Consider the following 144,179-nt stretch of genomic DNA (forward strand, 5'->3'; position numbering starts at 1 on the left):
TATTTACATTACAATTCATAACAGTAGCAAAGAAAATAATTTTATGGTTGGGGGTCACCACAACATGAGGAACAGTATTAAGGGGTCACGGCATTAGGAAGGTTGAGCAACACTGATCTAGATTTATGCATTAAAATGAGATTTGTCAGAAATGATTAAATGTGATGCATCTAATTCAGAGTAAATCATGTCTTTCTCCTTATCATAAAAATGCACTGAAATGTGATATCTAGTCTCTCATTGCCTAGAACTATCTTTTCAAATGATCTACAGAAAGGACTGAAAATAAATGAGGCTTTGGGATCTACAGAATTTGTGGCAGAAAGTGAAAAAAAACACTGGAACTATGAACAACTGGTGGCTAAATTACGTTTCCTAATTTTCTAGGAAAACATATAAAAATTGTTATCATAGCACATTGTGGCAGTGAAAAGACAGTCTCTCACATATCCTTTAAATGTTAGTTGCAAAAGTTCTTCAAAGAAAAGAGTTTCCATTAGTCTCTCCACTTATATGGAACATTTCAGTTTATTTAATTTTTAATTAAGGACAAAATAATATCGCTTTCAATATAATACAAGTACCTGAGCAACCTCTCACAATAAAATTAGATATGGACACTAATAATAAATTACTAAGCTCCAGTTTAAAAATATAATAGTTATATTGTTTCAAAGCATTTTATATCCCTTATTTAATTCACCATTGCTGTTCACCATTAGTGCACAAGAAACATCTTTCTGTCTCCAAAGGAAGCAGTACAGAAGAGAGCCAAATCACCTTCATACTAACTTGCCATCAGTTGATTTGACTCCCATGTTCATCTCTCTAGAGCATGTTACTGTACATATTTAATTGGAGCACTGACGCAAGGTGAGAAGAAAGGAGTCACTGTTTTTCCTTAAAGCTACACTTCATGGGAGCCAAAGGTGAGTGTCTGCCTTAAATAGACTTGGTGGCAGATGAAAGCTAGGGTTGGCTTCAACTGCACTAAAGTGCACAGCGGTCATCTCACTGAGCAGGAAGAAAGCAAAGACCAATTGCAAAATATGTCAGAAATGCCTTTTAGCATGAGCCCCTGCAGAAAGGAAGGAAGGAATGATTCCTGTTCAGCCAGTAAGACTGACAAAGAAGTTATCATCTCTGAGCAGCATCTACTTTAGAAGAGCTGTTAGTATTCTAAGAGGGAGAAATACAACCAAGAACATATGAACCAAAACCTACAACTTAAGGAATACATGTTACTGTAGTAGAGTATATTATTAGATCAACATACTGTGTTACAGAGCTGCAATTGCAGGGAGGGGGTGTATCTACTTGGCACAGAGGGCTACGTCCTTGGTTGGCTCATAACCCTTTCCTCAGACTCAGAACCATTCCCATTCCCTTCCTGACCACTACTTACCCAGTGAGAACAGTATGTAAATCTGGGGCCTACTCCCAGTTACTTGATGCAACTGAATGAGCCAAGTAGTGAGTAAACAGGCCCATTAATATACAGTCATGCAAATGTCGACGAGAATACAAAATATGCAGGATGGAAAAAACAGTTTTTCAGTGTGCATGTCAAAAAAATGTACAGCATTATCAAACAGTCCAGATAAAAGACTGGCTTTCCTCCCATGCAAGTCTGCATAGTTTATATGCCTGTCCTACAAGCATCAAGATATTTCATGCAAGAGGCAAAATCCAAAATGAAGTTCTTTAAAGTTCAAAGTCTCTCTTAAGGCTCTCCAGATCACTTAAAGAAAACTCTCGTTTTTGCTCTTTGGCAAGAGAATCAAATAGCCGTCGAACTCGTTCCACTTCGTTCTTATTAAGTAAAGACCGGACCATCTGAAAAGAGGAACAAATATGTGTGTGATCAGCCCTTGCATTTGTCCAAACAACTAGCCAACACAATTATTAGCAATGTACTCAAAGAACTGAAGACTTTAGTTGCCTACCTTAAATCTTTCAGCTTTGCTCAGATGAACAAGATGCTGGTACACAAGGTCAGGGTCCTTGCTAAACACATCTGATTGAAGGGCTTGGATAAAGATCAAAAAAACACTTCCTTCCAGTTTGTTGCTCAGAAATACTGGCAGATCTTTTGGCTCAGTCACCCTCAAGAGCTCTGCACAAGCAGTGATGTCCTTACTGGCATTCACAGCATTTATCATCTGACCAAATTCATAGGCATTTGATGGTTTAGAAATTATCAGCTTCTCTGAACTATTCAATGGCACAGTTGTTTCAAATTCTCCTTTAGCACTATGGTATTTTACTGCATCAGTTCCTGAACCATTGATTTTTGCACCCTCTTCCTCTTCATCATCATTTGCCTTAAAAAGAAATATGGTTTCAATATAGATACATGAAGCTTATCATAATTATACAGTGCGATTTCTACGAAGCTGCCATTATCACCAGAATACTTTAAATGCTGTTCATTTCATCACAGACCTTACTACCACATTTACCACAATGCTATTTGAAATTGAATGACTAATCCATTTGCACATACTCCCAAATCTGACTGCAGAGAAGTTAAATGTGCCCTTCTTTAGGGGTATATTTTTCTCACTGGATTACCAACTGTATTAAAAAGGTCCATGCCATTGTCTCCATCCATCTGGAGATACTCTTCAGCTGCATTGTCCTGCAGTGATCCTCGTACATCTGGCTTCATATTTGAAGGTAGAAAGATTGTTTATTGGTGACTGTGGTTCTTTGAAAGATAATCTGTGAGCTCACACAAATGAATCCAACTTACAAACGACTCAAAGTTAAGAACATGGGTGAGACAACAGGAAGTGAGAGAAATCTACTCCTCAGAAGGAAAATGGATTATGAAAGAGTTATCCTGGGGAAAATGTGTCTCCACTAAAGCTTTATCACCAATACTTGTTTTCATAATAAGTCAAATTTTTCAAAATCTAGTTTTCACAAGCACAGAAAGTGAGGTGAGCTCTTCTGAACAGAGGTACAAGCAGCAAAACAAACTCCAGAGGGGTGTTAACCCCTATGCTATCCAAAGATAGATAGATAAATAGACGCATCTGGAATTACACTTAAAAATACATCTGTTCCGATTTACAAGCAAATTCAACTTAAGAACAAACCTACAGAACCTATATTTGTTTGTAACTTGGGGACTGTTTGTAGCTTGGTGGGAACCCTGCCACTCCCATGTACCATGCATATCCTAGTCCACCAAGCTACTGTGGCCTCATAAAGTTGTGGGCGTCACAGGAACATCTAATGATGCTGAAGCACATAGTAGTACTGGTGGGATCGAGTGATCGTGGATTGTAGCAGTAACAATGGTAAAAGATACTGGTATTGAAATCAGAGGAGGAGCTTGAGATGGTAGCTGCCGTTTTTTGTAGCAAAGGTGTCAGAGAAAGTCTCAAAATGGTAACTGTGGTTTGTGGTGGAGATGGAGGATGGAGGAACTATATTTATCAATAATACTTAAGCAATTGGAGAAGGGGTCCCCAAAAGAAGACCCTATGAAACCGCTATGACCCTATGAAAACCCCTATGACCCTATGAAAGGAAGACCCTATGAAACCCTTTTGACCCTATGAAACTCCTCTTTTGACACCCCCCCCCCCCAGGACTCTCGACCCCCAGGTTGAGAAACACTGGCTTAAAAAATACCAATATTTAAGAGGGTGGCCAAATGTAGCCCTTCAAGGTCATTTACCTGACCTCTGTCCTACATTTTAGACAGCTAATTAACTTGACTATCCCATCAGCCAAAAGTAGGCCCACACCCCACTGAAATCCTGGTAAGGTTATGTTGGTAAAAATTGTTCTTCATTTTAAATACAGTATTGTTCTTTCGTGGTTGTTGTACTACAAATAAGATATGTGCAGTGTGCACAGGAATTCATTCATGTTTTTTTTCAAACTATAGTCTGCCCGTCTGCCCCCCACTCTGGGGGACCATGAACTGCTCCCCTGCTTAAAAGGTTTGAGGACCCCTGAATTAGAAAGTGGCAGGGAAATCTTTTTAAGATTGCCTCCTGCTCATCTAAATAAAACTCTGTATGTGTGTGATGGCATCTGCAAAATGCAATGTAAATTATCACAACGAAAGTTCCAATTGGAATATACCCTGCAGTAAACTAACACCATTAGATCTGGTCCTACTCTGGGGCACCAGAGAACAAACCTATACAGTCCTCTGTGTGACAGCTCTTTAGGTATTTAAAGAGTGCAATCATATTGCCCCTTAGACTTCCCCTCCCCTGGCTGAATTCCTTCAATCTTCAACCTTAAGAGATATTTTGGTCTCCATATCTCTTATCATTCATTGCTCTTCTCTGAACTTGCTCCAATTTGTTTATATTGGTCTTAACATGAAATGCTCAGACCTGCAAACATTAAGGCAGATGAGGTCTGACTAGTGAGGAACATAGTGGGGCTATGACATTCTTTGACTTGTAAACTATGGTTCCATTAATGTAAGATATATCTAAGTGCAATATCTACTTATTTGCAGATTCCAGCTAGATCTTGGAAAGCTAACCGCCTCCTCCCGTTAAATGGAGCAAGAAATATATGGTCCCCAAGACTGAAATTCTCATCAGCTGTAGCCTTCATAGCTATGCAGAAGCTGCATGATAGGATATGTAGTCCAACAACATCCAGGGAACTGAGTCCCTTCAGGGAGAGAAGGCAGGTTGAAAAGAAACTATTATTATTGCGCATGATAGCCCCAGCAGGAAAGGTTAAGTAGCTGTGGCAATCCTTGGAAATTTGTTAAGGCTTGTCTCTGAGGTATGATCAGCCTATTTCAATTAAAATTAGAAATAAGCACTTGTTTTGCCTTTCACTCCCCATCCCTTTTGTTTTGTGCCATGCCATTTCAGACTGGAAATTTGGGGTCAGGAACGGTCTAGTTTCTATTTACTTAAAGGTTGCTCTCAGATTCTTTACAGCTAAAGAACAGAAGTAAGTGTAATCAGTCAGTCAATCTGTTAATGGAGTTTTGAAGACACATGCAGTGTGATCTCCATATCTGCAAGCAATATGTTCCGACATTGGAGATAACAGTGATCAGTGACCTGTACTGAAATGCAGGGCACTTCCAGCCAAAAATAACAGAGTTGAGGGAGGACCTAGGAAATGCCTTAAAAGGACATATGGCGTTGGAAGTGAATAAATGAAACGGCGGATACTGTTCCCATAGATACAAAAGTCATACTATACCAAATAGGAAATGATTAGTGAGTTGTACTTCTTAACATCAGTGTGATATACAATGTGAAACTAAGATGGTGATTAACAATGATGTTAATAAGAGCAGCACGAAAATAATTATTTTAGTGAAGTATGATCCAAAACCTGAGAGATGTGAACTACTTTCCCTCTTTCTGTCCTGACTTTCCTATCTACAACATATCTATACAACCCCACAAAAAAAACTGTTTGGGAATTGTTATTCAGAGCATATTTCAAAATTTTCATAGCAAGGAGTGAATATCAGTCTTATTTGGGAGTCTTAAAAAACAACAACAATATAATACCTCTTGAATTTCAATTTTTTTCCTTTGCTTTTGTGGTGTGTTGTCTGTAACATCATTTTTGACTTTTAGTAACCGAGTGGTTTCTTGCAGTTCCTTCTTTGCTTCATCAATGTGTGGATCTATTAGAAGGACTTTATTCAAATCATCAACACTGGCTTTGTAGTTCTGAAATTTAAAAATAGAATTGGTCAAATTTTAAAAGACACAATGGCACAAGAGTACACAGACAATGTTACATATATATTTGCAATTGTGACAATCATGCCACAACCATAAACATGAATAGGAAACAGTTACTAATGTGTTAATCTATCCTGACACATTTGTAGAAAATATTTGCAAATGTTTGCAAATGCTTAGAAGAAGACAGGAAAAAACTTGCCAATAAGGATTTGGGCTAAAAATACTGCACTTGTGGTGAACTTTCAACTTGTTCTTGGCAAGATTTGCTCAGAGGAGATTTGGCTTGATCTTCCTCCAAGGCTGAGAAAGTGTGATTGTCCAGAGTCACTCAATGAATTCCATGGCTACGCAGAGATTCAAACCCATGTCCAGTCCTAGTCCAACACTTAAAACCATGTATGTATACATGTTTCCAAACATTAAGCTGCTGACTGAATCCAGTAAGACTCTTAAGTCTTCAGGCATTCACCAGTGTGGTGAGGGAATGCATCTGCTAGATAGGCTTCTAGGTGACAGGAATGAATTAGGAAAAAATGCCTGTTTCTGTCCATTATCACTGCCTTAAATTATATTGTACCACTCAGGCAACTGGGGACATTATGAATGAGTTATCACTTGACACAATAGTCAAACAGTCCCAACAGTAGTCCCTAAAAAATAAAATTATATTCTAAAAGCCCTGAAAGAAAATACATGTCTTTGAAGGTTGCAAGGAATCAACAAGAATTGTTGCCAAATCATTTTTCTGCCTCCAATTTTCCCCATGACTCAATAAAAAACTGGTGGTAACAACATGATTCTAAACATTTTTTTACTTTAGTCTGAAGTGGGTGATGCATTTATATAGATTGCACTGTGTTTATCTGATGCTCAGATATAAATAGAAAAACCTTCTGTCTGACTGGAAGGAAACAACTCAAGTTATATACATGTTGGGATTGTGGAGAAATAATAAGAAGGTCCTGCCTTTCTGCTGGTAGTTTTTACTAGATGGCTTTTCAGTCTATTTGGTTACAATAACAGGGCTGTCAAAATACTGCTGAGTGCACTGGTAACTTCACAAAACATCTTCTATAATTATACATTTCAATCAGGAATAAGAATAACAAATTCTCCAGTTGTTGACCAGGAGCTCCAACCAGTCTTCGCCAGCATGGTCAACAGTGAACAAACTGGGAGCGTGGGTTAACAATATTGGCTGTTCACAATCCCTACCCTTTTCATCTGTTTCAGACATTATTGCCAACTAGCATTACACGCAAAGAGAATCAAGTGTTCTCTGGGCAAGTAATGCCCACTTCTATACTGTTATAAAGTACTGTCTGCCTTCTACACACTTGCTACATCTATTTACTCCCAGCCAATTGGCGGGCTGTGAATAGAGGGTGCTCAGAGGACACTGCAAGCAAAAGCAATGGACCCCCACCCCCATATAATGGACAAGAGGAAGGAATTACAGGCTGCGAAACCTGGAGAGCCAACAAAACTTTCTGTCTCCCAGTAATGCACTTGGTGGGTGGCTAATAAAACCTCAGCAGTACAGTCAGACAGGAAAAACCATCCAGTTCCCCCCAGGGAAAGTAATACCTTCTTTTGCCCCAAATGACAATGCTACATAGCGACATGCCTAGTTTTACAATGTCTTCTCACTACATGATAAGAAGAAAAAAGACAGTGCAGAAACAACAGAAAGATCACAAACTGAATAGTCGTAGGAGGGGGGTTATTTGGGAGAATTTCCTATTTTACTGCCAAAACCATTACTCTACATCAGCATTTCTCAACCTGCATTTCTCAATGGTGTCGGGGCCCCTGGGGGGATTGTGAGGGGGTATCAGAGGGGTCGCTAATGACTATCAGAAAACACATATTTCTGATGGTCTTAGGAACTCCTTTGGCAGAAAAGGCTGAAGATCTCTCTGCCTGTCCTTCTCTTACTTTTTGGAAACAAATGGCAAATCTTCCCACCAAAAGCCCTTCTTCGCTGTGATTGGCCAGCCTCTCAGCTGGCTTCTCAGCCAAGGGGAGGACTGTTTCTGAGACTCCAAGCAGGGAGGCGAGAGCAGGTATGCTCAATACATGGTAGCATAGTGAACATACACAGGCAAGGGAGAGCATGTGAAGCTGAAGGGAGGCTCACACTATTGAGTCCCTTCAAGGCAGGGGGAAAAGTGCCTGTGTGATGTGGGACTGAGAGTGACCCAGCAGCCTCAAGAGGAGGAGCAGTAGCAGAAGCAGTTTAGCTCATTTGTAACACTATTAGAAAAAGTCAGTCTTTTCTTTTTTTATTAATGCTCCCATTAGAAAATGCATAAGGATGTAGCTGACCTGCAACTCCCAAAATCGTGGGTCAAACCTCCCGCAATCCCACCAGTATTCACAGTTGGCCATGTTGGGCCTGTGTGCTAAGTGTGGTCCAGATCATCATTCTGTGAGTCCACAGTGCTCTCTGGATGTAGGTGAACTACAACTCCAAAGCTCAAGGCCAATGCCCATCAAACCCTTCCAGTATTTTCTGTTGGTCACGAGAGTTCTGTGTGCCAAGTTTGGTTCAATTTCATTGTTGGAGGAGTTCAGAATGCTCTTTGATTGTAGGTGAACTATAAATCCCAGCAACTACAACTCCCAAATGACAAAATCATTCCTCACCCCCAGTGCCATCAGTATTCAAATGTGGGCATATCAGGTATTTATGCCAAATTTGGTCCAGTGAATGAAAATATCTCCTGCATATCAGATATTTACATGACGATTCATAACAATAGCAAAATTACAGTTATGAAGTAGCAACGAAAATAATTTTATGATTGGGTGTCACCCCAACATGAGGAACTATATTAAGGGATTGTGGCATTAGGGAGGTTGAGAAACACTGCTCTACATGAAAGCTCAACAACATATTACATGGAAATGTCAAAGAACCTATCTCAGTTATTCCTTAATTTAATGTTAATATTGGTGACTGGTTTCTATAGCACTTAAATGTTTTACACGTTGTTCTCAAGGGTGTATGACCCTTGAGTTTCTGTAAAGCCCTTTTAGAACATCTGATGCACCTGCTATATTATATTATGTTAGCTAATAAACAGTAATTATAAGTCAACAGGCATGCTGCTCCCTGTCCTTACCTCTAATCCTTTGAATGCTAGGGCTCTTCTGTATAAAGCTTTTACATTACAGCCATCTGTCTGAAGAACATAATCACAGTCCTTTTTGGCTTCTTCAAATTGAGATAATTTCAAATAACAAAGAGCCCTAATACAGTAGGAAAAGACAGACACGACAGTATTAAGAATATATACTCACACCCATCCAGTCTAGAGCAAATTATCACAAGGCACACAAGGCCTATTGTATGTATGTGAAGAAATGTGTTAACAGTGGCAGTGCTGTTTGTTTGTTGTATAAACCAGATGGAAAGCCAGTGTGGAGATCATGTGCCCATATATATATTCCTGCACAACAAAATTAGAGAGTTTTCATATATGAGTATAGGCCTACATATAACTTTAATATGTAAAGTTGTTTTCAGTCACAAAAATCGATGGATCTTGGAAAACTATCCAATTCCCAATAAAGTTAATAACCAATTCTGTTGGTCTGAATGAAAATGGATTCCAGATTTTAGAGATCTTCTTACCTGTTAGTGTAAATGGTCAGTTCCTGGGGCTTTAACTTTATACACTCATTGTATTTCTTCAATGCTTCTACACAGTTACCCTTTTTCACAAAGTCATTTCCCTGCTTCTTAAGAATCTTGAAGATTTCTTCTGGATTTTCACCTGTTTCCCAAAATGGATAGAAGTATTTTTGAGCCAAGACCAGCATACATAGTATATGTGTCATTCCTTAAAAAAAGGCATAGAATGTATTTTTGCCTGAGGGCTACATTTCTGTGACTGACCTTCTAGAGGTCAACTGGGTGGGGATAAAGCAAGAAATGGGAAAGGTTCTCTTAAAGTGGGCTGGTGCGCTCCATTCTTTCAGGATCACACAACCATTCATAACAGGGATCTACCCAAACACAAACAATCAAGAGAGAGCTAAAGATGACCCTTTACCACCAGCAATCTGACTGAGAATTAGTATTTGAAAGGCCTCTCATTTATGCCAACAAGATTTTAAAGGAGGCTTATTTGCCCTGTGCAGGAATTTCCAATATGCACTGACAACAGTTTCAAACACATCTTAGAATACCATTGTAATAAAGAATTAAAATATCATTGTCTAAAGACAGAATTTCTGGATTTCTCTTTAATGCCAAAAACAGGAACTCCTTTCTTTGCTGCCATCATTGTGGCAGATAAATTGATGCTCATTGACAACTACGATAAAATCCAATTTTTTTGCATTGTTTTCCATGGCATATTCTCTCTTCCACCCTTAAAGAGAAGATAAAAGAAATCCAAAGAAACTAGGAAATTGAGGAGACTGAGAAAGTATGCTTGAGGGCAGTTGAGTTCAAGATATGTTGAGGATGTCATGGGGGAGAAATCAAGGGGAGGGTCTGAGGGTTTAACAAGCTGACTGTATTCTGAAAGCGAACATGATAGTCCCAGTTAGACATATTACACTACATATAAGTACATACATACATATGTGTATATGTTTTAAAATGTCACCCATTACAATTTATGTTATTTATGGTATCAGAAGCAAACAGATGGTACAGTTGTAAGGTATTTAAAAAACACAAAGTTTAAAAAACTTGGCATTATAATAAATGTCCTTTGACCAATAGCTGGCCATTTGGAGTGCCTCTGGTGTTGCTATAAGAAGGTCCTCCACTGTGCAAGTAGCAGGGCTGACACTGCGTCTGGGCATCCACTAGGCAACGTTTTTGTAGGTGGCTGATACTCTCACACCAGAAGTGACTTGCAACATGCAAACCCATTATAATAACAATATTACATTCAGAACTGGCAATTAGCTATGATAATTCTACTGGTAACATCTTTGGACTATATAAGATAGACTAAAGGGAATGGCTCCGTTGCAACATTTCGTTTCATGTTCCTTCTTATAGATTCTATTGTGAGCCAAGATGAGAACACACCATATTGAACCCTGAGTCCTTGAGGAGTATACCCCACCACCATCTTCCTTGAGGAGATGGTGGTGGGGTATAAAAATAAAGTAGTAGTAGTAGTAGTTATAAATATGACACCTATTTTAAGGATGTTATTTTTCTTTAATGTCCCTTCAGATAGTGGATGAGATCTAAAGAATCTTATATAAATGCTCAAACATGTGCGCATCAAACCATTCAACTTTTTACTTCTATCTGTAGTGTAAATCTTTTGATTCTGCTAGAAACTATTCCAATATTTTATATTCTAGAAGTATGTAGGTGGGTTTTATTTTAGCACAAAAAGTGCAGAGAAAAGATCTTGAGAACCTTTCAGTACATTCAATGATGTCTTCAGATATGCACGGAAAGGGCAAGTTGCTTATCTGAAAATATAGTTCTTCAAGCGATAATCCGTGAACTCATAGAAATGAGTGGCCTGCACAGTACATCTTTCAGAAATTTGTAGAGCTATACTACATGCAATTTAGGAGTAGCCCTGCCTACTTCTCATGCATCTAGTCAGTGTGCTTCCCACCTAAACCCTCAGTTCCTTTTTGTCCACTGCTGTAATAATAATAATAATAATAATAATAATAATAATAATGATTTATTTATATCCTGCCCATTCTCCCTGAGGGAATTTAGAGTGGCTTGCAATGGTATTAATAAGAATGGTTAGAGCTTGAATTTGTTTCTTGGATTTCTCTCAGAAATGCACCAAATGCTCAATGTGATAAATGTTTACTACCAGTTCTACTTGTGGATCACTATGTACAGTATAATTGGCACAACTTTGCATGAACATACATACTTGTTGACTGTGATTTCTGATCTCCACTTTTGGCTGAAGTTTTCTTTTGTTTTGCCTCTGAAGTAAAGTTTTCTCCATCCCACCAGTGTAACTGAGCAGACACAGGAACAACAGGAATTGGGGGCAGCTTCTCTCTCCAGTCTGGGCCATCCTGATCTATTAGCGTTCTTGTTATTCTAAAAAACAAACAAACAAACAGATTTCACCACAGGTTATAGTTACATTTTTAAGCTGTAATAAACTAATCAATTATTACAATAGAGGGAAACTTTCAGAAATAACATTTATATACATTATATTTCAATCTTTACAGTTTAAAAATTACACATTTAAATTGTCTGCTCAAACTTTATTCCAATATACTCAAGTACCAACTGAAATGCTATGCTGCATTATTTATCCCACTGATCCCAGTGATGATCACGTGGGCAGTATAGAGAGACTGAATTGTGGCAATGTTGGAAACCAATATGACATCCCCTGAAAGACAATGTTGAAGTCTTAAAGAGTGTATCAAATTAGTTTAATTCTGTAGTTTATATATTCTATAATCCAGAATATATAATCTAGAAACAAATAATTTGCGAGCAAAAAAGGAATTACCAGCAGGAGGAGAAGAGAAGGAAGCAGCTGAAATAGGGAGATAGGTTGCCAGGAAGGAAGGAGTAATAAGCAGTGAAGCAAAAAGCATAAAAAAGACCTAGAAGGGGGGAAAAAGTCATTGTGTTAAGAACAACAAAACAGAAGGATTTCTAGCAAGCAAGCAGAAATGTTTTTTGTGCAGTTTTGGAATTGTGTTAAGGTGAACAGATTTATGTCATGCAAGTTCAACATTATTTTAAATGAGATTTTAAAATATCACTGATGGCCTTTTTAAAGAGATATGTTAGACTTGATATATAGATGAGTAGATGGGAGAAAAATGTTAGCATTAAGACCAACAGACTATTTTAGCATGAATTTTTTGGATTATGATCCACTTCGTTAATGTATCGAGGAAACTGACAGTAATAAAAAAGCTTATGCCAAAACAAATCTGATAGTTTTTTTTTATCATTGCATTCTTACTCCCCCCCCCTTCTTGCAAAGGCCAAAAAAATAGTTTTCACTGATTATGTAAAACTAAGAGTGAAACATAACACTATATATCACAATTTTTGTTCCTGGGTTATAAAAGTCATTTCCTAATTAGTTCTATCACAAAAAATGGGAAAAGTTTACTAAATTGCAAAAACTTTGTTTTTGCAGGACATCTTGTAGCACACTTTGCTATAGTATTTCAATTAATATCTCATAGAGTCTCAACCAATTCAACATAGTTTGTGGTATCCACAAAAATGACATTTCTGGAGTATAACAACTACTTTCAAAGTAAGTACTGCACAGTTAAACAGAAAACAGCACTCTCAAACCAGGATCAGAATTTCTTTTCAAATTTTGTTACATAGTGTAATTAGAGAATCCTACACTTCTCATCTTTACAATAAGGAGTGACAAAAAGATGGCCGAATACTATAAGACTCAGTCAGAAAACCAATATGATATGAGTGCTGAACTAGGATTCTGGGAGATATGTGATATTTATGATATTTAGAGAGACATAAAACATTACATCCACTATTTCTCAAAAGTGAATCTTTTCTGTTGGTGCTGTACATCCTCAAGTCATTTCTGATTTATGACAACCTTATCATGGGGTTTTCTTGGTAAGATTTGATCAGAGGGGGTTGCCTTTGCCTTCCACTGAGGCTGAGAAAGTGAGACTTGTCCAACGTCACATATTGGTTTTTCACAGCTGAGCAAAGATTCGAACCCTGACCTCCAAAGTTGTAGTCACATGTTCAACAATTTCACTGCACTGGCTCTTACTCTTCAACAGTATCTCTATAGTCATTGTTGACTATAGACAAATGAGTGGATCCCTTCAAGCATCCTGGTCACTCTGAGTTTAACGTTAATAAAAAGCAATTTGATTTGGGCTTAGAAGTCGATTCAGTCAAAGGAAAGATTATATTTGACATGCTCAAAAATACTATTTGGCTGATGACCAAATTTACCTGCAAGAAAGCATGCTAATTAGGCTTGTGCACGGATTTATTTTGGTCGGTTCCCTTTAGCCAATCCGGCTTGTTCAGCTGGCTGTAACAGTAAGGGCTCAGCTGCCATGGGTTTTTTGCCTAAAACAGCTCACGTGGCTGCTGGGCACAGCTTCTATTCGGGAGCATGCAGCACATGCTTCCCCAACCCCATTCCTCAAATCCAGGCTCTCTTGAAAGGAAGAAAGGAAAGGGACCCAGGAAGGATGTTTCCTTAATCCCGTTCCTCAAACCCAGGCTCCCCTTGTGATGAAAAAAGGAAAGGGTCCCAGGAAGGGTGCTTTCTTAACCCCATTGCTCAAATCCAGGCTCCCTTTGAGATGAAGCAAGAGAAAACAGTCCCAGGAAGGGTGCTTCCTTAACCCCGTTCCTGAAACCCAGAACCCCTTGAAAGAAAGAAAGAAAGAAAGAAAGAAAGAAAGAAAGAAAGAAAGAAAAAGGAGCCCAGGAAGGATGCCTCCTTAACTCCGTTCCTCAAATCCAGGCTCCCTTGAAAGGAAGAAAGGAAAGGGTCCCAGGAAGAATGTTTCCTTAATCCCATTCCTCAAACCCAGGCTGTCTTTGAGATGAAGAAAGGAAAAGGGTACCCGGAAGGGTGCTTCCTTAAACCTGTTCCTGAAACCCAGACCCCCTAGATAGAAAGAAAGAAAGAAAGAAAGAAAGAAAGAAAGAAAGAAAGAAAGAAAGAAAGAAAGAAGCCCAGGAAGGATGCCTTCTTAACACCATTCCTCAAACCCTGACTCCCTTGGAAGGTAAGAAAGGAAAGGGTCCCAGGATGGGTGCTTCCTCAACCCCGTTCCTCAAACCCAGGCTCCCTTGAAAGGAAAGAGTCCCAGGAACGGAAAGGGGAGTCTCGGAAATGGGAGTCTTGTAAGTCCCCCACTGCTGCCAATGGGTTGCATCTTCCCAGATCTTTCGGCTACCTAGCTAAAAACAGATTTTTCCTTTAGCCGATTTTTGGGAGGCTCCCGAAAATGGATCTCGGTACCCAACGAAATTTGGATACCAAAAACAGATCACCCTCCAGCTGAATTGCATAAGTCTAATGCTTATCTGATAGTTGATAGGGTGCGACCATGAACATTTCCGAGTTGTAGATCTGGATTTTCAAAAGAACCACAACTCTACATATAGCATGTTGCAGTATTCATTAGTTTTCATACAAAGAGCACTTATGTCTTGTTTTGATTAACCTTTCCTCAGATCCCTTCCCAAAGATACCAGTTCAGGGCCTCCATGGCCTCATCATAGCTTTGTGGTAATGATACAGAACTGGGTATAATGAAACTTTGATTTCTCCATGATATTTTAACCCTCCCTCAAGTGCCTCTCTGTAAATATTGAGTGCCTTACCATGGTTTTCTTTAGGATAGTCAGCACCCTACCTCCTTCAAAGAAACAGCCATCCAACCAGCCTTCCCAGCTTTGATTGCATTAATTAGTTAGGATTGGCAAAGTCTAAGCACATACACAAAGATCTCGGGCACACCCTGAAGATTAGGAATACTCATAATAATAGGGCAAACAGCATCTATCAACCAGTACTGTGGAATTACTGAATTTACTAAAGAATCCAATTTGGAGCAGATATTATTGGGTTTACTCATGATGTGACATGTAAATCAATTAGAGAAAACCACTGGAGATTTATCTACTGCATCCTGTGGACTAAAATTAGGGTGGACCTGTCTTGAAGGGTCTGCCAGCTATTTGCTATCATGACTGTATACTCTGTGGCTTGCAGCTGTTCCTTCACTTCCATATGCATGTTTCACCAGCTTTCATTTTCAAGAAATATTGCTGTTGTCATTGCTAAAACGTGAGGCAAAACATTTTTAAGAGGAAAATTGTCTCCCTGCAGAATTATTTTCTTGAGGTTTTTTTTTTTTGTGAAGAAATATTTGGGCCATGAGAAGCTCAAACAGCTGTAAAAGCAACTTTGAAGGGTTGCATGTGGCCCTTGTTCTGAGTATTCAGAACAGTTCTGCTGGCCAACATGTGAAGTAGTAGTGAAAAATAAGTATTTGCCACCACCATCATAAAAATCATTAAAATTGGCTCTAGTCCATAAAAGTTCAGATTCCATCTAAATCCTTATACATGGTTGCTCTAGCGCTGTTCTATTCACTATTAAATTTTCTCCAGAAAAAAACAGAGGGTTAACTTGGCTCTGCAAAGGTATATTGACATTTAAATGCAATTATGTCAACTGCTCAAGCCACAACAAGGCAAGTCCTGGAGGAGTTAAATCTCTGGAAGCATCTTATGTTTCTGGGTCAAACTGTTCCAAATAGATTCTCTTTTCCTACAGAAGACAGGATTCTTTTTACCTAAATATTTCCATGTATAAAGAGCCAAATAAAATTATCCAGATCATCACCCTGTCTAATATAAAATATAAGATTAAGAGTTTGATATGCCAAGTGTACAGATTCCAATACAAGATTAGGTTATGGTTGAGATCCAGCAAGGTATAGTGGTTTGAGTGTTGGACTCAATTTCTGAGAGTCCTTAGTTTAATCCCCACGCTGACATGGAACTCCACTTGGTCACTTCAACAAGTTTGTTGTTCAGCCCATGATTGTGTCTGGTACTTATGCTAATGTGGACGTAGGTCATTGGGATTCTGGGCCTGCGAGCCATCCTGAGATTTTAAGTCATTAAAATGAGCAGTTTGTGCTTCCAACAGTCAGTGGCGGTCACATTCTAAATGATGAAGAGGAGATGTTCTCTAGAGAAAAGAGTTCAGAGGCTGAAATCCCAGGTGCAGAAAATAATGAGGTGCAAGATAATGAGCTGGTTGATAGGAGGCTTAGTTTTCACAAACTTTGGTCTGCTCAGCAGAACCTCCAAAGGTCACAAGACCTGTTATAGAAAAACTCATGGGAGAAGGTATGACCTCATGTCTTTATTAGAAAGGTCAGGGGTGTTTCCTAGCCAGTCTGGTCAAAGTTGGTAATTGAGACAACAGCTCTTGCCAAATCCTAGTCAGGCTTTCTGAGGGAATGTCTTTGTTTCTGTTTCATGCTTCCAAGTTTGAAGGGTTGTTCCTGGATTTTTGTATTGGACTCTACACTTCCTTGCCTTCCTAGTTTTTGTGGATTCCTCATTTGGATGCCCTGCAGCTTTGGGATTGTGGATTGCTCTTGTATCTTGAACCTTGTGGACTATTTTATACATATAGACTTTGAGGCTGAACTGCTTTTTTATATAATCTTCAATAAACTGCTTTGCTGATTTAACTTGGACTACAGTGTGGTGGTTAAGTACAGACTTGTTTCCTGGCCTGGAGTGTAACAAAGTCTCACTTGCTCAGCCACAGTGGAAAGCAACTGCATACCAGCTCTGACCACATTTTACAGTAAAACCCCTTTGGAGGATCAAGAAAAGTTAAACATACTTTGAGGGTGCACAAAACAAGAACATGCCATGCTTATTTGGGTCACAGTGCATTCTGCTCTATCTTGTCTGCTGTCTTCCTCAGTGCAGTAAACTGCTGCTTTTGTGGAGGCTGAATTGCTAGATCCTCAGATTGACTTTCACTCGATCAAAATGTTTTTTTTTTAATATTGTTTCTGTGTTCAGTTCAGAATCTTGCTGGTCAGCTGCCATTTTATTTGAATAGTATTTTTCCCTTTTAGACTTCATTTTCTGCTAGGCAGCAGAAAAGAGTGGAAACTAGGGCTGACTCCTCATCTGTTCACTTTCTCTTTTTATTAGAAGGTGAACATGTTCTATTTCTTTCAGTGATTGAGCCACTTATATTTAGCCAAGTCTTTTAAAGAAATCAGAAGTAGAAAGAAGAGTTTAAAAAAACCCTTAGCTATATAACAAGAAAAATGTGAAAAACTTAAGGAACGAAAAGAGAAGTTATCTTATAAAACTGAAAAAAAAAACAAAAAACCCCAACAACTTTGGATTCCTGCCTCAATGGCTGTCCCAAAGGAATAATCTGCATCCAGAGACTGGCATGTGATAATTTTGCATCAATATGATATATATTTACCTGTTAACACTGTCATTTGCTACCTGGATTCCACTGTCTATTTGCAGTAATGTTTTATAATCAACATATGCTTGTCGATATCGTTCCATAGACTCATAGGCCATCGCTCGACGCAGGAGAGGTTTGAGGGAATATGGATGAAGTTGCAATGCACTAAGGAAAAATGGCCAGAAATTAATACAAAGTACTGTCAGGATAAAGAAAGAAGGAAATACAGGAAAATGATATAGATTTAAAAGATAGTTCTAAACATACATATCTCTGATTTTTATCTTGGGACTGCCCTAAAATAAGCTTACATGACAGAATAATATGGTTTGAAGCAGACAGTCTATAACTATTTTCTTACATTTTCGTTAGAGGCATATTCAAAAATCCTATTAATCAGATGGCAAAGGAAGAGACTTAAGTCAAGTAATACTTAGCAGCAGATCAGTAACCTAGAGGATTAATGGGTATTCTTCTTAAAGTAGCAACTGCATTTCAATCTCAACAATGTTGGCTGTAGAACATCTGATATACGGTATATAGAAACATAATGATAATTTATCAGGCAGATTATTGATTCTTGTATTATTGTTTCCAGTCTACCTCAACTGCCAAGTATGTGGGCCATGCACACACCTGATACATGGCATTCTTAATTATTACTGATATTTATCATGATAGATTGGAAGTTATATAGTATTACTACATCAAATGTTCAGTTACCCACATAGAGTTTATCCCATTATGAGACAACTATCTGCAACTATCCATAAAACCGAATAAAGAGATGCTTTTAACATATTAAAAAATGCTCACTTGTTCAAATCAATTCTACCAAAGTCTTGTAGCACAAACTGCATTCCACTCAATTCCCTCTAGATCTAAGCCATTATATTTAAAGCAGTAACTTTCAATATTCAGTGACTTCTATTAAATAGTGAAAGTGCAAATTATTATTTTTAACAGGGAAGTTATTTTTAACACTTAAATTAGGATACAAGATAAACAAGATAGATTTGTGTTACACATCAATATTTTTCATGAAGAAAATCTGAATTTCAATACTTGTATAAGCTGATCATTTTAGAACTAAAAACATTTACTTAGCTTGCATAATTTATTTTGTGAGAGCTGGCCATTGGGAGGAGAAGGGCCATAAAAACCAAATTGTGCCCAACAGAAATTAATTCAATCAGTATTAGTTCAGACTGTTTCAAGTGCTGTTCACAAGTTTCAAGCCAATCTGCATAGTTTAAACCTAGAGTAGGTAATGTAAACCTCCTGGTGTTTTTGTCTTAGAACTCCAGGCCCTTCCACACAGCCCTATATCCCAGAATATCAAGGCAGAAAATCCCACATTATCTGAGTGTGGATTCAGATAACCAGTTCAAAACAGATAATGTGGGATTTTCTGCCTTGATATTCTGGGATATAGGGCTGTGTGGAAGGGCCCTCCATCACCTTTCACCAATACAGTCAATGGTGGAGATTATGGGATTTGTAATCCCAGAACAATTAACCCTTGTTTTAAACAAAGCAGGCATTTTCAGAAAGATTCATTCTGCTGCCAGTTACATCTCCACCATATGACCTAGGGCCCTTCCACACAGCCCTATATCCCAGAATATCAAGGCAGAAAATCCCACAATATCTGAACTGGGATATCTGAGGGCCCTTCCACACAACCCTATATCCCAAAATATCAAGGCAGAAAATGCACATAATCTGAGTTCTGACTTGATATTCTGGGTTATAGGGCTGTGTGGAAGGGCCCTGAGTCCACTCTCAGATAATGTAGGATTTCCTGCCTTCATTTTTTGGAATATAGTGCTGTGTGCAAGGGCCCCCAGAACATCAAGGTGGAAATATCTGCTTTGAACTGGGCTATCTGAGTCCACACTGTCATATATCCCAGTTCACAGCAGATAATGTGGGATTTTATTCAGCTGTGTGGAAGAGGCCCCTGATCCAATAGGGTTGGTGGCAAAGCATAAATCTCAGTTGGCCAACTATGCTTGTGGCCTGAAAGATAAAATTTCCCTCCTCTTCCCCATATGTGTACGGGTAGCAGAAGAGTCCTCCATATAGCTCCATCCCCAGCCCAAGTTTGCAGGGATGAGATCACTATTCACACTGGATCCATCTCCCCATATAAAGGCAAAGGTTGCTGCTTTTTACCCAGCTGCACATGAGCAGCCAATGCCCAAGTGTACCCCTGCAACCACACAATGGCTAGAAGGGGGTAGAGCTGTATCATAGCAAAGATGCTGCACAAGGAGATGCTAGAGATGCTTCCTTCCACAATGCCTAAAATGAACTTATGTAGGGATGCTAGCATAAGCAACCACCAGGATTCTCTCCTATGAGTGCAGAATTCACACATCTCTGCCTCTACTGCATCACTCTCCCCATAATAGGTAGGACCAGGCACCAAAAGATTCCTCTTAGCAGCTTAGGATCAATACATCACCCATCTCACACAGCTCCAATACTGAAAGGTTGTATGAAGTTGCTTAATAATTATAAACAACTACTTCCATCTTGTTCAGGAGTTACAAGATTGTAAGCAGACTTACAATCTGACAACTTTGTGAATTTGAGTCACAAAAGTTTGCCAGACATGACCACAAAACCATAGCTTTCCTCAGGTGCATTGAGACAAGCAGTTGTGGCAGGGCCCTATGGGGTGTCTCCAGCTGCCTGTTACCAGAATGCTCCATTACTGAGACAGCAATTCAGACATGACCTCCCAGCAGCACTATGAAGCAACTCAGTAATCTTGTTGGCAAGGTTTTGACGTCATCAGACACAACTAAAATAATGGACCTCTACTGTCATAATTAATTCTGAGGATGCAGGATTTTGGTCAGAATCGAGAGTTCTGAAGCCTTAATTTCATCCAAAAAATGCTTAGTCAATCAAACATATTTTCAATATTAAACAATATAACAGTGCATTTAGCATCTAGTAATTGTAGTTACTAAAGGTCTGGACAGTTAAGGCTCTGCTGATATGTCAAACTTTCGCATTTGGACTCATCAGGCACCAGTTAAAAATATTTGTAGCAGAACTTTTAAAATGTCAGTACACTTAGTGAAACATACTCTAGAAAAGAGAAATAACTGGATGCATTAGTTTTCAGTACTGTACTCCATCAAGGCTGTATGAATTGTTTCTTCAATTACTAATATATAATTTATCATCGGGTCACAATTTCTAATGCAACTATTTGTAAATGTTTGGGATAAAACCCAACCTAATTTTATCTATTTAGCATGAAATTATGTATGCATAAGAGAACATAGAAACCTACTCACTGTATAGTAATGCACCTGCTTTATATTTAAATATGTAACTTAAGAGAAATACTCCCTGCCTTTTTACTTCTCTTTCACTTGGTTAACAAGGAAGTGATTCACAACATATTTTAATAGAACACTATAACAATATTAATAGATGCTACACCTTCCAAACTATTTAAGACCAGTTCTAATGCTATCATAATTATGTTCCAATGTTATCGTAATTATGGGTGTGTTGCTTCCCGGCCGAAGGTTTGTTATTTACCTGTTACAGTCCTGAATGCAGTCAGTACAGTTTCCTTCTTTTAGATAGCATGCTGCTCTGTTTGAATACAAAATACATAGATCCTCTGGACACTGGATTCCTAAAATAATATACAATTGGAATGAAATTGTATTACTGAAATAAACCTTTATAAATGTAAATACATGCTCTGTTACCTTCCAAGAAACACTGCAGCACTGCAGTTTTGCTGATGAAGCAAAGCTTCAAAGATATTTTCAGTATTCAATATAACATATAATAATACATTCTACAGTTTTAATATGCTATTGTATCTCAGGTATTATATCTACATTTAATAATATATTTATGAAATATGAAATAATACTAGGCCACTGTATGCAGATATTTTTATAGCTGCTTATTTATTACTTATTAGACATTTTCAATAAAAATTGCTATGGACACAAAACAAATGAGGGAAAGTGACAAATTGGGTATGCATTTTTAAATGTCCATAAATACAATTTAGCAGTTCTAAGAAGACATACAACTCACCCGAATTGATGACATTGTCAATTGCTTCTGAGTACTTGAGAGTGGCCTCTCCAAACTGTCCATTCTTGAATAATTCATTTCCTTCAGCTTTCAGTGTTGCTGCAATAGGAGGAAGCAAAGTAGTTCTGCTTACTCCAGCTGGGGATGATTCCGCAACCTTCGGTTTTTCTTCCCTGTTTTCACTAGAATTTTTGGCACGGCTCAAAAAACCATTTGCGTCATTTTCACTCTCTTGCAAAATGTTTGGTTTCTTTTTTTCAGGGAAACCTTTTTTACTGTTCTCTGGAGGGTCTTTGGTCTTCCGGGTATCCTTGTTTTCTGATTTACAGCCATCTCCTTTGCTGGGGAACTTCTTTTGTGCATTCCCCATTTCAGTCTTCTCACTTGTGATATCTCCTCCCACTAGCACCGCAGCTTCTATAGGGAAGTTAATCTGCTTGGTTAGTGTTTGCATCATCAGAAGGAACTATTGTACAAGCAAAGGAGGGGTGGACTAAAAGCATGCAAAAGCAAATCTGTAAGACAATTTGCCGAAGGGCATTTAATCCAAAATGTGTTCCCAGAAAACACAATGTAAACTGTAAAGTACCAGCACTTCTCCATAGTGGGAGCTTAATACATATTAACAAATCTGGGCTGTTTTTTTTTTAAAGGAAGGAACAGCACACAATTCACTTTAAAATTAACCTTTCAAATGCCAGATGTTCAAATCAAAGAGCTACTCTGATTACACACCTGACAGCAACTAAATTTTGTGTCACAATTTATATATTTTTGTATTTATGGAAAAATGTATGAGGCACTAAAATTATTTGGAGCCAAAATATATATTATACCATATTGTTGCAAAGTTCCCTAAACAGGGAGGATATTTTCCCCCCTTATCTTATTAGATTCCTGTGTAAGCAAGTCACGGAGATGCCATAAACTGGCACATGACTCGGAGGCACATGTAAACAGAAGCATTGCTGAGGTTATGTTTTGATGCTTGATAAATTAGAGATAGTGGATTCATAGTAGATACACATAGATTTGTTGTTTTGTGCCTTCAAGTTGTTTTTGGTTTACAGCGACCCTGGTTTACAGCTAGGCCAGTGGTAGAACTTTATATACAGAACTAACCATCTTCACTCCCTGGTATCTCCAGTTATCATAAAAAGACTGAGCTAAAAGAAACAATGCCCTGACACAAGAAGAATCCCATATTCAAATTAATACTGTATTGTACAATCATTAGTCTTCAAATAAAAACACTTTAAAAGGTTTAGCATTACTTTTATCCTTACTGCCATCTTCTAGTTCTCCTTCATTTCTTCCTTCTTGTTCATCACCATCAGATTTTTCTATATCACGGATAAATATTCTTTTCCCCTTGATCTGGCTCTGAGGTTTCGGTTCTGTCTCTTTCAGATTCTTCTCAATATCTGACAGCTTTTTCTGTCACGTAAGAACATTATTTATTTATTTAAAGAATAAAATTAAGAGTTTTTAGTAGTGAAAGATACTTGCTATGGTCCCTATATTAATCCTTGATGCGATGCAGTTTTAATATGTTTAGATTAGACCAGGTTAAATTCAAATGGACAGAGAAACAGGATGATTAAATTAACAACGCTATTGAATCTCGAGGATGCACTGACTGTTTATTCTTGCGTCAGATGAACTGGTATTCTGCCAACTGAACTGCCCTTTCACTAGCATAATCCCCTTGTGCTGATTTTAGAGATCAGTATACAAGCGGCTCTGCCAACATAATTGCTCTACTGGCTATTAGCTCACAAAAATGTCGAAAAAGGGTCAGAAAAAAAGGAAGAATGAAAGAAGAACTGGCTTATGCCAGATCCAAACAGCCCCTCAACCCTGACCCTCAATCATTACAACTTGGCTCCTGTTTATTTCAGTGAACCTACTTAAGCAGGGCTTTGAGTGCAACAACACTGTAGAATTAATGCAGTTTGGCACCACTTCCATGGCACAATACTGTGGAATCATGGGAATTGTAGTTTTCCAAGGTCTTTATGCCTTTTCTGTCAAACAGTGTCAGCTGTAATTTGGTGTGGCACCAGAACACTTTGGCAGAGAAGGCTACAGACCTTCTAAAACAGATCCAATGATTCCTCATAAAACTACAAGTCCTATGATTGAGCTATGGAAGTTCAAGTGTCAAATTGCATTCGTTTTACAGTGTAGATGCTCCCTAATGTAGTCCTAAAGCACTAAATCTATATCAAAATTAATGAAATTGCTTGGAGAGTACATTCTTAAATGAGAGTTTTTTACATTAAAAATCAAGCTGTCAGACATGGGAAAGAGGAAATATATTGCTACTATACCAGTGGAAAAGTCAAGAATGTTCTAGTATCCCTGTGTAAATTTACATATTTCTGGTGGTATACTATGGTTGAATGTTGAGATACACCATATCTTATGTATAATATCCTCCCTGTTTGCCACGGTAACATGACATAGGTCATTTTGTCACAAACCTGGGAAGTTAATGGGAGGCTTAGTGTAAGGCCTTGCTGGCTGTGTGGCTATGACTTCAGAGTGTATAGTAACTGTGGTAAGTGTACTATTCCCCTGTCCCATTAACATCACATGGACAACTCCAATTCAGTAGGCAGTTCTGTTCGCTAATTTTTACTGCTGTGTCTGGATAGCTAATCCAGCATCTTTCGTGTCAGCAGTGTACATCAATTCTGGTCAGAACAGCATTGGTTTCCTATAATACCTCGACCAGAATACTCCAGTGTCAAACCTGTTTCCATGGCTGGATCTACACTTCCGTACAATGCAAAATGAATCTGCATTATATGGGTCTACACTGATCCTGTGTAGATCCAGCCCACGTCTCAAAAAAATAATACAGAATTGTTATTAGTTTGTACAACAACCATGAAGTAAATTACTTACTTCAGCTATAGCATTTTTTGGCTCCATTTGTAGCACCTTCTTCAAATCTTCTGCAGCTGCTTTGAAATTCTGCAAATGGTTGTAAACAGTGGCCCGGCGCATAAGAGCTGCAGATTAATAAGGATATATTAATTTGACGGCACTATTCTACACATAATACATAAAAATCTTTCAGTGCAATCTTTAAATTAGAAATGTAAAACTTCAGTGCTGAAAAGCAGAATATATTTTAGGAATAAATAAGTGATAGATAAGAATATTAGTGCATTACCACAATTATGCTGCTAAACTTTTAATCTGTCCCACTTTCCTGTTCCAAATATAATTACTTATCAACAGTTAGTAAATATTAATTACAACAATTAAGAACTTAGAAACATTAAAAATAATGGAAGCTACTTATTATTATTATTATTATTATTATTATCATTATCATTATTATTATTAATAATAATAGATACTCATTTAATTACCTGCCTTTCTGACAAAGAGAATTGCTGATCCAGATTACCATGTGACTGGACAGCACTGAAAATGATTGATAGCACAAGCAAACTGTTAACTACTCTAAGTATACATTTTTTAAAGAAAACCTCCAGATTGCAATCCACTAATTATTTATACTGAAGTACTTATTCAATTGTGTTAACTTTGTTCCATTAAATCTACAAAATGTCCCCTGACAAAATGCCCTGCATTTTACCTTTTATATTCCCAGGGTCCATTTTTAAAACAGTTCCACAATCATGAAGAGCAACATCCCAGTTCTGAAGTTTTATTTCAGTCTGAGCTTTGTTATTGTATGCAGCCACAGTAGGATGTGCTGATATGCTCCTGTAAAAGATTGAAGGAATCAGGCAAACTGAAACAAACATAGACATTTTAATAGGAGCCTGGATGAACCTTAAAGACCATTGTTGCATAAACTGTCTTGTGCCAAATTTGACACATGCATAATGCATTATACTCAGTTTACAGTTACAAGTATACAAGACTGCCCTATATGCTCATGTATAAGTCAAGATATTTTAGTCAAAAAATCAACCCCCAGAACAGGTCAATGTGAGTAAAAAGGAATCATCCCCTTTTCTGAGTAGAAACACAAGAGCTTATTCCATCCAGGGAGAATATAAAAGAAGCACTGATCCAATCTACTCTCTCTGCAATGGCATCATTCCTGGCCTTTTCATATGATTGAGGCAGAGAAATAGCAGTGGTGGAGTGAAGAGCCACTGGGTCCCTGAAGTGACATTGGTTCCTCCCCCTTTTTGCACGACCCTCCACTTATCGAGTCATATCAGACTTATCAGACCCTCAATTAAACAGGCCATAGCTTCTGCCACCTAGCAGTTCAAAAACATGCAAATGTGAGGAGATCAATAGGTACCAGTGGGAAGGTAACGGTGCTCCATGCAGTCATGCCGGCCACATAACCTTGGAGGTGTCTACAGGCAACGCCAGCTCTTTGGCTCATAAATGGAGATGAACACCACCTCCCAGAGTTGAACACAACTAGACTTCATTTTGCGGGAAAACCTTTACCTTAACTTTTAAGAATCTATCATTCTGGTCAAAACCTGCCCTCGACTTATACACAAGTATATATGGCACATGTGTCGAACTCAAGGCATGTCGACAGAATCTGGTACACCACATTATTTTATGTAGCCTGTGAGGCTTTCAGTGACAGGGCAACATAGTTACATTTATACAGGCTTACAATTACAAATGGCCTTTGAAGGCAGTCATTAGGCTGATATGGCCCTCTGTGAAAATGAGTTTGACATCCTGATACATGGTATGTAGGGATTTCAGCTTATATCCCACAATTTCCTGAGAATTCCTGCCTTTATCCCAGCTGTAAATACATCAAGTATGGGATTTTCCACTCACACTTGTGCCACCAACAGTGAGAATTATTTTCAAACAATCCCACTGTTGTGGCCAAATGGGTTAAGTTAATAACCCACATTTGGTGGGTTATTAACTTAACCCACCAAATGTGAAGTCCTCCCAGTGTTCTCTGCGATTATTCTATATGAGTGCTTTCCCTGGTCCCCATCTCTATCACATTTAAAGAACGGTCTCCTTTTTTGTGAAACCACCTGTGGAATCATGTAAACGCCCTAAGGGTACTTATGAAGACTTATACTATACTTTATCTCCAGCAGGACAACACCCCTCTATTTTCAATGCTGCCACTGTTGACAAAAATGTAAATATTAAAGATTCAACTATATCAGTAAGCCTGGTCAACTCCATCTTGACAATAACCAAATTCTCCCTGTGACCAGCATTGTGATCTGCCATTTGTGCTCTGCTAGAAATGCTGTAACTGCAATGTTACATTCCCAGTGCCAACAACCAGAAATTATGGTTGCATGGAGTGCCAGATCCTGAGAAACATCCTCATCAATAAGCAAAATCTTAATACAATCTTTAGTGCTGGCATTAAATACTGCTCATGTGCACTTTTGTCATTGATTGCATAACTTTGTGGGTTGAACTTATCTGTCTCAACTAGTGCTGTAAATGCTCGTACATTGGACTGAAAGGAGTCTGGGGCTTGGTAGATCCTTTGGCCAAAGATATTGTTTGTTGCCTGTTTATCTTCATACAAAACACTACTGTGTGTGTGTGTGTATCTCAAGCTCTCAGAATGATAGAGCTATCAGAGTCAAAAAAACAAAACTTTATTTACAGAAGTAAATCACAGCAGCGCTCTGAACTCCTTTCAAGCTCAAATCAGACCTTTATCCATCACCCAAGTCAAACCCCTTACTCTCCGATCTAACTCAGGCGCCTTCCACACTGGCCTATATCCCAGGATCTGATCCCAGATTATCATCTTATTCCAGATTATATGGCAGTGGAGGTTCATATAATCCAGTTCAAAGCAGATAATCTGGGATCAGATCCTGAGATACAGGGTGGTGTAGATCCAGCCTCAACCCCTGTTCTCTAACTGCATTCCTCTCAAACACTAGGCTAACTAACTTCCACTCTTAACTCCCACTGGACTTGCAATTGCCATTCAGCAACTGACTCATAAAAATCCCTTTAAACATTTAGACAACTAGGACCTACTGCAACACTCAATTCTCTTCATACTGCCAACATCTACTTACCCCATACTCCCAAAATAAGCAACCGCTTTTTTATAAACAAACTTATGCATAAGTAGACAATTTATAAATAATTTTAACTTATTTATTTGTAAAGAAAAGCTTTATTTTGATAGCTTGGTAATTTATAAACTTAATGGCCTCTTGAATCAAAGCTGTTCTAAAGTTACCACAACTATTGCTTATAATATACTGCTCAGGCTTGTTAAACTTCACAAAGGTAAGCAGGATTTAAACAGGTTCAAGACTACATCCTATATTTATTGTACTAAGTTTATAAATTTAGAGCCAGAGGAATTCAGAGGTTGTTTCAAGACAACTGGACAGAACATAAGAATCTTCAATTTTAAAATGTGGTAATTTTTGATATAAATTTTTAAAATAATCTTTATTGAGATTTTCTATTAAAATATATAATAAAACATCATAAAAAAGCAAAAGAAAAAAGAGAGAAAATATTTTTGATATTAAATTTTTCATTAGTTCAAACTTCATGTAATAAATTAAAACAAAATACTGAAATAGCACCAACTCACCGAATATAGTAGGCAATTGCTTCTTTATAATCTCCTGTGACAAATGCTTCATTACCTTTCTCTTTTTCGCGATTGGCAACTAAGCTCTTTTCTTTTGTAGTCATGCCTAGATATATTGATTATACAGTAAATGAATAAAATTTTCATACCGAACAAAACCATTTAGATATAAAACATTATGAGACTGGTAAGCAACTTCTGAGCAATCACTTAACGTACCTGTTGTGTCTACTTCCATTTTTGGTAACTTTGCATTAACATTAAAACTGCTTTTTGAAAATGTATTTCCTTCATTTCCATCAATATTTGCACATTCGGTTTCCACATCAAACCTTAAAATGAAAACATGTTTTATAAATACGTTTATATGTTTGTGTGAGTATATGATAACCTTATCATAACATAGTTTGAGGCAAAACCACCATCATTACATACCAAATTTGTGGACAATTGTTTTCCTCAGCTTTAACAGAAAAAAAAATCAGCAATGTCAGGAAGTAAATCTGGTACTCAGTGCCATTTAATATGCAGTATATACAATTTTGTCTCTCAGAACCCTTTAAGTTGTATGGTTCAAACAATTCCAATTGGAGGAATATTCGAGAACTCAGATATACAGGAAGCTGAGATGAATTAGGAAAGATTCAAGACTGTGGTGATGTTCCACCAGGTGTCAAAATGGTGGAATATCTTTAGGGCTCCAGATGTTACACCGGAAAGATGAAACATATGCAGTAGTGACATTCCTTGCATAAAATCAAAATCTAAACATGGATAAATCTGCAGAATTTTTTTGGATGAAGTTTAGTATCTTTGTTATTTGAATGAATTATCACAAGGAGGAGTTTGAATGAATGACCATGAAAAGGAGTTTGAACCGCTTTGAGTCCCCTTCGGCGGAGATAAAGCGGAATATAAATAAATATAACAATGATGATGATGATAATGTTCTTGACTGTTTTGATAATGAATCTATCTCGTAAAAGCTGAAGAAGATGGATGCCTTCAAGAGTTACGGAGTTATCTAGGATGTTGTTTTTGTTGAGGCCCATTTTATATGCATTGAACCTTGCCTTGTTGAAACCTCATCAGTACTGGAATGGAACAGGCCTATCCCATAGAAAGGCAAGTCTTCCATGCATCGTCGGGTATCTTCAATCAATCTTGCTGATTTTATCCATAATACATAATAATACACTTGTATATTCTGCCCTTCTCCCCTAGGAGACTCAGAGTGGATTACAGCATTTACATACATAGGCAAACATTCAATATGACTTTATATATGACTTTAGCTGCAGTTCACAAAACATCACGCAGACTGAATTTATTGAAATGCTAACATTGTGGATTCATGCTGTAACTGAAAGGCAGCATCTCCTGCTTCATCTGGCAATGATGGTATTAAAGTCAACATTCTGATCCACAAAAAGGCCTTGTACAAAGTCATACATTCTTACAGGTTGGTTGGCTACTCTAATAATTAAAGCTGCAGAGAATTAGAAATGCTTCCCAAACGTATCTAATCTGTGCTTTTCTTGATTTGGTGATGCAGAACAAGTCTGTTTTCAACAACAACTTCTTCTTTATTTCTGGATGTTTAACAATTATAGAACTTGGTTCTGGGTGTGCTATTTAATTCAATAAAGATGTTAAAAGCTTTTTGAAGCTTGAAAAGAGGAAGCAAGCCTGTTTCAAAATTGTTCACTCAATTTGGCAATGCTGGAAGAAGCAAAGCAGACACTGGAACTGGAGTCTGAGGGTCACTATTTGAAACACAGATTTGATATGGGTGGTGGTGTTGTTACATCAATCCCAGTTGCCTTTGCTACCATCATACTTTAACATCCTCTGGAGGGAAGGCTAGTGAAGTGTCCTCTACACCTGCCAGACCCGTGGGACAGTATTTGGTAGTGGAAAGTTAGGGGAAGATAATTCCAATGCACAATCAGCATCAGATTAATCTGAAATTGATTCTCCCATGGCAGCAATTAATAGACCTGCCACTGAAACTAAAGCTGATGGAGCTACTGTTGATACCGAAACTGAGACAACCACTGATACTGGAACCAAAGGCACCATCTTAGTTATAGCAATATATGGAGTTGATTGCTGGGTTGGCATGGACAAGGCTTTTTCAAAGCAACGTGAATTCAACCTAGAAGCACAGTTTTAAAGTATGGGTGGTAAATCCACAGCATATTGTATGTGAATCTTCCTCAAATATAATATAAGCACTCCTTATATGCATCTGATAAGGTCAAAGAGGAGGCCATAGAAAGGGAAGGAAGAGAGAAAGGGGAAAGTTACTGGAAAAATTGTACATATAGGAAGAGGTATGTGTGTATAACAAACAAAAGAGTAATATGTAAAAAGTGAGGAAAAGAATTCAGAATAGAATTAATATCTAAAGAAGCTATTCAGCAAGAAGAAGTAATGAACAGTGTTTCTCTTTCAGTGGATGAAGAAAATCTGGGACAATGGAAAACTGGCAAGCTTGAACATTTAGGATCGACTAGAGGGGAAATGGTTGCCGCCAAGCTACTCAGTTCTAGAAAGTTCCAAACTAGGTCTCTGTACATGTGTGAAACTCATTTGTCTGAAGAACAAAGCAGAAAAATAGGTTCAAGTATATCCTAAATGGGACACATACATTAACATCGTGACTCTTTGCATTTTAGCCAAGTGAGTATAGACCCCTATCCTTTTTGAAATGGCATTCTATTTTAGTATATTTTATATCAGAACATAGATTGCTGAATGCTAATAGTTACACACACATATATACACCTACACTTCTGATTTTAAAAAAGATGAAGTTGATTCAGACAATTAAGTTAATCAATGTATTCACAAATGCCTTAAAATATAGTTTCCTATAGACCAATGTAAATATTCAATACTTGAACAAATAAATGCATAAAATAATTAGTGGAAGACATGTGACTTACTTATCCCACTCCTTGTAATCCCTGGGTATATTTTTCTTCTTTACTTGGCTTTTTTTGGAGGGTTTGCTCTGTAGTGAACCAACAGACAAAATGATGAAATAAATTGTTCACAACAGTATTTGTCTCACTATTGTTTATATTCTGCTATGTAAGACTAACATTGAATTCAAAATAAATCTATTAATAAAATAAATCCAAAATAAATCTATTAATTTTCAGTTCTGGTATATTCATTAAATGACCTATTTACTTCCTGCTCTTTCTACAATTATGTGCTTATCAATTGCAAACTTCAGTATTAAATATTCTAAACTGAAAAGCAGCTATTATCTGATCTGCAGCTTTATTATAAGAGGAAGCGAAGGAGAGAGAAAATGTATTTTATTTTTTGTTGGGTAACAGATCTTAAGAGGGACACTCCAATTTAAAATTGGTCTGTACTGCAATCCTATGTGTTCATTAGAATGCAAATTGTGCCAAATGTATATGAAGTGATGAACAGAGTAGACACTGATCTTGGAAGATAAACAGGGTCAGTACTTAATGGTACTTGTATGGGAGACTGCCAATGAATATCAGGTGCTGAAGACTATATTTCATAGGAAGACTGCTAAAAATATTCCTTGCTTGTGAGTCCTATGAAATTCAAAAGTAATAGGAAAGACAAAGGGTTAGGTGAGTTGAAAGGACATTCTGCATCATCTCTAACTCACTCCGCTTCTCCTGACATAACCTTTCCTTATCCATTTTAAGTCTTGCTTAGGGCCTTTCCAGACAGACCCTATATCCCAGGATCTGATCTCAAATTTTCTGTTTATTCCAGATTACTTGGCAGTATGGACTCATATAATACAGTTTAAAGTGGAAAACCTGCAATCAGATCCTGGGCTATAGGGCCTGTCTGGAAAGGCCCCTAGTTATTGTTTTGTAACCTAAAAGCAGCTACAGTAGGAACTTGGAAATATGAAAACTGGAAGGAGCAAAAGGATATTCCTCTACCCTCCTGCCTGCTCTTTTCATAGGAAATGCCCCTCCTCCCCTGCAAAGGTCTACATTTTAGAACCCATTGTTAGGGCCTTACTCTTTTGTTATTGATTGGATGTATATAAACAAACAATAAACACTCATGTGGACAAAGCAAAGGACAAAAGTAAAATAAAATGTTGAAAAATATCAGAAGTACCATACACTAAAATGAAACACATAAGTAAAGAACAAAGGTTCCTAGGATCCAAAAACAGAACTGCAAATGAGTATGTTGTAACCCCACAACGCCACCTATTGGAATGAACCCTGAAAGTAGAACCATACTCACAATCAATCTGGTATCTCCATTCTCAAATGAGAGATACTATCCAAAATAGGACTATAGGAATTGGTATCAAGAACAACTAAGGCTGCAATACACTATAGCAGTGGTTCTCAACATGTGCGTCCCCGGATGTTTTGCCCTTCAACTCCCTGAAATCCTAAGAGCTGGTAAACTGGCTGGGATTCCTGGGAGTTGTAGGCCAAAACACCTGGAGACCCACAGGTTGAGAACCACTGCACTATAGAATTAATGCAGTTTGACAAACTACATTAATTCTTCAGTGTAGACACAGCCTCGGATGTCCAGGAAAATCAATAAGTACATATTTCCCATCCCTCTTTAAGCAAAGATCACCCCACAGAGAGATCCAGGTTGCTTTTGTCTCAAGTCACAACCTGGAACCTTAGAAATTAATAAAGAAATTCACTTGTAATCAGAAAGGATTAGAATTGACTGGGTACTATTATTTGGGGCACCTTGTCTAGGAAAGGAACATCAATCCTAGTTATTAACATTATGTCAAGTCCAGATTAGGTTTTTTTTGTAAAAAGTTGAATAAACTGTCTGAGCTTCAAAGCTCCCACTGAGACTGTTAATTCAGCTTAATGCTGTGCTTCTATACACACTCACTTAGAACTACTTCTAACCGAATTCACTTAGAACTATCCAAAGAAACATACACTTCATAACCCTATATTTCTTATGGACCACTATTATAAAAATGATAGCTACATTGTCCTAAGTAAGAAAACTCTGAAAAGGTTCGTGTGAAATGAGAGTAACAAATGTTTACTCTCCCTTCTTTTTTTCCTTTTGGTGGGGGGGGGGGGGCAATTTGAATGAAAATGAAACAAGGCATCTCAACGTCCCAAGGCCAGAACTCAGCAACATGATACTTGAAATCCAATTTAAGGCTTTTAACTAGTGAACTGTGCTGTTGTTAGAGAGAAGAAATTAAATGCTGATGTTACAGTCAAAGGTTCAGCATTTGGGCAGCTTCTTGTATCATAGGATTAGAAGGAAGACTGCCAGCCAGTCAATCTCACTTGATCCTTCTCCCACTGCCAACCTGGGCGATTTCTACAGTTGCTATTTAGAAATCAGTCTGTCTTCATTAACAGTATTTGAATTTAATCCAATCCAACCACCTATGCTCAAACTTCATCCAAAACAGATGTACATTCCTATCTGCAATGTGGGCAAATCTTGTGAACAGGGTATTTCAAACTCACATCATGGATGGAAGTATATACATAAATTAAAAATTATGCAGATACTGAACACAAAGCATGGAAACAAACAGGCACACCTGATAAGAGTCTGCATTGCGAACTGGTGGCAAATTTTCCAAGTGGTCCTTGAAAACATCAGTTGTAGCATACTGCATTTTATATTCCTCTTCCTTCATGTCCGTAAGCCACCTCTGAAATATAAGCAGATAATAATTCAAAATCAGAATAGTGTATGTGCAAAGTAACCATTATTGAAAATATATACATGATTTCCAAAACATTTTTCCTGAAAGATTAATGGAAACATGATTCTATGGCTCAGGACTGAAAGGCTAATATAGGCTCAATGTAGGCTACTAGGAATTGTGGGAGTTCCAAAAAACCTGGAAGACCGAAGTTTCCCATGCCTGTGCTAAACTTTATGACAATTATATCAGTGTTGGGGAACACAAGTGTTCAGCTACTCACTAAGAACACGGCCCAGTCTGAGCACTGCATTGAGCTAAAGAAATTTATACATAGAACAGAAGAAGAATTTGGGCGGAACGGGAAATAAGAATACTGGATAAGGCCTAAAATAATTATTTTGAAAATAGTATTATGCAATACCTTCATTTCATTGTTTATTTTTTCCCATTCCTCAGCAGTAAAGTCAGAAGCAGTGGCTGCAGGCTTTTCTCTTCGCAAAACTCTGCTATTTGGAGCCAAAGTCTCAATGTGTTTTTCACAAAATAATATAAGATCGGGATATAAGCCTTCCTCGCCAGATCTCAAAATAAACAGATAAATTGCATCACTGCATTGAAGTGCTCATTATAATGTTTTATTTTAAATTTTATTTTAATACTATCTGTTTTGATGTGTTGGTTTTCTTTCTCTCATTTCTAAAAAATCTAATGAAACATAAATATTAATGCTTGGACAACTTGATCGTCCTCCTCATCTTGTGCTCTCTTTGCTAATTATTGTTTTAAAGTCAGTTCCCTTTCAGTCCCTTCATATATTTAAAAAATATAAAAAACCAAATGACAGACCATCCCTAAAATGTAATAAAAAAATCTAACACCCCATCTCCTCAGTTTACAATTCAATTAGCTGCTAGTCTGCATTATCTCCAATTTATATTATAGTTACAATGAAATAGCAACACCATACCATTTACAAATTGCATAAATTAAATTTGTTATCATTTTCTATCTTTTCAAATCATGCTTAAAGTGAATGATTATCATGTTTTCCTTTATTTATTGCAAGAATCACTACAATCCATACCAAAGTATTACTAAAGAAATGAATACACTGCATAAAGGTTTACCTTAATATTCTGAGAATATTTTCCAAATACTTAACATCAGTACATTGTTCTATATATTTGTAGTCCAGATGCTCAATAGGAATGTGGTACATTTTTGTTGTTCCTTGACTATACAAGGATGACATCTGGTCAACACTCATGGCTAAAAATATAAAAGAGAGTAATTACATTTCATATTTGAGTATTTTAAGAAATATTTTGATATATTTACAAGCTTTTGATATATTTACAAGGCTCAAACCATGACACTTGGGGCCCTTCCACATAGTCATATAACGCAGAATATCAAGGCAGAAAATCCCACAATACCTGCTATCTAAGGGCCTTTCCACACAGCCCTATATCCCAGAATATCAAGGCAGAAAATCCTACAATATTTGCTTTGAGCTGGGTCATTTGAGTCCATACTCAGGTAATGTGGGATTTTCTGCCTTGATATTCTGGGGATATAGGGCTGTGTGGAAGGGCCCTGAGTCCACACTGTCATATATCCCAGTTCAGAGCAGATAATGTGGGATTTTATTCAGGTGGGTGGAAGGGGCCCTGGTTGGCTCTCTTGTAATTTATTATTTTATTATTATTTTATTATTTAAAGCCATTACTCCTGGTTCAGCCTTGTAAGGCTGGATGTACGTTGCCATATAATGCGGCTTGAAACTGTACGATATGGTCAGTATTTAGAGCCATATAAATTCTGTTTATTGAACTGTCATAAACTTCTAAAAAATTACTAAATAACACAGTTTACTGAAGCACATTATATGGCTACACACTGACCACATAACAGTTCCAAACTATAATATATTTTAGTTATTTATATCCCATTTTATCTCTCCTTACAGAGACTCAAAGCAACTCTCAATCAAAAGCATTACAATTTAAAATATTCAAATAAACAATAATAAAACAGTATATCATTATATATTCTTATATATTATCAGTAGGAGCGCCCAGTGGCACAGTGGGTTAAAGACTGAGCTGCTGAACTTGCTTACTGAAAGGTCACAGGTTCGAATTTGGGGAGCGGCGTGTTAGCCCCAGCTTCTGTCAACCTAGCAGTTCAAAAACAAGCAAATGTGAGTAGATCAATAGGATCCGCTCCGGCGGGAAGGTAACAGCGCTCCATGCAGTCATGCCGGCCACATGACTTTGGAGGTGTCTACAGACAATGTCAGCTCTTCAGCTTCGAAGTGTAGATGAGCATCAATGCCCAGTTAGACATGACTGGACTTAATGTCAGGTGAAAACCTTTACCTTGTACTATATTAGTATTACTATATTATAATATTATTATATATGATTATATTGTATTATTATTAGTATATATTGTATTACATTATATTATTATCAATGTTATATGCATATATAATATATTATTAGCATAGCACAATATTAGTATTAGATATTACACTATTGTACTATACCACTTGTACCATATTATTATGCCACAATATCTATAATACACTACCAGTATATTATACTGTTAGTATTATATAATACATTGTATTATAGCATAAGCTGTAATATATACAATACGTAATACATTATATTACAACATTATATATATATATATATATATATATATATATATATTAGTATTGTTACAGTACAATGTTACTATTTCTATGTATTATTGTACTGTATATATTGAGGTATATGGCTGTGTAGATCCAGAACGACTACTCCTCTGTGACCGCCTTTGAAGCATTTAGTTGTAGTATATACACAATACATTATACAATACATAATACATTCTATTACAACATTATTAATTTTATATATATTAGCATTGTTACATTACAATGTTATTACTTCTATATATTATTATATTGTATATATTGAGGTATATGGCTGTGTAGCTCCAGAATGACTACTTCTCTTACAACATTAATATTATATATATATACTAGTACTGTTACAGTACAATGTTATTACTTCTATATATTATTGTATTGTATATATTGAGGTATATGGCTGTGTAGCTCCAGAACGGCTACTCTGTGACTGCCTTTGAGGCATTTAGTTGTAGTATATACATAATACGTAATACAATACATAATACATTCTATAACAACATATGTATTGTTACATTCCAATGTTATTATTTCTCTATATTATTATATTGTATATATTGAGGTATATAGCAGTTTAGATCCAGAACGATCACTCCTCAGTAACCATCTTTGAGGTATTTCATTGTAGTATATACATAATACATTATAGAATGCATAATGCATTGTATTACAACATTATTAATATTATATATGTGTGTGTGTGTGTGTGTGTGTATTAGTATTGTTACATTCCAATGTTATCACTTCTATATATTATTATATTGTATATATTGAGGTATATGGCTGTGGAGATCCAGAACGATTACTCCTCTGTGACCGCCTTTGAGGCATTTAGTTGTAGTATATACATAATACATTATACAATACATAATACATTGCATTACAACACACACACACACACACACACACACACACATATATATAAGTACTGTTACATTACAATGTTATTACTTCTATATATCATTATATTATATATATTGAGGTATATAGCAGTTTAGATCCAGAATGATTACTCCTCAGTAACCACCTTTGCGGCATTTAGAGGGCAATCGTCTTCTCTTCACTCAGGCCTCTTCTACACTGCCATGTAATCCAGATTATCAAAGCAGTGTGGGTGATATGAGTGGGTGATACCCAGATTATCAAAGCAGCGTGGGTGATATGAGCCCACACTGCCATATAATCCAGTTCAAAGCAGATAATCTGGATTGTATATGGCAGTGTATACACAGCTGTATACAATCCACACTGAACTGGATTATAGGGCAGTGTAGGCTCAGATAACCCAGTTCAAAGCAGGTATTGTGGATTATCTGGGTTGTGTGGCTGTGTAGAAGGGGCCTAAGATGAACTATTTATTACCTGGAGCAATTCAAATTGTTTTCTAAGCATCTGGAAACTTTTGTGGTTCTGAAGCCCCTTGCTAAGTACCCCAACACACACACACACCCCAACACAAACCCACGCCTCAATGTAAAGAAAAATAAATGAGTGGCTGTCCCCCAATCCTAGAGAAGGCCTTCAAAACACACCTAGGCCCACCAGTGCTCACCTCTCGCCGCCACTTGCTTCTCTCCCTGCCTGGGCTGTAGGAGGGAAGGGTTGCCATGGCGACGCTGCCTCAACAGCACGGAAACCTCCTTTGAGGCGGAGACAGGCCGAGCAGCAATCCCCTTCCATCCTTATTTTAGTGAGAGGGCCTGTCATCTTGCAGGGCCTTTTCACTAAGATGACTGTGTTAAGTATCTCTTTGGCAAAGAAATAAAACGAAACTAAGTGAACAACAATGAAATAAGTATCACTGAAAGCAGCTGGTGTCCTTGGGCTGTAGAAATGATGCAGTTTGACAGCACTTTAACTGACATGGGCAAACTTGGGCCTTCCCTCCAGGTGTTTTGGACTTCAGCTCCCACCATTCCTCACAGCCTCAGGCCCCGGGGCCTGAGGCTGTGAGGAATGGTGGGAGCTGAAGTCCAAAACACCTGGAGGGAAGGCCCAAGTTTGCCCATGCCTGCTCTAGAGTGAGGGCATCGGTTTCCAGGTGGAAGACAGTCCTGGTTGAAATTGGCTTGACCCGCCTTCCTCTTGGCACATTTCTCTCTTTCGCCCTCCATTCGTGCCTCTTCAAATTCTACAGCACTGCTGGTCACAGCTGACCTCCAGCTAGCGCGCTCAAGGGCCAGGGCTTCCCAGTTCTCGGTGTCAATCATAGAATCATAGAGTTGGAATAGATCTAATGGGCCATCCAACCACCTGCCAAGAAGCAGGAAAGTCGCATTCAAAGCACCCCCAACAAATGGCCATCCAGCCTCTGTTTAAAAGCTTCCAAAGAAGGAGTTTCCACCACACTCCAAGGCAGAGAGTTCCACTGCTGAACGGCTCTCACAGTTAGGAAGTTATTCCTAATGTTCAGGTGGAATCTCCTTTCTTGTAGTTTGAAGCCATTGTTCCGCGTCCTAGTCTGCAAGGAAGCAGAAAACAAGCTTGCTCCCTCCTCCCTATGACTTCCTCTCACGTATTTATACATGGCTATCATGTCTTCTCTCAGCCTTCTCCAGGCTAAACATGCCCAGCTCTTTAAGCTGCTCCTCATAGGGCTTGTTCTCCAGACCCTTGATCATTTTCGTCGCCCTCCTCTGGACACATTCCAGCTTGTCAATATCTCTCTTCAGTTGTGGTGCCCACTTAAAGAAATAAGAGACATGGATGAACTAACTTTTTTGATGAGGAAAAATACTGGAAAATCGATAAAAAGGACAGACTGAACTCTTTTTTGTGACTATGAAAAAAATAGAAGAATAATAGTGGCAAATAATACATAAGTTCGATCAAGAAGTACTTAAAGAAGATCCTGAGGCTGGAGTGGAAGTCATTTTAGAACTGTTTGTGTGTGGGGTTTTTTTGTTCTTTTTTTGGTATTTTGTTGCAATTTTTCTGGACTTTTTTCTTTTTATATATATATTTTTTGGTTTTTTTCCTTTTTTCTCTTGTCTTTTTTATCTTTTTTGGGTGGTGATCGGGTTTCCTACTTTTCTATCTTCTTTGGTAATGTTCTCCCTCTTTCCTTGTGTTGATGTTTAAAATGTTTAATAACAATTATTTTAAAAAATAAATAAATTGTGGTGCCCACAATTGGACACAATATTCCAGGTGTGGTCTAACCAAGGCAGAATAGAGGGGTAGCATGACTTCCCTGGATCTAGACCAGGGGTCCACAAACTTTTTAAACAGAGGGCCAGGTCACAGTCCCTCAAACTGTTACCGGGCCAGATTATAATTCGAAAAAAATACGAATGAATTCCAATGCACACTGCACATATCTTATTTATAGTGCAAAAACATTTAAAAACAAGACAATAATTAAAATTAAGAACGATTTTAACAAATATAAACTTATTAGTATTTCAATGGAAAGTGTGGGTCTGCTTTTGGCTGATGAGATAGGATTGTTGTTGTTATTGTGTGCTTTCAAGTAGTTTCATACTTAGGTTGACCCTGAGTGAGAGCTGCGTAAATTACCCTTGAAGGGTCGCATCTGGCCCCCGGGCCTTAGTTTGAGGACCCCTGATTTAGACACTAGACTCCTATTGATGCAGGCCAAAATCCGATTGTTAGCTCATGTTTAACTTGTCCACGAGGACCCCAATATCTTTTTCACATGTACTGCTCTCAATGCTACATTTTTTTAGGTTAGCTTTGAGCCCATCTTTAAATCTCTTTTCCTGTCCACCAACATTACGTTTTGCATTCTTGAGTTGGGAGTAGAGTAACTGCTTTGGGCATTCGGACAACGTGGCCAGCCCAGCGGAGTTGATGGTGGAGGACCATCGCTTCAATGCTGGTGGTCTTTGCTTCTTCCAGCACGCTGACGTTTGTCCGCCTGTCTGCCCAAGAGATTTGCAGGATTTTCCGGAGGCAGCGCTGATGGAATCGTTCCAGGAGTTGCATGTGACGTCAGTAGACAGTCCATGTTTTGCAGGCATATAGCAGGGTTGGGAGGACAATAGCTTTATAAACAAGCACCTTGGTATGCCTACGGATGTCCCGGTCCTCAAACACTCTGTGCTTCATTCGGAAAACTGCAAGAGAACATGCAGGTCAATAATAGGGCTCCACAGTCACCTACGTACCCACTGCCAGTACAGCTAACTTGGATGATAATCCTACTCGGACAGAGGTTAGATGGCCATCTGTCGGGGGTGCTTTCAATGCGATTTTCCTGCTTCTTGGCAAGGGGTTGGACTGGATGGACCACGAGGTCTTCATGACCAGTAAGAAAGTTTCCAGAAACTGTTATCAGTAATTACATTTTTGTCCTTCCATGGTGTTCAAGGCAGCATTCCTGCCTCCCAACACACAAAGCTTTTAGCCTGTCAGACCAGAAAATTTGCCTTTGTCTCTCAGATCCCTTCTACACTGCCATTTAAAGTCCAGATTATCTCCTTTGAACTGGATGATATGGCAGTGTGGACTCATATAATCCAGTTTGAAGCAGATGATGTGGATTATCTGCTTTGATAATCTGGATGATATGGCAATGTAGAAGGGGTCTCTTTATAGATTGAGAAGGAAAGAGTCAACATCTAATATACCACACATTCCAGCATAGTGGTGCTTATTCCTCCTTGCTTTACACACCATCACTCAGGTCCCTTCTACACTGCCATATAATCCATATTATCTGCTTTGTACTGGTTTAATTGAGGGCCATTCCACACTGCCCCTTTATCCCAGGATCTGATCCCAGATTATCTGTTTATTCTGGGTTATCTGGCAATGGGGACTCATATATTCCAATTTAAAGAGATAATCGGATCAGATTCTGGGATAAAGGGCAGTGTGGAAGGGTCCTGAGTCTACTCTGCCATATAATCCAGTACAAAGCAGATAATCTGGAATTTATAAGGTAGTGAAGAAGGGCCCTCAGTCTAGAATTCACATGAGTAGACTGTTATGAATTGAATAAAAATAATTACTGGTAGGTAAAAACATTTAAAATAGTTGAGTTTGTACAAGCTTCAAAAACAGAAAAAACAACCCAACAAAATATTTTGACAACACTTTATTGTGATCATAGAATAACTTACATTGTTAGAATGCAAAAAAAAAAAAAAAAAGCTTGCTCACAACAAATGCAAAATCAGAGAGAACATAAGAAGAATTTGAAACATGTTTAGATCAATTGGATGCATCTTCTCTTCATCGGGCATCAAACACAACCACTATTGTAGGAGTTAAAGAAAAAAGCTGGAAAACGGATTCTTATAATTCTAACAAATTGCACAAACACTTGGACAACAATCCACATAACCAAGCATACAGTGGCTATACTTGCACATATGGATATGATGTAGTTTTCACTGAATATATATATGGTTTGTTCTTGTCTTATGTGCACCATCATGCAGTAAGCAGTCTTTCTATATATATTTCAGATTTCAATATTAATGTCAAAAATATGTAGTATGATTTTACATAGGATTTGTGCTACATTAGAACAGTAAAGACAAATATCACTTAAGTAAAATAAATATTAAATAGCCAGAAAAATAATATAAGGTGTAAACACTAAATTAATCTGGGAATCTGCTATTGCAACACATCCAATGAAGAGGTTTAAAACCAGTATAAAAAAAGATTAGGACTATGTACATTCCAGTCGACTTGGAATTGCATTGTATTTGTAGATCAGAAGGAACCAATATAGGAATATCATCATAGGACTATATTTGCTTTAGTTGGAGAAAGACTGAACCTGCCAACACAATGTGTTTAAGTACAGAGAAAGCAAAATTTGGTCTCAACGCAAAAGAACATTCAGACATTCCAAATGATGGATGAACAGGTGTGCCTCAGATTTCTTGCATTTTCCATGCTTCTTTTCTGCTAATAAAATATCTGACCAAACAAAGTTTCTTTTATATGCTTAGGTTACAGGAGTTTAGAGCGGAACTGGTGTTCTGGTGTGACTGTAGCAAAACAATTTCCTCTGTCTGTTTACATGATGTAGACATAGATAATAGGTAACAGTAACAATGCCAGAAAGCATGACTCTGCTAAGCACACTTCTAATAAGGATGAAGAGCCTCTGAAAGCCTGTTTGCCATTGACAACTGAGTGGGAAGATTGAAATCATGGGTGCTTACCCATACCCCAACTCTCTCTGATGCACCTTCTCCACTTCAGGTGGAGAAAATACAAGAGAAGAACATAGTTCTTAACAGTTGTTTCTGCTTGCTTGCTCTTCTAAAGAGGAACTATTGTCTAATGGCAAACTAGCTCAACTCAAGTCAATTCCCCTTGGAACCAGCAATTGCTGCATCTTCTGATCACTCTGGAAATCATCTGAACATTTTGTTCTTTTGGAAAAGGTGAGCTATAGAACCATAGAATTGGAAGACACTACAAGAGCCAGCCCCACTGTGCCATACAAGAACAAAATGTTCCTGACAGATGGCCATCCAGCCTCTGCTTCAAAACATCCAGAGAAGACAGTGTCAAACAGCTCTGAAGATAATGTGGTTGAATAAAGTTGCTAACTATGTGGCTACTTTAGTTCTGTTGTTTTCAGTTATCCCCTGGGCTACTGATTCTCCTCATTTAGAATAATCACAATTTACTTCACAAGTCCAGAAGTGCAAACCTGGCATAAATATGGATCTCTCTGTATGAATGGAGACTATCAGTATAAAATCAAGGCTACAGTGCAATCCTAAACATATATACTCAGAAATGCCCCATGAATCTTTGTTGTTACACTTGTATAACATTGCAGCCTAAAGGAATGTTAGAAGTTCATATAGTCTGAATCAGTGTATGAAAATAAAGCAAGGAAGACACACATATAGAAGGATACATCTTTTTGTTCTTTTCTTGTACATTATTCTGTAACCACATTCTCTGCATCTGATAGGATCTCTTGCTTTAATTTCATTTTCTTTGTGACATTCTGAAATGAAGAAAAAGAATTACATTATGAGGCCAATCCTGGAAACCAACTGCAAAAGAACTGAGAATAAAGCAACAGAAGCACTTGACATTTTATAATTTTTAAACATTCTTGTTTAAAAGTACAGATTTTGACTGATTTATTTACTAAAATAGTGGAATTAAGAACCTCTCATCATAGTCTATAAATTTAAGTTCACTGTGATTATGAAAGAATCTTAACATTTCACAAGTTGGAATTTGTTAAAACAATACATTAATATAGGAGTTTTTTAGTATCCTCAATGCAGCTCACACAATATATTTATATACCATGAACTACAGTCTTTGAAACACAAACTAGTATCCTTCCCACAGTGCACTGATAGTACATGGATTTGTAGTAGAGAGTATGCACCAGATAAATGTTAAAGCAAAACAACGCAGCTGCAGTACGCCCAGAAAAGAATACATCTACACACTGTAGAATAAATGTAGTTTGGCACCACTTTAGCTGCCATGACTTAATGCTGTGTGATTTCATTTACCTAAAGACAATTTGGGCCATGATCATAAGCACAATACCCAAATAATAATTTCCCAAATGATTTAGCAGAATAATTCCAGTGAATGAAAGTAGCTGTGCTTCTATTCTGTTTTAATCCTTAAAGGAATTTAGATGAGGAAAGGTAGAAGAAACAAATCTTATTTCTGGAGGATACAAATATAAGACATTGTTGTCTAGAGCTCCCATAAGCTTCCAGAAAGAGGGAGTGCAATTTCAGAGTGAAAATGTATTCTAGAAGTACCCTTGATGTCATTTTCATCTACTTTCTTGGGTCTCATTTTCAGACTTCTTCCTACTACAATGACATTGCACTGGACTCACCTCCACAGATGTATATCATTGGTTGCTGCTTTGGTGGAGGTGCATCAGTCTGGGTGTCCATCTTCTGCTAGTAAAAGGAAGACAACTCATTCATACCAATTACAGCTTTCAAACACATAGAGCGTCCTTCAGCCCTTCAAACATCCTTCAATCTTACTGTTAATGTGTTTACAAAGAAGAAGCCCAGAGAGGGAAATGAGACTCAACATATATGCAAAGAGATCTTGGAGCATCTTAGAGTCTCATTGAAGCCCCTTCCACACAGCTGAATAAAATCCCACATTAACTGATTTGAACAGGGATAAATGGCAGTGTGGACTTAGATAACCCAACTCAAAGTACATATTATGGGTTATATGGCTGTGTGGAAGGGCCCTAAGAGAACAAGGTTGGCATAAACTTTCATGGACTTTCAAGGAATCCATGCATCTGAGGAAGCAGACAATTTGTGAAAATGTATTGTCGAAGGCTTTCATGGCCGGAATCACTGGGTTGTTGTAGGTTTTTTTCGGGCTGTATGGCCATGGTCTAGAGGCCATACAGCCTGAAAAAACCTACAACAACCCAATTTGTGAAAACTTATGGTACACGTTCAGCATTCCTTATATGCAATTCTAAAATCCAAACTGTTTTCAAGGGCAGTTGAAATAACAGTGCCTTTGTTTTCTGCTGGTTCAATATATACAAACTGTCTAAACGGCTTATACGAAACACAAATGAATTTGTATTGTCGAAGGCTTCCATGGCTGGAATCACTGGGTCATTGTAGGTTTTTCGGGCTATATGGCTATGTTCTAGAAGCATTCTCTCCTGATGTTTCACCTGTATCTATGGCAGGCATCCTCAGAGGTTGTGAGGTCTGAACATCATAATCTCTGAGGATGCCTTGGCAGTTAAAGTGGTATCGAACTACATCAATCCTATAATGTAGAGCAGCGTTTCTTCAGCCTGGGGGTCACAGGGGGATGTCAGAGGCAAAATGTCAGGAGAGAATGCTTCTAGAACATGGCCATACAGCCCGAAAAACCTACAACAACCCACAAATGAATTTCATGTTCAGACTTGGGTCCCATCTCTAAGACCCCTTCCACACAGTAGTATAAAATCCACACTGAACTAGATTATATGGCAGCGTGGACTCAAATAATCCAGTTCAAAACAGATATTGTGGGTGATCTGCCTTCATATTCTGGGTTATATGGTCGTGCGGAAGGGCTGAAAGAGATCTTGTTATGTTTGTTGTTGTTCATTTGTTCAGTCGTCTCCGACTCTTCATGACCTCATGGACCAGCCCACGCCAGAGCTCCCTGTCGGCCGTCACCACCCCCAGCTCCTTCAAGGTCTTCTTATGTACACCTATGCAAATACGGACATTCCAAAATCTCCTCCAAAAGATTTCTGGATCCAAACATTTCAAATAAGAGCTATTCAACTGGTATCAATTTCATTTTTGGGGGGTGCATTTACACAGCAGAATTGATGCAGTTTGATACCACTGTTAAATGTCACGACTCCATATAATTGACTCGTGGGAGATGTAGTTTATTAAGGTACCAGCATTATCTTGAAGAGAAAGCTGAAGACCTTATAAAATAACTCCCCTGATGCTATAGTATTGTGCCATGACAGTTAAAAGTGGTGTCAAATTGCTTCAAATCCAGTGTAGACCAGGCATGAGCAAACTTGGGCCCTCCAGGTGTTTTGGACTCCAACTCCCACCATTTCTAACAGCCTCAGGCCCTTTCCTTTTCCCCCTCAGCCGCTTAAGCGGCTTAGGGGGAAAAGGAAGGGGCCTGAGGCTGTTAGGAATGGTGGGAGTTGGAGTCCAAAACACCTAGAGGGTCCAAGTTTGCTCATGCCTGGTGTAGATGCTCTTAAAGTGCTCCAAAGTCCCTTTCAGCCCCGTCTAAACAAAATTCCCATCAACAATCTGATTGAAAACAATGCGCCCTACCAGCTCGTGCACAACTCATGCACTCCTTCCTCTGACGGCGCAGTCTGATGACGTTTGAAAGCTCTGCAAAGGGGAGAGAAACCCTAAGCTCCGCCCCTTCCATTAGGAGTAGTTTTCCAATTCAGACACATGGAGGCGTTTTGAATTTGCTCCTCTCCGATGTTTTCTTAAAGGGACAGGCTGAAAATTAACACTGATTTTCTTTGCCTTGGCAACTTAACCTTTACTAAAGAAGCAGTTGCTTTCTTTGCTTCCTTTCACACAGCTAAATAAAATCCCACATTATCTGCTTTAGCTGGAATATATGGCAGTGTGGACTCAGATAACCCAGTTCAAAGCAGATATTGCCTTGATATTCTGGGTTATATGACTGTTTGGAAGGGCCCTTAATATCAACTACAATTTCACATCAGAGTGAAAGCTTTAGGCTTTTTTAGGTGTATCTACACTATCAAATTAATGCAGTTTGAGACCACTTTAACTGCAATGACTAATTGCTCTGGAATCATGAGGACCGAGCAGTCTGGCAGAGGAGATTAAAGCCCTTGTCGAACTACAACTTCCATGATTTTATTGTGATTTTATTCTGACGACCTGACTTTTGTACTTGTATGATATTGTATGATCTGTATTTTAATGTATTACGATGCTGTTATGTTTACTATATTTGTGTTGACTTTTATTTATTTATTTACTTATTATTTACTTTGCTTATATACCGCTGTTCTCAGCCCGAAGGCAACTCACAGCGGTTCACAATCAATACAAACAGCAATAATTCAATGCAATAATGTAACAATTACCAACTTAACACATTACCCAATCAATAAACAATTACTACAATAACCAATCACTATCGTCTCATCGTCCAAAACATAATCCAGATTCGTCATCCATTGTCCATTCCTATGTACATTGCCAATCATTGCACTAGTTATTCGAACGCCTGCACAAACAGCCAGGTCTTCACTTTTTTGCGGAATACCATTAGAGATGATGCTAGTCTAATGTCGGTAGGAAGGGCGTTCCACAGCCGAGGAGCCACCACCGAGAAGGCCCTATCTCTCGTCCCCGCCAGCCGTGCTTGAGAAGCAGGCGGGATCGAGAGCAGGGCCTCCTCGGAAGATCTCAAAGTCCTGGTAGGTTCATAGGCCGAGATGCGGTTAGATAGGTAGCTTTTCTGCTGTTAGCCGGCCGGAGTCCCTCTTCAGAGGTTGAGAAGACAGGGTTATAAAAGCTCTAAATAAATAATAAATAAATTATTCCCAGTACTGAGCCCTTGGCAGTTAAAGTGGTATCAAACTACATCAATCCTATAGTGTAGAGCAGCGTTTCTCAACCTAGGGGTTGGGACCCCTGGGGGGGGGGGTCACCAAAGACCATCAGAAAACACAGTTTGGTGTGGGAAGTTTGGCCCAGTTCTATCATTGGTGAGGTTCAGAATGCTTTTTGATTGTAGGGGAACTATAAATCCCAGCAACTACAACTCCCAAATGTCAAGGTCCATTTCCCCCAAACTCCACCAGTGTTCACATTTGGGCATATTGAGTATCTGTGCCATGTATGGTCCAGATCCATCATTGTTTGAGTCCACAGTGCTCTCTGGATGTAGGTGAACTACAACTCCAAAACTCAAGGTCAGTGCCCACCAAACCCTTCCAGGATTTTCTGTTGCTCATGGGAGTTATGTCTGCCAAGTTTGGTTCAATTCCATCATTGGTGGAGTTCAGAATGCTCTTTGATTGTAGGTGAACTATAAATCCCAGCAACTACAACTCCGTGGCATTGGACCGTAGTCATTAAAGTTGTGTCAAACCCACCAGCAACACATGGGATATATCTGTATTAAGTGCAGATGAACCCCACATGTTACTGGATTCCAATTTTCAGCTTTCCTCACCATTGGCCCAAAGGAGGGCCAATCACACCTTTAAAAAGAGGAGGAGGTGATTCCCATTCTTATCTAACATATTTGAGAGTATTTTAATTGCTATGGCTCAATGCTATGAAATCATAGGAGTTATAGTTTGATACTGCACTAGCCCTGTGACAGAAAAGGCTGAGGACCTTGGAAAAATATGATTCCCATAAGCCTTGAAAGTTGAAGTGGTATCAGACTGCATTAATTGTACAGTGTAAAACAGGCATGGTCAAACTTTGGCCCTCCAAGTGTTTTGGATTTCAACTCCCACAATTCCTAACAGCACTGGCTGTTAGGTATTGTGAGAGTTGAAGTCCAAAACACCTGGAGGGCCAAAGTTTGCCATGCCTGGTGTAAAGGTAAAGGTAAAGGTATTCCCCTGACATTAAGTCCAGTCATGTCTGACTCTGGGGTGTGGTGCTCATCTCCATTTCTAAGCCGAAGAGCCAGCGTTGTCCGTAGACACCTCCAAGGTCATGTGGCCGGCATGACTGCATGGAGCGCCGTTACCTTCCCGCCGGAGCGGTACCTATTGATCTACTCACATTTGCATGTTTTCGAACTGCTAGGTTGGCAGAAGCTAGGGCTGACAGCGGAAGCTCACGCCGCTCCCCGGAATCGAACCTGCGACCTTTCGATCAACAAGCTCAGCAACTCAGTGCTTTAACCCACTGCGCCACTGGGGGCTCCCCTTAATAAATCACCAATTCTTTGGGTGCATCTGTGTTTTGATAGACACTGGGCTACAATACCTGCATTCCTCCTCTTGAGACATCATGACTAGAGCTGATGGGAACTGTGATACAGTAGCATCTGGAAGGCTGCAATTCGTTCTGTTTAGTTTGGAGAAAAAGGGTTTGAATTTAGATATAAAGCTTATGGATATGATGTCTGACTTGAAAATATCTCTTATCCTTTCCCCAACATGAGAACCAGAAGTGTGTTGGACTGCAATTAAAGGCTGTTAAATGCTAATCATGGTGGCCAACTGCAACATCCGCAGACAAGAGTTCTTTTCCCCACCCTGGACGTTCCACAGATAGATAATCTTCACTTGCCTAGTTTCCAACAGACCCCTCAACCTCTGAGGATGCCTGCCATAGATGTGGGCGAAACGTCAGGAGAGAATGCTTCTGGAACATGGCTATAGAGCCCGGAAAACTCACAGCAACCCAGTGATTCCGGCCATGAAAGCCTTCGACAAACAAAAATGACAATGACTTTGACATTTGTGGATTACATTGTAGGAACAATGTAGCTTGAGGTCACTTTCACTGCCCTGGCTCAGTTCTAAGAAGTGCAGGAAAGCCTCTTGGGCGCTTTGCTGCTGCTGCTGCTGCCTTCTTGGCTGGGCTTTCTTGTTGTGGCTTCCTCTCCTTGGCAGCCAAAGAGGAGGAGGAAGAGGAGGGGAGAAGCCTAATCAGTTGGGAAAGGCGGGTAGTTCAAAATGGAGCGAGGGAAACCCTGAGGAGGAAGGCGCACGAGGGCAGCCGGTTGAAGCAACAGGGAGGAAGAGGAAGAAGAAGAAGAGGAGAAGTGGCTGCTGATGCTTCTTTGCAGAGCTCTCCCTTCTTCTCCGAGGCAACGCTGGGAAGGAGTTCAGCGCTGCTCCTTGGACACCATCCTCTCCCTCCCCGCTTTAAACCCCCCTTCCATTGGGCACACTCTTCCTCCTCCTCCTCCTCTTGCCTCCTTTCAACGCCCTTGTAGTGACTCTCCAGCTGGTTGTGTCATGAGAAGAGTTGTGTCTGTCCCCTTGCCTGCTCCTGAAGGAAGGAAGAACGCACATAGAATGTTACTAGACTCAGTGCTCATTGCTTTTGTGTGAACTCCATGCTTTGCTTCAAATTAACTTATTAATTAGTTAGGATACTACTACTAGTAGTTCTCTTGGGGGGGGGGGGTTATTGGTTTCTTTGTTTTACTTTCCCTCCTCCAATAATAATGAAGCACTTCATTTGAAGCAATTGCTGGTCTTCCAAGTAATTTGGTAAGTTGTCCTGCTTTGAAGGATGGGAATTTCACACAGCCAGCATTTACTAACTCAATGTATTGTGGAAGGCTGGAATCACTGCATTGTTGTAGGTTTTTCAGGCTATATGGTCATGTTCCAGAAGCATTCTCTCCTCCTGCATCTATGGCAGGCATCCTCAGAGGTTGTGAGGTCTGAGTATTATACTAAAAGAGCATCTCTTAATACTAACTGGAGGAAAATATTCTGAGTGGTTAACATTACAAGCTTATAGTATACACTTACCTGGAAGTAGCTTTCATTGGAAACAATGGCATTCGCTTATGAGTTAATTTGTATTGAGGTGTGGAAAATATTAGTATCAATCAAACCTGTTTGTATTGATACTCTGGTCAAATAGCTTTCCTTAAAACAGGCACTTGGCTTCATATTTATGTATTTTGAAGCCTATTTGTAGCTTGATGTTTCTGAGCACAATGGAATGAGTCTTCCTTGTCATTTTACATTCATTTGCTCAGCTTCAAATATACTGAGATTTTTTAAAATTTACCATATCAGAAGCAAACCGAAGTTACAGTTGGTTTCACAGTTGTGTAGGTGGAAAGCACACACTTGTGTCTTGACAGGGTTAGGCTTCAGGTAGTTATCTTTGTAGTAGCTGGAGAGATCTTTTGAGGCATTAGGAAGTAGGTTTTCAACTGTTTCAAAGTATTTTGCTTGTGTTGTTAGGCCAACGTCAAGCTCTTTGTGAGTGGTGGCTATGGCTGATTTTTTTTCTTATGATATGACCAAAGCAAGACAGTATCAGTTTAGTTTTCTTGGCTTCTAGAGCTAAATCAGGCTTGATTTGCTTTAAGACTCATTTACTTGCCTTTTTTAGCTGTCGCTAGTACATTTGCTTCCTAGTAAATGTTTGAGGATTTGCAGCCTAAGATAAGAGGATCAGTATTTTACATGGCAACATAAATTGTGTAATAATGCTGTAAAGCATTGTTCATCAGGTCTCATTTTGCTCTTTTTGGCTGCTACACAATATCTACTTTTCCAAAGAGACTTATTTTCCATTCAGTTGTTTTCAAGCTTCCCTCCTTTTCTGTTCTAAGCCTAAGAACTCCAGTCTTAAGCAAAATGTAACCAGTAACTCTTGAGTCTTGTTGTACATAAGAAAGAAGGTGGATGGAGATTTTTCTTTCTCTCCATGTCCTTTTTGGTGGTGTAGGCTGGGGAAAAATACTATTATGTATTACTGTAGAAACTTACCTAATTTTTGAAATCTTTGTACTAAAATCAGAAACGGACTGAACAACTGGAGTAGACACTAGTCACATCTGGATTGTTATCAACTTTTTCAGGTGGTTGTTTCTAGGAAAGGCATATTTATGTACATAACTTTTGACAGGTATCATTATTATGTGTTTCGGTGGGTTGCTGTGAGTTTTCCGGCTGTATGGCTATGTTCCAGAAACATTCTCTCCTGACGTTTCACCCACATCTATGGCAGACATCCTCAGAGGCATCCCATGATTCCATGACATTGAGCCATGGCAGTTAAAGCGGTGGCAAACTGCCTTAATTCTACAGTGTAGATGTAGCCCAGCATAGGTTGAATATCCCTTATCCAGAAATCCAAAATCTGAAATATTGCAAAAGTGTTCACATAGGTACCTGGGATAGTGATACATTTGCTTTCTAATAGTTCAGTATACACAAACTTTCATACACAAAATTAATACAAACATTGTATAAAATTACCTTCAAGCTATGGGTATAAGATGTATATGAAACATGACGTTTATGCTTAGATTTCAGTCTCATCTCCAAACTAGCTTGCCATGTATATACATGCAAATGCACGAATCCAAAATCTGGAAATAAATCCCAAATACTTCTGGTCCACAGTATTTCAGATAAGAGGTATTCAACCTACATTAACTAATTAACTATTTGCTGCCCCTTTATGGCAGTCATAATGTACTGCCTGAAGAAGACAGACTAACAGTAGGCCTGAGACTAAGCGTAGAATTTTAGAGTTTGTATTTATATTATTCACTGACTCCCATTATGTGGTAAATGCTGTTTTTTGTGCAACTTGTAACTTGAATACAATCTTAAGAGGACTCACTATATAGACATGTTTATGAAATTCAGGAAACTTATATTTTGTATCATCACATATTTCTCTTCAGCATTCTAGGTAATGTTTGCAGAGTTCTGGAATACCTTTTTTAACTGCAGTCTCCTTCTAAATCCACCGGGGTAAGTACTGCATGTCTGAAGAACCATTGCAAATTTTGGCCAAGATCTAAAGAAATATCTGAGTAGTTTTCTGATTCCCGTGGAAGGCTTTTCTAATTATTATTGTGAATGTGAATTGTAATGGGAATCAGGTGTTTAAGTAAACAAAGCTCTTAAAACAATTAGTCTGTAATATTTTGTATTTATTGTAGATTGCTGAGAAGAAAGATGATTTAAATCAAGTTTCCTGTTCTAAAATTCATATATTTTCCACCCAAATGTATTTAGTAACTGTTGGTTTGCAGCACAGTATGTGCCATTTTGGAACATAATTGGAAGTCTCCTTTCATTGGGTAGTTGTGAGTTTTCCAGGCTGTATGGCCATGTTCCAGAAGCATTCGCTCCTGACGTTTCACCTGCATATATGGCAGGCATCCTCAGAGGTCCTCACAACCTCTGAGGATGCCTGCTGTAGATGCAGTCAAAACGTCAGGAGACAATGCTTCTGGAACATGGCCATACAGCTGGAAAATTCACAACAACCCAATGATTTCGGCCATGAAAGCCTTCAACAATACATATTCCTTCATCCTTAACACATGCTATTTGCTCTGCTAAAATATGGCTGTCTAGAGACAGAACAGAACTGTGTTTTGCTTTGTCTGTAAACATACAACAAAACAAGATTAAGGATGGAAAGTAGAAAGATCTGAATGTATTTGTAGTACTTTGGATAGTTTGCAAATAGATAGCAACAAAATGCCCCCTAAATTTGTATTGCTGGAATGCAAAAAGCTTAAGGATTTTTTTTGTATAGTGTTATAAGGCCAGACATAACAAATACTTGGGTTCAAAATTCTGTACTTATTGTATGGCCAGAATCCTGCTGGTGATCTAAACATGGACACTGTGGCTGTGAAGGAAATATCAGGCACTGGAGAAATATGCTGTTTAGAGCCAGCATTTTTTCTGCCTTTCCTTGCCATTACTGTGCAACTTCCTTTAGAAGTGCAACGATTAGCACAGCACACCCAAACAATTCAGTCTGCCTTTTGCACCAAATCCGGGTTGGTAGGTCAGCTAGCAAGAATGCATTAAGGTGATTCCATCTGGGTGAATATCCATCATTGAGTTCCATGGAAAATAAGTCGGTAGACTTTGGCTCATACTTGGAAGACCCACTGAACAAAGTGAGAGTAATTTCTATATAAAATATACATAGGATTGAGCTCTAAGCATCTGTAACTGTTCAGATGATTGGGCTGGTATTTACTGAGCAGAATAGATTTTCTCCATGAGATGAAAAATAAATATCCATATTGTTTAGTTAGTATAGTAATAAATACTCATGATTGCCTAACATAACAGTTCAGATAGTTGGAAAGAATAAATAAATCATCATTCAAATGTGATTAGTCAACAAATCTGATGAGCTTCCAGTAGGCTACTTTTACATCTTTCGTAAACAATGATTTGATAGTTCTTGTAGGAAGTCTATGGTAAAAATATAATCCACTTTAGTGCTTAGACTCAAAGACTATGTTTCCCCCCATTTTATGTAGAAATGTAACATTGAAATGATTATGATGATGATTCAGTTGTAAGGGTTTAAAAATAATACAGTTTTATATTAAGAAAGGATTATTCCACTTTATAGAGCAAGTGTGGATAAACCATAATACAGTTATTTGTGAATGTATGACTATTATATGATAATACTTTAATGGTTAAGTGGCAAGAGTGGCAACTTAAAAGATATGTAGTGAAACACTGTACTTTGAAATTATATGCAGCCATTGTATATGCACAAAAGAGTCATGTTGAATAAGACAAAAGGTTTGTCTAGTGAGCATCATACTCAAACTAGTTAATCAGTCACCCATGGGAAGCTTACTATTAGGACATAAGTGAAAGTGCATTCTTCATCATCCAAACTCCAGCAACTGATGCGGAATGACATATTGCTTCTGTTGATAGAAGTGATTTCAGTAAATTTTCATTGAAGATTTTTATGCCTCAGATTTTTCAGCCTCTGAATTACAGTATTCCTTCAAAGTATAAACAATTAATCACTGCGTATATTCAGAAGTTATTATTGCAGAACAAACGTGGATAAACAGTAATACAGTAGAGTCTCGCTTATCCAACCTTTGCTCATCCAACGTTCTGTATTATTCAACACAGTCTGCCTGCCGCCCGGATCTACAGTTGTTTCTCTAGACAGTCAGTGTTTTCGATACATTGCAATGTTTTGGTGCTAAATTCATAAATACAGTAATTACTACATAATGTTACCGTGTATTGAACTGCTTTTTCTGTTGATTTGTTGTAAAACATGATGTTTTGGTGCTTAATTTGTAAAATCATAATGTAATTTGACATTTAATAGGCTTTTCCTTAATCCTTCCTTATTATCCAACATTTTCACTTATCCAACATTCTGTCGGCCTGTTTATGTTGGATAAGCGAGACTCTACTGTACAATTATTTGTGAGTGTGTAACACTGGATATGATAATACTTTAATGGTGAAGTGGCAAGAGTGGAATCTTACAAGGTACATAGTGAAACATTGTGTATTATAAGATAATATGAAATGTCTTTAATTTTGCTTTGTAACAGGTATATAACACAAGGGTCAGTTATATCCTCATATATATGTTGACCTTATGTATAAGTTAAGGCTAGGTTTTAGGAGCCAATATTTTGAATTTTGATGTAACCTATGAAGAAGAAGAAGAAAAACTTAATTTTTCTACCCTGCCTCCATCTCCCCGAAGGGACCCGGGGCGACTTACATGGGGCCAAACCCAGGCAAAATACAATTAAAAACAGAACATAACAAATTAAAATAGCATAAAACAGCATAATAATAAACAAGCATCAAGCAACAGCAGACTAATCTTTTGGGGGGCGGGGAGGAGGCCAATATACGAACTAGTTAGAGCAGGGGTCCTCAAACTTTTTAAACAGAGGACCAGGTCACAATCCCTCAAACTGTTGGAGGGCCGGATTATAATTCGGAAAAATGAATGAATTCCTATGCACACTGCACATATCTTATTTGTAGTGCAAAAAACATTTAAAAACAATACTATAATTAAAATTATGAACAATTTTAACAAATATAAACTTATTAGTATTTCAATGGAAAGTGTGGGCCTGCTTTTGGCTGATGAGATAGGATTTTTGTTGCTATTGCGTGCTTTCAAGTAGTTTCAGACTTAGGTTGACCCTGAGCGAGGGCCAGGAAAATGACCTTGGAGGGCCGTATCCGGCCCCCGGGCCTTAGTTTGAGGACCCCTGGGTTAGAGGGTAAGTGGTTCAATAAGGTGGATAGCAATATATAATAGCACAGGAAATAGCATGGAAATAGAGCAATTAAACAGGATCAATTCAGCTTAACTTACAAATATGAAATAGTAATGTAATATAGGAATTTTGATTCAGATCATGATTCAGGTCACGATATGGATATTCCACAGAGAGGGGAAAGTGGCAGTATGGTTCAGGAGGCCAATTTGGTATAAATATTATGTGGTTTACTCAGGACATCAGTGTCTGAAATTAGAATTATTTACATGATTTCTGATCTAAATATTTTCCCTTTACAGAGCCCATCCAGTTCTAAACACAAGATGTCAGAAAGTAATTCAATCCTATCTAATATTTTTAAAAGAGTCAGACTGCCTTCTCCTAGCAACAATACAAGCTTCTTCAGTTTTAAAGATTCTGGCTCTCCTTCCATATTTTATGACAGTGGCTACAACGAATCATTAAAAGACCAAAGCTTTAATTATGCAGAAGCAGAACATAAAAGAGAACAGAATGACAAAGGTTTGCCTGAGTATTTTAAACATGCCCATTCTAGTAGTTCGTGTGCTTCAGTGCCATCTCCCATTGAAAATAAACATATTACCTTATTATCAGAAAGGAAGGAAGCCAGTATATATACAAACTATTCTGAAACACCCAGAATTGCTAAAAAGGAATTGTCAATTCGCAGAAGATTGCTTGTATCCAAAGCAGCGTCTGCTGGTGCCTTGGCATGTGCCGAAAGACAACTATCACCTTCAGGAAACAGCCGTAAAAAGACATGTTCATCTCATTCTCTTAGTTTTGATGAAAGAATTTCAAAATGTGCTTTGGATTCTCCAAGAGACAAAAACTATCAGCCATTGGCGACTAGTACTTTAAAAAGCGAAGAGACTATTTCTGGTTCTCAGAGACTGAGACTTGCATTTTCTCAACAGAGGACTTCTACAATAGATGATTCAAAGCCTAATGTCAGTCTTTTGCCAGAACCGAGTTGTTTGTCTCCAATCCAGCCTCAGTGTTCTACAGGCACACACAGCTATTTCTTTGACAGTGCCCTTCAAAGTTTTCATGGCAAAAATACGTGTTCAGAATTAATTGGAACTCCTCAATGTAGTTTGTCTGGAACAAATGATGATAAGTCTATCACACCAATCAATAGTCTTGTAGAAGAATTTCATCTTACTATAGCTGAAATAAATACACCTCCAGTTACAGAAATTGGTAACTTGAGCCTACTAACTCCTGATAGTATTAGTTACAAAGCTCTTACGTGTGATAAATCAGAAGAGTCATCGTCTGAGCATGATGGTTCTTTCCAAGAGCTTCGAAAATGCAGTGAACCATCCAGCACTGTAAAGTCTAAAAGAAAGTTAAGAAAGCTGCAGCGCTCAAGAAGGCTGTCAACTCTTTCAGAATGTGGTTCACAATCAGAAAAAGAAGAACACGACAGCACTTCTTCTAATTCAAAATGCGATCTAAAAATATCTGCTGGAGATAGCAATGAAGACAGTGACTTGGTTTTTAGTGTCAATGACAATAGAAGCATGGTTCCAAATCCAGAAAATCTCTCAAAGACTCCAACTTTGCAACTAATTCACACTCTCTTTATGCAAAGCAGAAGTAAAAAAAAGGAGGAAACCGAGTTGTTGAAGAATATTGGTGGACTTGACATTTCGCTGTTAAAGTGTGTTGTTGCTCAACTCATTGGCAAGAAAATGGGCGTTGAAAAACTAGATATATTAACAGAATTAAGAGACAGACATTTAAAACATGTTCTTACGATGATTTTAGACATCGTGACTGTGGAAAGCCTATGCAGGTAAGAGAGCTAATCTGGAAACTTCCTCAGTGTTTCCTCAGTGATATTGTCCATATATAACTAATATGAATTCATCTGTACTATTAATGACATTAATTCTTGGATTGCCTATAAAGGCATGATTTATGAATAAGAGAAAGATCATGAAGATATTTATTTATTTATTATTTATTTAGAGTTTTTATAACCCGGTCTTCTCGACCTCCAGAGAGGGACTCAGGCCGGCTAACAACAGAGGATTCAATACAATAAGATAAAGCAAATATACATCATCAATATAAAATACATTAAAATACAATTCATACCATTTACAAAAAAAGTCAGTTCGTCAGAGTGAAATCACAAATTCATCACCATCCGCCAGTAGGTCAGCAGTTATTGACTCAGTCATCATTCTGCAAATGCAGTATCCCAAAGCCATGATTTTACCAGCTTTCTAAAAGTTAGGAGGGAAGAGGCAGATCTAATCTCCATCGGGAGGGAGTTCCAGAGCCGAGGGGCCACCACCGAGAAGGCCCTGTCCCTCGTTCCCACCAAACCCGATTGCAAAAGGGGTGGGACCGAGAGCAGGGCCCCTTCAGAAGATCTTAACAACCTTGATGGTTCATAGGGGAGAATCCGTTCGGACAGGTAAATTGGGCCAGAACTGTTTAGGGATTTATAGGTCAACACCAGCACTTTGAATTGTGCTTGGAAGCTGATTGGCAGCCAGATACCAATATTTGAAACTGTACAACAAATACGTTCACTTTCTAAAATACTTTTTTTTAGAAAAATTGATAGCAAAACATGAAGCCCCTCCTAGCATCCTATAAATCAATTTATCAGGAATCAGTATGCTGGCTTATGGTTACAGGGTGGAAGATTGATTGAATTAAACAGTGGGAAGTTATAATGGGAATACTTTTACACTGCAATATTTGTTGCAGGTCCCATTTCCCTGTTGTTTTTCTGTTTTGAACATCTGGTAAGATCTGAACAAGCTGTATGTTTTGAGGTTTGTTACTGTTGAATTCACATTTGGAAAAGGAATACATGGTGCATGACAAATAATCTCCCACCCCCACCCCCAAATCAGGATTTTTACAAATGCTGTTAACTGGTTCAGAAGTTCCAGTACAGGTTTTGGTTCTTTTTGTTTGTGTAAAGGGAAAGGTTTCCCCTGACATTAAGTGTAGTCATGTCCTGAGGGTGGTGCTCATCTCCATTTCTAAGCCGAAGAGCCGGCTTTGTACATAGACGTGTCCAAGGTTATGTAGTCAGCATGACTGCATGGAGTGCTGTTACCTTCCTGCCGAAGCGATATCTATTGAACTACTCACATTTGCATGTTTTCAAACTGCTAGGTTGGAGAAGCTGGGGCTAACAGCAGGAGCTTACCCTGCTCCCTGGATTCGAACCGCTGACCTTTCAGTCAGCATGTTCAGCTCAGCAGTTTAACCTGCTGCGTCACCGGGGGCTCTGTTGTGTATTTCCCTGTTATGATATTCACCTATACCAGGCCTGGGCAAACTTTGGCCCTCCGGGTGTTTTGTATTTCAACTCCCACAATTCCTAACACTCTCAGGTCCATTCCTTTCCCCCCTCAACCACTTAAGGGGAAAAGGAAAGAGCCAGAGGCTGTTAGGAATTGTGGGAGTTGAGTTCCAAAACACCTGGAGGGCCAAAAATTGCCCAGGCCTTTCTTATAATGTACATTTTATTTCATTACAATTTTTACTTCTATGTAACTACATGGATACACCATGGGTGCCTTAATGTTAATGTCCCTGTGCTAAGTGATTGTCCACATATTGTTTACCAGGATGGAAATATGCTTGAAAATAACACACATTTTATAGATGACAAACAAATGCTAGGTTTGTGTTTTCCTGGTCCAATATTTAACAAGAAATGAATGTGAGCAGGCACAATGAAATGATCTGTATTTTATATTGTATAATTCAATAGTTGTAGGAACATATATCTAATATATCCTTTATTTTATGTAACATCCTTCAAATTAACAGATATTTGTGATTTGGAGAATAATATACATAGTACTGGTATCTTCTCCCCTTGCTCTAGCACTATGCCTCCAAGCTTTGTTTTCCTGTAGACTCCAGTTTTCTTCAGATCTATCAAGATGGATCTTTATTTCAAATACATTATTTAGGACAAAGCAGTTCTCTCTACTGTATTCCTATGCATTTTTTGAATACTGACTTATAATATTTTGTTGTTTCAGCATGTGGAATGTGAGTCAAAATTGGCGGGAAATTATTGTATTGGATAAACATGCAAATCGGAGGAGGAAGTTTTACATTAAACAGCTGAGAACAACAACTAAGGTAACCTATCAGTGTACAAGCATTTTCAGAGCTGTTTGGGGAGGCATGAAGAGAAAAATGAGCAGAGATAACATTGCAAATATTTAAGGGAAAGTTTTAATTTAATTTTTCTGCTATATACACACATTCACTTAAATGAAAGGACCAATCTTCAAGTATATAGAATCATATAATTCTAGAGTTGGAGGAGACCTCATGGGCCATCCAGTCCAACCCCCTGCCAAGAAGCAGGAAAATCGCATTCAAAGCACCCCCGACAGATGGCTACCTAGCCTCTGTTTAAAAGTCTCCAAAGAAGGTGCCTCCACCATGCATCGGGGCAGAGAGTTCCACTGCTGAACAACTATCACAGTCAGGAAGTTCTTCCTCATGTTCAGGTGGAATCTCCTTTCCTGCAGTTTGAAACCATTGTTCCTAGTCTCCAGGTCAGCAGAAAACAAGCTTGTTCCCTCCTCCCTCTGACTTCCTCTCACATATTTTTACATGGCCATCATGTCTCCTTTCATCCTTCTCTTCTACAGGCTAAATATGCCCTGCTCTTAAAGCTGCTCCTCATAGGGTTTGTTTTCCAGACCCTTGATCATTTTAGTCACCCTCCTCTGGACATATTCCAGTTTGTCAACATCTCCCTTCAATTGCGATGCCCAGAATTGGACACAGTATTCCAGGTGTGGTGTGACTAAGGTGGAATAGAGGGGTAGCATGACTTCCCTGGATCTAGACACTGTATTCCTATTTATGCAGGCCAAAATCCCATTGGCTTTTATGCATTGATTGGAATCCTCTTGGCATCAAACGTGTAAACGGCTAACACAAATGATTGTACTTTTTTGGCAGTGTGTAGCTGTTCATGGCTTCATCAGTGGAATTTTACAACTAACCATTTTATGTTGGACTAAATCTCATTGTCAATTCCAACTAGAGTAAAGCCACAGAATCAACAAGTTTTCCCTATGTGCTGACTCACTATTCAACAGATAATTCAATGGTTTCATCTAGTTGAGACTAGCAGGATTCCAGCCATGTACTTGCACATTCTTGGATTGTGTCTAACTTCATCAGGACTTCAATGTGCCACTTTATTCAATGGGATTAGAAAAAGCCACTGGGCATTCACAGTCTACATTGGAACAAGAAGGGTAGTATAGCACAACTAGCATGTAACTATGTAAGTAGAGATACGCACTATGCAAACATGATACGATGTTTGAATCTTTGTGAAATCATTGATATACAAAGAGCCGCATTGGCGCAATGGGTTAAACCCTTGTCCTGTCTAAACTGCTGACCTGAAGGTCAGTGGTTCAAATCTGCAAGATGGGTTGTCCTCCCATCTGTCAGCTCCAGCTTCTCATGTGGGGACATGCAAGAAGCCTCCCACAGGATGGTAAAACATCCGGGTGTCCCTTGGACAATATCTCTGCAGGTGGCCTATTATGTCACCAGAAGCGAATTGTAGTTTCTCAAGTAGCTTCTGACACAATAAAAAAAATGATATACAAGAGTATATTTTTCTGTGTGTGTTTTTTTAAGCAAACAATTTCTTGGGTCCCAAGTGCTAGGGAAAAACTCTTTTACAATCTGAAGGCCAAAAACTGTTGTGTGTCATCTATGGTACGCACAAAGTTGATTAAAGCAACATGAAGGCCAAATGGCCTGGGTAGTGCTCCCTATCAGCTTAGTGGTTGTATTATATCTGAGCTTCCATGGCAGATTATTGAACATGAAAGATGGTTGTCTATGGAAAAAGCTGTTACACTACTAAAATAACTTTATAGGAGTGTTTTGTGTTGCTTTAGTTAAGATGGCCTATGTAATATGTTATATCAGTTCTCTTCAAAAACGTATCTCACGTACAGTGGTAAATTGCTTTTCCAAATTTAATCCTTGGTGTTTGGTAAATTTAACAGAAAAACATATCAAATGCTGAAGATGCTGCTACAAGACTAATGATGACTAGACTTGCACTACGGCCAGTCCAAGCCCAAGGAAAATCTCCAGCATTAAAAACACAGCCTGTTTTAAATAAATCTTTGACACCTCAGGGATGCAGCTCCATTCTTCAGTCAACTAGTAAACACGAAGCGTATATAAAGGTAGGCAACAAAAAGCAACTGTTAGAACAAAGCAGACTAACCTAGAACTGAATTCTGCAGGGTGACTCTGGACAAAGTGTATGTATAATTTGCCCTTTTGGCTGGTAAGCATAAGTGAGGATTTCTGGAAGATTTAGCATGGAAAGTAACAGGCTTTCGCATTCCATTTTTCCAAGTGTCTCTTACTTCTTACCATGTAGTAAAAAATTCCTTCTTAACATGTTTCTGGCTTTTAAAAAATCAATTTACTAATGTAACTTACTGAAATGTATAACATGACAAAGAAGTATTTACTGTATATAAAAAGATAAAGATTAAGTCCAGTCGTGTCCGACTCTGGAGGCTGGTGCTCATCTCCTTTTCTAAGCCGAAGAGCCAGCATTGTCTGTAGACACCTCCAAAGTCATGTGGCCAGCATGACTGCATGGAGTGCTGTTACCTTTCTGCCAAAGTGGTATCTATTGATCTACGAACATTTGCATGTTTTCGAACTGCTAGGTTGGCAGAAGTTGAAGCTAACAATGGGAGCTCACCCTGTCCCACGGATTCGAACCACCAACGTTCCAGTCAGCAAGTTCTGCAGCTTAGTGGTTTAACTCGCTGTGCCACAACTCATGTATATACATGAGTATATACATGTATAGATTCATATATAATTGACAAACCAACCCCCAAAACCTAGGTCAACTTATCCATGAGTCAGTGTAAGTACTATACTATAACTCTATAAAAATGAGTCATTACCTTCTCTGGTGGTCCTGGGAGAACCTAAAAGGAAGACTGAGCTCCTCTAATTTCTCTGCTATGGGGCTATTTCTAGCTTTTTTTGAATATCAGAATGGGAAAACTGGCAGTGTCAAGCAGGAATGGCCCTTGATTTATCCACAAATCATATCAAAATCCATAGTTTTGACCCCCAAACCTGCCTTTTGTTTATACATGACTATATATGGTAACATTTCTTTTTCAAAATGCATGTATGACTGTATTCTAAAGTTTGTCTATTCTCCTGGAACAGGTTGCCCAAACCCTCTTCATTGGTGAAGCTTTAAAGCCCTGTCCAAAGTGTCAGAGTCCTGCTAAATACGAATCCGTTAAAAAACGTGGACTCTGTAGCCGAGAAGATTGTGCGTTTGACTTCTGCAGTTTATGTTTGTGTGATTTTCATGGATCAAGAGATTGTAGCACTTCATCTAGTAAATGGCAAAATACAAAATATGCCCTGGCAGGAAGTGCCAAAAGCAAAAGAAACTTGAAACGCCTCTAAATATTTTGGAGTAAATAGATTATATTTCCTTTCCCCTGCCCTTTATTCTCTATTTTCTATAGGTAGCACTTTTAATAATTATGTATTTTTAAAAGTATCATATATGATCATTTTGATCATCAATCAAGTTGATAATTCTCATAAGAATCTTAAACCTTTTGTACATTTCTTGAAAAAAGTGAAAACATTTTAAACTGTTTAGTCATGTTGTCAGATGCACATAATGAGATTTCAATAAAGTACTTTCAGCATAGTTTTCAGTATGTCTTACAATGCTATTTCAGACATTTAAACATGCAGGTAGTGATCACAATAGCAAATAAAAAAGAATTCAATATTTATGCTACCTTTCCATATTTTTAATAAAATATTTCTGTATAATAAGAGTGCTGCAATGCTATACATTATTTTAAGGCAAAAGTGTTTTACTCAATGGAATTCATTAAACTCCGCATCAGAATTATTACCTTCTGAAGCACCTAACATTTGCAATGAGGTGCAGAGATTACAAGATGAGATGGTATTCACAGTTCCATACTTTAAAACACAAAATATGACCTTTTAGATTAAATATGGGCAAACCCCGGCCTGGGAGCCGAATGCGACCCCTTGGGCTCTTTTCTCAAGCCCTCTTCTTTCTCAACATCCTATCCTTCCTTCTCTCTTTCCTTCCTCTTTTCCTCCCCTCCCTCCTTCCTTTCCACCCTTTCAACTTTCCTTTCCCCCCTCTTTCCTCTCTCTTTCTCCTTCCTTCCTTCCTTCCTTCCCTCCCTTCGTCCCTTTTGTTTTTCCTTCCTTCTCTCTTTCTTCCCTCCCTCCCTTCCCTTCCACTCTTCCTTCCTTCCATCCCTCTCTTCCTCCCATTCTTCCTTCTTTTTTTCCTCCCTCATTTCCTCCTGGGGGATGTTTAGCTGGGAGAAGAGAAGGTAAAGAGGGAACATGAGAACCATTGAGGGGAAAAACTGACTTTCCGCTACTCTAGAGACTAAGGCACAAGGGAGCAATGGTTTCAAATGGCAGGGAAAGAGATTCAATTGAAATGATTAGGAAGAACTTCCTGAGAGTAACAGCTGTTCGAGAGTGGCATTGACTGCCCTGGAATATGATGGAGTCTCTTTCTCTGGAGGCTTTTCCACAGAGGCTGTCTATTAGGAGTGCTTTGATTGTGCCTTCTTGCATTGCAGGGGGTTGGGCTGGATTCTTTCAATTCTAGGATTCTATATCAGGAGTAGACAATATGGGGTCTAATGGATACACTTTTTTCCTCCCGTCCACCTTCTCATCCTGACCAAGGCTAACTCCAAACGTTTCCTGTCTTTCCTTCACTTTCTGCCTCTGAAAGAGAAGAGGAAGGGGAGGAAAGGGCAGGAAGGGAGCTTGGGGAGAACCCCCCCCCTTCCCGGCTTACCCACCCCACTCCAGCCGCCATGTGGTCCCCCAGTTAGAAAGTTTGTCCATGCCTGCTCTAGATGTTTGGGCCTACAACTCCCAGAAACCTTAACCAACTTGTCCAATGGTCAGGAATTCTGGGAGATTAAGTCCAAAACACTTGGAAAGCTACAGGTTTTGCATGCCTTCTCTAAAATGACGTAGCACAAAAGCAACAGGAATCAGAATGGATGAGAAAAATAATTATTGAACTGAAATACCAGTTCTTCAAGTTGAGCAGGACAAGTGGCTCTCTCTGCAAGTACATATACATATGCAATCTAGCAACCCATATTCCTCAGGCTGATGGATGGGCCAGAGCATAATCCCCCTATTTTTGCAGTCCTGGAGAATCTGCATTTGAAGCCAAGTAGATCAAACACAAGGCAATCTGGAAGACATACAAATATATGTCAAAATAATCAGTGCAGGATAAACAAAATATAATTCCTCCTACAAAACTGCTTTCCTCTCAAGCTGTGTTTATAACAAACGATCATCATAAGAAGGAACAGAAATAGATGTATTGTACAAATTTCTTCCTGATCTTTCAGGCTGCTAAAACATAAAAAGTATATTTCAATGAGTGATGAACTTGATCAGAAAGCTTCTGCAGCATATGGCTGACCATGTCCTAATAGCGGTAGATCATGAAAAACAATGGTATTCTTGTATATCTACAAAAAGGGAGAAATAACCACAGAGGAATTCAGACAGCCGGCATATGTAGGGAGATAGTTAGAAAAGCCAAAGTAAAGAATGAGCTCAGGTTTCTGAAAGCAGCACAAGTTATTCGTTGATGATCTCCCATTCAAGTTCTAACCAGAGCTGATATTGCTTAGGTTTCAGGATCAGGCACTTTTGGGGTATAATAACTATTTTGTACCCTAAATGCAGTACTACTAATCCTCTATTATGATATGTGTCATTCATATTAAGCCAATTTAATGGCAGGTACACATTAGAATTAAATATGCAACCACCGCATGTTCACTGATCCAGATTCTGTACTTGAATGCTTATTTGTTCCTAATTGATCATAATTCCCTACTTAGTATAAACTTGGTAGCAAATCCTACATGATTGTCCCATAATATATGAAATACTCATCTATGATGTACCACTTGAACATACAATTGTTTGAGCTCCTGTGAGTTTTCCAGGCTGTATGGTCATGTTCCAGAAGCATTCTCTCCTGATGTTTCACCCACATCTATGGCAGGCATCCTCAGAGGTTGTGAGGTCTGTGAGGATGCTTGCCATAGATGTGGGTGAAATGTCAGGAGAGAATGCTTCTGGAACATGGCCATACAGCCTGGAAAACCCACAGCAACCCAGTGATTCTGGCTGTGAAAGCCTTCGACAACATATAGTTGTTTGTTTGTTTTAAAATATTGTTGCACAACTATTGTATATGGTAGTAAGGCACTATACCGGTGGTTCCCAACCTGTGATACGTGGACCACCAATGGTCCCCAAGAACTAAAATATGATCTGCGGCCTCACTGTTGTAATGGGGAACTAATGGTCTCGCGAAATCCAGGGATGTTGAGAGGGGAGAGGCTATTATTTATTTATTTATGACATTTATATGCCACGCAGGTAAACATCAGGAAATATGCTTCTGGAGCATAGCCATACCGCCCAAAAGACTTACTGCAACCCAATATGATTTCTTTCAGATTTGAAAATGTATCACAAGTTTATGTTTTTACAGAATGACAATATTAGTGATTCATAAATAAAAGCTCAGCTTTTCTAAAACACATCAGGTTAAACCAGGAGTCACCAAAACAGTGAGTATGACTAGGTTTGGATACAGACACAGAAGATGGTCACTTGATGTGCGTTATGCTGAGTGAGATGACATTGAAATTATGAATTGGTGCCCAAAAACAGGGCAAAGGAAACAAGCCAGAGGTAGAAATATTCTCCAGAAATTATGTCATGATGTGGAAATATCTGGGCTGCAGGTGCCTTTGCTTTTCCATGACCAGAATAAAATTGATTATAGCAGAATCCGTGCTATACAAACCCAAGTGATGTAAAACAGACAGCGAAAACACCCACGCTCCCTCCGAATCTTTTCAGCTGCTGCCAGATGATCTGGTGAGAAACTGGGGCCTTTCTTTCAATGTTGATTTTGGATCTTTGGAGACGCTTGTTATGACAAGCATGTAGGAAGGTTTGGGGTGAATTGGGTCATAGTCCCAGGCATCATTTATCCCTGAAATCTGAAGCTCAAGTTGTTCATTCAAAGATACTGACTTCTACCACTAGGGGACATCAAAGATTCACCTACAGAGACTAGTTTGAAAATGCTTTTCATCACAATCATGTACTAATGCAGGCATAGGCAAACTTGGGGCCTCCAGGTGTTTTAGACTTCAACTCCCAGCATTCCTAACAGCCCCAGGTCCCTTTCTTTTTCCTCTCAGCCAAAGTTTATATATCTGTGGAATGGCCAGGGTGGGAGAAAGAACTCTTGTCTGTTTGAGGCAATTGTAAATGTTGCAATTGGTCACCTTGATTAGCATTTAAAATCCCACATTATCTTCTTTGAACTGGATTATCTGAGTCCGCACTGTCATATATTCCAGTCACATGGCTGTGTGGAAGATTCCCCTGAATATCAAGGCAGAAAATCCCACAATATCTGCTTTGAACTGGGTTATCTGAGTCCACACTGCCATATACGACCTTTGTTACTTGGGTTTGGATGGGAATATTTTAATAAATCAAATACAGAAATAATCCTTAGAATGTGCTCTTTAACTTGCTTGAAATTTCTCTCTGAGTGATACGATGATCATCCTGAATCAATCTGTCAACCTTTTGCTTGTGAAACTTGGTGGTTGCTGTCACAGGACGTCCAACTCTTTCGTTTGTCACACAAGTCAGATGTTCCCACCTCAACATCTTTAAACTTACTCACCCAAAGACACACAGTACTCACAGCAACACAATCATCATAAACAGCTGGCATTCTCTGATGAATCTCCTTTGGGGTGACACCTTCTGCTGTCAAGAATTCAATGACTCCTTCAAAGGAGATTCCGCCTGAACATTAGGAAGAACTTCCTGCCTGTGAGAGCTGTTCAGCAGTGGAACTCTCTGCTCCGGAGTGTGATGGAGGCTCCTTCTTTGGAAGCTTTTAAACAGAGGCTGGATGGCCATCTGTCAGGGGTGCTTTGAATGCAATATTCCTGCTTCTTGGCAGAGGGTTGGACTGGATTGCCCATGAGGTCTCTTCCAACTCTATGATCCTATGACTGCACGTTTATTTATTTATTTGGGGTGCTTCTACCCCGCCCTTCTCAACCCCCTAGGGGGGGACTCAGGGCGGCTTACAAAAGGCACAATTCGATGCCTAACAATTACAACATACAATGCAATATACTGTACACAAATTTAACACATAATATCACAGTTATAACTGATTAAAACAATCAGACAATAAACTAGCAGCAATTAAAAATACATCTTGTGGTCAGTGTTCAACAAGTCCAAGTCCGTAAACCATTTAGCATTGTCATTGTCCTTTCCTACTCTGGTCATTATTGGTTGTCTTTGTCCATCTGCCAGTGCTTAAGTTGCACTGACCAACCGTCTGCGCAGGGTTCCAAACTTTGCACTTTAACAACACAACTGTTCAATACTAAGGCTGGGTTATTGTAGGTTTTTCAGGCTATATGGCCATGTTCTAGAAGCATTATTTCCTGATGTTTTGCCTGCATCTATGGCAAGCATCCTCGGAGGTTGAGAGTCCTCCTGCCAAAATGGAACAGTAGAGGAGAGTCTACTGAACAAGCCAGTACCTGCCGCATACCAGTACTGCCATCTGTTGAGGAGTTACGAAAGTGGAGGCATTACTTTTCATTCAACCCTGGTATTCCAGTTCAAAGCAGAAAATGTGGGATTTTATTCAGCTGTGTGGAAGGAGCCTCAGATAACCCAGTTCAAAGCAGATGTGGTGGGATTTTCTGCCTTGATATTGATATCGAAGGGGTTGAGGAGGTTTTCAAATTCGAAAAAGGCTCTGCTTGTGTATTCATCCAGGGGAAAGAAACTTCAGTTGTGTGTCCTAAGGTAGGCTTTGAGACTCCTGGGGGGAAAAAGGGCGTTCCTTTGCTGGGAGGGAGAGAGACCGGCCAGAGACCAGTCCCTCCCGGTGAGGCCGTCGCCAAGGCAGCCTTGGCTGTTGCCAAACGCATCACAATTGCGCCCGCCTGGGTTGGAAGAAATAATACCCAAAATAATGGCCTAACCTTCTCATTGGCGCCTGACCCCTCCTGCCTGGACGTGGCGGGGGATTGCAAAAAGGGGGAGCTCACTTCCAAGGCAGCCTTGGCACTCCCTCCGGAAGAAAAGTTTCAAGGAAGTTTGGAGAGAGGGGCGTCGAAGCGCAAAAGGGACCCGGCAAACCAAGGCGGGAAAAGGCGCGGCAGCTTGGTCAGGTGTGGCGGGGGAGACCCTCGAGCCTCTCTGGCTGGAAGACCTCCCTCTCTTTCCCCTGCCATTCACAGAACGGGAGTGAGAGCCTTCTCCCCCAGAGTCGCGCCCTGCTTGGCTTTGGCGCACCTGCCAGACCAAGGAGGAGGCGCGCTCCCCTCCCTCCAAGCAGGCACAGCCCACGCCTTCAATTATTCATCCATGCAAACCAGAAAGCTGCTTCTCTCCTGCCATTGCCTGCATTAGCTCCATAGGGTAGCTCCATAGCAACCCAGAGGAGGAAACCCGCCTCCGCTCCAAACCCTTGGTGCGCCTTCAGACCTCCAAGTTCAATCACAAGTTTCCCTGAGGAATCCGCCTGAGGACCATGAGGCTCTAACTCGGCGCCCGAAGTGGGCACCGTCGCCATGCGAGAGAAAAGGCTGACCACCGGTAGGTAGGAAGAAGGCACCCCAGGCGCAGAGGAGCCACAGCTACACTGTAGAACTCATGCGGGTTAAGCCCACTTTCACCGCCTTGGCTTAGTGCTAGGGAATCCTTGGAATTGCGACTTTACAACCAGAGACAACTCTCCAACATTAGCATCAAAAGGGTTGGTGATTTGGGGTGCTGATTCAGAAAATTGCATTGGATAGACCACTAGTTTCTAATACAGAACATATGCCACCCAGTAGCCACCATCTGCTTGCCTACAGAAAACCATATTTAATAATCTATTCTCCTTCTCTTTCTCTTTCTCTTTCTCCTTCTCCTTCTCCTTCTCCTTCTCCTTCTCCTTCCCCGTCCCCGTCCCCGTCCCCTTCCCCTTCTCCTTCTCCTTCTCCTTCCCCTTCCCCTTCTCCTTCCCCTTCTTAAAGCCCTTAGAGTTTCTTGGGTCTCACACTCCAGAAAATTGCATTGGATAGACCACATCAGCTCTAGTTTCTAATACAGAACATATGCCACCTAGTAGCCACCATCTGCTTGCCCACAGAAAACCATATTTAATCATCTATTATTATTATTATTATTATTATTATTATTAAAGCCCTTAGGAAGTTTCTTGGGTCTCACACTCCAGAAAATTTTATTGGATGGGCCACATCAGCTCTAGTTTCTAATACAGAACATATGCCACCCAGTAGTCCCCATCTGCTTGCCCACAGAAAACCATATTTAATAATCTATTATTATTATTATTATTATTATTATTATTATTAAAGCCCTTAGGGAGTTTATTGGGTCTCACACTCTAGAAAATTGCATTGGATAGACTACATCAGCTCTAGTTTCTAATACAGAACATATGCTACCCTGTAGTCACCATCTGCTCACCTACAGAAAACCATATTTAATCATCATCATCATCATTATTATTACTATTATTATTACTACTACTATTATTAAAGCCGTTAGGGAGTGTATTGGGTCTCACACTTCAGAAAATTGCATTGGATGGGCCACATCAGCTCTAGTTTCTAATACAGAACATATGCCGCCCAGTAGTCACCATCTGCTCACCTACAGAAAACCATATTTAATAATCTATTATTATTATTATTATTATTATTATTATTATTATTACTATTATTAAAGCCATTAGGGAGTGTATTGGGTCTCACACTCCAGAAAATTGCATTGGATGGGCCACATCAGCTCTAATTCCTAATACAGAACATATGCCACCCAGTAGTCACCATCTGCTCACCCACAGAAAACCATATTTAATAATTTATTATTATTATTATTATTATTATTATTATTATAGCCCTTAGGAAGTTTATTGGGTCTCACACTCATTATTCGCCAATACATCACACAGTCCTAGACACTTGGGAAGTGTCCAACATGTGATCCAATACAACATCCAGCAGAGTGTTTGCTGTGGACTCATCTTGTTGTGTTTCAAATAATAAGAACAACAACAACAACAACAACTTTGGGGGACTAAACAGGGTCTTATGAAGGGCTGCTTTCCCATTGCAACTGTTGTGTGGCAATGGGAGCTTAAAACAACAGCAACAAAAACAACAACAACTTTGGGAGACTCTCCAAAGTTGTTGTTGCTGGTTGAGTCTTCTCCGCCCTTGCCTGGGAAGCCACCCAAGGCCAAGAGCGAGGGCAACACATTAGCATCTCCTTCCTTCCTTCCTTCCTTCCTTCCTTCCTTCCTTCCTTCCTTCCTTCCTTCCTTCCTTCCTTATCTCCCTCTCGCAGACCTTATTTTAGGTCTCACGGCCCAGGGCCCATGGGTTGGGAACCATTCCTTTACAAGGTCTATACCCTGTGCTAAAAAGAACTGGTGCTTCATCAGAGTACATAGCATTCAGCCATGGAAGTGAAAATGGTGCCAAACCTCATTAATTCTACAGTGTAGACCAGGCATGGGCAAACTTGGGCCCTCCAGGCGTTTTGAACTTCAACTCCCACATTTACTAACAGCCTCAGGCTGTTAGGAATTGTGGGAGTTGAAGTCCAAAACATCTGGAGGACCAAAGTTTGCCCATACCTGTGTTAGAGAATACCAAGAAGTTAGAAATCAATGCTATCAGAGTTGTTGAATTTTGACCTTTTACATGCTTAAAGAAAGGAGCCTGAGGCTGTTAGGAATTGTGGGAGTTGAAGTCCAAAAGACCTGGAGGGCGCAAGTTTTGCTATACCTTCAAGGGCTGTCTTGGTCCCATACTGAGCGTAAGCCTGGTTATAAATGAAATAAATATATTTCAGGGTTTCTTGGAGGGCTCTTATTCATAGGGTCAGTATAAGTCAAAGTCAGCCTGACAGCAGTTTTGGACAACAATACTTAGGAATTGTTCACATTCATTCCTTGCCTCTTTTCCATTTCTTCAGGGCTTTCTGGTCCTTCCTTTTGGCAAAGCGAGGCCATTAGTATTGGTCGCCCAACACATTGTGCTGTCTGAAGTTGAAGGGCAAGAGGGTTATTTTCCCAGTTCTTAAATGGGAGCTGAACCCAACTTCAGCACTGGGAATGGGACAGCATTTTTCACTGCTTCACACAGCTTGAGAGTGCATCTGTGCTGTAGAATTAATGCAGTTTGACACCATGGCTCAATGCTGTGAAATAATGGGAGTTGTAGCTTTGCATGTTCTGTAGCCTTCTCTGGCAAAGAATGCAAATGCCTCACCAAACTACAGATCCCAGGATTCCATAGTGTTGAGCCATGGCAATTAAAGGGATGGCAACTTGCATTAATTCTAGATCAGACATGGGCAGACTTGGGCCCTCCAGATGTTTTGGACTACAACTCCCACAATTCCTAACAGTCTACAGCTGTCAGGAATTGTGGGAGTTGAATCCCAAAACACCTGGAGGGCTGAAGTTTGCTTATGCTTGATGTAGATGCACTCCAAGTTAAAGAACACAAAGCCCATCAGATGGAATATAAAACTATCCTACGTTCATAAATAAACAACAGAGGTGCCCTCATGGTCTCCAAATGGTTGGGCCAGTTCTAGCCATCCATAAACGGTGAGCTTAATGTTAGGTCATGCAGTACAATGTTACTGTAATTTTGCTATTAAGGAGAGAAAATGCATTTATTTCCTGCCTCTGGTGCCAAAATAAATTGACTGGCCACATGCTCATAATCAGGTAGCAAAATGTGCTCAGTCCTGCATTTCATCCTCTATTGTCAGATGTTGCACATGAGACAAACAATATGAATTGCAAATAACCCTCCTAATGTTGAATTCCAACTCCTTTGACCCCTCACCACAGGTCATGAAGGTTAGAGCTGATGGGAATAAAGGTCCCAAAACATTTGGAGAATAACCGTATCTACTCTAGTCATGAAATGCCTTTTGAACAGCAATTTTTCAGCCACTTATCTTAATGGGATTTGTTTTTGAATGGAAATGGATGGGATTGTGCTGTTAAGTTTCAGCTGTGAAAACAGTCATTAGCTGAATATATATTCTGACAATAGAAGGTTTTCATTTATACTATAGGCAAGGGAAAACAGCAATTCGAGCAGTTCAGTTTTCTGGCAAGGCACATAGGGTATTTAAATCTATTTTAATGTTCTCTCCTTCCACACACTTATACGGTTAGCTCTCCACTTTCACTAGGATTAGGGGCACAGCACCCGCACCAAACTGAAAACCCATACATTAAAAAAAGGTTATATTTTAGTCTAATGGAGTGCCCGGTAGTGTAGTGGGTTAAACCGCTGGGCTGCTGAACTTGCTGACCGAAAGGTCGCAGGTTCGAATCCAGGGAGCAGTGTGAGCTCCTGCTGTTAGCCCCAGCTTCTGCCAACCTAGCAGTTCAAAAACATGCAAATGTGAGTAGATCAATAGGTACCACTCCGATGGGAAGGTAATGGCTCCCCATGCAGTCATGTTGGCCACATGACCTTGGAGGTGTCTACGGACAACACCAGCTCTTTGGCTTAGAAATGGAGATGAGCACCAACCCCCAGAGTCGGACACGACTGGACTTAATGTCAAGGGAAAAGTTTTACCTTTAGTCTAGTTCTCCAGAACAACAACACAGTCAACATCTGCCAGAGGTTGACCATAGGATCACACTAGAAGACTGAGAGTTTCCTAGAGAGAATGTTTTAATCAAATCTGTGAAAAATCAAATCCACAGAAGTCAAAATCACAAATGCTAATCAAGGTGACCAATTGCAACATTCACACTTGCCTCAAACAGACAAGAGTTCTTTCTCCCACCCTAAATATTTCGCAGATATATAAACCCAATATACAAACCCAATTTTCCAAGTTCCAACAGACCTCACAACCTCTGCCATAGATGTGGGCGAAACGTCAAGAGAGAATGCTTCTTGAGCACGGCCATACAGCCCGGAAAACTCACAGCAACCCATTTATGATTATGGCTTATGATCCATTTTATGGTGTTAGAAAACACAAATCACTTATAAAATAACTATAAATGCTTTGGTTGATTGACTTTCACTATTTCATTGTATTCTTCTATGTGTTTCAGTGCCCCCAAGTATAAAAGAGGATGAGTTTGTAAGTAAGCTATTTTTTCTTGTTTCTATCTCAATAAAAAACAAATAGTTGGTGAAAATATAAATGTGACTATTTTGCCTGTTGCCACAGAGTTAATATATACAATAATACATTACATGAATAAGAAACAAATCAATATCAATATATTTTAATGTGCTATAATTTATATTAACTTACAGGATGATTCTATGCATCTTTACCTGGAAAAAGGATTAATGCAGCTTTGTTGTTGTATTGTGTTTTCAAGTCATTTTTTGACTTACAACCACCTTAAGTTTAATCTATCATGGGGCTTTCTTGGCAGGAATTATTCAGTTGACCAGTCATCCTCTGAAGCTGAGAGAGTATGACTTGGCAAAGATTTATTTATTTATTTATTTTACTTTATTTGTATACCGCTCCTCTCAGCCCTTAGGCGACTCACCTAAGATCACCCAGTGGGTTTCCATGACTGAGTGGGGATTTGAACCCTCATCTTTCAGAGTCCTATTCCATTGCTAAAATGGCTATAGCATACTGGCTATTTATGTAACCACATATATAGAATTAAGCTTAGACAACATTGAAAATACCAGGAAGATGGAAAATTAATAGGAAGACTAAGATTAATAAAACTATCAAAGAATATTAACGAAGATTCCCAAACTGTGCAGAGTCTGACCATACTTGCAATACACTTCTCATATTATGCATGCCAATTTAAACTTAGTTTGTAACCCTGTTTCTATTTATTCAGGAATTTGTCCCATTGATCTCAACAAGATTTATGTTGGAGTTAAGTGTTGTAGATTGCACCAGATTTTTAGAAGTCGTAAGTTTTTTTACTAAGATGTTGTTAGATTTTAATAATAATAATAATAATAATAATAATAATAATACACTTTATTTATATTCCGCCCTTCTCCCCTAGGAGACTCAGCGTGGATAACCACATTTACATATATAGGCAAACATTCAATACCTTTACAATTATACACAATGAGACACACAAACACAAATGAAGGCAGAGGCTTCTCCTTTCATTTCCGGCTTCTGGAGGAGGTGCTCATCTCTGGCTCTGGGGAGATGCTTTCTCCATTTTCAAGCCAAGGAGACTGCGTTGTCACCTCCTGGTTGTGTGGCCGGCAAAGTTAAGAGTTAATTACTCTTAGAAGCATAAAAAGGAGGAAGGGAACAAGGAATATAGCAGTACATTTTAAGGCTGGTTTTATTTTAGCATGAGCTTTTGTAGATGCCATTGAACAAGTTAATCTCAAAGGTGCTACTATATTTCTTTTTCTCCTCTTCATTTTTATGCTGCAAGAGACTAACATGGTTATTCCTTTAAAAATTGCTCTTAGGAGATGCAGTATTGGTTTATACAACCTTAATATCATATTTTGAAGTAACTGAACACATAGGAAAAATGCTTAGGTTGCAATTGCAACTAAAAAGGGCATTTATAATAAAAGGAATCAGTTTGCAAAAGCATCGTTATATCACTCTTCTTTCATATACCGGTAAACGGTCAGTGTTTCATTAACAATGCTTTATTATACTGTTTTTTTAAAACACACAATATCATAGAAGTCTGAGTTGCTGTGAAGTTTCTGGGCTATATGGCAATGTTTCAGAAGCAATCTCTCCTGATGTTACACCTGCATCTATGGCAGGCATCCTCAGAGGTTGTGAGGTATGTTGGAAACTAGGCAAGTTGGGTTTATATATTGGTGGAATATCCAGGGTGGGAGAAAGAACTCTTGTCTGTTTGCGGCAAGTGTGAATGTTGCAGTTGGCCATCTTGATTAGCATTGAATAGCCTTGCAATTTCAAAGCCTGGCTGCTTCCTGTCTGGAGGAATCCTTTGTTGGGAGGTGTTAACTTGCCCTGATTGTTTCCTGTATGGGATTTCCCTGTTTTCTGAGTGTTGTTCTTTATTTACTGTCCTGATTTTAGAGTTTTTTTAATATGAGTAGGAGTCTTCTTACACCTATATCACTACAAGCCTCAGTTGTATAACTGAGGAATGGGGATGGGCAAGTCTCTCATGAAAATGCATGTCCATTATTTGTGTCCCTCCTGCATTTGGTAGAGGATAGTGTATAAACACCATTTTCAATCCCGTGTTGACTGCTGGCTGAGACTCAGGTTTCAGGCAGAAAACTAAAATAATTTATGAATATATATTTCACCTCCTTCATTGATAAATGGGTTGGTACATTTTGCTTCAGTTCCAGGCAATTGACATTGCTCCCTGTAGCCACTGCCAGAACTCAGCAGGACTTTGTGTTTGTGTGCATGGGTCAGAGACCTTGGTCATAAATCTTGGTGTATTTGGCCTAAACAGAAGAGAGGAATTCTTAGATGAATCTGAAGTTACTGCGCAAAGAAACAAAAAAAAAGTATTCAAATTAGTTAGATCAGGCATGGGCAAACTTCGGCCCTCCAGGTGTTTTGGATTTGAACTCCCACAATTCCTAACAGCCTACTTGTAGGAGTTGATGTCCAAAATACCTGGAGGGCCAAAGTTTGCCTATGCCTGAGTTAGTTGAACAGTATCTCAGACTGAGGTTCTTACTCCCATTGCCACTATGGTTCAAGATTTTTTCCAACTTTTTCAACTTACTTTCAGGTGAATGATTTTCTAGAAGCCCTTAAATTGTAAACCAGGTGTAAGTACTTGTAGCTTTTCAGTTGTTGTTGGACTTTATCGACAACTAGCCTGAGCCATTAAACCAAACCGCAGAGAGTCTTTCACTTTATCTTATGGGAGAGGATTCTACGATTTCTGCACTGTTTGAAGAAGTACTTCTTTTTTCTCTGCTATCTGTTTTCTATCATTCAGCTTCATCAGATGATCTTTGGTTCTAGTCTTATATGAGAGGGAAATATCAAATTTTCTAGACAGCATATATTACTTTAAAAAATCTATCATGTCTCCCTTAACTCACCAAGCTAAACAACCCAAAATGTTGTAGGATGTATAGATGTATGTAATAATATACAGTGTTATGAGTTATGTTGGGTACTACCATATAGACCCAAATATAAGTCAACCCGAATATAAGCTGAGCACCTAGTTTTACCACACAAAAAAATTGGGAAAATTTATTGACTCGAGTATAAACCTAGGTTGGGAAATGCAGGAGCTATTGGTCAATTTCAAAAAGGAGTGGATCTGCTTATTTAGGTGGTTACAATGGGTGTGTAAATTTTATTGCTGATTTTAAAATGTTTACATCTATCAGAATGTGGCCTGAAAAAACGCTGGGGAGAAAGAGCAGAGCTGTGAAGTATCCTCTTTCCTTATTCAAACTGATGAAAGAAAGGCAGCCATCCCTCCTCTCTCACCTGTCTCCTCCTCTTGCTGCATATTGGGTGCCTTTCCAAGCAATTTCCAGGACCCTCACCCGAATATAAGCTGAGGGGAACTTTTTCACCCTAAAAAGGCTGAAAACTCGGCTTACACTTGAGTATATACGGTACATTCATGATCTTGGGCAATGTGCTCATAATATGAGAGGTGGTATAGTGTAATAATTTGAACATTAGATGGTGACTTTGGAGACCAGGGTTCAGATTGCCACTCAGCCACGACTATCCACTGAATGACCTTCGGAAAGGCATTTGCTCTGAATAAACCTTTTCAAGAAAACCCTGTGATAGTGTTACCATAAGACACATAGCACCAGCAACAAATGACCTGGTATGACAGTTTTGTATATACATATGGGAGAAGGGAAAGATTGTTGCATACTGCAAATTGCTACCTTTCTTAGAAGTAACCCATTCTTATTCCATCCCTCAGCAAATATTTGTGCTTTTCCTGTCCCCACAGGAAGATTATTTAGCTACTGATGACATACTTGTGGACTTCTTCAATGAATTTTTGAGTCTCCCGGTAAGTATGTGATTTTAATTCTTCAGCAAATGCTTAATGTGTATATCAAGATAAAGGATCTTTATTTATTTGTATCCCGACTTACTCCCGATATAGGGACTTAAGGCAGCTAACAACAAACTTGACATAAAACTGTGTAAGACAGTAACATCACATCTGTATTCTTAATATAGGACAAATATGTTAGTTGCCCAATCCTCTCCATTGCAAATCCTGAGTTGCATTTGCAGAACGCAAGCACATGCAGTTGCCCGTGGAAGTCTCCTGGAAAACAGTCCACTGAAACAAATTTGACTGTGTAAAGAATTATGTCATGCCGGAAACCCCAGTGTGGATTTCTAGGTTGAGAGAACAATGCTGCAAGGCATGTCAAAGCACTGAAATGGAAAGTAGCTGTTGAGAAATCCTGACCTCATCATAATTTGATTTTCTCAGGAGACCTTCCTCTCCTCAACATTAATACGGTTAATGTGAACCTTTTATATTTCCAGATTTACTCTGCTGCAGCTCATCACACAACTTATTCAGTAAGAATGTGACGCCCCTGTTAAAACATCATTACACTTTGGCTTTTTATCTTTGTTATGCTTATGCAGCTGTTGCCTAGAAACGCAACCCAGGTACAAGCATAGTATATAGGCAAGAGCTTATGAAAGAGCTGCATGGAGCACAATGTCATTTCACCCAGAGAAGCATGTGCTAGGTAGGAAAAGGTGGCTTGTAGCGTACATTGACTCTAGAATTAGACATCTTCTGCTAAAATGAATCTATAATTTGGCAGACTTTGTGGATGCAACCAATCAATACTCAAAAATGGGTGAGCATAGATGCAACTAATTCTGGGCAGTGCAATTTAAGGGAGATGTTGACAAGCTGGAATGTATCCAGAGGAGAGTGATTAAAATGTTCAAGGGTCTGGAGAACAATGCTGGGCAAGTGGGCTTATTAACAAAAGACCCTCTTCATAAATGCTCAGCAGAGTAACTTATCAGCGGCGAGACTAAGCACCAGTAGCCCAAAGTGATAAAAAAAAATACAAAAACACACAGACCAATGTTATTTCTTCCATAGGAGGCTTTTCTTTGTAATAAAATAACATGCTTGCACTGTTTACAACAAGGTTTCCATAACACAAAAACAAAACAAAAACAAACACATAGTAGCTTTACACAAACACTGGAGCTTTCTCACACGAAGCTTCTCTCACACAGAGGTTTGCTTTATAATGCTGTGTGTATTGTTGTGCTGTTATTTTACAAAGGCCTTGGCCTTTGTAAGCCGCATGTAGTCCTTTGGGAGATGTTAGCGGGGTACAAATAAAGATAATAATAATAATAATAATAATAATAATAATAATAATACCTCATTCTCCTCAGGACGACACTAGCTTTGGCCCACTGACTCTAACAGGTTTCAGCCTACTAACTCTTTCAGTACTTGACTCACATTTTTGTAATTAAAAATACCCAGTTAATTTTTTTATATTTATGACAAATAAGCCCTATGAGGAGCGACTTAAAGAGCTGGGCATGTTTAGCCTGCAAAAGAGAAGGTTGAGAGGAGGCATGATGGCCATGTATAAATATGTGACAGGAAGTCATAGGGAGGAGGGAGCAAGCTTGTTTTCTGATGCCCTGGAGACTAGGATGCAGAACAATGGCTTCAGACTGCAGGAAAGGAGATTCCACCTGAACATGAGGAAGAACTTCTTAATTGTGAGAGCTGTTCAGCAGTGGAACTCTCTGCCCCAGAATGTGGTGGAGGCTCCTTCTTTGGAGGCTTTTAACCAGAGGCTGGATGGCCATCTGTCGGGGGTGCTTTGAATGTGATTTTCCTGCTTCTTTGCAGGGGGTTGGACTGGATGGCCCATGAGGTCTCCTCACACTCTATAATTCTATAGTATATCTCTGGGAGTTGCAATAGATAAGAATTTCTGACCCCTCCATTGCCTAACAATAAGATGTATCCCTCTACCAAAGAGCAATCCCATGGCCCCTGGCCATGTTACCTAGGGGATCTTGTGTGCTGTAATTCAAAAAGGAACTTTGCCAAGCTCTGCACGGGACTCCTTTGAATGTGTGGGGCTCAGTTCAGAAAAAATGAAGCCCATTATTGGATAGCGGCATGTGCCTTTGATTAACTTTGGCGCTAAATACACTAATGAAGGCAATTGGTTCTTTCATTCCATTCCTGTATATACCTTGTAAATGATTGGTGGTCAAGCATCCAAAATGACAATATGATTTATATTTTAAACATTGTTATTGGCATATGTTTTACTACATTAAAGGAGCCAGATGTTTTCAATTTGGCTAATTGGAATGCATGTTGGAAAATGGGTCCTTGGACTCCATTGCTAGAGGCTGAATTAAAAATAGATATGAGTGATTAATTAATGTTATCCTTGGTTAGTTTTCTATGTAAATATCATGCAACTAGAATTATCGGGTGTCTATTCAAATAGTTCCAGATTGTAGAACTACGTGTCTCATTTGCATGTTCACATAAGTTAGCAAGGAATCAACACTTTGGAATGAGGCATTTATTATTTCTTTTAGAATAGGTATTCAAATTTTAAAAAACCATGAAATTCCAAACTAAAAATGTGCATTAATGCATTGCTAAGGCAGAGCATGATTATGATTTCTTTTTGTGGGTAGGCAGGGTTGAAGTTGAAAAGGTCTAAGTTACGTATACATAAAACATAAGAATGTTAGTTTGGAAAAAAAAAAGTTCTGGATCATTTATTATCCTAGGCTAGGAGGGAGTGTATGTCTTCTTAATGGATGTTACACAAATAAGCTGGGAAAGGATGTAGTACATGTAATTACATGTAATAAGCATGTAAAAGGTCAAGATTCAACAAAGGTCAAGATTCAAGATTCAACAACAACCTAGCATTGATTTCTAACTTATTGGTATTCTCTAACACAGGCATGGGCAAACTTTGGCCCTCCTGGGGTTTTTGACTTCAACTCCCACAATTCCTAACAGCCTCAGGCCCCTTCCTTTTCCCCCTCAGCCGATTAAGCTTAAGCGGCTGAGGGGGAAAAGGAAGGGGCCTGAGGCTGTTAGGAATTGTGGGAGTTGAAGTCAAAAACCCCAGGAGGGCCAAAGTTTTCCCAGGCCTGCTCTAACACAACTTTAGTTGATGGTAGTTGATCTAATGCAGTTGTTTTAAGCTAGAAGTGATGAAAAATTAGGAACAAAAGTATAATTTGGAGAGGTGTGAGAACTGTTTGTATGTGTGAATCTGTAGAAAATAGTGTAGGGACTAAGCAGTGATAATCAAGAATGTTTCCAGGTTGCTGTCAGTCATTCAATGGGGACCACAGGGAGCCAAATGGTCAAATGACGCCCAGGCTCAACTTACGGCCAGATTTAAATCAAAACCAGAATCATGTCTAAGATCAGTAATTCTCTTGGATCGACCAATGGAATCTACTCTTAGAGCTTTTGACGAGCTAAACATTCTACTACAAGAAGACCTAACTTTTGTTCCCAGGCCTGGCCACCTCCAACACATTGACACCAGGCCTACCGAGCCCATCTGGTTTGACAAAGATCTAGTGATATTTTGAATGATAAGTCAATCATTTAGGACAACAACCCCCTCCCCCCCCCCAGTGGTGCAATGTGTTAAACCAGGGGTCCTCAAACTAAGGCCCTGGGACCGGATATGGCCCTCCAAGGTAATTTACCCGGCCCTCGCTCAAGGTCAACCTAAGTCTGAAATGACTTGAAAGCACACAACAACAACAACAATCCTATCTCATCAGCCAAAAGCAGGCCCACACTTCCCATTGAAATACTAATAAGTTTATATTTGTTAAAATTGTTCATTTTAATTATTGTATCATTTTAAAGTGTTTTTTCCCTTTACAAATAAGATATGTGCTGTGTACATAGGAATTCAATCTTTTTTTTTTAAAAAAAATTATAATACGACCCTCCAACAGTTTGAAGGACTGTGACCTGGTCCTCTGTTTAAAAAGTTTGAGGACCCCTGGGTTAAACCCTTGTGCCAGCAGGACTGCTCATTGAAAGGTCAGCGGTTCGAATCCGGGGAGGAAGGTGAGCTCATGTCTGTCAGCTCCAGCTTCTCATGTGGGGATATGAGAGAAGACTCCCAAAAGATGGTAAAACATCTGGGCATCCCCTGGGCAGAGCCCCCGGTGGTGCAGTGGGTTAAACCCCTGTACCGGCAGGACCGAAGATCTATAGGTTGCAGATTCAAACCCAGAGAGAGTGCAGATGAGCTCCCTCTATCAGCTCCAGCTCCTCATGTGGGAACATGAGAGAAGTCTCCCACAAGGATGGTAAAAACATCAAAACATCCGGGCATCGTCCTGCAGATGGCCAATTCCCTCACACCAGAAGTGACTTGCAGTTTATCAAGTTACTCCTGACACGACAAAACAAAAAGAATCCCCTGGGCAACATCCTTGCAGATGGCCAATTCTCTCACACCAGAGGTGACTTGCAGTTTCTCAAGTTGCTCCTGACATGAAATAAATAAATGGAGAAACTCCTTAAAGTAGTGAGTCTCAATACAAGTAGAATTCTGATACACCAAGCAATTGAGAAAATACATGGTAGTTCTATTGCAGCCTGTTGATTTCTTTTTAATATTGGTATTGATTTTTAAAAAATATTTAAATATTGTCATTATAGACCTTTGCAGAGACGATTAAATATAATCCCGATTTTGGAATTTTTGAAGTCGCGAGTGATGCTCCAGGAAGGATAGAAAACCAGCTGAAAAAGTTGTTATATGAACAGAAACCTCGGAATCCCATTTATGATGTTACAAGGCCAACAAAACCAGAAATTCCTCTTTCTAAAGATCCCAGTCGTCCGCTATTGCCACCACCACCGCCATACTTAAATGTTGATCTGAACTATGTCGCAATGGTAAGAATGATTTCTTAATTGTCATTCCTCCTCCTCCTCTTTGTGATATTAGTATTATTCATTTGCATTCCACAAAGCATCATATGCTAACAGTTCAAAAATCTTCTATTAGATACAATTCTGTGTTTCAGGTTAAAGGTAAAGGTTTTCCCCCTGACACTAAGTCCAGTCGTCTCTGTCTCTGGGGGTTAGTGTTCATTTCCATTTCTAAGCCAGTGTTGTCCGTAGACACCTCCAAGGTCCTGTGGTCAGCATGACTTCATGGAGTGCTGTTACTTTCCCACCAGAGCGGTACCTATTGATCTACTCACATTTTCATGTTTTCAAACTGCTAGGTTGGCAGAAGCTGGGGCTAACAGCGGGAGCTCAGGCTGCTCCCCAGATTCAACCTGAGACCTTGTGGTCAGCAAGTCCAGCAGCTCAGCACTTTAACCCACTGTGGATGGCACTGCCATCTTGAAAGAGGCATTTTTTCATGACTCACACAAAAGAAAACAAATCTCAGGGAGATGATATCTACTCAGACTTGTTTGTGTACCATTATAAAATAGGATGCAATTTGTTTTATCATTCATATTAAAATAGATTTAATTGGATCAGATTCATATTGTTAAATCACTCTGTATAAGTAATACCTGTTCACAGAAAAGATGTTTATGGCATAAGTATGTGGAAAGGAAATGCATTCTATTTGCAACCTCCCTGTTTTCTTGGAAAGTTTACTTTTTCGACTACTGTGGAATCCTGAAGCCAGCATGGCTATTGACTGCATGATTTCTGGGAGCTGTAGTAAAAGAAATAATTTTTCCTAAATATTGTGCATTGCTATGGCCTTAATTTCTGCCAACCTAGCAGATCAAAAACATGCAAACATGAGTAGATGAATAGGTACCGCTTCAGTACCGCTTCAGTGGGAAAGTAACAACGCTCTATGCAGTCATGCCGGCCACATGACCATAGAGGCATCTGTGGACAACACTGACTCCTTGACTTAGAAATGGAGATGAGCACCACCCCCCAGAGTTGGACAGGACTAGACTTAATGTCAAGGGGAAACCTTTACCTTTACTTGTGGCCTTAATCCTCTTTTTAGCCTTCACTAGACAAGAGCCATTGAATGAGCTGAATGTATTATGTTGACCATTCAAGAAATAATAATAATAATAATAATAATAATAATAATAATAATAATGGCTTGAGGTGAGTTACAACATTGCTAAAAACACTACTAATCATGTAAAATATTTTATAAAATACACATATTAAAACATATTTCTACAATATACATATTAAAATACACAGAATAAAGGTTCAACAAGTTTAATCTTTATTCAAGTTTAAAATTTGTGATTAGATTGGCTGAGTAGACCTGCTGGAAGAGCTAGGGTTTCAAATGTGTTTTAAATTCCGATAGCAAATTTAGCCATTGGAGCTCTTCCAGCAGGTCTTGGGGCAGCTGATGAAAAGGTCCTCTGGGTGACAGTCGCCAGTCAGGTTCTGGCTGGTTGCAGCAGATGCCTCTCAGAGAACATCAATGTTCAGTGCGAATTGTATTGGAGAAGGCGATCCTGTAGGTAACCTTTGCCCAAACCATGTAGGACTTCAAAGATCAAAACCATAACTTTGTACTTCGCTTGGAAACTAATTGGCAGCCAGTGGAGTAATTTTAGTATGGATGTAATATGTTCACTTTTGGATGTTCCTGTAACAAATCTGCCTGCCATATTTTGAATCAACCAGAATTTCTGAACTTAGTACAAAGGTAGCCCTATGTAAAGCGCATTGCAGAAGTCCAACCTTGAGGTTATCAACACGTGCACAATCATCTTTAGGTCCTCCAAATCTAAGAAGGAGTGCAGCTGGTGTATCAGCCACTCCTGACCTCACTTCTACCTGGGCTGTCATTTGGAGAGATGGATCCAGGAGCATTTCCAAGCTCCGACACAGTCTTTTAGGGTAGTGTAACCCCATCCAGAACTGGTTGAGATACCTCCATCCCTAGATTAGGATGCTTGATGACCATTTAGTACCTCTGTTTTGTCTGGATTCAGTTTCAAATTGTTTTACTTCATCCAGCCCATTACCCCTTTCAGGCATTCACTCAGATGAGACACACTATCCTTAACTGAGGCTGTTTTGGAAGAAAATAATTCAGTGGGTCCACTGTAGTTGAGATTAACTGATGGAATTCCAGCATACATGTGTATATGGGCTTAAACTTCCTTTTTTAGGATGGTATTTTTTATACTTTCATCATCATCCATCATCTAGTTAAACTGGAGTCCCATATACATTAAGGAAAATAGTTTCTGTGAATGCAGTAAACGTACAGAGTAGTATGCTTTCATGAAACTTAGAACCTAATTTTGGAAGCTGATTTCTCTCAGATGATAAATGTGGTTTTGGCATATCTTCTTTTCTCACACATATTGCAGACAAAAGGCTGGGATTTCCTTCAATTCAACATAAATAATTGCAAATTGATTTTCTTCCATCCAGAAAAAAAAATGGCCAAAATAAAGAAGCATTCTTCAGTCTTTCCAGAAACTATTATCAGTAAGCCATAAGGGGCACATTCAAGCTAGACAAGAGCAACTGCCCTCTGCCTCTGCAAAATATATTATAAGACCCACAGCCAACATCAGCATTCTTTATGCTGAGGCATTGTTTTGCATGAAGTTTTCCCATGTCTACTGCAGATGTTCATAGGCAACAGGGAACATAACCATATAGAAACAATTGGAGGTTGCCAAGTAGCAGTACTTCTTGGATTTCATGCATCCCTTTGGGAGCCATTCCTTGCCATTTACAATGGACTCTGACAATCAACTTTCAGACAAATTTGGTGACTGTTCACGTATAGGCTCTGACTTGTCACTGCCAAATTGTGATCTCAGCTCACACTCTGTTTTTCAAAGAAGCTATGTGTGATTAATTGAAGTGTCACGCAATCATGTACTGCAATTAACATAGTGTGAGACTTCAGAAGTTTTTGGATTTCAGCTTCCAGAATCTCTCAGCCAACTTGGCCACTTATATTAGGAAGCCACTTGTATCAGTGGTTTTTGGACTTCTGTTAGTCTGTCACATTGCAAAGGATTCTGGGTGTTAGTTCATACCCTGGCCATATTTGTTAGGATTCATGACTATCATCTCCTGCCAGTTTCCTTATTGATTTATATCAGTGGTTCCTAACCTGTGGTCCATGGATCACCAGTGGTCCACAAAAACTAAAATATGGTCCGCAGCCTAACCATTACTATACCATTGCAATGAGAGCAACTGATCTCACAAAACTCTCTTTTAGTGCTGAGGCTTATTAAATATGGTTTTCTGTGGGAGGGCAGATGACAACAATAAAATTGATATGGTATATCCAATGCAAATTTCTGAATCAGCACCCCAAATAACCAAACCAAATCTAAAGTTGACCAAAAACTTTGGTACTAATGTTGGAGAATGGTCAGAGTGGTACCTGGTCAAAAAAGGTTAGGAATCACTGATTTATATGATCTGCATATATCTTTCCCACAATATTTTGAAGGCTGGAAACTGCCTTTTAGCAAGTCAGATCATGGTGCCTCTAGCCTAATATTGTTGATTATGACTGACAGCAGCTTTCCAAGGTTCCAAGAAAAAGCCAGGAACTTTCTACATCAAAATTTGTCCAATAATAATAATAATAATAATAATAATAATAATAATAATAACGGGTTGTCATAAACAGAATGTGAAACATATTGGTGTTTTCCTATGGTAACATAGCCGACAAAAATACTGGAACACCAAGCTGCATAGAGCCCAGCAGTTGCATATGATGATCCCATTGAAGGGATTAAAATGACTATTCTGATGTCTGCCTGGGACTACAGAGAAGGTTGGGAAACATTTAGAGATCATACACAGTGAGTAGATTTTACTCATTTTGATAGGTCCTAAATTGGGGATGCTGCTCTTAAGTCCTAAAAGATTTTGGCTTGTAATTCTCACTATCTGTGTTGTTTGGGAATGCTGGGAATGTAAAACCTAGATTGGAAAATGCTATTTTAGGGGGAAAATAGGCAACTTCCAAGCATCAAAGTGCCACATTGCCATCCAGCTAACAGGGAATCCTATCCACAACCATGGTTGCTATCACCAGTCAGTTTCTCCAACCATTCCCCCTTAAACAAGATGCATGCTCACTCATTGAACATTTTATTTACAAGTAGTATTGAAGCAGTGGAAGAATGCACCTTATTTCAGAAGGAAAACAGCATATTTCTGGACATTGTCACAGCAGATTTGTCTATAATGGAGACCTTTGTGAAGTGACACATTAAAAATAAATGGTTCCAGTATTGTTGTAGATTGTTATAGAATCTATGATGAGCTTCCAACAATATGTCGAAGGTTTTCATGGCCGGAATCACTGGGTTGTTGTGAGTCTTCCGGGCTGTATGGCCATGTTCCAGAAGCATTCTCTCCTGACATTTCACCTGCATCTATGGTGAAAGAAAAAAAGGTAGGAAGGCCAATTGAAATATTCAAACCTATGTCCAATAGACAAGAGTTCTTTCTCCCACCCTGGACATTTCACAGATATATAAACCCAATTTTCCTAGTTTTCAACAGACCTCACAACCTCTGAGGATGCCTGCCATAGATGCAGGCAGAACATTAGGAGAGAATGCTTCTGGAACATGGCCATATAGCCCGGAAGACTCACAACAACTCTTTGGAATACTCTTTGATAATCACTGTTTTATACTGTCAGAATATTAACTCTAAGAGAAGTCAAACCTGAAGGAAACTTTACAAATATTTTCTTTTCTAGTGTTTGGATCGAGAACAAGCCATTAAATGGATTAAAAAGGAGAGATTGCCTGCATTTTTAGAAAGCGATTGTTACCTTGAGTACAGGTACTGCAACTTCTAACTAAAGTACAAGTTGTAAAACTGCAAAAAAATTTTTTTAGCAAAAATGTTAATAAGAATACTCAGATGCTTTTGGCTTAGATTACTTAACGATGTCTGCAAATAATAACGATGAAAATAAAGCCATTTTTATAGCATCTTGCTTTGTAATGTTCATGGGCAATTGTCATTTATGACTTTTACTTTATGGTCCATATTCAATAATTACCAAATTTTACTGGCATGCATGTATTTAATTACATGATCTCTCCCACAGTGTTCTCATAGTAGTTCATTTTGCCTAATCGGCCCTCCATATCTGTATACCTTTCTTTTAAAACACATTTTGTGGCAGCATGTATATATCATATTTAGTTGAGTCTAATATGCCATTGAATGTAATGCGCACCTCAATTTCCAAACCCTGAAACCCAAAATTATGTGAATCTAATAAGCACCCTAATTTTGGGAAGGTACTTTAATCAAAAAAAGGGAGTAAATATTGTACATAATATAAGAAATAGCATATGCAAAACTTCAACCATGGTCAAGAGATATATCACTCAATAATGTGTTTTGTTATCATTTCTTTCATTGGGTGTGACCGTAATCTTTCACAGTATTGATTCTACTGTTAGATAGTCACGGCCCTTCCACACAGCCCTATATCCCAGAATAACAAGGCAGGAAATCCCAAATTATCTGAGTGTGCACTTAGATAACCCAGTTAAAAGCAGATATTGTGGGATTTTCTACCTTGATATTCTGTAATATAGGGCTGTGTGGAAGGGCCCTCAGGCAGTGGATACTGAAGTTGTGGGAAGCGAGAGCACACTCCAAACTCTTTCTCTTTCTGCTTCTCTCTGTGCTTCTCTCTGATCACGTGTATATCTGAAGCCTGAACAAAAATGTAACAGTATCCAAAAGTCCCAGGTTCAGCCTGCACCCCGGGCATAGCCCGACCAATCAGCATCATTCATCTTATTTTACAGTTGTCACACACACACGCTAGCTGATTTCTTTCATGCTCCAACAATGACCACAAATTCATTAGTGCCCTTCCCTGCATTCAGATGCATTATAAGAATGACTTGAAAGTTTTAAAGCTTAACAACAATTTAAGTTTTATGTATGAACTTGATTACTATGTATGTGAATGTGTGCCTATGTTACAGGCACCAATGCTCCTTTTACTACCTTTGACTCTCTGGCAGAAATTTTCTTTTCTTTCAAGACTTTATTAGAATAATCAAATCCAAAGGTATCTAGAAAATTACAGGGGTAAAAAAGATGTCGGAAATGCATATTTGCTCCACAATTGCCATTGATGTGGTTTTAATTCTGTCTTGCTTTTGTTTCAGTTGAATGTTTTATCTGGCAGAAAGCAAAATACAAAATATAATTATTATATTTCTTTGTATTCTGCTTTTCTCTCGGGACTGAAATTCAAAGTGGCTCATATAAATAAGTAAATAACGAAATGGACATCAAGACAAATGAGCTGTAGCTGTTCCATGCAGCTTTATGTTCGGTCTCATGGTTTTGATTTTTCATAGCATGCTTAGTGTTATTATATTGATATTTTATGAGCTTTTTTTGTTTTGAATTATTGTTCATTTGTTAAATTGCTTTGAGCCTTCCCCCTTGGACAGGAAAATTTACTATACCATTGGAACTTTCAGTAAATCCAAAGGATGAGAACAGCAGATTCATAATAATGACTTTATGATGTTGGTTTCTTTATAAAAATAACAGTGAACAGTCTGCTGATTTTAATGTTGTAGAGATCTAGGATAACCTTGTGACTATATTATATGTCACTTCTTTGTAGGTTAGCTAAACTCATATCACAGGTGGAGTGGAGCAGAACAGGTGTGAATTTTATGATAGATACAAAATATTATCCTTGGTTCACCAAACCCCCAGAACCTGCAGAACTGTCAGAAGAAGATGAAGATGACATGATTATGAGAAAGTTCTATGTCTCTCTTGGCCAGGTAAAATAAACTTAGTGATTTAATGAGTGGAGCCCTGTGGAATCAAGATGTATAGAAGCCAATTTCTTAATATTACATTTTATGCCTTTATCCCTCAAAAAGTTGCTATATAACATTCTCCACTGACTTTATCCTCACATATAGGGTTTCTCAATGTTTACACTGCTATGTCATCCAGATTTTCAAAGCAGATAATCCACATTATTTGCTTTGAATTGGATGATATGAATCTACACTGCCATATAATCCAGTTCAAAGTAGATAATCTGGATTTTATATGGCAGTGTAGAAGGGGCTCTAGCTTGGGTTGTCATTAGGGATTTTGTGAGACATCATGACTGGGGAGAAAACTGTTTTTAAAAATAGATATAATAATATTTGAGCAAGCATCTCTTGATATCTGAAATTATTTCAAGGGTTCCTCCAATGTAATCAATATGAGAAAGGCTATTCACATGAATCTTGTGAGGTTTTACTCAGGCAATCCCTCATTTTCCAAGCATGATGGCCTTCCAAGTGTAGTGTCTTGGTGGTGGATACGTAGGTGACTGTGGAGACCTATTCTTGGTCCACATGTTCTTCCACAGTGAGAACATTGGTTTCCAGGTGGAAAGTGATCCCAATCAGGGTTGGCTTGACACACCTTCCTCTTGGCATGTTTTTCCCTTTTCATGTTTCTTCAAATTTCACAGCACTGCTGGTCACAGGTAACCTCCAGTTAGAGTGCTCAAGGGACAGGACTTCCCAGTTCTTGGTGTCTATGTCACAGTTTCCAAGTTTAGCTTTAAACCCATCTTTACTTCTCTTTTCCTGCCCACCAACATTAGGTTTCCCATTCTTGAGTTCGGAGTAGAGTAACTGCTTTGGGAGACAGTGATCGGGCATTCAGACAATGTGGCCAGTCCAGCAGAGTTTATGGCGTAGGAGCATCACTTCAACTCAGGCGGCCTTTGCTTCTTCCAGTGAGCTGACATTTGTCTGCCTGTCTTCCCAAAAGATTTTCATGATTTTTTTAGAGAGGCAACGCTGATGGAATCATTCCAGGAGTTGAGTGTGACGTCTGTAGACAGTTCACATTTCACAGGTGTATAACAGGGTTGGGAGGACAATAGCTTTATAAACAAGCACCTTGGACTCCCTACAAATGTCCCAATCCTCAAACACTCTCTGTTTCATCTGGAAAAATTCTGCACTCGCAGAGCTCAGGCGGTGTTGTTTTGAAGTGTCAATGTTGAATTTTGTAGAGAGGTGGCTGCCAAGGTAACAGAAATGGTCAATATTTTCTAATGTTGTACCATTAAGCTGTGAGGTAGTTCAGGGTGAAGGATGAAGAAAGCAAAATCATTGTCTGAACTTCAGAGCTGTATGGAGACTTCAACACTGGTCTAACACTTTTAACCCAGGGACAGGAAATAACTGACCCCCTGAATGTGCCTTTGGTCTCCCCTCTTCAACCCTGCATAGAAATGAACTTTAGAAGGAAAAAAAACCATTTGTACAGATGAACTTTCTAATATTAATTGCTATGCAAGAAATGGATGATAGCTGGTGATGGAACAGTTCACCTATCTCTTGTGCTGTCATTATTCAAAAACCACCCCTTTTGAGCCAGTCAGTTTTAGGGGAAATGGCCTGTTAGTGTTTACTTGATTACACCTTCTACATTTGTGTTTATTGTTCTCTAGTTTTGAAATCAAGGCCCTGTACCTGTATAAACCTCCTTTACAATTAAAACTCCAGTACGTCAAGCATGATTAGACATTTAAGCTGCTAGAAATGTACACCATTTAATGTTTTATTTAACAGGCTACTGTCACCCAGACAAAGGATTGGTTTACTCTAGCCAGACAAAGTGAGCAGATGATCACTACAGATTCTATTACTCATCCTCTGTCATCTTCCCATGTTCGTTTTTCTTTTGATGCTTTGAAGACACCTTCATTTTTCGGTAAGATTTCCACCATACCATGTATTGAGTCCAGTTCAGAGCGTAGAAAAAACAAACTTCTGGGGGTTACAGCTTCTAGAATCCACAAGCCCCAAAGAGTAACTTTTCTAGGCTTTGTTCCAAGCCTCCTTTCTTACACAACTGAAAATACACTATCATTACATTGGAATGAACATGTTTATGCTGTATTTATCTTCATTGTGAATGCATATTCAGGTTGAACACCCATTATTCAGAATACTAAAATCCAAAATTTTCAGAAATTCAAAACTGTTTACATGGGTGACTGAGATGGAAACCTCTTTGCTTTCTGATGGTTCAGTATACACAAACTTTGCTTCATTCACACAATTAATAAAGGTATTATGTAAAAGTATTTTCAGGCTATAAGTATAAGGTATAAAAGAAGCATAAATGTATTTTGTTGGGTTATATCTCCTATAGATCTCATTCTGTCTATCCATCCATCCATCCATCCATCCATCCATCCATCTATCTGTTCACACATACAGAAGTGCTCCAAAATCTGGAAAAAATCAAACATACTTTTTGGGATAAGGGATACTCCACCTGTAATAAATATCTACCTACCTACCTACCTACCTACCTACCTACCTACCTGCTAGTTTAAATCTTGATTGAGTTTGGGCATGACTTGTAGCAGAGATTGGCAAAGCACAGTCTTTAGATATTAGGCTGTATATTGTACAAATCCAACCCAGCACAGTCAACAATGAGGAGCCCTGAGAGCTACAATCCAACACCATCTGGAATGCCTAATTTTGTGCACACCTAATATAAAGGAATGGATGGAGAAAGGTCCTTGGTCTCAAATGGGCTCACGCTGCACAAAGAGGCTGCAAATCCTATTGAGTGGAAGACAAGTAGCCCCCACTGTGTAAACCCACCCAGGGGACAATGAGGAGTCGACTCATAGGGTTGGTTGAGTGAAGACTGAGTGAAATTAATAGGGTACATTATTAATGTTTTGTGTGGCTAGCCTTGAGATTTGATTTCCATTTACTTTAGATTTCAGAGCTCAAGAAATCATGCCTACACTTTCTTCTACCATTCTCAATGCAACTTCCTTCACAAGTGGTCATTCAGGTAAGGAACATTTATGGTTCAGTGCTTGAAATGCCAGTATGGAGTAAGCATTAAGGCAAGGTGGGGGTTGAAATTTAAGATTGTTCACTTTACTTTGGGTCTAAAGTCTGCAGTGAAGATTTTGACAATATAATTTCCTTTGTGAATCTAAGATGCTATATAGACTGAAGACCCTTCATGTGGGATCGATAGCATGTGCAGTAACGACTGGAAGACAGACAGGCCAGTGAAGGCCCTGAGGACAAGGTGCACACATGCACACATAAAACAGGACAGTGGGAGGCCACCACTGTTTATCACATCTTTCTTTCCTGCCACCATTTAATTATCTTCTGCTGCCACCATCTCTTGATTCATAGGCCACCTCCTTCACTAGAATGCCCAAGAAGACACACAAACTCTTCAGGTGAAATGGAACAAGAATATGTTGTTTATTTGGTTCTTGAACAGTACAAATGCATAGTGGTTTCAATAAGCAGTCAGGCTTTACTTTTACAGAGAAGGGTCTTTTAACTTGAGTTTCTTAAAAGCAATGTTCCACACACAGGAACACAAACTGGATATTTTGAACCTTTTGAATCCTCTTTCCATGCCAGCACTCTAACACTATAGAGGTCTACTATAGTTCTTTCTCCTTTGCCCTGAAGGCTTTGATTATTTTCTTCAAAGAGGTATCATTCTAACAAACAGCTCCCAAAACTCTTCCTTCCTTTCTTCCCCTTCAAATCTCCTAACAAATTCTTCAAACACCAAACTCCAAACTGAACTGACTATGGCTGCCTTAGCTTCTTCTCCCCCCTCTCTAGCTCTGCCCATCTCCGGCTGCTATGCAGCTCCTTCCAGCTTCATCAGCCAGTCAGACTGCATTTCCAGCTATGAAGTTGTCTCATTGTTTCATACCCTTGCTCTCCTTAGCTCTTCCAACCCAGGCCTGTTTACTGCCTGTACAACAACCCTGCAAGGTAGGCTAATCCATTACAGCATGCATAGCACTCTCACTTTGCAGGCTTCATCCTGTCCACAAGCACCCCCAATTTAGCCATGGATTATCCCCATCTTCTCTTCCCCTATTTCGAAACCCTGTTCCTTGTATTTAAAGAGGGAGCAAAGGCAGAGATCTTCACAGCTGGGCAGTTGGCTTCACTCTCACTTCCCTTTGTGCTTGGGGAGGGAGTCAAATGCAGTCAAGTGGGGCTTGTGAGAGCCAACTGATCTTGGGACTCAACTGGCTCTCAAACTCCCAGCTTAGTGCACTTGGATTTCCTCCTCCTTTTCTTTCCCTGTACTGGAAAGGCAAGTGGGAAGAGTGAAGGACAATCAGAGAGGTGTTGGCTGAACATGTTTGGCTTCATTTCTCTCATGTCTTTTCTAAACTGGGAAAATGAGGGTTGAGAGAAGTGATGGCTGAGTCCACCTATCTTCACTTCTCCTTTATCAGAAAGAAAGCAAAGAGAGATTGAAGCTCAGTCAGAGCCTCACAAGCTCAGTCTCAATATGCCATCTAAATGCCACTTTCTTTGCTCACCACTCTTTTTCCTGTGGGCAGCATTGGGGGTGGGGGGTGGGGGGTGGATCCAGCATTTTGTCTATTGCTTGGAAATGGTCCACATAGTGCTTTAACTAAGAAGCTGGTGCTTGCTATTAGCCAGTATGGCTTCACCTTTGCGTCAGAGCAGTGCTTGGAAAAGTTATTTTTGGATAACTTCTCAACTCAACAGGATGACATCATCATCATCATCATCACATCACCATCATTTATTTATATAGCCCCATAAGTGCACATGGTACTTTACAATGATTAATTTGTCAGATTTACAATCTAAAAAGATCTGAAGCACAAGGAAAATTAGATGGCAGTGTAGGAATGTCATCAAAGTCCTTACTGGCTGGGGAATTCTAGGAGTTTAAGTCCAAGAAAACATTTTTCCAGGCTCTAGTCAGGGATATGGCCACATCCTCTGAAGTGGCAGTAGGAAGGATCCATTCCATCATTCATTTGCCAATCCCTAGTTTATTAAATAGTTTCTGTTCATGAATGAGGAAGCATATGGAGAGACACTGTAGAGCTACAATAGACCATACACATTAATTGGGATTAGAGGAGCAAGACTCATGTGAAACTGCAAAAAAATAATGAATATTTGAGAGAACACCTCTCTAGAAATCTTTTGCTCTTCCAGTTCATTTCAGTGGTCAACCTCTGCTGCAGGGTGACCACTGAATTGTGCTGGAGAACTTACAAATGCTAAGAGAACTACTATTTCTAGGAATCTCTAGGTCAGTGGTTCTTAACCTGTGGATCCCCAAGATGTTTTGGTCTTCAACTCCCAGAAATCTGAACAGTTGGTAAACTGGCTGGGATTTCTGAGAGTTGTAAGCCAACACACCAGGGGACCCTCAGGTTGACAACCACTTCTCTAGGTCCTCCAGTGTGACTGTATAGTCAACGTTTGACAGATGTTAACCATATAGTTGCACTAGAGATTTAAAGATTCCCAGATAGAACATGTTAATCGAATCTGCGAATAATCAAATCTACAAAAACTTGGTGGGCCGACTGTAGAAATATTTAAAGTATTATCAGACCAGCATGCGGTTTGTTCACCATCAGTTCAGCACAAATACTTCAGCATCCAAATGCATCTGAGCTGAAAATGCATCCCTGGCAGGTGAGAATGTGACACAAATCCAGTGATTTGGAGGAACCACCAGATGTTAATGAGAACTTTGTTATCTGCTGATAACATAGAGAAAGAAAGCTTTTTGGTGTGTGATTGAAGAGGATGTTCTTGTTTGTATCACGAGAAACTTTGGGAAACTGATCTTTTCCTGTTTCAATGCAGACATGGATTCCAAGCTTAAGAAGAAGCAGCAACAAGCAAGTCCTTCCCTTTCTCAGCGGACCAGAGCCAGGCAAAGCATAGATGAGGGCAAGTCTATATCAGTTCCTGATACTCCTTCACACACCATGTTAAGAGCATATGTAGGACAGAACTGGGATGCTGCTTCTCAGGAAGAAATACGCGATGACAATGATCAATATCAAGAACTTGCATGCTTTCGGACCGTAGATGAGTTTTCATTAGCCTATGCTCAGTATATACTTAGGAACTCTATTGCTATAGTCACTGGACTGCCTCCCGAAGTCAGCCCGACAGACGTCAACTTCAGTAGAGTGTCAAGAGTCCTTATATATGAAATAGAAGACAGTCGTCCTTTCATGGAGCCTATGCTAGAAACCCCTGCCATAATTGGGGATGATGCATTGGAAAGACAGAGTGAAATCAGCACAAAATCTGAAAAAGATAGCAGTGAAACCAGGGCATCCTGGTGTATAAGTCACAAGACTTATGATATTGGTAACAGGCATGAGTTTGAGAGGTTCAAGAGATTCATCCAAGGGACTTTGGGTGAAAGATACTGGTGGCTCTGGATGGACATAGAAAGATTGAAGATCCTTAAAGATTCCAAAAGGCAGAAAAGGTATTGTTTTTAATACTTATAAGTAAGTGTTTTTTTAAAATTTGATATAATTGAAAGGAACTGTGGATGATTAATTTACTAAACTGTGAATTACAGATCGGATTATACTTATTTATCAATCCCTTCCCCCGTTAAAGAATGCAATATTTCAGTCTGAATTGTAATGCAATAATAATGTATAAGGCTTCTCCAAGAAATGAAGGAATGCAAATTAAACATTTTGACCATTAGGTTCTTGTGGGTTTTTTTGGGCTATAGAGCCATGTTCTAGAGGCATTTCTCCTGATGTTTTGCCTGCATCTATGGCAAGCATCCTCAGAGGTTGTGAGGTCTGTTGGAAGTAGGAAAAATGGGTTTATATATCTGTGGAATGGCTGGGGTGGGGCAAGGAGCTCTTCCCTGCTGCAGTTAGGTGTGAATGTTTAGCTGATCACCTTCATTAGCATTTGACGGCCTGCCTGAGCCTGGAAAATCTGTTGCTGGGAGGTGTTAATCTGTGCCTGATTTTTTCCTCTCTGTTGTTTAGCTGTTATAATTTTAGAGTTTTTTAATACTGGTAGCCAGATTTTGTTCATTTTCATGGTCTCTTCCTTTCTGTTGAAATTGTCCACATGCTTGTGGATTTCAATGGCTTCTCTGTGTAGTCTGACATGGTGGTTGTTGGTGTGGTCCAGCATTTCTGTGTTCTCAAATAATATGCTGTGTCCAGGCTGGTTCATCAGGTGCTCTGCTATGGCTGACTTCTCTGGTTGAAATAGTCTGCAGTGCCTTTCATGTTCCTTGATGCGTGTCTGGGCGCTGCGTTTGGTGGTCCCTATGTAGACTTGTCCACAGCTGCATGGTATACGGTAGACTCCTGCAGAGGTGAGAGGATCCCTCTTGTCCTTTGCTGAACGTAGCATTTGTTGGATTTTCTTGGTGGGTTTGTAGATTGTTTGTATGTTGTGTTTCCTCATCAGCTTCCCTATGCGATCAGTGGTTCCCTTGATGTATGGCAGGAACACTTTTCCTCTGGGTGGATCTTCATCTTTACTCTCGTGGTTTGTTCTTGGTCTTGCAGCTCTTCTGATGTCTGAGGTGGAGTATCCATTGGTCTGGAGAGCCCAGTTGAGGTGGTTCAGTTCATCTTGGAGGAGGTGGGATTCGCAGATTCTTTTTGCACTGTCTGCCAAGGCTTTAATGGTGCTTCTTTTTGACTTGGGTGATGGTTGGAGTTTTTACGTAGATATCTATCTGTGTGTGTGGGTTTTCTGTAGACGGTGTGACCCAATTGTTGATCTGGTTTGCGGATGACTAGGACATCTAGAAAAGGCAGTCTTCCTTCATTTTCCTTTTCCATGGTGAACTGGATGTTTGGGTGGATGCTGTTAAGATGGTCCAGGAACCTGTTGAGTTCTTCTTCTCCATGGCTCCAAATGGTGAAAGTGTCATCCACATATCTGAACCATATAGTGGGCTTTTTGGTTGCTGTTTCCAGGGCTTGTTCTTCAAAGTGTTCCATGTAGAAGTTAGCTATGACCGGGCTGAGAGGGCTCCCCATAGCTACTCCATTACTTTTGAAGCATAACTACAGTAGAGTCTCACTTATCCAACATAAATGGGCCAGCAGAATGTAGGGTAAGCAAAAATGTTGGATAATAAGGAGGGATTAAGGAAAAAACTATTAAACATCAAATTATGTTATGATTTTACAAATTAAGCACCAAAACATGTTTAACAACAAATTGACAGAAAAAGCAGTTCAATACACAGTAACATTATGTAGTAATTACTATATTTACAAATTTAGCACCAAAACATTGCAATGTATTTAAACAGCTGTGGATCCGGGCGGGAGGCAGACTACATTGGATAATACAGAATGTTGGATGAGTGAAGGTTGGATAAGTGAGACTCTACTGTATAATCTTACATTGGTAGCAAAAACCACTCAAATAAACAGGAGAGATCTAGAAATGGACTGGTAAAAGTATGATAGCTGGGACCCAGTGCTGGTAGCGCTACGCTGGTTGCGCAACACAGCTCTCACGAGACTATGCTTCCCTGTTTCCCCTCCCCCTTTCTACCGAACTACCTTGTTGACTCTGTGCTGTGTCTTGCGCACATGTTTCTTTCTCTAATTCAGAGCCGTGTTACGCAACCAGCATAGTATGGGTCCCAGCTATCATACTTTCACCAGTGGACCAGTAATATTGGTTGAGCTGGCATTTTCCAGATGAACTCCCATAATTCATATATAACCTACATAGAGATCATTATTCCAACACATCTGGATAATGGGAAATTGGACAATGCTAAACAAATAATTCCATCCTTTCTTTGAACCCAGTTTCTGGCTTCTTTCCCACTGTATTCTGTGCTCTCTGATCCATTGCTGATGACCTTCCTGCCTCTAGCTTATCATGGCTCCAGAAACAAGATGATGTCCAAGTTTGCCTGGTGACTGGAAGCCACCGGTTACTAGGAGAAAATGGATTCTTCTGGATCCGTTTGCCACATTTGTTTGTACATATTCTGTGGTTAATGTTTTCCTTCATTCAAGACAGCTTGAGAGGATGAAAAAAATCTATTTAGTGAGCAGTGGAGATTATTTCCTTACCTCTGAAGTTCTGCAGAAACTAAACCTAGAGGATGGAGATCAGTGGAACGTGCATAACCTGAGGCATATTCAGCCTGAAGTAGTGAAACCTTTGCTTCTGTATTGGTAAGAGGATTAAATAATACATATTTAGATGATTCAATATTAAGTTGTCCCATTAAGTTCTGTCTGTGCTATTGCAAAGTATGGCATTTTGACAAACTTATATGACACTATAAGAGGGGCCTAAATATCCTAAAGCCAATTGTTCTCAACCTTTGGTCCTCCACGTGTTTTGGACTTCAACTCCCAGGAATCCCAGCTAGTTTACCAACTGTTAGGAATTGTGGGAGTTGAAGTCCAAAACACCTGTAGGACCAAAGGTTGAGAACTAGTATTAAAGGCATCAGATTCTATCGATCATGGAAGCTAAGCAAGATCAGTCCCGGTTAGTACTTGAAGACCACCAATAAATCCTAGGTGTTGTATACTGTATTCAGAAGGTGAGACCTCATCTAAGTATTCCTTGCCTAAGAAAGGCCTATGAAATTCATGGAGTTGCCATATGTCAATGGTGACTTTGAAGCCACACACGCACACACAAATTATAAAAAGATACAAACAGATAAATAAATTTAGCAACACAAAGCTAAACATTTAGCACACTTTTAGCAACATCAACTCTTGTCTCTTTATCTATTGTGTTTGAGGTAGACATTGGCAAAACAAAACAGGATTTTTATATGTACACATATGCAGACAATATAGATACTCAAAATCCACTGCTAGATAATTAATTTATTAGAACCAATGCAAATATCATGAAATAGTGATTGCGGATCTTCCACATTCTTTAGAATTCTTTACAATGTGTGGATATCAAATAAACCAGAAGAAGCGGGGGGGGGGGGGGGGGACTTCAAAAACGTATTATTAATCTAGGGCCCCTTCCACAACTATATAAAATCCCACATTATCTGCTTTGAACTGGGTTATATGGCAGTGTGGACTCAGATAACCCAGTGCAAAATAGATATTGTGGATTATCTGCCTTGATATTCTGGGTTAGATGGCTGTGTGGAAGGGCCCTAGACTACACTAAAATTGGGTTGTTGAAGGTTTTTCTGGCTTTATGGCCATGTTCTAGAATCATTCTCTTCTGATGTTTTGCCTGCATCTATGGCAAGCATGCTCAGAGGTTGTGACCTCACAACCTCTGAGGATGCTTGCCATAGCTGCAGGCGAAATGTCAGGAGAGAATGCTTCTAGAACATGGCCATATAGCCAAAAAACTTACAACACCCAGTGATTCCATCCATGAAAGCCTTCGACAATACACTAGAATTCTTGTGAAAATTTGATAAGTCAACATTTGTGAAAGTTCTGTTGATTTAATGAGCCCGTCCTCTTAGTGACTAATAACTGGATGTGGACCAACATCCTCATTTTCTCACAGTCTTCAGATGGAGTGTAGGAGGAGATAGTAGATTTACAACATACAATCCTATTCAGCAGGGGGTCAGACATATACTGTAGGCCAAGTGCAGATCTCATGAGAGTAATGTATCATCTGTCAACCTCTGCCAAAAATGGTTTAATACAGTTCTGTTTATCAGGGAACATCTACTTCTATATGAATATAACCTACCGGTACTGTTAATCTACCTATGAGGCCCAGCTGAATCTTATGTGGAGGCACAGGTGTAACACATTTCTTATTGTGATCCTGGAACCTTTTGAAAAAGGACCATGTAGTTTGTTTCTGAAAATTCTTGCTGAGGCTGATGCAGAAACAGGCAAGCTTATTGCAAATGGATTGTTTGCTGAGGAAATAACTTATTATCAATAGGCTGCCAGCTTATTAATAGTCAAGTGTACTTTAAATTAAGTGTTAAAGTGGGTTTTTCATTCTGTTATGATGTTACTATGTGTTTTGAATATGCTTTTGGTAAAAGTATGATAGCTGGGACCCAGTGCTGGTAGTGCTACGCTGGTTGCGCAACGCCGCTCTGAACTAGAGAAGGGAACACATGCGCAAGACAGCACACCAAGTGAAAGACGCAGCTGTGACAGGATACCAGTGAAGTCATTTAACGCAGGTGGGACAGGATAACAGTAAAGTAATGTAAGAGTGACTGGATTTGATTCATTTTTCACCACGCCTCGTATTTTTCCCCTCCTTTTTATCCTTCCTTCCAATGCAACAATGTTTTTGAATATCTCCGGATAGCCTACATGAGTATGCTTGGCTGTTTTCCCTCCCTTTCTACCGAACTGCCTTGCATAGGATCTCCGAATAGCCAACACAGTATGTTTGGCTGACCCCCCTCCTTTCTACCGAACTACCTTGTTGACTCTGTCATAGCTGCGTCTCTCACTGTGTGCGGTCTCTCTCGCACGTGGTGCTATGTCTGGCGCACGTGTTACCTTCTCTAATTCTGAGCTGCGTTACGCAACCAGTGTAGCGCTACCAGCAGTGGGTCCCAGCTATCATACTTTCACCATGCTTTTGTTACTCAGTATCATCATGGGCCACCTTGAACCCCACTTTTAGGGGAAAAGCAGGATATAAATGCTGTGATCTAGATGCAAATGTTGATCCCGTTGACTTTTTGAACTTGCATAAATGTTCTCTTAGTGTGTTTCCTTTGATTAAATGGATCTACCCAAATTGGTGCTAACTGGATTTAGACAAATAAACTTAGTAATAGGAAATGTTCTTAAATTCTGTGTCCTCTCACACACCTTTTCGTCTATTTCTGTTTAATTATTGGCTGCACTTTTGAAATTTTCAGTCTTATATTATTATATGTTTGTTACAATCAATGTTAAAAGTGTAACATCTGGAAATTTATGTTGGAAATTTGCCTGCAGGAAACCTGTTGTGGTTATTCTTTGTTGGCTTCAGGACCCTTCTCCACAGTCCTATAACCCAGAATATCAAGGCAGAAAATCCCACAATATCTGCTTTGAACTGAGTTATCTGAGTCCACACTGCCATAAATTCCAGTTCAAAGCAGATAATTCAGCTGTGTGGAAGGGCCTCGGTTTAAGTAACAAATGAGAGACTTTGCTGTTAACTCAGCTCAGAACTTGCAGTCTCAGGACTGAGAAAATCCACCTGTAATGCAGTCTTCCTCTTTTCCTACTGCCTTCACATTGATTGATATTGTTGTCTTTTTCAAATAAGTCACAATGTGTAATGATATCTTTTTTCAGTTTAGGATTAAGCGTGTCTTAGAATATGAAAACAGATGCACCTGAAGAATTCAGATCTTACTTACATTTTGGCTGGAGAAGTCAAGTAGAAGTGACTGAGTAGTCAGATACAGTTGTCTTCCTAATTTCTTTTACCTTATTGCTATAGTTAATCTAGACCAGGCATGGGCAAACTTCAGCTCTCCAAGTATTTTGGACTTCAACTCCCACAATTCCTAACAGCCAGTAGGCTGTTAGGAATTGTGGGAGTTGAAGTCCAAAACACCCAGAGAGGCAAAGTTTGCCCATGCCTGATCTAGACCTTGATTACATATTGAACGGAGAGCTTCCAGACTGAAGAGAGCTCCTGCATGCAACTAAAATGATCAAGGATCTGGAGGACAAGCCCTACAAGGAGCGGCTTAAAGAGCTGGGCATTATTAGCCTGAAGAAGAGAAGACTGAGAGGAGACATGATGGCCATGTATAAGTATGTAAGAGGAAGTCATAGGGAGGAGGGAGCAAGCTTGTTTTCTGCTGACGAGGAAAAATGGCTTCAAAACTACAGGAAAGGAGATTCCACCTGAACATTAGAAAGAACTCCCTGACTGTGAGAGCTGTTCAGCAGTAGAACTCTCTGCCCCAGAGTGTGGTGGAGGCTCCTCTTTTGGAGGCTTTTAAGCAGAGGCTGGATGGCCATCTGTTGGGGGTGCTTTGAATGTGATTTTCCTGCTTCTTGGAGGGGGTTGATGGGATGGCCCACAAGGTCTCTTCCAACTCTATGATTCTATGTTAATTTTAATTATTGTATAGAAGAGGGAATTTGCTTATCACACTTCAGCAAATTGCTGAATTTGCTGTTTGAAGTGCTCCTTCAAGTACAGATGCCCCTCCTGAATTGGCAACCCTAACTGAACCACTTCTTCATGTTTACCTTTCAGGGGTCCCAGATTTTGTGTCATTCATACAGCTGCCATACAGACTATAAATAACAAGCTGAAAATCTGGCATTTACGACAACAGAAGCCACGAGTGGATGTGGATCCTTTTCCACAGATGGTGTCGCTGTTGCCACTGAGACCTAAATCCTGCATGCCAAAAACTACATATTTCTTTGAGGTATGAGATGTATAAAGAAATAAAGGCTCACTATATTACATATGCAATTAGAAATCCTGGTACTGGAAAATGTGTAAAGGAGAAGAATTTGGTAAGTCTTTCAGAATGTGGGGAAAATCTTGATGGGTCCACTGACAGGCCATTTCTTTATTTATTAAATTTATACCCTACCATTCCCCAGTCAAGGGCCCAAGGTGACTTATAGCCAGTAAAAGGTAAAAGTTTTCCCTTGGCATTAAGTCTAGTTGTGTCCGACTCGGGGGATGGTGCTCATCACCATTCCTAAGCTGAAGAGCTGGCATTGTCCTTAGATGCCTCCAAGGTCATGTGGCTGGCATGACTGCATGGAGCGCTTCACTCCGAAGTAGTACCTATTGGTCTCATATTTGCATGTTTTCGAACTGCTAGGTTGGCAGAAGCTGGGGCTAACAGCAGGAGCTCACCCCGCTCCCTAGATTTGAACCACCAACCTTTCGATCAGTAAGTTCAGCAACTCACGACTTAACCTGCTGCATCACTGCCAGTACAAACATACAATATAAGGTTGAGAACAAATTAAAACCATAAATATTAGCAAATGCTGTGGAACACTCATTAAAACCCCAATAAAATACATTAAAAACCACCATGATAATACGTAATGTAATTTCCCATCATACATCTGTGGGGCACAGTAGGGCCCCCTATCCATGGGGGAATATATTTTGGAACAGTCTGAGTCAGTGAGCAAGCAAGAAGCAACAACAAATCCTTGGCTTCTGAATATTTTCAGAGAACTGGTCCCAGAGAAAGAGAATCACTGAATGAATGGAAGCAATAGCATTGAAGGACCAGACTATCTGAAAGACCATATCTTGCTTTATGAGCCTGCCCAGTTTTTAAGGTCGTCACATGAAGATTTTCTCTGACCACCACCATCAGAGGTGCATTCGGTGGCAATATAGAGCAGTCATGGGCAAATTTCAGTCCTCCAGATGTTTTGGACTTCAACTCCCACAATTCCTGGTCTCAGGCCCCTTCCTTTTCCCTCAGGCTCCTTCTTATTTTCATTTTGTAGATGGTTGAATCCAGGGATTCAGAGAGTCAACTGTACTTTGAATTAAATTATTATAAGCCACCTTAGGCCTCAAACTTGGAGAAAAAGGGATATAAATAGAATTTAATCAAATAAGGACTACTGAAGACATTTTGGCCAGTCTTTCCACCCAAAGAAATCCTGAAATTATTATTTACTCAAGTAAAAATATTTACATTGCTAAACGCATGTGTACATCAATGTGCCTGAGAGTTCTCTCTCAATATTTGTCTCTATAGAATGCCTCAAAATGATCTGAAACTTATCTTGAACTGGAAAGAGCTGTGTTTTTTGTTGGTTTTGTTTTCACATGATGATAAAATAATATTTAAAGAGTTTGCAATGACTTTTAGCAAGAGTTCTTTGTCAAACCTAGAACAGTGAAAGATAGGTATGGAGCAGACCTGAAAATGATAAAGTAACAATTATTTCTGAAATGTGCTTTCTTCCACATTTTATTATTTTGACTAGAGAGAAGAAATTATTTCACCAACACCTCTGTCAAGAGGAGCTGTAGATACATATCCCCCAAGACCTCCCAGATTGTTATCGGCAATCCTGCCACGAAGTCAGAGTGCTGTTCGGGAAGATCCTGATGGCTTCTTTGATAGAGCAGATATTAGTAGACAAAGGTAAACACTAAAAACTAAAATACAAATGCATAGATTATGTGGAATCTTAGATTAGATCAGTGTTTCTCAAACTCTGCTCCTCCAGGTGTTTTGGACTTCAGCTCCCAGAAATCCCACCCATCTTACCAGCTGTTAGGTATTGTGGGAGTTGAAGTCCAAAACATCTGGAGGAACAGAGTTTGAGAAACACTGGATTAGATTAAGCTGGAATGTGTCCAGAGGAGGGGGGCTAAAATGATCAGGGGTCTGAAGAACCAGCCCTATGAGGAGCGGCTTAAAGACCTGGCCATGTTTAGCCTTCAGAAGAGAAGGCTGAGAGGTGACATGATAAGGGCCATGTATCAAGAGGTGAGGGGAAGTCATAGGGAGGAGGGAGCAGGCTTGTTTTATGCTGCCCTGGAGAGTAGGACACAGAACAATTTATTTATTATTTGTTTATTTAGAGGATTCGTATCAACCCCTTCTCAACCCTCGAAGGGGGACTCAGGACGGCTTACAATTGGCAGTCATTAGATGCCGACAAAGAAACAGTTGAAGGACAATAATTAACAAACAGGTCAATAGCAATAAAAATACACTAAAAAGCAATAAAATGCATTAAAAATATTGGCCTTGAAATGTTAACACAACCAAGTCTGAGTCCGCAAATCCAAATCATAGTCCAGAGTTCTAGTCCAAGGTCTCTTAATTGAATATTCTCACAAGTCATTACTGTTGTTGGTCAGCTAGCTGCCTGAATGCTTGGTCCCAAAGCCAAGACTTGAGTTTCTTCCTGAAAGAGAGAAGGGAAAGAGCCACCCTGATTTCACTGGGGAGTGCATTCCACAGACGGGTGACCACCACCCAGAAGGCTTTGTCTCTAATCCCTAGAGCAGGGCCTCCCCCAATGATTGTAAACTCTGAGGTGGGACATACAGGGAGATACAATGGCTTCAAACTACAGGAAAGGAAAGAAGGCAATTGACACGATCGCTCCGGAACGTCCCCTCTCAAGTAGCCGAGCTAAACCAGCTCCCTGGTTCACCGAGGAGCTGGCAGTGATGAAGCGAAGGAAGAGGGAACTAGAGAGTGTGTGGCGTTCAGATCCGAGTGAGCCAAATCGAACACGGTTTGTGTCCTTTTTAAGGGCATATGCCGCGGCAATAAAAGCCGCAAAGAAGGCCTTCTTTGCGGCCACTATTGCGTCTGCAAAGAACCGTCCGGCTGAGCTGTTCCGAATTGTCAGAGGCCTTTTAAATCCCACCACTCAAGGTGGGAACCCTGACGATTCGACTTCTCGCTGTGAAGCTTTTGCTCAGTTCTTTACAGACAAAGTCGCTTTGATCCGTTCTGGTCTGGATACCATGTTAATGGCAGTCTCTGAGGATGTAACACGAGCACCTGCTTGTCCAGTTTTGATGGATTCATTTCAATTGGTGAAACCCGAGGATGTGGACAAGATACTTGGAGGAATGAGGCCAACCACATGCATCCTGGACCCCTGCCCATCCTGGCTTCTAAAGGAGGCCAGAAGGGGATTGGCTGAGTGGGTTAAGGTGGTGGTTAATGCTTCCCTTCGGGAAGGCAAGTTTCCAGCGAGCTTAAAACAAGCTATAATAAAACCGCTGTTGAAGAAACCATCACTGGACCCCACTAAATTCGACAACTATCGGCCAGTTTCCAATCTCCCCTTCTTGGGCAAAGTCTTGGAACGTGTGGTGGCCTCACAACTCCAGGTATTCTTGGTAGACACGGATTATCTAGACCCGGCACAGTCTGGCTTTAGGCCGGGACATGGTACCGAGACAGCCTTGGTCGCCTTAGTGGATGATCTGCGCCGGGAGCTCGACAGGGGGAGTGTGTCCCTGTTGGTGCTGCTCGACCTCTCAGCGGCCTTCGATACCGTCGACCACGGTAACCTTCTGGGACGCCTCGCAGGGATGGGTCTTGGAGGTACTGTTTTGCAGTGGCTCCGGTCATTCCTGGAGGGTCGATCTCAGAAGGTGTTGTTGGGGGACACCTGTTCAACCCCACAACCATTGTCTTGTGGGGTTCCTCAGGGCTCAATATTGTCTCCCATGTTGTTTAACATCTACATGAAGCCGCTGGGGGAGATCATCCGGAGTTTCGGGGTACGGTGTCATCTGTACACGGATGATGTCCAACTCTGTCACTCCTTTCCACCTGCTACTAAGGAGGCTGTCCAGGTCCTGAACCGGTGCTTGGCCGCTGTGACGGTCTGGATGAGGGCGAACAAATTGAAATTGAATCCAGACAAGACAGAGGTACTCCTGGTCAGTCGCAAGACCGAACAGGGCATAGGGTTACAGCCTGTGTTGGATGGGGCCACACTCCCCCTGAAGACGCAGGTTCACAGCTTGGGAGTGATCCTGGACTCATCGCTGAGCCTGGAACCCCAGGTTTCGGCGGTGACCAGGGGAGCATTCGCACAGCTAAAGCTTGTGCGCCAACTGCGCCCATACCTTGGGAAGTCTGACTTGGCCACGGTAGTCCACGCTCTGGTTACATCCCGTTTAGACTACTGCAACGCTCTCTACGTGGGGTTGCCTTTGAAGACAGCTCGGAAGCTCCAACTAGTCCAACGCTCGGCAGGCATGATTTTAACAGGAGCGGAGCGCAGGGAGCATACAACCCCCCTGTTGCGCCAACTCCACTGGCTACCGATCTGCTACCGGGCTGAATTCAAAGTGCTGGCGTTGGCCTTTAAAGCCCTAAACGGTTCCGGCCCAAGCTACCTATCTGACTGCATCTCTGCCTATGAACTCACCAGGAGTTTGAGATCTTCCGGGGAGACCCTGCTCTCGATCCCGCCTGCTTCTCAAGCTCGGCTGGCGGGGACGAGAGATAGGGCCTTTTCTGTGGTGGCCCCCCGGCTTTGGAACACCCTCCCCATAGAGGTACGATCAGCCCCTTCGCTGATGGTGTTTCGGAAAAGATTGAAGACATGGATGTTTAAACAAGCATTCGGTTAATCCGTTGTAACGAATTGTGATGACTAAGGATTGGTTATACACGGACGATGAATTTTGGATTACGATTCCAGTTATGAGATGCATAAGATTGTTATTGGTGGCCCAATAATTTGTACTGTATATGTGTTTTATGCTTTTAACTGAATATTGTTTTTTAAATGTTGTAAACCGCAATGAGTCGCCGATTTAGGCTGAGATATTAGCGGTATACAAGTGCATTAATAAATAATAAAATAAGTGTGAATTGAAGAAGACACAACCCAGAAATGAGAAGACAGGAAGACAAAGCCACCCCACTTTTCCCCTTCCCCACCCCCCAGTCCCTATTGTCCCTTCCCTGCTACCACCTACCCCCTTTTTTAAACCTGCCCCTTTTTACAAATCCCCCTTTTCCCTCCTCAATTTTCAACCCGCTACTGTTACCCTCCCCTGCTACATTTCCCTCTTTTCCTCCCATTGATTTTTATGTAACTGAAAATCCTTCAATAAAGATATTTAAAAAAATTAAAAGCATGTATTCCAGCAGAGATGTAGCAAAATGACAACACTGTCCCCCACAAATAAAAAATTCTGCTATATCATGAAATTTTCCTTCTGTCCACAGATTTCTAGCACTGCGTAACTTATGTCTTCAGTTGAACATTTAGCAACAGAATGTTGACATCCAAAGAAAAAAGGCTGGCAGAACAGTCAAGGGAATAGAAACACAACAGAGTCCTTGATGTGAACAGTTTTTAGTATCTGACTTTTGTTATGATAGGAATTTGGGGACTGGAGGAAAACTTCATGAGTTGCAGAATTCTTCTTGGGAGGGTAGTTGACTCATTTTCCTCCCACCCTCCACTGCATCCCTAGATTCCAGACATAAATCTGAAAACATGAACCCGGAAGAGGTCTCATTGCAAAGTAGGTTTTCTTCCTTTGTGATACTTGAAATAGATTGTTTGAGTACCTTTAAAAACCCATTTCTTCTTAACTGGTCCAGACCGGCAACAGTGGGCAGCAACTTGACTCGCCATACAACATGTCCAGACAAGACAGATTATCTGAAACCACAGCTAGAGAGAAAATACACCTATGCAGAAGTAATCCCAGTAAGTACCATTTGGAGTTCTTTGATGTTCTGAAAATGGTTTGGTGGCAAGAGTATGAGAAAATGTACTTCATTCATGTCTGGATGTGGGTCACTCTCCATTATGGCTTACCCAAGGTTGACACTTTCCCAGGCCAGAGCACATTCTGTGGTGGAAATGAAATCTGGCTGCCATTGATAAAGATTACTATATTTCCCCTTTTGTTCAGTGTTCATAGGCCTTGGTAGTCTACTGAGCTTACATGATTTGTGTCACTTCCACTTCATGACCGCAGAGGATGGCAGAACTGGCCCCAATGGCAAGCAGAGTGAACAAGCTGCCTTAGCAGCAGAGATTTGGTGCCATTTTGTGTGTGTCAGGAGTGACTTGAAAAACTGCAAGTTGCTTCCGGTGTGAGAGTATTGGCCATCTACAAGGACATTGCCTAGGGGATGCCCAGATGTTTTGATGTTTCACCATCCTTGTAGGAAGCTTCTCTCACATTACCGCAAGGGGAGGTGTAACTGACAGAGGGAGCTCAACTCGCTCTCCCCAGATTGGAACTGCTGGCCTGTCGATCAGCAGCCCTGCAGGCCCTAGTTTAACCCATTGTACCATGAAAAGGCAGCAATTTTCTAGTTATTTACTTGGCTAAGATTGTATTTTTATTGTTACAGATGGGTAGTGGTGTTTGTTTTTTGTTTCATGTGCCAGTATTACTTAACCAGCTTTGGTTACTATGTTTGGGTATGTTGGAGGAGGTACTGTTTTCTATTCAGCTTTAGGCAACAAAATAACCAAGGTGGGCCTGCAAACTGCATAAAGCTGTTTGTCATAATTTTGGAATAAGGGCTCCCTGTTGGAGTTCAGCCTGTAATTGTGTCTAATGATCAGGGTACTCTGGATGTTGGGAATGACAATGATGTTTCTAATGATGAGATTGCCCCAGATGCAGAAAATGACAATGGGATTCCTGTTCAAAGTGTCTTTTCTGATGAGAATGTTCCTGAAGGGTTTGAGGATGATGGTATGGTCCCTGGAAGAGGGCCTGAATTGCTACCAGAGAATTCCCAGGATTTTGAGCCTGAGAAAAGCTCAGTACCTGCAGAAGTTAATGACCCAGTAGATAGAAGGAATACTTTCAGTCAGCATAAGCAAACAAACCAATCTCTCTGGCACTCTGTCAGACTGAGAGAGAGATTGATAACTGAGTCAAGGCTGAAACGAAATCATTCCTGGCTGCTTGGGATATAGAGTAGATTAGGGAATAAAAGTGCCAAGTACAGAATCTATAATCAGACGAAGCAATGTTGGAATTGAGTTAAGACATCTTTTCTGGTCCTTGGAAGTCTTGCCTTGAATAGATTAATGTATCAAGTGCCTTGTTTGATTTCATGAGTCAAACATGGAAGTTTCTGTATTTGTTTTTCATGAACTCTGATAGACTAATGTCCTGGACTGTTTGTTTCTGCTTATCTTTCTACCTAATTGGATTTATCTTTTTTATGGAGTGTGTTTTTTTTTACTGCTACTGCTTTTTAATTATCTTCAATAAACTGCTTGCATTTTTACTCACCTGTGTGGTGTTTAAAGTCAGAGGGCTTTCCTGGCCTGGAGTGCAACACTCCCCAATTATGAAACATATGTGCTGAAGTGTAGTATTATGGCACAAATGAGAGACACTTGACTATATTGCATGTTACATTCATAGGAAACGAGAATGATTTAATATTAAACTGGGTTGTCAAAACTATGGAATACACTAATTCTACTTTTCAAAATGTTAAGGATTCCTTGGAAGTTAAACTAGGCGTGATATGATTAATAACTGATGAGGCTGTAAAGGTTCAGACAGAAGAGTCACAGGGGCCAGACCTTCCAGTACAGGCTGTGAATTGGCCAGGTCTGTTATCTGCCCAAACCTTAATATTACAAATACAAATCAGTGCCAGACTGCATAAAACAAATCTCAAGCATTTGAAGGAAAGTTAAAAACAAGTTTAGGTAATACATGTTTGATAGGAGAAGTTGAAGCAGAGATGGAGGAACACACAACTCCTCTTCCAACTAGCCATTTTCTTCTTCTGTTTCTTTCACCACTGCAGACGACAGGTGGTCCCCAGGTTACAAACAACACAGGTGTTGTAGGTTTGTTCTTAAGTTGAATTTGTATGTAATTCAGAACAGGTACATTTTAAAGAAGTGGTTCTCAATCTTTGGATCTGCAGGTGTTTTGGCCCACAACTCCTGGAAATCCCAGCCAATTTACCAGCTGTTAGGATTTCTGGGAGTTGAAGGCCAAAACATCTGGGGACCCAAGGGCTGAGAACACACACACACATTATACACATACACACAGAGGTTGGTTTTGAATAGCATAAGGAAGGGTTAGCAGCCCTATGGTGTTTATTTTGCTGCCCGCGTCCCTATTCAGAAGATTTCACCCCACTTTCTGTCCCTGTGATTATTGGATTTTGAAAACTTTGGCTTGTTGTGGAAACAAGAATTGGAGATGAAGCTTCAGTGGAGACACCTTTTCCCCATTATAATTCTTTCAGGAGTGAATTTCCCTTCCAAGGGTTAGCTTTCACTCACTTCCTGTTGTCTCACCCCTGTTCTTAATTATGAGTCATTTGTAAGTCAGATACTCGGGGACTGCCTGTATAGGGTCACAATAAGTAATTCATTTGGAGAGATAGACTTTATTTTGGCAAAACAGAATCTCAAGGCCTTGACATTCCTAAGGACCTCTTTAGATCTGTTGCAGAGCAATAAATAGTTAAGGTTGCATCAATAATGGCTTTATTAGTTCTTTTTTTATAAAGTGCCATTAATGATGGCACTACCTCAGTATATAACAAAGAAGGGAGTCATTTAACATGGGTCACCATCATTTTTACATGCTGCTTCATGCCATGGACCAAATCCTATTGTTAATCCTGACTCAAGTAGACCCATGGATTCCATGGGATTTATATGCATTTTTATTCACCATTCAACAATTGATTTGATGGGTTTTCTCATCTTGAGATGCCAGATCAAAGGAAATAAGAGCAGAAAAGTGGATTAAGTTGCAAGTCTGATAGCAATGATATGGAGAAAAACGGAGGGAAGTAAAAAAAAAAGACAAGCATAACAAGGCATAAAATGCAAAATGAAATATCTAAGAACATTATGAGAAGAAATCAGTGGAGATAATCCATTAGATTTGCTTTAGTGCCTTTGTATTTCCAATTTTTTGAAAGAGAAAAGAAGTAACAATGCTTACAAAATTATTCAGATTTGAGATGAAATGAAACAACACACTTTGCTCAGCTTTGCTTTCTGTTATTTTAGGGTAAAATATCCCAAGATATTGACGAACTGGGAAGTTCTACAATGGAGAGAATGCTTCAGTCCCTTAATACTGAGAACAGAGCAGGCTATGTCTTTACAAACTTTTGTGAAAAGTCAGAAAATACGGTACGAGGCTTTTCTTTTATCAAATAAGATATCAATTTGGTTTGTTCTCCTGCTTTTTCCTGCTTATCCACAATTCTTGGTTCTGAGGCCCCTTCCATACAGCTGAATAAAATCTCACATTATCTGGTTTGAACTGGAATGTATGGCAGTGTGGACTCTGATAATCCAGTTCAGAGCAGATATTGTGGGTTATTCTGCCTTGATATTCTAGGTTATATGGTTATGTGGAAGGGCCCTGAGAGGTCCACAGAGCCTGCCATATGGAGAATACCTGGCTTTATGGAAAGAAGTGGGACATTTTCAGAGCCTAGTACTTGGAAAATTACCTCAGGTGAGCTGCGTGTAAAGCAGCAATTTCTCTGCAAAACACCTTCTTGGGGAGAGCCAGTAGAAGGGGACAACAAATTCTCAATTCCTAAGAGCTTAAACTTGGACATACTTCATTGTAGTCGGCTGGATTTATTACGGAATCGGAGTCTTCCAAGTGTTTTGAACGTCATCTCCAAGAAGTCACAGGTGCCTTAGCCAATGATCAAGGAGTCTGGGAGTCCAAAACATGTGGAAAACCACAGTTGGGGAAACACTTTGACCCAGTTAGATACACTTTCCAGAGGCACCCAATCTCCCCTTAACTTCCCATAAGTATTTAATTATGAAATTGTAATTGGGTAAAATCAGTGTTATAGATTTTATGTTGAGTATCGAATGATCAGAACTCATCCATATAATGCAGATATATTGAAAGAGTATCTTCTTCATTTCATATGCAATCCAGTTTTTATGGTCACACTCGGCATTTGTCTCCAGGCTGGCTGGCAGAAATGTTCAAATACAACAAGCATTGGTGTTTGTGTAACATTTCCAAGAATTCCATTTTAAAAGAAGAGCAGGGTCTGAGGTAATGGGGTTTGTGAAGTGCTTTTGTCCCTCTGGAAGTACTTAGCTCCATGCAACAGCACCAAGCTGTAGTCAGGAATGGTTGAAAGGCATATAATAAAAAAAATGGTAACGATCGTCAGGATAAAAACATTTAATGATCTCAGCAATTGCTTAAAAAATGCTGTCCTAGCACTGCATCAATTTTAGATGCACATCATGAACCCCTGGCTTAATAGCAACCAAATGTGGTTAATCTTCAAATGTTAACTATAACATTAACAATTTTAATAGCCAATTATAGGCAAAGGATACAATAAAAGAGGCAGCATGCATTACAGTGGCAGAGGCTTCGCATATGCTGCTAGTATACAATGCATGATTCAAACCATTCTAAATTAGGTGTGATTTATGGTGACCTCAAGGAACTGAAGAGTTTCTCTCTACAGAAAGATAAAACTGTGTTTTAAACTGTACTGCACAGTAATGCCTTCACTTTTTTTTTTGCTATCTCTAGCTATGGAAGAACAGCACGTACTTTTGGTTTGACCTACAGGATTACCATCAGCTTTTCTATCAGGAAACTCTCCACCCTTTCAAAGTCTGCAAACAAGCTCAAGTAAGTCATAAACAAGACTTCTTCCAAGTGCCCCTAACCCCAAGGAAAACTGTTCTGAGGTCATGATCAACAAACAAAACTGAATAGTTACCATGGGGTGGGACACATGGTCTAAATGTTAACCAGGGCACAGCTTTCACACAGTCTTCTTTCTGGATTCTAGGGATTTCGTTCATATTTATATAATCCCTGTGCCTTTGCTGCCTCGTATTTGGAAATAGAACCCTCTATTATTTTATATACATTTACTAGCTGTCCCCTGCCACACATTGCTGTGGCCCACATGGGGGTTCTGTGTGGGAGGTTTGGCCCAATTCTATCATTGGTGGGGTTCAGAATGCTCTGTGATTGTAGGTGAACTATAAATCCCAGCAACTACAACTCCCAAATGTCAAAATTCTATTTTCCCCCAAACTCCACCAGTGTTCACATTTGGGCATATTGAGTATTCGTGTAGAGTTTGGTCCAGATCCATCATTGTTTGAGTCCACAGTGATCTCTGGATGTAGGTGAACTACACGTCCAAAACTAAAGGATAATGCCCACCAAACCCTTCCAGTATTTTCTGTTGGTCATGGGAGAACTGTGTGCCAAGTTTGGTTCAATTCCATCATTGGTGGGATTCAGAGTGCTCTTTGATTGTAGGTGAACTATAAATCCCAGCAACTACAACTCCCAAATCACAAAATCAATTTTTTGAGTGAAGGACATACAGTGGGTTGTTAGGTGTCTTATGTCCAAATTTTGTGTCAATGCGTCCAGTGGTTTTTGAGTTCTGTTAATCCCACAAATGAACATTACATTTTTATTTATATAGGTTTATTGATTGACATCACCAATTTTGGGGGGTCTAGAAAGCATGACTGTAACTGCAGTGAACACTCATTGTGTGGCACTACAACCATGTGCAACATCTCCTCCAACCAGGACTCATGTGCAGAAGCAATATCACAGTGTGATCAAGATGGCAAAAGTTATTCATGAGGAGCAATGGATAAACCAGGATAGTTTTTTTAACATCTACATGAAACCACTGGGTGAGGACATCCAGAGTTTTAGAGTTTGGTGCCATCTGCATTCAGATGAGACCCACCTCAATTACTCCTTTCCACCAAATTCCAAGGAAGCTCCCTGGATCCTGGACCAGGGTGGACTGGATGAGGGCTAACAAACTGAAGCTTAATCCAGACAAGATAGAGGTTCCCCTGCTCAGTTGTGAGGCTGATCAGGGTATAGTGTGGCAACCTGTGCTTGACAGGGTTACACTCCCTCTGAGGACACAGGGGGGGGGGGGGGGGGGATCCTCCTGGGTTCAGTGCCAGGAGGGTGGTTGAGAGGGTTTTTGCACAGTTAAAGTTTTTGCACCAGCTGCAACCATACCTCGAAAAGTCTGACTTGGTACAGATTGGATTACTGAAATGCACTCTACACGGGGCTGCCTTTGAAGATGGCCCAGAAACTGCAACTGGTCCAAAGGTCAGCAGCCAGGTTTCTAACTGGAGCTAATTATAGGAAGTGCACGGTGCCCCTATTAAAGTAGCTCCACTGGTTGCTGATAAGTTTATGGTCCCAATTCAAAGTGCAAGTTATGACTTACAAAGCCCTAAAATGGTTCAGGTCCTACCTATCTTCATGACCACATTTCTGCGGGCTCTAAGATCCACCAGGGAGGACTTCCTCTTGCTCCCACCACTGTCACAAGCACCTTCTTGGAAGGAAAGGGCCTTCTTGGTGGTGCCCCCCCCCCCCCCCGACTTTAAAACTCCCTTCCCAGGGAGATCAGGCTAGTACCCACTCTGTCCTCGTTTTGCAGGGATTTGAAAACCTGGATGTTTCAGCTAGTATTTAAGAATAGCTAGTCCCTGGTTATAAATGCCCAGTCCCTAGGTCACCTGATAATAGTTCATTCTCTGCACTTCACCCAATACCCAGCCCTATGGTACAATGTTTTGCACTATCCCATGCCCGGTCCTTTTAATAGCCTGGTCATGTCCATTGTATTACCGGTTTTGGTTTCGTTGAGCATCGTTTTAAGTTTCAACATTGCTGTTTTATATTTTTATGTTTTATTTAATTGTGTTTTATCTGGATGGTTATATTTTGCTATGCTCTATTTTTTTTAATGGATTGTTTTGCTTTTATGTCTTGTGGGCATTTTGATCCATGTGTAAGCTGCCCTGAGTCCCTTCGGGGTGATGGTGGCGGGCTATAGAATTACATTATTTATTATTATTATTATTATTATTATTATTATTATTATTATTATAGTTTGCTTTGGGCTGAGCCTAATGAAAAGGGTAAGATTCTGCTCTCTCCTTTTCATCCTTGTTGAATTAATTGAGTGCAAACTATTAATTGATTCAATTTAATGCAAACTATTTTTGCATTTTGAAATCGGTTTGCAGTAACTTAAGTAAACAGAAGATAAAAGAGGGAAAGTGGAAAAGGAAAAGTAAACTACAAGATATCACTAATCAGGACTGTTCCTGCCAAATCAGGACAGTTTGACGGTGTACAGACATCATCTTTTGATGGATTATTGGTTACAACAAAGATAGTTATTGTTTTAAATGTGACTCAAGATTTAAATAAGCCAGCCTCACCATCTATGCTAGCATGCTAGAGCATAGAAATCTTACTCAAAAATAAAAATCTTAATGAAAGTGGAGGCAAAAGAAAGAAAGAAAATCCCTTAACACAATTTGGAAGAAGCTTTCAAGTGGTCTCTAGAAGATTCCAGATTTTTGGTTACTTACAAAAGGATTACTTAACCCAATTGTTTCATTTCACATGTGCATATGGTTAGTTTTAAGTACAATGTTTGCTGAAGCAGGGTAAGCTTTTCTTCATTTTGTGGTAAAGGAATATCCATATTCTTTGCATGTTATTTCTACCTCTGGTACCAAATTTGCTGCTCAAAAAGGAATGCTTAGAAACATGTCTTCTTTGTTAACTGAGATATACCTGTATAACTTGGTGTCATTAACAAATTTCAGAGTCTCACAGCTTTCCAAATTATGAATGAATGAGCTGGTGTGGTTGAGAATTTAAATTCTGGTAATTAGTTCTGCTGTAGCTGCTTAGAGATACAATGTTCCCTCACTTATCATGGGTGTTACATTCCAGGACCACCCGCAAAAAGTGAAAATCCGTGAAGTAGGGACGCTATATTTATTTTAATATTTATACATTATTTTAGTAATTATATACTATTTTAAGTCTTTATAAACCCTTCCCACACCCTTATACACTACATAACCCTCCTTGAACGTATTGTTCACGTAATCCTCAGCTCTGACTTTATCCACAGAGGCAGCCTCTCCATACAGACAAATGCTCTTAAGTCCATATTGAAAAACTGCAAAAGAGCGAGTCTGTGAAAAGCGAACCACAAAGTAGCAAGGGACCACTGTATCGAAAACCAGAATAGATATTAATACACACTTTGGGAGGAAATCTATTATTAATACACACATGCTTATCCTCTCTCCTTCATTTGTTCATCTGTATCCTGCTTTTCTTCCACAGCTGGGGCAAAACATTATTAAAATCTATAAAGCACAGTAAACTATTCATATAACATTATAAATTATTTTTAAACAATATTTATTTATTGTATCAGAAGCGAACTGAGGGTACAGTTGTAATGTATTTTTAAAAAACACCAACCAAGTTAAACACTTGGCATTATTCTAAATGTCCTTTGACCAGTAGCTGGCCACTTGGAGTGCCTCTGGTGTCACTATAAGAAGGCCCTCCATTGTGCATGTGTTAGGTCTCAGACTGCATTGTAGTAGGTGGTCTGTGGTTTGCTCTTATCCACACTTACATGTCATGGACTCTACTTTGTGGCCTCATTTCTTAAGGCTGGTTCTGCATCTCGTGGTGCAAGAGCACAGTCTGTTCAGCACCTTCCAAGTCACCCAGTCTTCTGTGAGCCCAGGAGGGAGTCTCTCATTCAGTATCAACCATGGCTTAAGGTTCTGGATTTTAGCCTGCCGCTTTTGGACTCTCACTTGCTGAGTTGTTCCTGTGAGTATCTCTGTAGATCTTAGAAAACTATTTCTTGATTTAAGGCATTGGCATGCTGGTTGATATCTCAACAAGAGATGATCCACAAATGTAACTGCCTTGGTCCTTTCATTATTGGTTGCTACTTCCCGGCGGATGTCAGGTGGTGCAATACCAGCTAAATAGTATAGTTTCTCCAGTGATGTAGGGCGCAGACATCCTGTGATAATGCAGCATGTCTCATTAAGAGCCACATCCACTGTTTTAGTGTGGTGGAATGTGTTCCACACTGAGCATGCGTATTCAGCAGCAGAGGAGCAAAGCTCAAGGGCAGATGTCTTCACTGTATCTGCCCTATACGACTCGGGCCCAACTTACTTGTCCGAACGTATCTCCCTCTAGGTTCCACCTTGTAGTCTAAGATCCGCCAGGGAGGCCCTGCTCTCGGTCCAACCAGCTTCGCAAACGCGCCTGGTGGGAACGAGGGACAGGGCCTTCTCTGTGGTGACCCTCACCTGTAGAATTCGCTCCCCAGCAAAATTAGATTGGCATCCTCCCTCCTTTCTTTCAGAAGAAAACTGAAGACATGGTTGTGGAACCAGGCTAATGGATATAACGGCACCTGAACAGTGAATTGGACCAGACGGTTGTTATAATGGAAATGCCTTTATGATTGGATAACTAATGTTGTTTTACTGTATTGTACTGTATGATTTTATTTTGCTTTTATAATTATCATTATTGCGGCATCGAATTGTTGCCATTGTTAGCTACTCTGAGTCCCCTGCGGGGGTGAAAAGAGTGTGGTAGAAATGCTGGAAATAAAATAAAATATAATAAATATCTGCTTGTGATCCCACGTTGTGCCAGTCGGCTTTCGTATGATATTGTTTTTAGCACCCACTTTTTAATTCAAGCTTCTTGAGGCCTTGTAGTTGGAAACCAATTGGCATATGCTGTGTGTTTGGTATTGGTGGTACCACTGATGTAGTCCATTGCTGCACAATGCTGTCACTCACAAATAGGAGGTCTGGGTTATATCCTCAGTGCCATCTCCCACTGTTGTAGGATGGAAAGAGCTTACGATCTTGGATAAGCGATAGTTTGTGCAGTTCAGCCCAGGAGAGGACAGCCTCCCCATTTTTATCTTCCTGAGCACAGCCCAATACATAGCTATGGCTGTTAAAGTCACCAATTATTACCACCCTTTGGTGCAATGATTACAATGCTTTAAAATACCACCTTAATAAAAACTCTGCCTTAATAAATACATTAAAAGTTCCAGTAAATCTATTTGGACTCATTTAATTACAACACATCTGCTTGAATAAAAGCCTCTCATTCTGTCAAATTATTATTCTTTCATTCCATCTTTCCTCCAAGAATTTGTTTTTAATTTCTGTGTTTAATGGTAAAGAAGCATCCATAATGTCTAGAGAAAACATCCAAATATAAGTGCATTTCTCACTGGAACTCCACGTTTCACTGGAACTACTGAAATGTTAAGTTATTTCTTGGCTGATGGAAAGGACATAAACATGAAAGGAACTTGAATTCTTCAGTTGCCACAGAAGCATCATTCCAGGTGCTAGAATTTTGTTTTATGTTCTCCCAGGTTTGACTCCTCTTGCCAGCTGCTGCTTTACCGTTGCCAAAGAGAATGTAATTTGCATTTTTCGTTTGTATTCCTTGCCTAAGAAAAACATATGAAATTCATGGGGTCAGTGTTAAGTCGACAAGCAACTTCAAGGCACACACGCACAATCGCATAGACCATTAAGTGGGTGTGTGCCTTGATGGTCCCTGTTGACTAATGGAAACTCCATGAATTTCTTACAGTTTTCTTAGGCAATGAAAGAGGTGGCTTTGCCAGTTCCCTCCTCTGAAATACAGCCTACAGCACCTGGTATCCATTGGTGATGTCCCATCAAAGTCCTAACTAGAGATTACCCTGCTTAGCTGCCAAGATCAGATGTGATCTGGTGCCTTTAGGGTATTTAGGCCTGATATACTTACTTGGGAGTACAATTCATCAAAAATAATTGCGGTTGACATCTAAATATATGCACGTAGAATTGTACTGTTAAGTGTGTCAGTACTTTGAACTGACATACTGTTGGTATATTTTTACTTATTATATAAGTATTACACTGATTGATGCCAAGCCTATAAAACGAATTCCCTATGGTCATGCTAAAACAGAACAATAATGCAACAGTCATGATTACAAAAGTCTAACAATGCTGTAATACAAAAGCCAACTCATTAAAATACAGTACATTCGTTAATACATTAGTTAAAGAGCTAATACCCAACAACTGCGGGAACTAAAACTATCAAAATGTCAAAGGGATCTTACAAGGTCTCTGTGAATAGAAAAATCTTATCATAGTGAAACAGGGAAACCAATGTTGATACCAAGTAAACCTTTTTCTTGCTGGAAGTCACTACCATTAGATGACTTCCTCTAGATAGGTAAAGGTTTTCCCCTGACATTAAGTCTAGTTGTGTTCAACTCTGGAGGTTGGTGCTCATCTCCATTTCTACGAGCTGACGTTGTCCATAGATACCTTCTAGGTCATGTGGCTGGCATGGTGGCATGGAGTGCCATTACCTTCCCACCAGAGTGGTACCTATTGATCTACTCACATTTGCATGTTTTTGAACTGCTAGGTTGGCAGAAGCTGGGCCTAACAGCGGGAGCTCACCCCACTCCCCGGATTTGAACCACTGACCTTTTGGTCACCAAATTCAACAGCTCAGCAGTTTAATCCGTTGTGCCGCCATGCCTTCCTCTAGTAACTAGCTTTCATATGTCTGAATGAGGGATGCCTGAAAAAGATGCTAAGGCACAGATAGGCAAATTAAAAGACAGATGGACACAAAAAAGGACAAACTCTATTTGTTATCAAGGTTCCTAGCCCTGTAGACCATTATTGGTTCAAACCAGCACTCTAAACCGAACTGGGAAATGATGATAAAGTAATGAAAATTGCCTTGGTGTGGACAAAACCAATGTAGCATTTTGTCTGTAGCATGGACAACTCAATTCTGCAGAACATTCATAACCAGCGCGTGAAGCTGAGTTAACCATCCTTCTGTGTGTCCTCAGAATCTGGCTTTGCTGAAAAAATGAATTAAGTTAGCATAGTACCATTGACAAGCTATACATCTGTTTTTTGTACAATCCAATGCATGGAGATGTAGTCATGCTGTCTGAGAATACTTGGAGCTGTGACCCAGAATCGTGACTTTTCCAAGATCTTGTTGAATCCTTTTTAACAGCCATGACAGCTATCTTGGAGATCAGAAAGAGAAGTTAATTCTTAGTTAAATCATGGTCAATGGGCTATGTTTCAGAAGTTGCTTGCTTGGAACTTGTGCCATTATATTCAGTGGGAATGACCACGTATACATGAGAATGATTCATGGTCCGCTGCAGTGGCTGAAGCATAGTGATTCAGTGACCCCTTGGTATCTGCTGGGGTTTGGTTCCAGGACCTGCCAAGGATACCAAAATCCATGGATGCTCAAGTCCTATTATATACAATGTATAGGAAAATGATGCACCTTATACAAAAGAGCAAAATCAAGATTTGCTTTTTAGAATCTTTTTTTGAAGGGGAGAATATTTTCAGATGATAGATACTCAGAATCATAAAGTTGGAAGAGACCACATGGGCCATCCAGTCCAACCCTATTCTGCCATGCAGGAAAAGCACAATCAAAATACCCCAGCAGATGGCCACCTGGCCTCTGTTTAAAGTACAAAGATGAAATACTTTGGCCACATAATGAGAAGACAGGAAAGCTTGGAGAAGATATGCTTGGGAAAATGGAAGGATAAAGGAAGAGGGGTCAACCAAGGGCAAGATGGATAGATGGTATCCTTGAAGTGACTGGCCTGATTTTAAAGGAGCTGGGGGTGGCCACGGCTGACAGGGAGTTCTGGCGTGGGCTGGTTCAGTTGCTTCCGACTCTTCGTGTCCTCATGGATAAAAAAGCTTCCCCTATACTCTGAGGCAGAGAGTTCCACTGTTGAACAGCTCTTACAGTCAGAAAGTTCTTCCTAATGTTCAGGTGGAATCTCCTTTCCTGTTATTTGAATCTATTGCTCTGAGTCCTAGTCTCCAAGGCAGCAGAAAACAAGCCTGGTTCCTCTTCCTTATGACAACCTTTTAGATATTTAAACATGGTGATTATGTCTCCTCTCAACCTTTTCTTCCGCAGGCTAAACAGGCCCTTTACACCACTCCTCATAGTGCATTGTCTCTAGACCTTTGATTATTTTAGTCGCCCTCCTTTAAACACCTTTCTGCTTGTCAATATCTCTTTTAAATTGTGGTGCCCATAACTGGATGCAGTATTCCAGGTGACCAAAGCAAAATAGAGGGACACCATGACTTCCCTTGATGTGGACACTAAACTGCCTTTGATGCAGCTCAAAATCCCATTTGCTTTTTTAGCTGCTTCATCACATTGTTGACTCATGTTCAACTTCTTGTCCACTAAGAGTCAAAGACCTCTGGATGCAAAATTGATGGATACGGAGGGCCAACTTTGTGTAGAACATGCCTTATTTCCTGTTGGCTGAAAAGCTTTATTGAATTAACTGGCCCTAAGACTCATTTAGTCTTTAGTAAATTTATTTTTTAAGTAAACATGTACTGTATGTAATTGTACTCCTATTCATTTTCCCCATTTCAAATTTTATTACCAGACTAGACCTGGTGGTGACAGCAGAACATTGCACATAAGAGCATAGCTAGGAAACGGCAAAACACTATGTCTGCATTGCCATTAAAAGCAAATCAAAATGCAAGATGTTAAACTATTCCATTAGCATAATGAACAGCTCAAATGTTGAACATTACAAATCAACACATGTGCAGTAACATCATTCTTGAGTTTGCTTTTTATAGCTGCTTGCTTTTTCATGATTATTTCTTCAAATTTTCATTGGAATGGATGAAACTCAAGCTGCATCCAATCAAGAAAAGAGGTTGCTTATGGTCACTGTACGTTTCCAAACTCTGCCCTCACCATTGGAACAACAATTCATGTAATGTTTATTTTGATCATACCCATGAACAGATGAGGGGAATTGAATAACATATTGCTGTCACTTGGTTGCTATTTTTAACTGATTATTAATGCTGTGAGTGTTTTCTTCGTTTTCTTAGCACATGCTAAGTAGTACTGCAGATAGACTTCAGCAGTCTGAGAATTCAGTTTTATATTTTTGTTCAAACAAGTTATTTGAGAAAATTCTATGCAATTTTCACTTTAAAATTGTCCAGGGAGATCACAATGAAAGCATGCACAATACACCAATTTTCTAAATATTATAACACGAAAATCAAACAATCAAATAGTTGAAACCAATTGAAGGGCTGGGCTTTCGCACAGCTGATAAATCACCAGCAATGATAAGATTTTACCAACTGAAAGTTTGCCAGTTCGAAGCCCCGGGTCAGCATGAGCTTCCAACTGTCAGCCCAGCTTACTGTTTACCTAAGCAGTTTGAAAACAGCTTGAGCTGTAAGGAGAGAAATTAGGTACCACTAAAACAAATGGGGGAAGGTATTTTACAACACCATAAAGAAGAAGATCAGAAAATGCCCAGCAACCAAAAGAAAGTAGGAAGTACTGTTGATTCTTTGTCATAGAGGATGGAGCGACAGCACCCCCTGTGGCTGGATTCGACCACAACTTTCAAGGTGCCAAAAAGCTGGATGTTGACACAATATACCTCCTTTCTGTTCTGTCTTTGTCCTGTCTGTCCGAAACGGCATTTAATGTTTGCTGTGTATGTGTTCTGTGATCTGCCGCCTTGGGGAGATAGGGCGGAATATAAATAAAGTGTTATTGTTATTATTATTAACACTTCATTTATTTTTTTTGAAAATCCTTTAAAAAGAATACTTGTTTGCTTAGGTTTTCCCCTATTTTTCTCTCTGACTTTTTGTGTTATCAATTACCCCAATTCCTCCTCCTCCTCCTCCTTATTATTATGGAATTGGGGTAACTGATAACACAAAAAGGTCAGAGAAAAAAAATCAGTGAAAAGCCTAAGCAGACAAAAAATCCTTTAAAATCCTTTTTAAAGGATTTTAAAAATTATTTTCAAAATTATTGTGAATATTGCTAAACAAAAATATACAAACATTCAAAATATTTTCCATTGGTAACCCATGTTTACTTCATTTCCCCTCTTTCCCTTTCCCTTCCTTCCACAGGAACAGTTTACAAATTTTGCTGTATTTATTCCGATTGTTTGATCGTGAGGATAATCTTGTTTAATTCCTTATATTTATCTTTCCCCTTTATTCTGTAAATTAAGACTTTCCGTTTTGCCTCCCATCACTTTCTGATTTGGCCCATCCTGCAGTAACTTTTCCTTTTGCTATTTTAGTCTTGGAGGAAGTAGTCTGCTAACTATTTATACCATATTTTTGTGTCCCATTTCTTTTGGTCCTTCCAACCTAAAGTGACTGAGGCTTTAATTGCATCTAACAAAGAAACTAGGTTCTTGTGGGTTTTTTCAGGCTATAGGGCCATGTTCTAGAGGCATTTCTCCTGACGTTTCGCCTGCATCTATGGCAAGCATCCTCAGAGGTAGTGAGGATGCTTGCCATAGATGCAGGCGAAACGTCAGGAGAAATGCCTCTAGAACATGGCCCTATAGCCCGAAAAAACCCACAAGAACTTAGTGATTACAGCCATGAAAGCCTTTGACAACAAAGAAACTGTTTATTATTTCTTATGCAGCCTTTCAACCAAAATGTATTATTTAAAAAAAAATATATTCTTGTGGTTACCACAATTTTTTTTCAAGCCCAGCTTACATGTACTGTGTATATTGTTTATATGCATATATGTTTTATACTTTAATGCTATGTTGTTTATTTTATTGCAATTTGTATCTTATTTTATTGTGATCTGTTGTTTGGGCTTGGCCTCATGTAAGCCGCCCGAGTCCCCGTTGGGGGAGATGGTGGCGGGGTATAAATAAATATTATTATTATTATTATTATTATTATTATTATTATTGTATCAACATACATACAAGTGCTGATTCACTTTTTGAACCTTCTATGCATATAGCTGTCATTACAGTACAATCCACATACTTCCAGGATCAGTGTCTGCAGTTTTCACCTATACGCATCCAACAAAATATATCTTTAGAAGTTCCAGGTGACTTTATGACACATTCCAGCAAAAGCGATTTATTTCAGTAGGGTGTACTATTATCCAGTGTCTTATTTCCACAATACATTCAGGAGGTATCCCCCATGGTTGATAATAATAATAATAATAATAATAATAATAATAATAATAATTTTATTTATACCCCGCCACCATCTCTCTGAAGGGATTCAGAGTGGCTAACATGGGGCCAAGCCCAGGCAGTTACAATAAGGCAAAATAAAATACATACAAAACAGGCAATAACAAGTAAACATGCTAAACAATAACATGGTAATGCAATAAAAAATAATGACAATAACATAATAAAGCAAAGTATAAAATGGTACAAGGATTAAACGAGAGCGAGCAGGGCCAAATGGGAAAAGTAAAAATGGTAAAACCCATGGGTGAGGTAGATAGATAAAGTGCTATGGTAATATTGAACTATTAGTAATGTTTCACATGCTTTCATCTGCAGATGCTGCAAGCAATAAGCTGTTGTTTTTATTGCTGTTGAACTTTTAAAAAAACGCACTGCTTTTTCAAATTTTCTGGTATTTTAGCTATATGATACTGTAGTATGGTATGTATGGATGACCATGGAAGTGACACCACGAGTTACCACATTTAGTGACGTTTCTACATTGAAGTCAGAAATATTATTTCTGATTTTTTATTAGGCTACTGAAAATATGCGCCAAATGTTTTTTTACATTTCTTCAGTGCACATCTATAGAAGCTTTATGGCATACCAAAGATATAGTAATGTGTTCCTGGGGGAGTGTCACTCTTTGTGTATGTATTGCAAAAGGAATTTGTTCCAGAAAGAATGTGTATGGTTACTGTGCTGAAGCAACATATAGAACAGTGCAAAATGTATTGGGAAAGGAAAACGACAAACACATGTGGAAATCAACGCTGGGAAAATATGCCATTTAGAGATAGAAAAAAGTAAGGCAGTTATGGGAAATATATTGTTCTTGGGTTGCTGTGAGTTTTCTGGGCTGTATTGTTCCTATTGCATAGATAATTTAAATAAAAAGAACAGCCATGATCCTGTGTAAGGGAATTAAATTGCTCGAGAATTATGCTGACAACCTGGATGTGCAATCATAGATCCCAACTTTCTGACATTACATAACTTTCTGGCATTACATGACATAGAATGGCTTAGCTTTCCCATATAAATCAAACAGATGTAATGCTCAATTCTGGTTCAACCATGATTCTTTGGTTTTCAGAAACACATACCTAAAGACAAGTTCTGTCTTTAACTCAGCCAAATACCTATTCGCTTTTCTGAATGCAGATCTGATTTGAGGATAGGCGATCTGGATTTACTGTCTCTGTTTTTTGGCTTTGTAAATGATATAAAGATGCAAACGCTAAGCAGAGTCCACATCTGGAATTTGCTTTAGGCCCATCTCTAACTTCAATACATTTTATATTATTGGGAAATATATAGAGGCAATATAGGAAAATACATTCTTCCTTTACTGAAGTAAAAAAGAAATCGCTGGATAAATGAAGTCTGATATGCCATTATGAGGGCTGTGACTTTTGTCTGAACTTTTCAGGCGTTTATAGACACCCAGTTAAAATATATCTGTTCATGTAATGGACAGCATCACATTTCAATTGTTTGGGGTTCTGTCCTATCCAAAGGGCACTGAGGAGAGTTTTCCTGTTCTAACAAGATTCTGGAAAACACAAATGGAGTGGAAAATGAAATGACCATTTAAAAAGAGACTTCAGTACTGAGAAAAAGAAAACTCTGAGCTGGAAATCATAGAATCATAGAATCAAAGAGTTGGAAGAGTCCTCCTGGGCCATCCAGTCCAACCCCCTGCCAAGAAGCAGGAATATTGCATTCAAATCACCCCTGACAGATGGCCATCCAGCCTCTGTTTAAAAGCTTCCAAAGAAGGAGCCTCCACCACACTCTGGGGCAGAGAGTTCCACTGCTGAACGGCTCTCACAGTCAGGAATCATAGAATCATAGAATCAAAGAGTTGGAAGAGTCCTCATGGGCCATCCAGTCCAACCCCCTGCCAAGAAGCAGGAATATTGCATTCAAATTACCCCTGACAGATGGTCATCCAGCCTCTGTTTAAAAGCTTCCAAAGAAGGAGCCTCCACCACACTCCGGGGCAGAAAGTTCCACTGCTGAACGGCTCTCACAGGAAGTTCTTCCTCATGTTCAGATGGAATCTCCTCTCTTGTAGTTTGAAGCCATTGTTCCATGTCCTAGACTCCAAGGAAGCAGAAAACAAGCTTGCTCCCTCCTCCCTGTGGCTTCCTCTCACATATTTATACATGGCTATCATATCTCCTCTCAGCCTTCTCTTCTTCAGGCTAAACATGCCCAGCTCCTTAAGCCGCTCCTCATAGGACTTGTTCTCCAGACCCTTGATCTTTTTAGTCACCCTCCTCTGGACACATTCCAGCTTGTCAATATCTCTCTTGAATTGTGGTGCCCAGAATTGGACACAATATTCCAGGTGTGGTCTAACCAAAGCAGAATAGAGGGGTAGCATGACTTCCCTAGATCTAGATACTATGCTCCTATTGATGCAGGCCAAAATCCCATTGGCTTTTTTGCTGCCACATCACATTGTTGGCTCATGTTTAACTTGTTGTCCACGAGGACTCCAAGATCTTTTTCACACGTACTGCTCTCGAGCCAGGCGTCCCCCATTCTGTATCTTTGCATTTCGTTTTTCCTGCCAAAGTGGAGTATCTTGCATTTGTCACTGTTGAACTTCATTTTGTTAGTTTTGGCCCATCTCTCCAATCTGTCAAGATCATTTTGAATTCTGCTCCTGTCCTCTGGAGTATTGGCTATCCCTCCCAATTTGGTGTCGTCTGCAAACTTGATGATCCTGCCTCCTAGCCTTTCATCTAAGTCATTAATAAAGATGTTGAACAGGACTGGGCCCAGGACGGAACCCTGCGGCACTCCGCTCGTCACTTCTTTCCAGGATGAAGAGGAAGCATTGGTGAGCACCCAATGCTTCCTCTTTGAAGATTTCACTTAATACAATAATACTTTAATGTGTTGTCGAAGGCTTTCATAGCCTGAATCATTGGGCTGCTGTGAGTTTTCCGGGCTGTATGGCCATGTTCCAGTAGCATTCCCTCCTGACGTTTTGCCCACATCTATGGCAGGCATCCTCAGAGATTGAGGGGTCAACCTCTGAGGATGCCTGCCATAGATGGAGGTGAAACGTTAGGAGAGAATGCTTGTGGAACATACAGCCCAGAAAACTCACAGCAACCCAATAATAATTTAACAAAAATATAACCATTACCACCCCCAGCTCCTTCAAGGTGAATCCAGTCATTTCAAGGATGCCATCCATCCATCTTGCCTTTGGTCGGCCCCTCTTCCTTTTTCCTTCCATTTCCCCCAGCATAATTGTCTTCTCTAAGCTTTCCTTTCTTCTCATGATGTGGCCAAAGAACTTTATATTTGCCTCTACTATCCTTCCCTCCAATGAGCAGTCGGGCTTTATTTCCTGAAGTATGGACTGGTTGGATCTTCTCGCAATCCAAAGCACCCTCAGAACTTTCCTCCAACACTACAGTTCAAAAGCATCTCTCTTCCTTCGCTCAGCCTTCCCTATGGTCCAGCTCTCACATCCATAGGTGGCTATGGGGAATACCATTGCTTTAACTATGCGGATGTAAACTACCTTTATATTTTGAATTCTGTTTGCACAACTGAAGAAAACTATAGATATTAAGGGAAAGTGGGAGGAAGAGAGAAAAACTGGGATGTTTTAAAAACAGTTGGAAAAGTGGGATGGCAGAGTATTAGTTGGGACTGTCCTTGCATATATTGTGTCCAATTTGGCCTCCAAAAGCCCTGGAGAGTCAATGCTGGTTGGGCTCCAGATCTGTTTTGGTGTTATAACTCTTCCCTACATTTGTGTCACTCAGATATTTCTCACTCCAGTTAAGATTCCTTGTTTGTTGATGCTGTTGTGTTCATTCAAGTAGTTTCTTATTTATGGGAACCTGAAGGTGATCTTCTCACAGGTTTTTTTTGTCAAAAGGTATTCTCAGAGGTATTTTGTCAAAAGGTATTCTCACCTCACTACCTCTGAGGATGCTTGCCATAGATGCAGGCGAAACGTCAGGAGAAATGCCTCTAGAACATGGCTCTATAGCCCGAAAAAACCCACAAGAACCTAGTGATTCCAGCCATGAAAGCCTTCGACAGTACATATTCTCAGAGTTTGTCTCTGCCTTCCTGTGAGATTGAGTAGGATTTGCCCAAAGCCATCCATGGCCAAGCAGGAATCCAAAATCTGTTCTCCAAAGTTGTAATCCAACACTTAAACCATTTCACTATGTTGATTCTCTAAGATAATTTTAGAAGGAGCTAAAGCTGAAGTTTTAAGCAGTCTTGTATATGAAGCCGTGGAAGAAAACATGATGGTTTCACTATAACCAAATGTAGGAGTCACTGTTTTGTTCATTGCACGTTCATATCTATAGAATTGTTCTGCAGGCATGTGAGAAGATGGTAATATAAAAATACGATATTTGAGTCTCCAACACACTGGTGAGAAAGCATTTTCAGCATGGAAAGCATTTTTCTTTCTTTCATCCCTTTTCTTTTCTGAGCTCTTAGTGTTGGTTTATGAGTCATAGGAGACCAATCAATTTAGCCTTGAAGCTCCCCAGCTGAGCCTGAATAAAATGGCATATAAATGGCTTTATAGATGTTGCATTGCTTAATGTTCATTCTGGTCTTGGGTAACATAAGCTTTTACGTGTGAAACATTAAAATATAATGTCATAGCAGCATCACTTTTCCATATAGCTTCCAAGATTTGGTATTATTTGGTCTAATTAAATTACTTCCTTCTGATAATGTCAATTTATTTTGTACTCAGGCAATTTGATATATTTTGTCTAACATGTTGACTTTGAGGCCTGCATAGGTTTAGTTTACTATATATTTTTTCATGCCTAATGAATTTACATTACTTTTGTCAAAACAAGTATTCCTCTTTAATAAACTTTCTCAAGCTGGTGCCCTCTGGATCACGCATGGACAATCTTGGGTCCTCCAGGTGTTATGGACTACAACTCCCACCATTCCTAACAGCTTCAGGCCCTTTCCTTTCCCCCCTCAGCCGCTTAAGTGGGAGTTGTAGTCCAAAACACTTGGAGAGCCCAAGGTTGTCCATGCCTGCTCTAGATGTTTAAGACAACTCTAACTAATTCCTGTCCTGGTCTTGCCAAAATTGCTAGTGAATGAGTATTGATTAACAAACATCTTTCTTAATGTCTAGACTCTAGGAGATTTCTGAAAAGGAAATACTCTGGTTAAAGATAAGAACACTATGGTTTACGAAAATGTTGGGTAGATAGGTTGCAGTTTGGACAAATGGACAAAGATGCAAAGAGCTGCATTTTGGATGTTGTAATTCTGGGCAGTTTCCCAGAATTAAGGGTTACATTGCTTCTCTCTGGAATATACCAATCACAGACTTCCCCAACTCTTGTTTCCACTACCACCAGAAAGCTATTGACCCTGTTGGGAAACATAGTATGTGGAGGAAAAACTACTTTAAAAGTAATTATGGTACTTTAAAAATAGCACTGTGCTTTGGATTTCAGAGTTCTAGTCCAAAAAGGGAACAATTTTGAGTCCTGGTATGAGGAGTTGCTAAAGGAGTTCATATGAGGGCATATCTTCTTTCCAGGAGAAATTGCACACCCAGTAATCCCATCTAGTAGTATGATTTTGTTCCAGGCAAACAGCAGTGGAATCTATTATAGGAAACTACAACGTTATAGGGGACACATGCTGTATTTTATAATTACTAATAAATAAACTATAACAATGTTAATGTTGATGCCGAACGAAACAAGGTATTTTTTTCTGTGTCAGAAGCAACTTGAAAAACTGATTATGTGAGACATTTTTATTTCATCCAGAAATTACCACTGTGTGTGTGTGTATGCCTTCAAGCAACCCTTTGACTTCTGGCAACCTCATATATTTCATAGAGTTTTCTTAGGCAAGGAATACTCAAGAGATGGTTTTGCCCATTCCTTCCACTTAAATTTAACCTACAGCATTTGGTGTTTGTTAGCAATCCCCCATCCAAGTATTAACCAGAGCTGACTTTGCTTAGTTGCTTAGTTGTGTGTGTGTGTGTGTGTCAGGAGCAACTTGAGACACTGCAGGTTGCTTCTGGTGTGAGAGAATTGGCTCAGGGGATGCCCAGATGTGTTACCATCCTGTGGGAGGCTTCTCTCATATCCCTGCATGGGAAGCTGGAGTTGACAGACAGGAGCTCACTCCGTCTCACGGATTTGAACCGCCAACCTTCAGGTCAGCAGTTCAGACGGCACAAGGGTTTAACCTATTGTGCTACCGCGGCTCCTAACAAAGTATTCTTGAGTATATGGTTTCAATATTTTTTCTCTCAGAAGGAAATATTTTTACTGTGTCAATTAGAACAGAAGCATGGTAAGCAATTTTTGGTTTCTCTTTCTTTTACAACAGTTCCTTTATGCTAATTATATTGCTCCTTCTGCCACTATGGATATTGGGCTAAAGCAGGCTATCAAAACGGAGATTTATTCAAAAATTGAGCCACCATTTGAAGATCTTTTTGACTCGGCAGAAGAACACATCCTTACTCTTCTATTAGTTCCGTGGATGAAGATGGTGGAACAAGACAGAGAAATCTATAGGAAGGTAATTTAGAAGAGAAGCTGTGCTGGATCAAACCAAAGATTTATTATTCTCTTCTCACTTCAACTATCCAGTTGCTTATGAGAAGCCCACAGCAGGGCAAAACTGTGGTGCATTGTCCAAGTATTCAAAGCTCTCAATACCGGAGCAACAGAAACATTACCCTCACAAGGAGTGGCCATTGATAGCTTATTTTCCATGCATTTGTCTAATCCCCTTTTCAAGCCATCCAAGTCGGTTGCTTTCACTGTATTTTGTTGCTGTCAATCCCATTGTTTAACCCTCGAGTGAGAAGCATGGCTAACTCTCAGAAGAAATGTTTTCTTTAGCTCAGTGGCTCCCAACCCTTTTTGACCAGGGACCACTTTGACCAGGGACCATTTGACCAGGAATCACTTTGAACAGAGACCTCTTAACCAGAAACCACTTGAACAGGAAACACTTTGAACAGGGACCAGTTTCCAAAAGGGTTACGAATCAGTTTTTGGTCAACTTTAGAATCGATTTGGTTATTTGGGGTGCTGATTCAGAAAATTGTATTGGCTAGACCACATCAGGTCTAGTTTCTGATACAGATCATATGCCATCCAGTCGTCACCATCTGCTCACCCACAGAAAACCTTATTTAATAACCTAGAGTTGATGTGATAGTAGTAATCTCTTGTGGGTAGTCAACCTCTCCCTTTCTGACATCCCCATTCCCTCGGTACTATAAGAGGGTTTCATGAGACCAGTCGCTGTCACTGCTACATGGTTTTGAGGCAACGATGTAGTAATGGTGAGGCCGTGGAACATATTTTCATTTTTGCGGAGTACTGGTGGTCCACGGACCGCAGATTGGGAACCACTGCTTTAGCTGCTTTACTGAATTTTTCCTTGAATCATTTGCTTCAGGGGATGCAACATCCATGGACATGCCTTCGAAACATCTGCCTTGCTGTTGGCAAATGTTGCTCTTTTCTACCCACTGTCTCTGGCAGCCTGCCTCTCCTACCTCTTCATCTTTCTTTTCTATAATGCGCACTGTGTGGATGACATAAGATATTATTTTTATTAGGTGGAGCTGGTGGAAGAAACCCGACAGCTGGACTCAGTGTTCCTTAAAAAGCTGCAGGCTTTGCATGAAAAAAGTATTTCCAAGAAGAGTGAGGTAAGACAGGCACCTACTAGTGAAAATACATTCTTTTATTTTTGCCTACCATCACGAGCTTCACACTTTGTATTCTCTGGCTGGAACAAAAGTTGTGAGAAATAGTAGTATTTTACATGCCAAGCCTGAGCCTTGGTGGTTTTCTAGAGGAGCTCTTCACGTGAAAGCCCACTTCGTACAAACAAACTGCAGTATAGCCTGAGGGGTGTCATATGCATTTAATGAGAAATGGCTTGCTGAACCAATTCACAATGTTAATCAGCTCTCTTTCTCTGTTTTTCATCAGTGGTTGATGCTTACCATTTTTAGGATCTTAATTTTCTGGGTGGCACAAGCTCCGCAGGCGGTTTCTTTGACTAGGGACGTGATCGCACACAGATGGTGACCTGGCACAGCAGGAGGACCATCACCTTTGGCAGTGGCTCCCATTGCCCAACTTGCTAGTCCACACTCTTCTCATTATGAAGCCATCAGAGGTTATTGTGAAATGCCTGTAAAAAACCTCCAAAAAACGAGAGGAAGTGGCACAGCAGCAGGGCAGAATTATGCTACTTACCCGGAAGTGCAGCTTCATACAGCAGCTGCACCACAATTCCGTGATGACAGCAGCTATATGAAGCCGCACATCACCATGACAGCAAATTGCTGCTATCTGGCTTCACGTGAATGGTGCAGCATAGTGGCAAGCATGGAGTAAATCCCTACCATCCAAAGAAGTTGCTTTCCCAATCTCTAGCTCTTACATAATTCATATTATCATGACAGGAGATTTTACAACCATTATCCTTGGTAGAACATGTCCAACTGCAAATCTTAATGCAAGTAGCTGAAACTTTAATCATTGGTCCTGAAATCCAGTTCTGTGGAAGAGCTATGTGTCCAAAGAAGAAAGACAGAGAAATCTATAGCAGTTAGCTGGGTTACGAAGTTATCTGGACTTAACTGTACAATTCTTTCACTATAGATTTTGGCAGTGAAAGAAGACGAGGTCCCAGAGCCCTCTGATTCTGCTAAAATTGCAGAACGCCCAAGTCTGATCCTCCCCGAAGAGTATAAGTCATACAGCATTTTTGAATTGTTGCGCAACCGGCTGGCCCTGGAACAGTTCAGACTCTTTCTTGAACAGCAGTCCGCCAGGTATTTCTGCTTTGCCAGAGTGTGACGTTACCTTGAAAACCTATCTTCTTGGGGGATACACATCTCCTAACCAGGCACACAAAGGTTAAAAGGTTTTCCCTTGACATTTAGTCGTGTCTGACTCTGGGGGGTGGTGCTCATCTCCATTTCAAAGCTGAAGAGCTGGCGTTGTCCATAGACAACTCCAAGATCATGTGGCCAGCATGACTGCATGGAGCACTGTTACCTTTCTGCAGAAGCAGTACTTATTGATCTACTCACATTTGTATGTTTTCGAACTGCTAGGTTGGCAAAAGCTGGGAGCTCACCCCATCCGTGGTTTTGAACCGCTGACCTTCCAATCAGCAAGTTCTGCAGCTTTGCGGTTTAACCTGCTGCGCCACCATGCCCACCCCCCCAGGCACACCAATACCCATTAATATTGGACTGCAGCTCACATCACCCCCAGACAACTAAGAATGTAATCTAACACTTTGACAGTCACAACTATGAGGATATTATGTCCAAAGCAAAACAAAATCCTATTGCACCAGCAAGAATTGGTCTTTTGGGCTTTTGAGTTGCCAGCCAATGGCATTCATGAGTAGCTGTGAGTGCCTGAGCTCATGCAAAATACACAGAAATGTGCTTTATTTTTGAACCACACCCCTTCTCCAAGAAACACATGAGGATCTTTTGGATTAAGGTCACAATTTATTAAAGTGCTAGAGAAAATAGATACCACAGAAATATTTTGTTCCTTTATTTGTAGTGTCGACCTCATGTGTTGGATAGACATTGAACAGTTCAGGAGGATGCTCCATAAAAACAAAGCACAGCGAGAAGAAAAATGTAAGGAGATTAAAAATAAATATCTAAATAAGAAATACTTCTTTGGACCTGACAGTCCAGCAACAAAAGAGGAACAAGAACAGGTAACTGTTTGCTTTTTAAAATCTTAATAAATACTCCTGCTGTATATTCATTTTCTTATTGCATTTGGAAAATGCAAATTGCATTAGGAAAACTCTGTTGGCGTCCATCCTGTCCCCCCCCCCCCCCCATTATTAGCAGCAAGTGGATTGTGGATAGAGCGGATAGGGCTTTTCCATTTGTACTTCTTCCAAAATTACCTTCCTCCAAAATATGTTTGATCCCCTCTGTGTCTTTAAGGCAGTGTTTCTCACCCTTCCTGATGCCGTGACCCCTTAATACAGTTCCTCAGGATATGGTGACTCCCAAACATAAAATTATTTTTGTTACTGCTTCATAACTGTAATTTTGCTACTATTAAATATCTGGTATGCAGGATAAATTTTGATTCACTGGACCAAATTTGGCTGAAATATCCAATACTCACAAATGTGAATACGGGGGGGGGGGGGGGGGGGGGGCTTGAGAGGGGATTGATTTTGTCATTTGGGAGTTGTAGTGGCTGGGATGTATAGTTCACCTACAGTCAAAGAGCATTCTGAACTCCAACAATAATGGAATTGATTCAAACTTGGCACACAGAACTCCCACGACCAACAGAAAATACTGGAAGGGTTTGGTGGACATTCACCTTGAGTTTTGGAGTTGTAGTTCACCTACATCCATAGAGCACTGTGTACTCAAACAATGATGGATCTGGACCAAACTTGGCATGAATACTCAATATGCCCAAATGTGAACACTAGTAAAGTTTTGAGGTAAATAGACTTGACATCTGGGAGTTGTAGTTGCTGGGATTTATAGTTCACCTACAATCAAAGAGCATTCTGAACCCCACCAACAATAGAAGTGGGCCAGACTTCCCACTCAGAACCTCCACGACCAATAGAAAATACTGTGTTTTCTGATGATATTTGGTGACCCCTCTGACACCCCCTCGCAATCCCCTCAGATGGTTGAGAAATGCTGCCTTAAGACCTCCTAATTTTGGTCCACTTTTTCTTAAGGAATGTTGGAAGTGTATTATGTTCAGTTTGCTGGTCTTTTGCATTGGTGAATGTTTCAAAACACAATGTGTTGTTGCTATTGAAATGTTGTTCTCTTAATTTTAAAGTTCATCTCCATTTTTTTTAAAGACTTCTTTGCCACTTTGGGGAAATTGTATTTGGAATCTAGCACATCAATGACTGCATCAGTCTTTGGGCAGATTTACTGTCGCTAAAGTCTTCGTGATGTAAGATGTGGACTACAGTTTCATTTAACGGCGACATCTTGCAACCAAAACCAGATCCACATGGAAGCTTCTTTTTCATTATGCCTTCCCACAAAGCATGTCAATGATATAACCCATATGGCTTGGGCAGATTGTCCTTCCCACAATAAGCATTCCTATGTATTTATTCTATTCGTTTAATTTATTCCCACCGTTCTCCCATCAAGGGACTCGAGGCTTAAAGAATTTAAAATAAGAGTTTAGGTATAACTGTATTATTATAAAAGTTTTAAAAAGCAACTAAAGAAACCTGGTTCCATTACCTGGAGATCCTAATTAAAACTATCAGCTCAGATGTTAGAATATTATTTTAAAAAATGAATTTGTTAGATGTCGTGTGCAATGTTTTGTTTTTAAATGGAATATAATGTGTTATGTGTTATTTTTCAAGTATCAGATAACATGTTCTAAATTGGATTTATGTTAATTTTTAAATTAGAAGAATACATAAACAGCCAAAACAATGACCTCAAATAACTCCCTCCCATAAGTTTTTGAATCAACAACTGTACAAAATAAAAATGTCAGTCATTATGGATTCCCCCCCCCACTGCCCCCAAAATAATAATATTGCCTTTCTGCTACACTTTTTTCATGTCAGAAGTGACTTGAGAAAATGCAAGTAGCTTCTGGTGTGAGAGAATTGGCTCTCTGCAAGGATGTTGCCCAGGGCATGCCTGGATGTTTTGTCATTCTGTGGGAGGCTTCTTTCATGTCCTTGCATGGGAAGCTGGAGCTGACAGACGGGAGCTCAACCAACGTGGATTCGAACCGCTGACCTTCAGGTCAGCAGGTCAGCTGGCACAAAGGTTTAACCCATTGTGCCACTGCAGCTCTTTCTGCTACATTAAGAATTACACATTACAGATAACATTTTTCCTTGTAATTAATTACTGCTAACCATTGCTTCATAAGGGTCCCGCCATACAAATGGGTTTCTTTAAATTAGTGGTCTTTAATTGTACCCTAAAAAGACTAGGATGCTTCTAAAGCTTATGAGCAACTTGTACCAAAATCAGTAACGGTGGACAAACTCGCATCAAAGAATTGGCTCACCACTCAAGATACTTGCTTGTAACACAAACTGATAGGAAATAGTTGGCCTAGTTTTAGATGGATTCAGAGAGTGCCTTTGGGCTAAATCCAATTTTTTTCTCTACCTAAAGTAGGCCTATTGAAATGTATGGGTTTTGTTTGTCACAGTTGTCAAGTCCCATAGATATCCTTAAGCAGGATTAAATTTGGATGTGCCTCACATGAGCTGAATGCATTCCAATGCTTTTGTTTTTCAGTTACTACTAATAACAGCTTTATTCTTGTATCCCACCACTATCTCCCTGAAGGGACTTGGAGTGGCTTACACATGGCACAAGGTGCCTAAAAACAAAACAAAAAATAAACACAGTACAAAATACAATAACTAAAACATATACGCATTTAGAACATCAACTAAGACTCAATAAAACTGCACTTATCAACCATGGCGGTAAGCTGCTGTAAACATGGCCAGGCTGTAAACAATAGGACAAGGGAATGGGATAGTGCAGAGCTGTAACAATAGAGAGAGGGCATTGAATAAAGTGCAAGGCTGTGTGACTGTTGCACACAACAACTAGGGACTAGGTGTTCTCGAAAACTTGAATAGCCACATCTTCAAGTCCCTATGAAAGGAGGAAAGTGTGAGGGCCTGTCTGATTTCCCTGGAGAGGGTGTTGCAAAGCCGTGGGGCCACCACTGAAAAAGTCCTCTCCCTCATCCCCACCAACTGTGCTTGTGACGGTGGCAGGACTGAGAGAAGGGCCTCCCCGACAGATCTTAGAGCCCGTGCCGGTCCATGGGGGGAATGCCGTTATGAAGATAGGCAGGACCCGAGCCATTTAGGGCTTTATAGGTAATATCCTGCACTTTGAATTGGGACTGGAAGCTTATTGGTAGCCAATGGAGCTGCCTTAGTAGGGGCACCATGTTCTCCCTATAGCTAGCTCCAGTTAGTAGCCTGGCTGCTGATCTCTTAGTTTCCGAGCCGTCTTCAAAGGCAGCCCCACGTAGAGTGCATTGCAATAATCCAGTCTAGATGTAACTAAGGCATGGACCACTGTGGCCAAGTCAGGCTTTCGAGATACAGTCGCAGCTGGCACACAAGCTTTAACCCAGTTGCTCCTGTTATAGTTAGACATTGGGGTAAGAATGGATGGATTACATCTCCAAGAATCTCTCAGTCAACATTGCCCACCTTGGCTGGGAATGTTTTGGAGTTGTAGACTTTTCAAGCATTATGATGTTGTTGATCAAAGTCTTGGTCATCCAGTGATGAATTTGCGTTTTCCTACAAAGATAATGAAATTAGGTGGAGGATGGGGACAAGTACTTCATGAACTGGTTCGTCCTGTGGTCCTGCTAGAGGTTCAAAAAAGCATCCAGACGAGGCTTGAGAAAAAGTGGCTGCCACTATATTTTGGAAGTGAAGAACAAGGACCACCGAAAAAACCAAAGGTAATATTACTAATTTCATTTTCATGGTGCCATGTGTTTTACATAAACAAAAAGAATGATCAATAATCTTAAAGGTGATATAAACATCAGAATATGTGAGGTAGGCCAGTATCTAGTGCTAAACCAGGCTCTGACACAGCTGGTTAGTAGCCAGCTGCATTACATCACTACTGACCAAGGGGTCATGAGTTCGAAGCCAGCCCAGGTTGGAGTAAGCTCTCGACCATTAATAATCTAGCTTGCTGTCTATCTATGCAGCCCGAAAGACAGTTGCATCTGTCAAGTAGGAAATTTAGGTACCACTTTATGTGGGGAGGCTAATTTAACTAATTTGCGATGTCATAAAACCTTCCAGCAGCATGCAGAAGAATGAGAAGTACTCCATTAAAGGATTCGGTGTCACAAGTGGATGGTGAAGCAGCAGCTGCCCCTGTGGCCAGAATCTAGCATAGACTCATGAATCCGGAAAAACTGGAATGTTAAATTGCCTCTGTGTCTGTCTATATATATTGTATGTCTATATGGCATTGAATGTTTGCCTGTATATGTGCATTGTAATCCACCCTGAGTCCCCTGTGGGGTGAGAAGGGCAGCATATAAATACTGTAAATAAATAAATAAATAAATAAATAAATACCAAACACTATGTTAAATACAAGAAAGTGCAGGTGAATTACAGTTTTTTTCTTATTCCCAAATCATCATTAGTCCAGACAATCATTTATCAGTCAGGAAGGCTGAAACCCAGCTAAATTCAGTTCTTACCCTTAGTTCAGGAACGAAAGTAATGCAAGTCCATTGAAAACAAGGGACTTTCGCCACTTTTTAAAACTCCTTCAATAGTGAAAAGGGGAAAATGGCTTCAGGGAGGGGAGGTTTAAAGCAGCCCTGCCTCTCCACAGTAGTCCCAGTCCAGATGAGGCCCACATTCATTTATTTTGGAGTAAGAAAGTAACTGAAGCTTAGCCACACACTACGTGCTTTTCACATGTGCAGTTTTTGTTCTAATTGACCTCATCCAGCTGGTGTTCCTGTTGGCCACTGAAGACATCAGAGGCAGTCGAAGCCTGTCTCCGCATCTGGCATGTTTTCCAGAGCGTAATTGGGGAGGGGTCGTGGTGCAGAGAGCTTGATCTTTTTGCTGTAGAATTCCACCCTCCATACAGCATCCCTCCCTGACATATGGAAGCTGGGAGCTGTTGAGTAGCACAGAGGAAAACAATCCCAAAGAAAAAGAGCATGGATTTATGGCACTCCGCTATGTCTGTTTCTTGCCCTGCTCTCTTGTCAGCTTTCCATCTGGGGCTGCCTATTCTATCGCAAATGGCTCTGTTGCCTTCTTCTGCACACTAGCTCAGTAGGCGGTTTTTGGCTGGTGATGAGCCATGCCTGTGACTGATTGATAGTATTAATATTTGCTACATTCAGTGGCACACTAGGATTGGTGTCATCCAGTGCACTAACTCATGGTGTCACCCTACAGATTCCCTCCTATACCAGACCATACAGAAATATAACCTATAGCAAGTGGTATTCATTACCAGTCTCTCATGCAAGGACTAACTAGGAGTGATGCCTTTACGGATGGCATGGGCAAACTTGGGCCCTCCAGGTGTTTTGGACTTCAACTCCCAGAATTCCTAACAGCCAGTAGGCTGGAATCACTGGGTTGTTGTAGGGCTTTTCAGGCTATATGGCCATGTTCTAGAGGCAGTCTCTCCTGACATTTCGCCTGCATCTGTGGCAAGCATCCTCAGAGATCTCACTACCTCCAAAACACTTGGAGGGTCCAGCTTTGCTCATGCCTGGTCTAATGGGTTGGAAGAAGTGTTGAACCTGATTATATAATTCAGAACAAAAACTGGTAAACTTGGAGAGACTTCATTGATTTTTTCATGGCAATTTGTATATAGCAGTGGTTTCCAACCTGTGGTTTGTGGACCACTAGTGGTCCCCAAGAATGAAAATATGGTCTGCACTTCATCATTACTACACTGTTGCCTCGAAAACATGTGGCAACAAGAGTGACTGGTCTTGCAAAACCCTCTTATAGTGCTGAGGCAATGAGGATAATAATAATAATAATAATAATAATAATAATAATAATAATAATAATATTTATTTATTTATACCCCATCACCATTTCCCCAAAGGGGACTTGGGGCAGCTTACATGAGGCCAAGCCAACAAAATAAAACCAGAGCAACAAAACAAACATCACAATTAACTAAATAAAAATATAAGAATACAATAAAACAATACAAAATAATACAATGCAGAATCAATCCCAAAGGGTGGGCCACATGTGAGAGATAAAATGATAAAATTCAGGATGAGGTAGAGATGAAAAAGAAATATTTATATGGGATGTCATGAGGGAAGAGGTTGACTGCTCATAAAAGATTACTACTACCACATCAGCTCTAGATTATTAAATAAGGTTTTCTGTGGGTGAACAGAGGGTGATTAGTGTTCTGTATTAGAAACTAGAGCTGATGTGGTCTATCCAATGCAATTTTCTGAATCAGCATCCCAAACTGAATCTAAAGTTGACCAAAAACTGATTTGTAACCCTTTTGGTACTACTGTTGGAGAGTGATCCCTGTTCAAGTCGTCCCTGGTCAAAAAAAGGTTGGGAACCACTGGTATATAGGGAAATAAACAAGAAGGTCCTTATTTTTGTGCCCCTCCCCATTTCTTTAAGACCTGTTATATGAATTATTACATTTCTTAGAATAAATAATCACTTTTAAAGGTGCATGTGTAGACATGAGCGGCTGTGCTTTTGAGCAATGCTGTATTCTGCCAAATAGTTTTTCTTTGTGAAAGTGGGCAGATTCATCTAATTCAGGAAGGAAAGCGGGATGTCTTTTTCACACTCCCATAATATTTTAGCGAGATTGATATAGGCAACTTGACAGCCCAGATGTTAACATCCTTAACTTCTGTCATCTAAACTGCTTTCTTTGGAAATAGTACAATGAATTCTAATTTTGAAAATTAATTTTGAACTATAGCACGTATTCTTCAGTGTGTGTGTTTTTTTTCTTTTTTTTTGCCTTCAGCCACGCTTTCATGATGCTGCAGAAGATATTTTGATACAGAGATTTGAGAAGAAATTTGAACCCTGGAAGGCAAGCTTTGTCTCTTACTTTTGACTTGCAGGTCTCTAAAGCCTGCTGATGCTCCACAGTTCTCTCAATGCAAAGACAAAGTTTGCTGAGCATTGAGCAAGTGTAGTCATCATTATTAACTGCCCAGCACTATTAGCCAGTCTTTCGTAGCCTGATGCCCTCCAGATGTATTAGGCCACAACTTTCATTGTTTGCAATAACTGTCAATGTAGGAAATAATGTATGTAATCTTAATGTATATTTTCTGTACATTCTACATTTGCTCGACTCATTTGGGCAAGCTGTTCACTCCAGCATCTGGAAGACAATTTATTATTGAGAGCGATTAAGTGCAGTCACCAAAAAAGAATCTGAAGTATGCAGGAAAAGTGGGCAGGATTAATCATAACTCACAGTATCTGTTTCATTTAGAATTGCATTCTAACGTGAAGATCGTATCAATTGTTAAACATCTTAAAGCAGTGTAACATATCTCAGGAAGGGTGGGTTTCATTTTTTTCATCTTCTCTTTCTTTCTCAAAGAGCAGAAAACTCTTTGTAGCACATGTTGTCTACATTTATTGGAAACATGGGGAATTTTTCTTTTTGTCTGGGTTCCATATTGCTAATTAGCCAGTGCTGGGAGCCAGCTGAAATATAAGCATGAACTGCTAGTTCGGGACCAAAGAAGTCTAGGAACACAAGGGAATCCCTGCAAAGATAAGGCACCGACAAAACTGGGATGTCCTTTAGGATATACGTACTGTTACAAGCATGCAGGGAAAGGCTTGCAAGGATATAGGGCAAGCAGAGTGTTCTGTCACGCGCTGGGCCTGTAATGAATTGCTTTTAAAATAGGGCGTGCAACTTTTGCCCAGTGGGAAGCCAGGCCCCCCCGAAGAGAAGTTCTCAAGGATTTTCCACCACAAATGGTCTTTAGATGGCTTGTGAAGTATAACAAAGTCCTTTATTAATGAACTATAAAACAGAAACTTCTCTTGTCTTCAATAAAGTTAAACAAATGCTTCCAGGCTTTTATGCAACTGGTGGCTTCCTTAATCTTGTCCACGAGGGACAGGCAATTGTCTTCAATAACTGTTTCTTTACTTTAAAGGAAAATCCCTTTTTTAACTTCTCCCAGGCTGACTGTAATCTAAGCCTTACTGATATGGGCTCCGCTACCGGGTCGAACTGCATCTCGAGCACCGAGTAGACCTACCAGTAGGGCTAGTAGATTCTCCAGCTGGAGTTCTTTGGTCTTCCAAACTGTTTACCCTCCGAAATTCCTCGAAGCTTTAGGGCTGTTTCCCTGGAAATCTTTGGATGCTCTTAAGACTGTTCTCCCCCGGAAAGTCTTAAGGGTTGAAGCTTTTGTACAGGAGAAGCTTGTACACGTCCTCTAAATTAGCTTTCCTTACTGAGACTAACTAGAAATGGCTCCCTTCCATTCCCAATTGCCCTGTACGAGGGGTGGAACCAAAACTTAACAATGATGGACAGGTGACTTGCCCTACAACTGCAACCAAAGGAAGCCACCTTTCTGCAGAATCCCTGAAACCTTGGACTGCAAGCAAACATTTAATACAAAGCAAATAAAGTAGGAGCTCCTGGTACAGCCGTACTAGCACACAGAGAGAAGCATTTGAAGAGGATCCAGGTAAAGGCAGGTCCATATCAAAATATAGATTGGTATAAGGCAGCTTTGGCACACTCTGAGAACCAACTTAGAAGTAGAAGATCTTTTACCTACTTGTACCTCCTAAGCTCCCTTAAGGTCTCCAACTACTTGAGCTGGAATGATTGAGGATAATGAGGGTGACTGGCAGACATACTTTGTGTGTGATATTCTTTGACTTTTAAGACGATTTGGACCACAATTCCATTACTAGAGGTTTCATTAAGTAAGGTTGATGGGAGTCGTGAAAGTTCAGAGTTTAGTCCAAAGGATCACTTGAAAAAGTTTAAAAAAGAGATGATCTTGGAATACGATTAACTATTTAACCTGTTTAATGTCTGATTGAAAGATTACCAGATTATCCCCT

The 144,179-nt window shown here is 39.8% G+C and overlaps 4 protein-coding genes across 5 annotated transcripts in view; 2 read left to right on the forward strand and 2 right to left on the reverse strand.

Moving 5' to 3' along the window:
- Positions 1-504: 504 nt before the first annotated feature.
- Positions 505-36,193, reverse strand: SPAG1 (sperm associated antigen 1). Its single transcript, XM_067467338.1, has 19 exons — positions 36,137-36,193; positions 35,142-35,283; positions 34,436-34,595; positions 33,904-34,017; positions 31,283-31,350; positions 28,551-28,663; positions 28,332-28,437; positions 25,374-25,504; positions 24,671-24,777; positions 23,032-23,194; positions 21,758-22,174; positions 21,242-21,341; positions 17,687-17,839; positions 11,585-11,760; positions 9,343-9,484; positions 8,831-8,957; positions 5,520-5,684; positions 1,947-2,324; positions 505-1,836 (listed from the first exon to the last, which is right to left on the reverse strand). The coding sequence occupies exons 2-19, from the start codon at positions 35,279-35,281 to the stop codon at positions 1,705-1,707; spliced, it is 2,892 nt and encodes a 963-aa protein (XP_067323439.1). The 5' UTR covers positions 35,282-35,283; positions 36,137-36,193; the 3' UTR covers positions 505-1,704.
- A 5,569-nt stretch (positions 36,194-41,762) lies between these two features.
- POLR2K (RNA polymerase II, I and III subunit K) lies at positions 41,763-46,564 on the reverse strand. 2 transcript variants are annotated; one of them, XM_060775661.2, is made up of 4 exons: positions 46,486-46,564; positions 44,532-44,598; positions 43,572-43,664; positions 41,763-41,937 (listed from the first exon to the last, which is right to left on the reverse strand). In XM_060775661.2, the coding sequence occupies exons 2-4, from the start codon at positions 44,590-44,592 to the stop codon at positions 41,915-41,917; spliced, it is 177 nt and encodes a 58-aa protein (XP_060631644.1). In that variant the 5' UTR covers positions 44,593-44,598; positions 46,486-46,564; the 3' UTR covers positions 41,763-41,914. The 2 variants fall into 2 exon arrangements, with proteins under 2 accessions (XP_060631644.1, XP_060631645.1); XM_060775662.2 differs by having other exon boundaries at positions 44,532-44,595; positions 46,486-46,562.
- A 9,668-nt stretch (positions 46,565-56,232) lies between these two features.
- FBXO43 (F-box protein 43) lies at positions 56,233-63,482 on the forward strand. Its single transcript, XM_060771695.2, has 4 exons — positions 56,233-57,749; positions 59,977-60,079; positions 61,990-62,175; positions 63,194-63,482. The coding sequence occupies exons 1-4, from the start codon at positions 56,251-56,253 to the stop codon at positions 63,440-63,442; spliced, it is 2,037 nt and encodes a 678-aa protein (XP_060627678.2). The 5' UTR covers positions 56,233-56,250; the 3' UTR covers positions 63,443-63,482.
- A 6,247-nt stretch (positions 63,483-69,729) lies between these two features.
- RGS22 (regulator of G protein signaling 22) overlaps positions 69,730-144,179 on the forward strand; it is a 97,509-nt gene continuing 23,059 nt past the window's right edge. Inside the window, exons 1-21 of the mRNA XM_067467014.1 lie at positions 69,730-69,754; positions 74,277-74,305; positions 78,123-78,185; positions 82,860-83,099; positions 87,916-88,001; positions 89,827-89,992; positions 91,799-91,940; positions 92,970-93,047; positions 95,891-96,530; positions 99,073-99,234; positions 103,247-103,424; positions 104,971-105,131; positions 109,089-109,213; positions 112,529-112,638; positions 114,032-114,133; positions 131,868-132,062; positions 133,117-133,209; positions 134,174-134,346; positions 135,098-135,260; positions 138,866-139,024; positions 142,090-142,158. Of these exons, the coding sequence (XP_067323115.1) occupies positions 69,730-69,754; positions 74,277-74,305; positions 78,123-78,185; positions 82,860-83,099; positions 87,916-88,001; positions 89,827-89,992; positions 91,799-91,940; positions 92,970-93,047; positions 95,891-96,530; positions 99,073-99,234; positions 103,247-103,424; positions 104,971-105,131; positions 109,089-109,213; positions 112,529-112,638; positions 114,032-114,133; positions 131,868-132,062; positions 133,117-133,209; positions 134,174-134,346; positions 135,098-135,260; positions 138,866-139,024; positions 142,090-142,158 (3,159 nt within the window). The remainder of the gene's footprint in view (positions 69,755-74,276; positions 74,306-78,122; positions 78,186-82,859; positions 83,100-87,915; positions 88,002-89,826; positions 89,993-91,798; positions 91,941-92,969; positions 93,048-95,890; positions 96,531-99,072; positions 99,235-103,246; positions 103,425-104,970; positions 105,132-109,088; positions 109,214-112,528; positions 112,639-114,031; positions 114,134-131,867; positions 132,063-133,116; positions 133,210-134,173; positions 134,347-135,097; positions 135,261-138,865; positions 139,025-142,089; positions 142,159-144,179) is intronic.

The sequence above is a fragment of the Anolis sagrei genome, chromosome 4 (genome assembly GCF_037176765.1).
Source record: "Anolis sagrei isolate rAnoSag1 chromosome 4, rAnoSag1.mat, whole genome shotgun sequence".
Taxonomy (NCBI): Eukaryota; Metazoa; Chordata; class Lepidosauria; order Squamata; family Dactyloidae; genus Anolis; species Anolis sagrei.

Excerpts from the sequence above, each read along its gene's own strand:
- SPAG1 (XM_067467338.1), bottom strand. The coding sequence starts at position 35,281 with ATGAGTGTTGACCAGATGTCATCCTTGTATAGTCAAGGAACAACAAAA. Across the intron at positions 28,664-31,282 it reads GATTACAAGGAGTGGGATAA|GTTTGATGTGGAAACCGAAT; the intron begins GTAAGTCACATG and ends TTTCATTTTAAG. Across the intron at positions 25,505-28,331 it reads GCAATTGCCTACTATATTCG|GAGCATATCAGCACATCCTA; the intron begins GTGAGTTGGTGC and ends AATCTTTTACAG.
- POLR2K (XM_060775661.2), bottom strand. The coding sequence starts at position 44,592 with ATGGACACCCAGACTGATGCACCTCCACCAAAGCAGCAACCAATGATA. Across the intron at positions 43,665-44,531 it reads AATGATATACATCTGTGGAG|AATGTCACAAAGAAAATGAA; the intron begins GTGAGTCCAGTG and ends TCTTCATTTCAG. Across the intron at positions 41,938-43,571 it reads CAAGAAAAGAACAAAAAGAT|TGGTTGTGTTTGATGCCCGA; the intron begins GTATCCTTCTAT and ends CTCCTACAATAG.
- FBXO43 (XM_060771695.2), top strand. The coding sequence starts at position 56,251 with ATGTCAGAAAGTAATTCAATCCTATCTAATATTTTTAAAAGAGTCAGA. Across the intron at positions 57,750-59,976 it reads ACTGTGGAAAGCCTATGCAG|CATGTGGAATGTGAGTCAAA; the intron begins GTAAGAGAGCTA and ends TTGTTGTTTCAG. Across the intron at positions 62,176-63,193 it reads AACACGAAGCGTATATAAAG|GTTGCCCAAACCCTCTTCAT; the intron begins GTAGGCAACAAA and ends CTCCTGGAACAG.